Raw genomic sequence first — 144,179 nt, forward strand, 5'->3', positions numbered from 1 at the left:
AGAGAAACTGGAGAGGAACATTTTGCAATGATGAGCTTGGCTGAAATAGTAGCATATTTTGAAAGATATCAATATTATTATATGTAGATTCTGTTTTTCGAGATGTAATTGGATATGTTGTTATCTTTTGTCTCTTTAAGCCTCTTTAAGACGTAAATTAAAATTCTTGCTCTTAATTCAGGTTTATTTTGACATTTTCTTAAGAATAAGGTTGCTTGCTTTTTTTTACCAAAACTTGTGTCGTTTGGACTTTTGCTACAGGACCTTACTCATTGCTTTTTTGGCCGTTGATGAAAACCCTAGTAATGAGTGTGAATTTTTAAAGAAAATCTTAATGAATACTTTTATTAAGACGTTCAGCAAAGTGTTTGGGTAGAATAGCTATTTCAAGCGCTGAATGAATGTAGTTCGTCAAGTTTTAGAGAAAAAGAACATCCCATTGATCATTAGTGTAGTGACTTTTTGAAAGCCACATTTGAACACGACAACTCATTAACAAGAGTCTGGGTAATATTGTTTGAAAAATCCATCAGAATACTCGTCCCATTTGCAACTATGTATTTATGTGAAACCGGATTTTCTGCCATCAATGAAGTCCAAGTTCCATGGAAGATGGAACTCTTCCATGGAAGAGTTCCAAGTCATCAAAAAATTGAAAGTAGCTATATTAGATACCTCTCCCCATTTCACCATGCTTTGTGATGAAACAAAACATACCCATCCATCAATTAAAAGTAGGCTATTGATTAAAACCTCAGTTTAAATAATTATCCAGTATGATCTTTTCCTATCTCACCCATTATAAAAACCCAGACCGAGGTGCGAGTGCTCCAGAGAACGTTTTTGCAGATATAAACATAAGCGGCATTAGATCTTTTCACGGGTAGACAAAGGATAATCACCTACGGAACAAGTACTGACAAAACCACTTGACCGGCTTACCAATAAGTGCAGAAATAAGTGGGAGGAGCTTTTTGTTCGCACAGAGAATAAAGAGCCAGAAATCATCTGCGGTAAACTTACTGGTATATTATATAAACTGTGATTAAAACCTTGCATAATGAATACGTTTTAAATTAAATTTGTAATGTGAATGTCAATATTAACCTATATTTGTTGTTGGATTTTAACTTTTTGGTACTCTAAACATTACTAATAAAAGTATTTTTAGTAGGGGGGCTCATGTCTGGGGTTGATCAAACTAGGGGGAGGGGGGGGGGTGGCCTGAAAAGTTTGAAAACATCTGGCCTAGAGTATTAAGTTGAAACTTTCCGTGCATGATGAGGGGGATGTTGAACCAACCAAAAGGTACTATTTGCGCTCTGCTACAACTAATTCTACTGTTACTACTGCTAAGTAGAAAATTTCAGGAAATCTTGAGGGGGATGTTCAGTAACATTAGAACACGCTAAGGGTATGCAGGCTGTAAAAAGGACATGTCAGCAATATCTCAGGAACAAATTAAAGTGCAAGGTTGAAACTTTCAGGGTATGTTGAGATATATCTTGGACTAATAAAAATGCATTATATGCACATTACTACTACAACTAGGAAAACTTGTACTGCTACTTCTATTAGAACTGCAACTACAAATTCTAACGTTACTAATGTTGAAACTTTCAGGGGCAGTTGAGGGGGTTGTAAGGAGAAACGAAACACACTATTTGTCTGTGTGGGCTATTAAAAGGCATATCAGAAATATCTCAAAAACAGCTGTAAGTATTAAGTTGAAACTGCCAGAGCAAGAGGAGTGGATGGTTAAATAGACTGGAAAGCCACAACGTGAAAAAATATTACTATTACTACAACTACTGCTATCAACATTACTAAATTCCAATACTTCTGCTATCACTTACGGTATTATGACCACTACTATTGATAATGCTACGGGTATTTTGATTCCCACTGATAACCTTATTAAAAAAAATCAAAATTTATTAAAGCTGATACTCCGCCATACTTCCGATTGTTTCTAATTCTTTTCCCGAAACATTATATGGCACATATCCCTTACAATAAACTGGCTTTTCTTTCCAAGTTTCCACAAGACACACTAAATCTCATTCTCTTAACTAAATAATTTTTTAGTTTAAAATCATCATATCCTTAAATATTCCAATGGACTAACCTTATTTTACATTGCTCATGGTCCTCTTGGTCAAGTGGCACTAAATCATTACCTCAAACTGTCGACCCCTTGTTTAAGTCCAATCGGGAGCTATTCTCTCCCCTAGAAAACAAAACCCGTGGCTTCAAACTTTCCTAAGAACTCCAACGAGCTGTAATAAGGAGCTATTGATACATTGAATATTTTGAAAAGTTTAGCCGAATTAAATATTTTAGACTAGCACCTCTTATTTTTGGAACAAGATTGTAGAGTATGACATAACACCTTTTTTGACCTGCCTCAGTTCTATCCATTGTCTTCATATTGTTTGTAACTTCAATTTTAAGTTCACGAACTAACGCATCCGTATTTTCTGGTCTTTTCCCCCTTCCCAAATTTTCTTGTTCGAATGTACCGTGAGTAAAATGTGATATATTTAAAATACAAAAAAAAATAAAATCTTCTTCTTTCTAAAGATAATTCCGACTTCCTCTAATTAAGTTTAAAGTTAGTTTCAAAAAAAAAGAAAAGTTCTTAATCAGCAAAAAGAGCAATTGCATTTTAGCCTCAGCCAAAGAACGACGCTATTCAGTTTTGAATTTCGCTAAGATAGTGGGTAATAAATAAGATTCTAGACACATTGTTTCTTAGGAAGTTAAAGTTTAACGTTTCATCATCAGAAATATTTAAAACAAATTATTGGACGAACAGTTCGCATAAGGTAGTGAGTTTGCGAATATAATTACAAAATAGCGGCCCCCTTCACAGGACTTGGGCCAATTGTGAGTCAGGTCTTAGAGCGCAGGACAAAAACTATGTTTTATAGTGTGGTAAAAGTGCTTTTTGGAGGATTATTATGATCAGAATTATTTCGGCATTCAGGCATTGCAATTCAGTCATTATTGTTATCTCTGCTCCTATTTGTCGTCAATTGAAGTGAGCATTGTTGTACACCTAAAATGTAAGTCACAATAAATCTATTGCTTTTCTATTTGTGTATACGACAGGTAATTAGTTCGTATGTCTCCAAGGTAGGTTCCCAGGAATTTGATTTCTACATAACATTAGAGGTACTTGGTTTTAAGATACTCAATGAAAAGAGGTTATATTTGAACAGTTACATAAGTAATTTTCTCTCACAGATTGAGGGTTGTGTGTTCATAAATTTACCTTACTCCCCATTGCTGTGGTGCGATCATAAAATTAATTTTATCATTATTTTTAGAGCTTGCCTAGCCTATTAAGTAGCTTAAGAAAAATCACCCCGGAAGAACTGGCGCGATCGGTACACCGCTTTAAATCACAATGTTACATATGGCACAGTCCTTAGCGCTATAAGTGGTGCTACCGAAGAACTTATAAGGTGTAAGTTCACAGCTTTAAGGCATAATATTACATTGACGCGGCCAATATTTATTACCACAATTAAGGCCAATCTATTTTTTTTTATCGCTACACGAAGATTCCGAAACCGAAGCGAATTCCCTACATAATTTTTCTCTCTTTTCGAATAAGAAATCCAGTTTTTAAAGGCCTATTAAATCTCAATTGGTTTCCTTAAAATAGGGTGCTGGACTATTGTTGATTCCATCATCTTGGTAGTAGTTACTGGCTACTTAAAGTAGAAACATATAGGTGTAAAAAGTAGAAACCGATGTGTGCGAAACCACAGGATGGTTGCCCTCCTCCCATCACACTTCCTAGCTGAAGGGCCAAGAAACGGAGATCAGCACCGCCGGTAGGGACTGTAAAGTTCAATGCTGTATTCATTACCTTTGTAAGAATACTAGCAGTAAGTAAAACCGAGGAGATTGAATATTCATTAGTTCGACACCTCGTCTTGATTCGACCCTTTTCGTATCAGGAAATTTTTTTTAGATTTTGAAATGTGTTTAAAAATTTTTTTTTAGGTATATAGACTGCAAGAAAAATAGCCGTAAGGTAGAACAGCGCTAACTGAATACTCGAAAATTTAGTTTCTCTTCTTGATTTCGACCTCTCTCATTTCAGGCAGTTTTTATTTTCAGATGTTGAAACGATTTCTTTTCTTTTTTTTTCACAGGATATATATAGATCTGCAGATATATAAACTGCAGGAAAACAAGCCGAAAAGGGGAACTGGTGTTTTTTGTTTTTTTCTTTAACCAGGTTTTTTTTTTCTCTCTTTTGTTATGATGAGAAAATGTTTTTTTTTTGTTTTGTTTTTTTTGTTTTTTACCCAATTTTACGAGCTTTGCTCTCTGTTGGGGGTATATGTTTTTTTTTATGTTGATTTAATCAAATAAACAGTTAAACAGTTAAGGGACTGAATATTCATAAACTCGGCTTGAAACGATTTCTTTTTTCTTGTTTTTTCGTAGGATATATTTTAGATATATAGACGGCAGGAAAACAAGCCGAAAAGGAAAACTGAAGGGACTGAATATTCATAAACTCGGCTTGAGTGATATATTTTTTCTGTTTTTTTCGTGTGATATATTTGAGATATATAGACTGCAGCAAAATGAGCCGGAACAGAGAACTGTATATTCATAAACTCAGCTTTTTTTCATCATGTTCGCCTCTTTCCTATGAGGATAACCGGCAAACAACGAGGCTTTGATAATTTATCTGAAAGGCGCAGCCATCTTATGATGCGTTTTGGAAAAAAAAAATGCTTAAACTCATCGCAAAATTTTAGCGGATTTTCAAGAACCACAAACCAGTCGGCCAAAAACACATAACGGAATCCTCACTTCCTCCTGCCAATTTCTTTGTTTTACACCCCAACGGGGATCAGCACGGTATCTATCGTTCTTTGTTCCTTACTTTGCGAAGCACCAGTGATAGACTGCTTGAAAATACTGTGTTAAGTTTTAATAATTCATTAAAACTTAATGAATTATTCATTAATTGTGTGTAATATTTTCTTGTCGTATGATGTCCGCTAGTAGCCGCGTGCTATCATGGCAATGAATTTATTTTATAGTTCATAAAAGCTTTAGAAAGGTACAAAGTACATATATAAAGTGGCGACACCTCAGCCAGGCTATTCTTAAGGGCGGAAGAAAGAACACGGTGCGCATGTTAACAACCAATACCAGATTGAAACCCGAATTGATTCGATCCGAAATTTTTATTTTCATTTAGATGAGGAAGTAAAATACATTCAAGGGTTTTACTTAAGTTACACGCAGTGGTTTTAGGGCGATAAGATGAACAATGAGAAGGAAGTTTTCCCCGTTTTAATATTGAGGTGACAGTTCCACAAAGAAAGCTATCCGAAACCAGCGAAGATGTTAAACGCATTTGGAACAACAACTGCAAATGAAATAAAAGAACAGCAAACTTAGGATTTATATTACTTACACTAATACCATCAATATCAATGGATGAAGATTTCAGTTGCTTAATTGCGTTTTCAACAGCAGCTACCGATACTGGAATAATATGACCTTGATGAAGCGAAGACGTAAGAATTTTAGAAAGTAACCGAGAATAATATGACTGCACGAAAAAATTGATTTTGGAAAAGGTTGACGAATAGTAAACATACCAAGCTGAACTAGAAACCAAATCACTATTATAAGGATCACTTTTATCCCGCTTCTCAGAGTTGATCAATTTAGACCAATCTTTTTTAGATGCTGGAAATCCCATACCCTTATAACGAATGGATTTAAGGTACTTTTTATATTTATTCTTTGTTTTCTGCTTTATATCCGGAACAGACCCCGACGTAGGTCTACAATCAACTCAAAGTCGCAGCCAAAGTTTTGCCTTATTTTTATAATTCTTTAATTCAAGATTGGCAGCCCATATAGATTTCCGCGTTTTAATACGAACACGCTCTTCGGGAACCGCAATTTTTTCAGCTTCTTTCATACATCTAATTATATCATAATAATAATAATACTAATGATTTATTTACACACCATCTACAAAAGATTATAGTGGAGCAAGGAAAAATAAAAGGAAAAAACTAAATACACCAATAAAAAGAAACATTTAAGTTATTATTGGAGAAAAACGCCGTCTATTCAGTATCACTTTTATCACAGACTTCTCACGGATTCTAGACCATTCTTTGACAGGGTTCAAAATTCCAAATTTTTCTAGACGGGAATTTCGGTGCCGCTTGGAAATAAACAATAGAAACTTTGCGTATCTAAAATAACACTTATTAATTTTGTCTATGTCACTTTTGGCAAGTAGATGAGCCACACCGGCGAGGTAAATAACGTGAGGTTGGCAAACTGAGCCATAAATATAAGCAAGTGATTTCCTGGAGTATCGCCCCCGATTTGGAACAACCGTACCGTAAGCAAGTTCAATGGCGGTGGTTGTGTGCTTCAAAATGGATTTCCTGGTTTTGTGGAGCAATTCGGAAATCATTAAGCCGAGGTATTTCAACTCTGACACGGCAGGGACTGAATGATTTACAAGGGGAACACTATCGCTCTTAGCCGTATTAAAGCTAGAAACTCGCACTTTTCAATATTAATAGAAAGTCGGATTGACTGAAATTCGTTTTGCAGTCTGTTTAAGTTGTTTCGCAAATCTGTCTTCGATCTGCTGAGAAGAAGAACGTCATCGGCGTAGGATATATAGGATAAGTCGGTACCGTGAAGTAGAAGACATGAAGAGATATGGTTCAGAATCTGAGAAATCGCATGTTTAAATATGACAGGACTAAGAACACTGCCTTGCCTCACGCCTCTTTTGACTTTAATTGGTTTGAAACTGTATCTCTCTATTTGGCAGATACTGTTGAATTTGCGTACCAAAATTTTCTAGTTTTGACGATACTCACACTTACGCTGCTGTGCAATAGAGCGTCAAGATATTGCATGTGGTTAATACTATCGAACGCTTTCGATAAATCAACGGTGCACACATAAAGAGGTGACTTTTTACTCTCTGAATTCAGTAGCACGTTTGCTAATAATCTATGTGCCTCTGGGCAACCGACCACTTTTTAGAATCCAAGCTGGTTATCTCCAAAAAGTACGGTATCTAGCTCAGGAAAAATAGTATATTCAAATGTTTTACTCAAAATGCACGATACACTGATAGGTCTGTTAGATTTACAGTCATTGGTATTTTTCCCTTTCTTCGCAAACGATGTTATAATTCCTTTTAGGAAACTGTCGAGAACAAAGCCCCTAATGACGCACATCTGGAAAAGAAGTTGCATATGAGAATAAAAGCTATCAGGTAAGTTTTTAAAGTGCATTATTGAAAGGCCTTCAGCGTCTATCCTGTTCTTACCTTTAGACAGAGCTTTTCTTACGGCGGTTTTAAACTGTTTCAGGGATATAGAGACAACGCAATCCTGTCGTGAAAAACGTCCAAGCCAGCTAGTAACCTTCTCCTCATAATATCTGCTTATGGTAAGATTTTCGATCCCGTAAACGGACGTGTAATAAGAATTCTAATCATCTATAGTCAGAGAAGAACTAGGTAAACTTCCATCAGTTTCGATTATATTTTGCCACGGTGTGTTATTTCCGGTGAAGTGTTGTCCGATAATATGGTATTTTGTTAGCTCAGTTTTATATTTTAGTTTAGTTTTCCGTTTCAACTCAAAAACATTCCCATATACAGGTCTTCCACATGCAATCCAAATGCATAGCCATATTTTTGCGAGTTGCTTTGCTGTCTGAGGCTCAACAGACTTGAACCATCTCGGCTTGTCTGTGCCAATCTTGACACTTCCAGTAGGGACTGATGTTGATCCGACCACTTTCATGGCATGGCCCATCTGATAGTAATAAGTGTTAAGATCCATCAAGGCGGATGTTTGAGGAAGACTGGAGCGTAGTAAGTAAAATGGCACTTTGATGCAAGAAAGAATAGAGGAGACAGTGGTCATATACAAATCAGCATCGCATTTATCCCAATTCTTCTGCACCCACCTCCTTGTCTTTTGAATATTAATGTTTCGTGATGGCTGTAGATGAAAAGATAGTCCAAGATGATCACTAATTGGATCATATGTGCATACTGTCACGGGGATACGGGGAATGAATCTACACGACAGAACATGGTCAATATTGGATGTATGTCCACTAGAATGGATATAGGGAAAATCCAAAGACTTTGGCCAGATTTGAAAGGACGTGGGTAACCTATTTATAAAAATATCAGATTGGATATTGTCTTTTTCTGGGTCACAGTTAAAATCACCAGCCATAACCCATTTTCTCCCACTATGCTCGAGAGACTCCAGATGTAGCCCAAGGGCATCAGATGCTTTAGAAAACTTTGTCAACGATATAGCAGTATTATAATTCGTTGGCATATATACATTTATTAACTCAGTACCCATAGCAAAAACAGACAAGAAGTTATTGTTTTTAATTGATAACTACTGTTGATAATTCTTTCCTTGTATATGTTGCAAGGCTTTCAGACGGATGCCCTGCCGTCAACTTAACAGGCTGTATGAACAGGTCGTGCGATTTGGATCTATTTAAGAGATTCGAATTCGATCCAGAGAGCATATACTCCTGAATGAATATCACATCGTACAGTTGAAGGAGATCATCCAGAGCCTTTTCTTTATTGTAGCACCTGTTAATATTCAGGCTTAGAGCTTTTATAGCTTTTAAAAGTAAAGGCCATTTTAAACTTAAGCTCAGGAGATACAAATACCTGTTAAAATTCAAACTCAAAACGACCAGAAATTACTATTAAAGAATAAATGAAACCCAAAACGAACAGAAAGTAAATAAACAATCATACAACAACATACAACATACAACAAGAGTTTACAACATACAACAACATACAACATACAACAACATACAAAAAACATACAACAAGTAATAATATAAATGAATAAATAGATCTTAAAGCGAGTAATGCTTAGATTGAATATAAAAATCAAGCTTAAAACGACAACAAATATTTTACTATTAAAGTATAAATGAAACTTAAAACGAACAGAAATTAAATAAACAATCAATGCAAACAAATATACAATATATATTAATGTAAATGAATTAATAAATCTTAAAACGAGTGAAACTTAAATTGAATATGCAAATCAAGTTTGAATCGAATAAAAATAACTACAAACAAGAGTTTGAGTATCGTCCTTGCCCTTGCCCTGAGGGCTTTGGGGGAGTTGTAATCCTCAAAGATCTAATTTCCAGAACTTAAAACTACGTTTAACAGAATGGCTGTCTTAAAATGTTGATTGGATGTGTTTGGGGAAAAGGTGGGCGTGAGAGGGGGGTTAGTTACCCTCAAATCACTTTTGACTATTACAACGGGCACTAGCCCTTTAAATTTCCAATTTAATGTGCCTCTTTTGAAGTTTCTACGACGATGCTTTCTATAAAACCTTATATGCCCCCAGGGCATAACTTAAAACACTTGCCCTGGGGGTTGTGGGGGAGTGTCATCCTCAAAAACATATTTTCTATGTGAAAATCAACTACACTGAGCAAAATGGCTATCTCAAAATTTTGATTGGATTTGTTTGGGGAAATGATGGGCATGGGGGGGAGCTAGTTGCCCTCCAATCACTGTCGACTATTAAAAAGGGTACTAGCCCTTTAATTTCCAATCGAATGAGCCTGTTTTGAAGTTTTTACGACAACGCCTTCTATACAAACGTTATAAGCCGCCAGGGCATAGCTTAGAACCCTTGCCGTGAGGGTTTTGGGAAATGTACTCCTCAAAAAAACGTTATATATCAGGAAGTCAACTACGCTGAACAAAATGGCTGTATCAAGTTTTGATTGGATGTGTTTGGGGGAATGATGGGCGTGGAGGGGGGAAGGGGGCTAGTTGCCCTCCAATCACTTTTAACTATTAAAAAGAGCACTAGCCCTTTAATTTCAGTCGAATGAGCCTATTTTGAAGTTTCTACGACAACGCCTTCTATAAAAACCTTATATGCCCCCAAGGGCATAAATTAAAACCCTTGCCCTGAGGGTTGTGGGGGAGTGTCCTCCTCAAAAATATATTTTCAACCTGGAAATCAACTATGCTGAACAAAAATGGTTAATCTCAAAATTTTGATTGGATGTGTTTGGGGGAATGAAGGGCATAGGGGGGGGGCTTGTCGCCCTCCAATCACTTTTGACTATTAAAAAGGGCAATATCCCTTTGAATTTCCAATCGAATGAGCCTTTTTTTGAAGTTTCTATGACAACGCCTTCTATAAAAACCTTATATACCCCCAAGGCATAACTTAAAACCCTTGCCCTGAGGTTTGTGGGGGATTGTCCTCCTCAAAAACATGTTTTCTATCTGAAAATGATCTAAGTTGAACAAAATGGCTATCTCAAAATTTTGATTGGATGTGTTTGGGGGAATGATGGGCGTGGCGGGGGGCCTAGTTGCCTTCCAATCACTTTCGACTATTGAAAAGGGGACTAGCCCTTTGAATTTCCAATTGAATGAGCCATTTTAGAAGTTTCTACGACAACGCCTACTATAAAAACCTTATATGTACCCAGGGCATATCTTAAAACCCTTGCCCTGAGGGTTGTGAGGGAGTGTCCTCCTCAAAAACATATTTTATATCGGAAACTCAACTACGCTGAACAAAATTGCTGTCTCAAAATTTTGATTGGATGTGAGTTGGGGAATGATGGGCGTGGGGGGGAGGAGGTTTACCTTCCACCACCATTTGACTATTAAAAAGTACCTGAGCCCTTTATTTACTAGGCAATCGAGGCGGTATTAGTGTTTATTCAGCAAAGTTAACTATAAAAAACCTTACTTACCCCCAGGGCATAACATAAAAAATTGGCCCGGTAGGTTTTTAAGGGTTGTCCTCTTCCAAAACCTATTTTATATTCAGGACTAAACTACGCTGAACAAAGGGGCTATCTGAAAATTTTGATTTGATGTGTTTGGGGAAATGATGGGCATGGGGGGGGGAAGGGGGCTAGTTCGACTCCAATCACGTTCGACTATTCAAAAGGGCATTAGCTCTTTAATTTCAAATCGAATGAGCATGTTTTGAAGTTTCTACGACAATGCCTTCTATAAAAACCCTATATGCCCCCAGGGCATAACTTAAAACCCTTGCCTTGAGGGTTGTGGGGGAGTGTCCTCCTCAAAAATATATTTTCTATCTGGAAATCAACTACGCTGAACAAAATGGTTATCTCAAAATTTTGATTGGATGTGTTTGGGGGAATGATGGGCGTGGGGGGGCTAGTTGCCCTCCAATCATTTTTGACTATTAAAAAGGGCACTAGCTCTTTAATTTTCAATCGAATGAGCCTGTTTCGAACTTCCTACGACAACGCCTTCTATAAAAACCTTATATGCCCCCAGGGCATAACTTAAAACCCTTGCCCTGAGGGTTTTGGGGGAGTGTCCTCCTCAAAAATATATTTTTTATCTGAAAATCAACTACGCTGAACAAAATGGCTATCGGAAAATTTTGATTGGATGTGTTTGGGGAAATGATGGGCGTGGGGGTTGAGGGGGGCTAGTTACACTCCAATCACTTTCGACTATTAAAAAGGGCACTAGTTTTTTAATTTCCAATCGAATGATCCTGTTTTGAAGTTTCTACGACAACGCCTTCTATAAAAACCTTATATGCCCCCAGGGCATAATTTAAAACCCTTGCCCTGAGGCAGGGCCGTATCCAGGATTTTTGTTCAGGGGGGGTTTTACTAATTTTTGACTTTTTTTTGGGGGGGGGGTTTATTAATTTTTGACTCAGTTTTCGACTAATTTTACTGATTTTTACCTAGGTTTTACTAATTTTTGACTTATTTTCGAGTCGGTCAAAAATTTCGGGGGGGGGGGTTCAAACCGGGTACCCCCCCCCCTGGATACGGCCTTGCCCTGAGGGTTGTGGGGGAGTCTCCTCCTCAAAAATATGTTTTCTATCTGGAAATCAACTACGATGAACAAAATGGCTATCTCAAAATTGTGATTGGATGTGTTTGGGGGAATGATGGGCGTGGGGGGGGGGGGTGCTAGTTGCCCAACAATAATTTTTGACTATTAAAAAGGGCACTAGAACTCTCGATTTCCAATCGAATGAGCCCCTTTTGAAGTTTCTATGACGACCCCTTCCACATGAAGTGCCTCTGGGAAAAAAAAAAAATAATAATAAAACATTGGAGCCGTATGGCCTTTACTATAGGCAACGCTACAGCGTTGCCTCTAATACATTTGGGTTCTGCATTACATGGTGAGTCTTTGCTACTGGTGTGAGGTCCGGAACAGATAACACATCTGGGCCTACTTCTACAGCTTTCAATAAGGGGGTCGAAACTTTGGCACCTAAAGTACCTTCGTGGGGCTTGCTTGTACTTAACCGCTCGGAAAAAATCATATCCCAATTTAATTCCGCTAGAGATTGCCAAGTTCAATGACAACCTATTCTTGAAAGTCAATTTGACAGTTTCGGTTTGGCCAAAGCGCGAGGCTTCCGCTATGAGGTCCGGGTTGTGTACCGCCAGTAAACTTGCACTGATGTCAGCAGAAAGACCTCGTATAACGCCAAATTGTTTTTCATCTCTAAGTTTATATTTGATATTGTTTGGGCTACCATTCGGAAATTTTGTAGAGAGAGCGATAGGGGCCTCTTTGCAAAAAGCTTTAGCTTTAACAATGTCACTAAATTTGACTTCTAATTTGTTATTTCTTAACTGTTTGACCCCTTGTATCCTATTTCGGAATGCGGTTGACAAAATGCCCCCTGTCTGAACAAAGGGTCAATGCAAGGAGCGTCTTCTATGATTACAGAGCAGGTTGGGGTTTCTCTCGTTTTTGGTATAGAAGTGGCTGTTGATGGAAAAGCTGCCAGGTTGACACCTGTAGTGTACTGTTTCACCACCGACATTGAGCTTTTGAGATCTAGAATTTCTCCTAGTAAAATAGTTTCAGGAATCTGTGGGACATTGGAAGGGTGGGAGATTAAGAAGGTTGGAAGCGGAATGTTTTTCCTGTCACAATCAGCTAGAATTTCCAACAATTCTGAAATTGCTGAATCTTTTGTTCGGCTTTTTGTAGCTTGAGATACTCGTGCAGGAAATGCTAATTCAAGGAGTGCCATTTTTGCTTCGCGTAATGCAGCTAGCTCGAAAAAGCCGAGTGTCATTTTCGACAGCAAAGCTAAATCCAACATTCTATTTGACTGGAGGAAGTTCAAAATAGGGTTTAAGTGTAAAGCCATTAGAATAAAGGATATACGACAGATGGCATCAAAAGACCAGACAAGGGTATATTCCACTACCGATATCTGCTACGTTAAAACCATTTAGAATTCTCAATAAGGGCTAGATTGCAAAGCCTACGTTTCATTTTAGCAGTAAATGAAAACGATAGATGGTCAAAGTCATCAGTCTCAATATCGACATGAATAACCAAGCATTCTAGCAGTGACGAACTGATTATATGATCAGTATTAGATCCACTACCAGATTGATGGATGCAAGAGTATGGTAAATCTTTCTTCAGGGAAAAAGGTAAACAAAAGGTAAATCATTGTGAAAGACTGAATCGCATAATCCTCTGGAACAACTTTTATAATGGCTGTATATTTCTTAGAAATTTCTTTGGTTGACGTACCTGCAAGAATGACGGGAACAGATGCCCGGATGTCTTCGGCAGCAGACTTATCAATATTTATATACCACTTATCATGAACAGGGCGAATACTGGAAACAAGTTCATGGCCAGTAATTTTATCAATAGAATCTTTCCTTTTAATGGGATCCAATAAATGAGACGGCACTTGAGAGACGAAAATAGTGGTTGACTGCCGATTAGAGCCTGCAGATTCTGGTAAATGAGGATAATTGAGGCTATAATTGTCCTTGAGGCTATAATTGTCAACTTTGTTGACACAATTTGAACAAGCTGATGAACTTTGGAAACTTTTGAGGCTAATTGTGAATAGGCCACAGCCGGCAACAATGGAACTTCAATTGGAAGTTTGGCATAGTCTGGGAACATAGGTCTGGAGGGGTCAGTTGCCCCCCTGACCCATAGCAAATTACGCCCCTGTTGAGGAGGGGGCACCCCCGTCTTATGCGGAACAATTTCTGTTCGATTTAAGTTTTAATCTTACTCCTTACTTTTGGAGCAACATTTCTTACAATTTTGACGATATAAATGAAGGACCCAAAATTGAAAAAGGCTGAAGTAATGTGGTTGCTAAGTGGATTCTGGAATTCTTCTGTTATAGGCTGCTTTTTTTAATTTTATTCTGCAGATTGGTTTGATACTGCTTATTAAAATTACACCAATCAGAAGCCTAGTCAATTATCTATCTTTAGATAGATAATCAAATAACGTTTTCGTCTAAGTTTATGAAAATAAATTGTCATCAAAGTTATGAAAATAAAGTTTTCATAACACCAATAAAGGTTTCATCTTTAACCCATATACAGAAAATAACACTTCATCACACTTCTTCAAAAGATTGAGCATTTCCTTAATATTACTTGTTGCAGACTTTGCACCACTGCGGCGAGGGGGAATTTCATCAGGCGCAAGTTTCGACCATAGACCAGCCTTGGCTTCAACTATTTTTGGCGAAGCAAAAAAAATCCACTCCATATTCAATAATTTCCTTCTCAGAAATGGAATTCAGTAAATTACTTTGGACAAAATTTAACAGAGGCGAATAGATAAGTTCAAAGTCATTCAGATATTCCGATTGTTCGCTAATACTTGGCATCTGTCCAAGGCACCTATTGTCAACCACCACAATTTTCAACCGTTCAATTTATAAATATAGGTCACTGTTATATAACTGTCTTTTTAGGGTCATTTAGCTGTCTTTTTGAATTTATTTTAATAAATAAAATATTCTGACCATATTAAAGTATATATTGTAAGATTATACAAAAAGAATAATGATAATCCAAGTCAATTGTTGCAAAATAATATAAGGTCACTGAATTAATTATGAAACATAGGTCAGAATTAAAAGTCTCTATGATCCCAAGCCAATTATTGTTAAATGTTGAATTAATTCACTTGAAAAGAAACTCACTGATTTAGTAATGTTCATAAAGTATCCGATTTTAGTTGTTCTCACATTGAACTCTGAAACAAGACTCGAAAATGAAATGGAATTTAATAATGGAATATAATACCCTCCAGTGTCGAGCTATTCACAAGTTTTCGCACGCTGTATAACAGTGTTACTAAACTTTGATACTATAATTCTCTAAATTTTGGTCGTTTTGCTTTAATTACCCGCGTTTTCTCTTTCTTTTTTTTCTCTCTTCTTCATTTTCAATTTTTTGTTGTTAGGGACCTCAACAAGTTCGCTTCCAATATCTTTATTATTATTGGTGTTATCTTTTTTTTATTTGAATAAATTGAATTCAATTGAAATGCAGCCGTTTTACCGACTCGCACAGTGATTTTACGTATTGTATTCGAAATGGACATTATGCTAATTATATTGACAAAAAACAGTCGGTAAAAATGGCCAGCCAGTCGGTATGACCCCCCCCCCCAAACATTTTAGCTAGTAACCACACTGAGCCCTGTTATACTTTAATATGGCCATTTAGCTGTCTTTAAATTTATTTTAATAAATAAAATATTCTGACCACAATAAAGTATTATATTGTAAGATTATGCAAAAAGAATAATGATAATCCAGGATCCACCACTTAGTACAACAAAGTTAATGAATTGACTTAGAGAAATATCAAATGCCTAAGTAAAATTCATAGAGGGAGGGAATGAAGCAACAACATGATGAGAAAAATTATATTAGTCGTACATCAATTCTTTCATACAAGGAGAGGGGCCCAACACTAAAAGTGACCCCTTGCTTACATAATAGATTGATGAGGTAGACGTATTTCTACTAGGTCAACAAGGCGAGAAAAATAATTTTAAAATGAAGACAGGTGAGAAACTAAAAAAACGATATGACAATGAGTTTTAATATTACTTGATAACTGACTTTCTTCCTAAAGGAAATGAGTTCAAATCCATCTCCCCTTAATAACCTTTTCCCTATATGAAAGTTAGTCAAGGCTACTCAGATATAAACAAAAAAATATCAAGGGGCAGAGGAGTAAACTTACAGCAAGCCAGTGAGGCAGTGGCGGATCCAGGGGGGAGCGAGAGGGACGCGCCCCCCTCACGTCATCTAAAGTAGTATAATTTACTTAATTAACACAAGTTTGCGTTAATTAAACTTGCTCCTAACGCAATTTTATCGGATCAACCTATTTTGCCCCCCCCCCTAAAAAAAAGTCCTGAAACCGCCCCTGCAGTGAGGAGGTAGAGAAATCCAAAATTAGCAACAGTAAAATGATAAGCCATAATACTACTTACTCATAAATGCCTTCGTTCACTAAAAAATCACCCTCCCCCCCGGCTAAAAATAATCTTATCTTTGTATCCATGTTTATCGTTCTGTTTTTATTTTACGAACTGATCGTGAAGCACAAACTTTCAGTGGCTAGAAGAATACCTTTTAAAGAAACACAAAGAACGAATTGTCCAATTTCTAATTTGTGAGCCCAAATGCTCTGAATTTTAAACATAAAACGTGCCAACGCTTTATAAAACGTTCATTTTAAAAATAAAACCCTTTCACGTGAAAACATGAAACGTTTTCGGCTGATCAATCCGTTAACTGTAAATTTGTGTAGAAATTAGCCTAAAGACTACACTTAAAACGTGACGATAAAAGATTGGTGACGAGATCTGTTTTAATGAATAAATTTCTTCAGATACAATAAGAAATACCTGGTTCCAACATTAAAAGCAAATGTGAAGTTCAAAAGCAAATGAAAAAAAGGAAAAAAAAAGAAGATTACTCGTCGCATAAGAAATCAACCTCCATGAGAGTGCTTGCTTTTTTGGCTAGGGGGGTAGTGAGCTTCAGCTTCTTAGTAGAACGAAAATCCTAAAAGAAAATAACGCTTTAGGTATATTGTAATACCAAAAATGTTACTTTAACCGATTGACACCTCCGAAAGTATTTATAAATTTTAGAAGAGTTTACCCTCCCTCCTACCCCCTATTACACAGAATATGATAAGTTTAATAAAACATTTACTATACAGGGAGTTCCCTCAATTCCATATTAGGGGTAATACCATTCTCCAAATCATGCAAGTATGAATAGGTGGTCACGGTCATATGTATCTCCATTGCATAATTATAAGCCCAGATGTAAGGAAGGCCATGTTTAATTAGGCCTTCTTCTGTTTCCAATATAATCTGTACGACAGCTAGATATGTTGTTTTACCACGAACCCACTTGAGGGCATATTTAGGAATGTACGAGAGAATATGTTTAAACAAGGCCACATTTCGTAAAATAAAATAATTGCAATCAGCCTTAGAGATATCCTATCAATGGTCACAAAAGCTCAGGCTCCTTTGCTAGAACCTAATACCTGTTTACATTTTTGTTATTTTTAGTAGTCAATATATAGATAGATAGATGGATAGATATTTATTGAAATAAAAGCCACTTTGGGCCATGGCAAAAAAAGGAAAATTACACAAAATAATAACATGATTGTAACACTCATAACAAAGTATGGTAGCCCACATAACAATAACAATGCAAAATTACAAAACATTACAAAAACATAATAAAGCACACGATATCATTAAACTAACATAAATAGATAGATGTATGTTACATCAATCAAGGGCCATGACTACAAAAATAACAAACAAGAAAACAACTTACACACATACAACAATACTTTCCACACTCACCCCGCCCCTTTTTACAAAAATCTATCTCTATGTGACATACCCAATTTTATATACTTTGCTATCATTCTTATTGTCCCATAATTTTTGATCCCATTACTGAAACCAACCACTCACTTGTCCCCACATTAACAAAAAATAAATCTTTCCTTAGATCCTGTAATTCGGGACAAAGGGCCATGAAGTGAAGCAGATCCTCCCCATTTTCTCCGCACATAGGGCATGTGTAAGGACCCTCCTTTACCCTTACCCTCCCTAAATATTTCCTCCTTTCTCCAAGTGCTAGAAAATTACCCCTCCCTGATATATACCACTTAATTTCTTCACTATTTAAGCCCGCTTTAAAATAATTATCATATCCCCAGACCTCCTTCCATTGCCGGTAAACGCCGGGGGACACCGAGGCTGCGACTTCACACTGCCATTTCTGAATCTCCTGATCTTCAAGCACTCCCTTTACTAGTTTTGCTACATTTCCTACTTCCAGCCCTATCCCCTTCCCTTCATTCCAAACACCTGATAACCCACAACTATTTAAGATTGATTTCACCTGGGAAGCCCATGAACATTTACTTCTATCCTGCAACACCTCCAGATAAGCTGCATTTACTAACCTATTATTCTGTAAACCAATCACCTTTTCCCAGTATCCTATCATTCTAACCAATCTTTTTATTCTCAATGAAAACAATCCTAGATCACCCTTTAACACCAGATTATTAAATTTCCCGCTTAGCCCTAAAAGTCTCCTGAAATGTCCTAAATAAATTCTCTCTATTTTTTCCCCTTTTTCGAAACCCCAACCTTCCCCACCGTAACTCAATGCTGGCCCTACCTTCGTCTAAAAAATTCTCTTCTGTAGCTTAATATCTGCCGGTCCTAGATGCCTAAGGGGACTCTTCAATAATGCCCATGAAGCCTTCTGACCCTTCCAACTCGCTATTTGCACCTGATTACTCCATTTCCCTGAACTTGTGAACTTACATCCCAAATAAATATAATCATTAACTTCCTTCATCTCTTTCCCTTTAAAATAAAACTTATTATTTTCCCTTTCATCATTTCCAAAAACTAATATAACTGATTTTTCAATATTTAAAACTAATTTTTTTACGCTCCAGATAACTATCCAAAATCTCTAAAATCTTTTGCAAATCTGGAGCCGATTTCGCAAACAATACCATGTAATCTGCAAATAATAAACAAAACAGCTCCAGCGACATTAATTTTAACATAGGGACATTTCTATATCTAAAATACTGCTCAATATCATTAACAAAAAGAGAAAACAAACGCGGTGATAGAGTGCATCCCTGTTTGAGGCCTACATTACTTAAAACTGGCCTAGAATAAGAAATACCTACCTTCACTACTACTTTAACCACCTCATACATTTTGATTATAACTTCTACTAACCTAATTGGCAATCCTAATTTCACCAACACCACTTTCAACAAACTCCTTGAAACTTCGTCAAATGCTCCCCTACTGTCCAAAAACGCCGTATATAGCCTATTTTTCCTATGCCTCGTATATTTACTAGTTAAAGCCTGTAAACAAAATATTTGATCAATTGTACTATAGTTTTCCCTAAACCCTGCCTGACATTCAATTAATATACCTTTATAATGCAACCATTTATCCATTCTATTAGAAAGGACTCTACAAAATAGCTTACTGATAGAACTTCCTAAACTTATCCCCCTATAGTTCTTGTGTAAGTTTCTTTCTCCTTTCTTAAATAATGGGATCATAATCGATATCTGCCAATTTTTTGGCCATAGAGGTGTACTTAGAATTGCCAAGAATATCAATGCAAGCACTGGCAGTATCCACGCTCTTGACCATTTCAGCAGCTTAGTTGGTACTCCGTCGATGCCCGGAGCTGACTTCCCTCTCATGCTTTTCAAGGCGTGCCATATTTCCTCCTGTCCAACCGGTTCCAGTAGTTTAGCGTCCTCTGAATCCAACTCAAAATCGGCTGTTTCTTCTAAACTATTCATCTCCTCATCAGCTCTCTCTTCGTCCTCTTCGGTCTATATCTCTTTATATTTTTGTTCTAAGTATTCTGACCAGGTATCGGCGTGAGGGACTGAATCAGTCAACTTTCTATTTTCTGTTGATTTCCTAATTAACTTCAAGAACTCCGTTGTATCATTCACGCTAAATTTCTCCCGTATTTTTTGGCTCTCTTCCTCTTCAGAACGTCTCTTCTTCAACTTAAGTAGCCTTTTATATCCCCTTCGCTTGTCCCTAAAAACTTGCAAATTATTTTCCAGATCAACTGTACTACTAGCCTTAAGCAATCTAAAAGCTACTAAAACCTCCTTCTTCTTTTCCTCACAAGCCTTATAAAAAAAACTCATAAAACCAGTACTTCTACCATTTTTTCTCCTGCATGCCACCTTAGTTCCAATCTTATACAAAACCCCCGACAAAAAATCAACAGAACCTGCTATATCCCCTTCCCTTGCCATATCCTCACTCTTCTGAATAAATGAATCCAGCCCTCTATCTTCAACTAGTACCTTTTTCAACTTCTCCCCACTATCATTATCAAACCTTAAACCTTACCTCCAATCAAGCTCATTACCCATCTTTCCCTTAGCCCCAAACTTCTTTTTCCGGCTCTCAGCCCATCCTCCCCCTCCTAATTCAACCCTAATAGGCACGTGATCCGACCCAGCAAGCGCCATCACCTCAAAATCCACACAACCAGAAAGAAGCCCCAGACTAACAACCCCATAATCTATAACACTTGGAGATCTACCCGAAAAACATGTAAAATCCCCCACTCCTTTATCCTTCCCTGTCCTGCCATTCAAAATAACCAAATTCTGCTTACCACAAAAATCCAATAATTTTTTACCCCAATTATTCTTTCTCTGATGACCGTCCTTACTCGTCCTCCTCCTAACCGACGGCTTAATCATATCAACTCCCTTAGTTTTTCCTAGTTCGAGACCCACCTCCTCCTCACGGGCTCCTTCATCCTCCCCTGTATATCCGTTAAAATCCCCTAGAAAAATAAAATAATCGGACGGAAACTGTTCTGAAAAACGATCCATATCATTTTCTAATATCTCCCAGGTATCCTCATCACTAAAAGTGCTAGTTTCCAGCGGTAAATACACTGAACAAAAGATAAACGAGTTACTACCTAAAGGTACTCGCACCCATACTAGATTACATGAAACACTTTTCTATCGAGATAAATTTCGCCATCTATTCGTTATCAATAATGCCACTCCTCCATAAGTTCTACCATTCTGCGATCGCTTTCTTTGTGATCCAAAATTAAGAAAAACCTTCTATTCTCTCCTCTTTTTCCAGCCACGTTTCTACTAATGATACAACTGAAAAATCACAACATTTAAGAAGACACTCTAATTTAAGATACGAAAAGCCCTGAACATTCCAATGCGCTAAATGACACTCGTAAATTGCGCCATGGCCCTGCTTATCCTATCCACTATTTGAGCCAATGGGTTGTGACGAGTTAAATAGCCGCCTAGCCTCCATTTTATTAGGGTCGTCAGCTCTAACCGACTTGCTCTTCTGTCTTAGGTGGTCATCTGGGCTAATAATTTGTTGGCTGTTACGTTTGGGAGCCCCCACAGGCCCGATAAAAGTTGATGTGGAGCCTTTTTTAATAACAGGAGTTTCACTGTTCACCCCATTTATTTCGTTATCACTACTAAACTCCTCCACTACACTAAAGAAAGATTGAATTGAGGATGAAGATCCAGAACGCGATCTTGAATTGCAAGGTTCTTCCAGGTTAAACCGATTATTTTCAGAAACAAAACTCTTTACTAAACTTTTTTGTGGCACTGATAAAGACCCAGGTTCACGGAGAAACTTTTGTCCAAAATTTTCCTTAAAATGGGTCATGGTACTCGCTGATGACTCTATATTAGGGGAATTCGTAACCTCAACTACAGACTGCTTGTCAAAGCTATACGTAAAACACTGTTGACCAATATATAACTTTGTCCCTCTTAGTCTTGCTTCTCTATTTTCTCCTCTAGCCCGTTCAAGAAAAGGCTTTAGGTGGTTACGAATAGACAATTCACGCTTTGTATAATCGGGACTAACACTAAGACCCGCCCTTTTCAGGTGCGCACTTGAACGCAATATAGTATCACGAATGTAACCACTTGTAAACTTAACCAGCACCGGTCGCGTGCCTTGTTTAGCGTTTAGCCGAAAAATGTCTCTAATGTCCATCATTTTCAGCCCTAAATTTGGCACATGTAAGTGAGTGCTATACATGCATTAGAATCAAACAGTTTTTAGAAAAATCCGATAAAGATAAATTACGCTGGAAGTATAAAAAACTTGTCAGAACCTTAGAAAAAGGCAATAAACACTGCAAAATGGACTGCAGTCTTGATAAAAATCCTAACATGAAATTCAACGCGTGTTAGAGCCATAAAGCCACATCTATAAGTACGATTTTTTTTTCAAGACAGATGGCCAAGAAAGCGAGCTTGTTTATTTTTCCAGAGGTAATCTTGCCAAACCATTAGTCTTAGATAATTGGGAAAGCACCTATTCGGATGGAAATTTAAAGTTTCAATATTATTTTTTCATTGCCTTTAAAGTTACAATAAAGATCACATCAAAGCAAAGCCTTCTCCCATTTCGCTCAATAAAACAACAACTTTTGCCCAAATGGGGCAAAATATTATCGAACAGAAACAATCAGAAAGCTAATTAGCTTAGTAAAATCGAAAATATATTTATATTTCTTCCCAGTAAGTGTATCTGAGGAATAACCGGTGCAAACAAAAATATTCTTCCTTAAAGATTTTATAGCCCTTAACATTTAGATCGCTATTGCAAACTATTTGTCAAATAAAACAGACGGGTACAGAGTGCTTCATAGATGTGAACCCCTCCCTCTGATTAGAGTGGAGGTCAGTGCATTTTTTTGCGATTACTGGGGTACCTATAGCCTGCAAATTTCTGTTTTTTATGTCTAAAATCTTACACGCGTCATTTGAAGTGCTTCAGATGACTATGAAAGCAGCTTTAGTCACTGACCTCCCTTCAGTCAGAGGAAAGCAGTTAGCTACTGATGGGGTGACAGCTACTCTCTAATTTTGAAATGACAGATCTCTTATTCACAAAAAACACCAATTTTTCATTAATTTCTCATATCGAAAACTAATATTATGTATAAACAGCATGGAAACTCCCTATCATTTGGGTTAATTTTGTCTCATTTTAAAAAGCCAATTCACCTAGGTGAGCCCCTTTTCATATTTCATTTTAGTCACAATTCACCTAAGTGAGCCCTATTTCATATTTTATTTCATTCACAATTTACCTAAATGAGCCCTTTTTCATATTTCCTTTCATTCACAATTCAACTAAGTGAGCCCACCTCATATTTAGGGTAGATTTGAATAAAGAAATAAAAAACTGATCATAAAGTTAAAAAAAACGATATTTAAAAAAAGAAAATATAGAATTAAATACACGAATATCACAAAACAAAATATAGAATAAAACCTGACACACATCCTCCCCACTCTTTACGCGAAAGTTTAACTTTTTCCTAAGTCCGCAAACCCTTTCAGACTTTAGTATAAGGTTGGGTGGGTTGAGGGGGTATAGGGAGGGATGCCTCATGAATCTTAGTTATAGTTTCTCCTTGTATTTAATTTTAATGTCGTTCTTTGCATTCATTTTAAAGAATTGTTCCTTTTCATTCAACCAATAACCAATTCAAAGCTCTCAAATGCTAAACAAACAACTATAGCTATCACCTAATGTCTCCACAGCAGTTAACTGTGATCGTATATGCAATGCAAGAAATGTGCAATAATTTTCCATTTTTTAGGACTAGAACAACAAAGTGACACTACTAGATATTGAACAAAAAGGTATGTTGCACCCTTCTTTATTACCAGAATCATGCAAGGGTTTTCAATTAACATCACTAAGAAAAAACAAATTAGATCAATACTCTCTAGCCGACCCTTACACCCAACCCCCCACCCCCAACCCCCCCAAACAAGAGTACAGCCTTGTTTGAGGCAGAATCATGCAAGCAATTCAAGTCTATTTGAAAAATTACTTTTAATTCATTTAATTTATAATTACTTATAATTATTGTTGACTAATAATCAAAAAAGGCAGTGGCAGTATGTGGCCTCCTTGTCTGAATTGGAATCGTACAAGAGTCTTAAATCTGCATGATTCAGAACACAAACCCTCCTCCAAAACCACCCACCACAACCAATTATTTTTCCTTAGTATTGGTATTCCGTTTTTTCTGATTGGGTAGTCTTAGTATTGGTGTTTTTTTCTGATTGGGTAGTCTTTTTTTCTTTTTTTTTCTGACTGAAACTTACTGGGTAAGTACTTAGGGCAGTGAAAAATAAGAACGATGATTTTCAGAAGCATAAGCCGCTAGCCAAGTCCTCTTTTCTCTCGTCAGTGTTATCCGTTTTCTATTTGGTACACTACGGTATCTGATCAATGCCTTTTTTTTGTTCACAGTCTACCCCTCTTAGACCTACTTTAATTAAGTCTATATTTTACTTCATTTTTGAAACTTAATCTTTGGAATATTTGCTTTAAAACACGACTTAGATTAAAATTAAAAGTCATTGGCCCGAAAGGTTTTAGCTAATCACCTGTCCATCCTGCAGAATACTTTATCCAGCTGAGTTTCTGTACTTGAGTATCAAGTCCCAATAATTCCAATGTTCTGATATCCATTTTATTCCGTTCGTTATTTACAGCTTTTGCTTTTTCATAAAAGCTAAATTGTGACTATAAGTTTAGCCGTTTCTGTGTTATGAAGGCCAAAAGAATAAACAGATATATTTTCATGTAATTTGAATAAATAAATTTTTTTCTCATTAATTACTTTATAGTTTTCAATTTATTTCAGATAAAATAATATAATGCCTTTTCATGCATATATGAAACACTTAATATGCGTGAGAATGACGCAAGGGAACATTATTTTTAAGTCCCAAAAAAATTTCTTTAGTCCAAGAAAGTTTTGAATACTACTTTATCCTCAATTTTAAAATGCAGTCGAAATTTGTCTATTGCTCAGTTCTTCAAGGATAAAGTGTTTTCTGCGGGGGGGGGGGGGAGGATTGGCCTTCTTGTTCGGGCTCATGCATTAGTGTGTATGGGAAGCTAGGTTATTAGTTATAAGTTTTGTTTATATTTCACTCATTTCTTTACCGTCATTTCTCTTTACAGGTCAGTTTAATTGGGGAGGTTCAGTTTAATTGGGGGGGGTCAGTTTAATAAGGGAAGGTCAGTTTAATTGGGGAGGGTCAGTTTAATTGAGGAGGGTCAGTTTAATAGGGGAGGGTCAGTTTAATTGGGGAGGGTCAGTTCAATTGGGAAGGGTCAGTTCAATTGGGGAAGGTCAGTTTAACTGGGGAGGGTCATTTGAATTGGGGAGGGTCAGTTTTATTGGAGAGGGTCTTTTTATTTGGGGAAGGTCAGTTTCGTTCAACTCTCTACTGGCTATTTGAAACAACCAATCTAGATATAGACACTTTTTTTTACATCTTCAGAACATTTTACATCCTTATCCCACCGTAATAACATTAAGCACGCACTAATTGGGGAGGGTCAATTTAATTGGCGGAAGGGAAAGCCAAAATTGGGGAGGGTCATTTTAAATGGGGAGGCTCAATTTCTTTCAACTCTCTACTGGCTATTTGAAACAACCAATCTAGATATAGACGCTTTTTTTTACATCTTCAGGACATTTTACATCCTTATCCCACCCCAATAACATTAAGCACGCATTAATTGGGGAGGGTCATTTTAATTGGGGAGGGTCAGTTTAATTGGGGAGGGTCATTTTAAATGGGGAGGCTCAGTTTCGTTCAACTTTCTACTGGCTATTTGAAACAACCAATTTAGATATAGACACTTTTTTTTTAAATCCTCAGAACATTTTACATCCTTATCCCATCCTAATGTCATTAAGCACGCATAAACCTGACCAAAGCTACTTTATTCAGGAAGATGTACGTCTGAAAACCAGCAAGCCAAATAACATTTGATAATTAAACAAAAATGTGCCATGACAGTTTAAGAACTAAAATAGCTCGTAGAATTTTTCACATGGGAATTAAGACTATTTTCAAGAAAGACACGAGATTACTTACAGGCGATAATTTTCTTTTTGTACGTTCTTCCTGTTCCTCCTTCTCTTGGTCAGGTGTTATTCCACTGAAATACATAGAAAAGGCTTCTGATACTTTTTCACGATTGATGTAGTAGATCCCCTGCGCCCTAAATGAATAATTTCACTCAATTATAAATACTATTTAATAGCTTAAATTTTAATCTAGTCTGAATCGTTCAGTCAAAGCTTTGAAGTCCTTATAGCAGAACTGCAGCTAACGTTAATACTTTAGAAGGCCATTCAATAACATTTCATTCACTTCACAGTTTGTAGATATCTTAAGCTAATTAATAATGTAGATTAATTTAAGCTAAAAACAATCAACGAGCGTTACAAATTCTTAGCTCTTTGTTAAACTAATACCTAGAAGCAGTAATTTCGTAAACTCAGATGTTTGACTTATTATTGACTAGCGACCAGCATCTGATTCCGTTCATAATCTTAATAGTTGTCTATTATGTCAGTTTTTGGCTATATGATACTATTCCTTTACCCCAAAATTCATATGAAACCAACCTATAAAGAGAAATCAGAGAGAATTATAATAGGGCTGTTTTTCAGCAATAAGATCTTACATCTAAGATCTTTCATCTTTCTGCAAAGATTATCGTTTTATTAACTCATCTTTTTTCTAAGATCACTGATGTTAGACAAAGTGCGAAGAACCCCATTTTTCTTCTATATAGAACAATGATGAGAGAACTTTGATGATCAAGTCATCATTGTTCTCAGACCACTGATCAGAACAGAATGATGAAAGACGTTTGCATAACAACGACAAAAGATGTTAGTTCAAAGATTTCATTCTTAGAGTTTTCTGACAAAAGATGTAAGATCTTAGCACATTGATGAGTGAAAAAACGGGCCTAATGTTGTCAAAGAATAGCCCTATCCATACAAATGCTATGAATAGTTACTTAAGGTTAAATTTGGCTCATATAACTAGTACAGTTTTCTCCTACTCGATATTATTTAATTTTATAATTGCTTTGTTACTTTTTTTTAATTACGTATTTTTTTACGAAGAAGACACTCCCAATTGAATCACCAATAATAGTCAGCCATCATATGGACATCCCTTACTCCAATATCTTGTATCCTTGAAACTTAAATCTTAATTGAAACGCCTAAAGCTCATTCGTGGGAACAGCACAAATTTTCCAAGATGTCGGCAGGCTGGTCATGTAAGTTAAAAATAAGGGTTTTGTAAATGACCATAAGCAGGTTGTGTCGAACAATTTAGTGTTGTCTTATCGATTTAAAATCAGTTGCAAATAACCCCAAGAATTTGTTCTCAGGCCCATCATATTAGCCATCTTCAAAATTAGCCATCATGTGTCCATCTCATCCTAATAACATGCCTCCTTGAACATTAACAAAATTGTCCAAGAAGTCGGCATGTTGGTCATGTAAGTTAAAAAGAAGTATCACTGATGTGTTCTCTTTTTTGGAATTCGAAACATCATAGAGAGCTTTTTAAGGGCTTATTTGAAAGGGCTAAATTACAATATCTACGTGATTTATTTTTAGTAACAAACATAATATTTAAAATAAAATGCAATTTTTTTTACAAGAAACTGCTACTTCATATACAAAATGAGGAACAGTATACAAAAACAGTGTGACTTCATTTGCAATCAAGGTTGCCGTGATAGCTGCGATACTGGCAATAGTGGAAGCTAGGACAGTTTTACAGTGGTAGCCATTATCATGTTTGGAAAGAACATTGAATGGGGAATCTAACAGCATTAGATTTCTGTGTTAGGATAGAATCCATTAAAGAACGAACCACAGCCCGTAGTATAGACTAATTAAAAACTCATTTAAAAAACTGGAAGTGAGAAAATTGCCGTTAGTAACTTATTCTGGAATGGTGATTATTATTTCAATCAGTCGTAATAGTGAAATGTTACTCTGGAAACCAATTTATTAGAATTTCGAAAAATAGTCAGAAATATTTTGACAGTGGTGTCAGGTCAAAACAGTTTCAAGATCATCCTTCTAATTCACTACTACAGAGCGACTCGAACTTCAATCTTCCTTCTCCAGACGAGTCCAGTAGCCACTATATTGTAGTAGCTGTTAAACAGGATATATTTTTAAGTCTGACATTATCTTATATCTAGGATTGAATCTTACAGTCTCAAGGGGGTCCCGCCATAAAATATAAGAACTGATGTTTGTTTACAGATAGATTTTAATAGAAATACCAAAGCACCTCCCAAAAAAGAAGATTTAAAAGAATGAGAAACAAGCGACATTTCTCTTTTTCTGTTCAGAAAATGTTCTCTTTTTCTGTAAAGATACCAAAGCACCTCCCAAAAAAGAAGATTTAAAAGAATGAGAACAAGCGATATATCTCTTTTTCTGTTCAGAAAAAGTTCTCTTTTTCTTTTCTTTTTCTGTAAAGATACCAAAGCACCTCTCAAAAAAGAAGATTTAAAAGAATGAGAACAAGCGATATTTCTCTTTTTCTGTTCAGAAAAAGTTCTCTTTTTCTGTAAAGATACCAAAGCACCTCCCAAAAAAGAAGATTTAAAAGAATGAGAGATGGCGATATTTCTCTTTTTCTGTTCAGAATCCACAAACAATAACGTTCAAAAATATTAATTTTATGAGGCAAAATATCTTGAAATCAAATTATAGTGTTTACTACTACTACTAATAACAACTCACCGCAGCACCAAGCCGCCTGAGGCCAACACAGCTACGCACGCTCCACCTCCATCCCAATCTATCCAAAGCATCCCTTTTTACACCCGCCCACGAAGGTCCTATTTCCTTTAAATCTTTCTTTATGACGTCCTCCCACCCCAGACGGGGACGACCTGCTTTCCGTTTAGCCCTAGATGGTTGGCCGAAAAGAACAATCTTCGGCAATCTGTTATCCTTCATCCGCACAACGTGCCCTAACCACCTCAACCTTTCTTTCATTAGCCTATGCCCTAGAGAGCGGCATTGAAACACATTTTTCGTATAGCCTATTGTTTGAAATACGGTCAGTCAGCCGGGTACCGAGAACAACACCTTCAAAATTCTGGTCTGATTTGAACGGAGTTCAGTTGCATGGGAACCCTTTTACGGGTTGAACAACGGTGTTTAATCAATGGTGAAGAAACAAAGCGTTGCTTCTACAACACTTTTATTAGCAAAGCCGACTTTCTCGTTGTCAAAACGCTGCAACACGTGCAACACTCCCGGATGTCCAAACAACAAGAATCTCGTTCGTCATAAAAAGTCATGCTTGAATTGTTTCAAAGGCCAATTTTACCAATTCAAAATAGCTTTAAATACAAAAAGAAGATTTAGTTGCTAGTTTTTATTTTAAGACCAATCACTCTCTAAAAAATTATGTCAAAAATATTTTGACTTTTACCAATATGTTTGTAGTGTATAGAGTCCAGCATTTATAGAGAGAGTTTGTAAAAATGACGGTACTTGCATAACATATCCCCTACCTAATAGTCTTCTAATACGTTGCTCTGACGCTCAATCCTAATTAAATACGAGTATACCAAAGTAAGAAAAAAATATAATACTTTATAAACAAATTTGGGCTATATATTTACACTTTAAGGGGGGGGGAGGGGTAAAGTATAGCGGACCTGCATGCCTAATGTGTTAGGTACAATTATTCTGCATATTATGTAGTAAGAATTTTTTCCTAACTTAACACTGCCCAAATACTTTACCCCACACCCCTAATGTGCAAATATATAGCCCAAATTATATATTTTCCATCAATTCTGTCACTTCTCTTTATATTGTCTCACGCTAAGTTGAAAGAAACTAACGAAAAAAACGGTTCTAAAATGCATCAATGAATGAAAAACTTGAGCGGAAGGGGGTTTATCATACAAGTACCAAATTTAATTCTAAAAGTAATCCAACTCCAGACGGCAAAACATTCACGAGGGGGGGGGCACAGGATGTGGTTCGATTACCCTTCAATTACTTTTGATCCTTAAAAATAGTATTAAAACTTGAAATTGTTCATCTTCTACAGCCACTATTTCTATACACAGTGGGTGGAAATTATAAAAATGATAATACTTGGGAGACAAAGATAACGCTAGTCTTTCGAATCTGAAAAGGAGGTCATATGGCACCTTCCTCAAACCAGAATCGTACAAAGAATTTAAGCCTACCATTTTATAATTGTAAGTGCATGTTGGTCCATGGTTAAGTCTAAGTACATAAATAAATACACATGATAAAATAAACACAATTATAGTGTATTTCCATTTATGGAATTATAGTACTTAATTATCCTAAATTATACTATATATACTTTCAGTAGTTTATTTTCTTTTCTTTGAATCATTTTCTATCATCTATTTTATCTGGGTCAAGATGATTTTTATAATGCAAATAAATACAACAACAAAAATTATTCGCCATGATTTAATTCTTTAATATTTTTTGTATATTATGAAAAAAAAAAAACATGAGACATAACTTGGCCAAAAGGCACAAAAGCCTTGACTTACAAGAAAATAAAACGGAAAGACCGAACGACATTTCCATACATTTTATTAAATTGGAGTTTTTTATTTACACTTGTAATTGTGCATCAGCTAGTATGGAGAACGACCGGTGGTTTTTTGGGTGGGTTTAGAAAGAGGGAAATTATATCCTGAACTCAAAAAGTCAATTCTGTGTCCAAATTTTCTACGTCTCCATTTCCCAATATATTGATATAGAGGGAGGTTTGTGAAAAAGGGTGAGGGGGAAGAGGGAAGAAACACTTATAGAAGAAACATCTACATTTAACCATGTAGGAAAGTAAATCAAAAGAAAATCAAATTCTTAATTGGAAAATTAATCCCCCTTTCCTTGATGCTTGTCTAAGTCGTCTGTCACCCATAATTTGTTTGATCCATTTCTTTCCGCAAAATCATCTTCGGAGTAAGACTGTACGATCTCTCATTGTCATTGTCATGCTGTTCTGTCTGGGGTAGTACTAATAAATCTCTTCTCTGCTCACTTCAAAGAGTCCAAAATAGGGCAGTGAATGCTACTTTTCTTCTACCTCGGTACTATCCTTCCTCTGATCTTTATAATGATACTGGAATAGCTCCACTGGATCGTATTGTGGGTAAAAGTTACCTTTATTTAGCGCATTCTGCTTTTCTAGGTACACTTCCACCGTCTCTGCAGCAGTTTTTCTTACGGACAGGCTCAGGTAGGTTAAGTAGTTCTTCCTTAAGTAGTTCTTCTCGCAGATTTATTTTACCCAAACGATCATCAACAGCAGCTCAGAAGTCTTCTGTTTATCAATCAGTTCTACTATGGAACTCCAACCCTGCTGATGTACCATTATTTCTCCCTGTAAAGGAAGTTTCTCGTCGGGTGTTTCCATTTTAGAATTTTTTTTTCTATCCTAATTTATATGTCTCTCTTCTCTCTATTTAATAATTATTCAGATTTTAAAATCTTTTTGGATTCTATCCTAATTTTTTATCTCAGATTTACTTGTTTTTATCTAATGTGTTTAGATTTGCTTAATTGTTACTAATTTTTTTTTTCACAGATTTACTGTCCCTAAACGATCATGAATAGTAGCTCCGAGTTCTCATGTTTATCCATCAATTCTACTATGGAGCTCCATCCCTTCTCATATCCTTCTATCTCTCACTGCAAAGGCAGTGTCTCGGTGGGTCTTTCAAGTCCAGTAATTATTCCCCCCCCCCGCTTTTTTTATTGTATTCCTATTCATACGTATCTAATCTATTTCTTTAAGTCATTTTCAGTAAACTTTCTATCTGTTAAACATCCTTGTCTAATTCCAGTATTTTATTATTGTATGTGTTTTAGTGTTTTATAAAAGTCCAGTGTTTTATTATTGTATGTGTTTCAGTGTTTTATAAAAGTCAGTGTTATATTATTGTATTGTGTGGCCTACTACAAGCCAAGCTTCTTGGGCCAAGTAACCTTTTTAACATTTTTAATTGTGTTTTTTTTTATAGTATTAATAAATGATCAAGTGAATGATTGATTAAGCTTGGGAATATACGGACCTGTTCTGGAGGTAAAAATGACAACGATAATAGTTGCGTTACAAAAATCTAACATCAATAATTCTAAAATAGGGGTGAGGAAGGACCTTCCTCCTACAAGGGAGACTAACCCCTCCTCAATGATAACAGTAGGGGCGTTTTTCACTCATCAATGTGCTAAGATCTTACATTTTTTGTCAGAAAACGCTTAAAAGCGAAATCTTTGAACAAAGATCTTACTTCTTTGGTCGTTTCTGTGCAAACGTATTTCATCATTCTGCTCTGATCAGCAGTCTGAGAACAATGATGAGTAGATCATCAAAGTTCTCTCATCATTGTTCTATATTGACAAACAGTGGCGGTCTTCACACTTTTTGCTAACATCAGTGAGCTGTAAGATCTTACAACAAAGATGAGTTAAAAAACGATAATCTTTGCAGAAAGATGTAAGATCTTAGATGTAAGATCTTAGCGCTAAAAAATGGGCCTAGTGTTACCCGATTATCTGAAACATCATCAACTACACTTTTTAAACGACAAACTATATGGTAGATTACAGCCATAAATAACGGCATTAAAAAAACATAATTAATCAAAATAAAATGCAATTTTTGGCAAAACTGAATCTTAATATACAAGATGATATAACACACATATCTTCTGACAAGAGATAGTATAACACACTTATTTTTTGAAAAGTTGCTTTTTTGGGGTATGATATGATATTTAAACTCCGCTACCTGACTCTCTCCAGTTTGTTCTTTACTAGATTCCAGCTATGAAAAATTGGAATGATTTTTCTTCTGTGTTATATATATATATATATATATATATATATATATATATATATATATATATATATATATATATATATATATATATATATATATATATATATATATATATATATATATATATATATATATATATATATATATATATATTATATATATATATATATATATATATATATATATATATATATATATATATATATATATATATATATATATATATATATATATATATTTACATACAGAAACCAAGAAATCATCGTATTTATGAACGCAAGGTTCTTTGGTCTTAATCTGGGTCGGTAGGAAATTTACAGTCAAGATAGTATCACACACAGAAAAAAGGCTTTATCTTAGCTAGAACCTGATAAAGAACCTATCACAGGGAATAAGGCAGGGGAATTACTCAAATATGACATCATACTCCAGGAAAGAAACATAAAAAACACATGGTAAAATATCATAAAATGGTAAACATAAAAAACATATGGTAAAATGTCACATGGTAAACATAAAAAACACATGGTAATACATCAACTTTTGGTAAAAGATAGCTATGTTTTTATTTTTTCCAAAGTTTTATCCGATTTCATGAGTCTTCTTCAAACTTTAATATCTCACTGATTACTTCTTCAACTCAATCGAAGGAAGTGTCATCTGATCCACGGCATTTTTACCGACATAAACCACCTCGATTAACTCCGTCGGACAAAGCTCTTTTTGCCTCGTCCAGATCGGTGAGGTTCTACCGTTACGACAGTTATCAAAGTGCTTGAAAAGATGGTAGTCGGTTGGCAAGAGGTCTGGGAAGAATCGTGGATATTAAGAATTTCGACACTGAATTCGTTTCATTTTTGGAAGGTAATTTGTGAAACGTGTGGATGGGCATTGTCATGAAACAAGATTGGACCTCTTCTGTTGACCAGTACCAGCTGCTGCTGGCGCAATTTTCGGTACATTTTGTCAAATTCCTCATAATAAAACTTTGCTGTGAGGGTTTGGCACGATTGCAGAAAATTATTGTGAATCAAACCACCCCCTGGCCACCATCCATACAGTACCCATGGCCTTTTTTGTCGGGTTTTCATGTTTGGGAAGTGCCTGGGTGGCAAATCGGTGTTCAACCACTGTCCTAAGTATCTGTTGTCGCAAAAGAGCCACTTTTCATCATACCTGACGGTCAGGTCTAAAAAAGGATCTTTTTTATTGAGCAAAAGTAAAGAAAATAAGGTCTTGAAACGTGACAATTTCGGTCGACCGCTCAAGCCGTGGAGCACCCACTTTTCAAGCTTTTTGACCTTAGAACACATGAGACATGTTTTAAAACGTACATTACATTAGAACCGAATATAATATTACAAAACGGAAATGCCATGTCATCAGAAAGGGACAAAACAGATATGACATTACATGACAGAAAAACATAGGACATTAAAACGGACAAGACTTTTATATCATCCTATTCAAGAAGTTACACTTTCCTTCAAAAGTTTATTTTAGAATACAATTCTTCTTTTCCGGGATTTCTGTGATGGTGATTCTAATGGTGTCATATTTTCACTTAGATCTGCCACTATTTTCGTGGGTTTTCAGGCTATTTTTTTCTAACGTAAATAAATTCGTTTCCATACTAAACTTTTACCATTAACACAGAAACATTTACATTCCTGAATCAGCCTCAAACGGCAATTCTTCTTCATTTGACAGTTTGTTTAAAGATGCGTTTTTAATTTTAATAATTTTTTTTTCATAAAAAACAACTGAATCGACTTAGTTAAATTAAGCATTAAGATAAATCTTGGTACTAAGATAAATCTTTTAAAAAAATCTGCTTTTTGGCAATAGTATCTGGGTTTTTGTGTATTTAAGCCTTTTATCAAAAAAATTCAACGGGAAAACAATTTTTTCTAAGGGGATGGAATACTAGGATGATTTTAAGGAAGTCCATTGAAGCCATTGAAGCCATTGTGTTAAAAAGTTTCTTAAAATTCTCCAAAAATTAACATGCATAATTATTTTTCAGCTGTTTAAAAAAAAAAAAATCAAATTCCCAAATATAGTATATTAAATACAGGCTGCCGAATGCCCTGATGAGGGTAGGCTGTGTATAAAAGCTTGGATATGTTCTGATGTTGTGAGCTGGTTTGGGATCCCCATTCTGTCATAAGGTCCTTCCTCCATTCCTAGTTTCGATGGGAAATCCTGTCTGTGTGGCTCCATAGTAGTGCCAGGGCTTTCACGAGTTTGCCTAACCAGAACCGTGACTGCAAACGGTGCTGCAGGAGTGGCACCCCACAAGGCCTAGTAAATATAGGGCTATAGCACATTATAGCCTAGTAAACGACACAGCATTGCAGTGGATTTTGATTAATGGTTGATTAATCTGGGCTGTACTTGTTTTGATGGGTTTTTTTTGGGCTGAAGAACCTATTCCTAGCCAAGATATCTATTCTGGGCTGCCTCACCATTGTAGTATGATATTTGTTGGCATGAATATATAATGAGTCAGGGGTAATATGCTTGAGAGTGCTTGGGCAGGAGGTTGACTCTTGATGATTGAAGCGCATGCCCAAGGAATGAAAACCACGTAATGACCAAGATGGGCTCAGGACTGCACAAAGACTCAACTCATTAGAGGTTCCAGGGACTTATTTATGTTCAGTTCTAAGTCGGCTTAGTACTTTGTATAGATTTAAGAGGATTTATTAGTCCCTGACACAAACTGGTGGGACCCATTACTTTTACTAAGGTCACAACAATTTCAAAGAATTAAATAATTTGAAAATTGCCACTCAGTTACCTTTATGTGATGTTTGACAAGGATGCAATTAAATGGTCGTTACAACCGAATATTACTCCAGTGTGAAACTAGGGTTTGCAGGAAAAAAAGAATAAAAAAATGAAGAAAAATTGAAAAAAAAATCAATGAGCCTACCCACGTGCTCGTATTTTCTTGAAAGCACCAAATTCTTCCAATTCCAAAACAGATTGTAGAATGACGCTTAAAGGAATTAGTAGGGCAGCAGCCTCACGAGCAATGTTTATTGTACGATCATCTTGTAAAGAAACACGGTGCAATAGAAGACGATGTATAGCAACCAGCTAAAATAGAATCGTTATTTTAGAAAGATTTTTTAATTCTGATATATATAAAAAATGTACTGTATATTGTGAAAAAAAAAATGGAATAAAAACTACTAGCGCAAGCAATGTAGAGTGCAATAGAAAATCGTTATATTAGAGATCTTTTTAATTCTGATGTATACGTGGGTTTGAATACACTATACACCATAAAAAATGTACTGTATATTCTAAAAACAAACTGGAATAAAAACTACTAGCGCAAGCAATGTAGAGCGTAAAAAAAATCGTTATTTTAGAAAGCTTTTTAATTCTGATGCATAAATGGACTTGAATATACTACACACCATAAAAAATGTACTGTATATTCTGAAGAAAAACTGGAATAAAAACTACTAGCGCTAGCAATGTAGAGCGTTACACGGTAGAACTAGAACATTCAAATTAATTTTAATTTCTCAAAATGTGCATTTTATTTGAAGGTTCCGGTTTATCAGTATTCAACTGAATATTTCTGATAGTACGCAGGTTCTTTTATTTCTAAAGTATTTCCCATTGATTATAAAAGAGTTGAGGTTAAGTTAATATGCAGAAAATAAGAAAAATCTCCAAATTTATATTTCTTTTGTCCCCTCTTGGCAAAAGTAGTTCATTTGTCTTCAACTCAATGTAAAAAAAAAAAACAGAAAAAGTTGAAAAGGAGAACTACAACTAATTAAATTGGATTATTGTTATTATTATTTTAATTAGCTTTATGATTTTTGTGTGGCAACACTACTTTGAGTCAGTTGTTCATCTATGCGATTAAATAATTCAAAACAAGTTTTTTGAACTGAGCATAAGGAGGTAGAGCGAACAGAAAATGATTCCGTATATGAAGGAGACTACCACTTTTTCTCAACCCTCGGTTTTTACGCCTAATTTTGACTTTTTATCCCAATTCTTTAAGAATGGTTACTGACACACAAAGGCCGTTTGTTGGAATGAAACGATTTTCTAATCGTCCTTTTAAGCACTTTTAAAACTCTTATTTTAACGGTTTTTAAGCACTAAAAAACTTTTGGGTGACGAGCACGGGATGAGGATGGGGCAGTCAACCTCCAACAAGGAATATTTTCTGTTCCTTTTAAGTATTAATGCTCCTAAAGTAACAAGGGAAGACAGTTGCAAATACTTCTGAGTGGTAACTCGTAACCCCTTCATTAAGATGAGGGTCATTTTGATACCTGCTCCATTTCATTCATAGTTTTTACGGCAATCAAAGAATGCCTTTTTGGTTTTATCGTTAGGATAATATCAGCCGTCTATCAACTGCCGTCTCTGAGTCTACTGGTCAGCAAATATCAGCCTTACAGCCAAGGGCGTTTCCAATATATTTGTTCAGGGGGGGGGCTTACAAAAAAACACACATAAAACGCATCAAAAATATGTTTATATACCTTTCTGTCACGTTTTTACGAGTCGGACAAAATCTTAGAAGGGGGGGGGGGTCAAACTCCGTAACACGCCCCCTCCCTGGACGCTGCCTTGCTTACCGGACTTTTACTTTTCTTCTTCCTGTAGAAAATTCTATAGAGGTTTAAGTCCTTCACATAGGTTCTTGGATGTTTTGGCAGTTCCAGAGTACCCTTGTGCAATCGACAGGCAGGCAAGCCTTTATACCATTCTCAAAGAGATCATATGCTTTGGTTCCCATTGCTAGCTCTATGTGCCATTCCGCTGATGCACAGCTGTTTTGAAAAGCATCCGGTTCTAAAATCCATTTATCTTTTTGATATTAGATTTTTGGTCTCAGGATTACTTATGAGGTACGAACGAATTAACCGTCCCATCACTTTTAGTCGAAAGGATATTAGCGTAACCAACTATACCCTCAGGGATTTAAATAATCTTGTTTCCCAGGCTTATATATACAAAAAGCTTTTGGTATTAGTCATACTTTAGAATTAAATTAAATAAAAAACAGGTTTTTTTCTTAACTGAAAACAAGGAGCAACATTAAGACTTAAAACGATCAGAAATTGTTGCGTATATAAGGGGACCGCCCTTCCTCAACCCTTTTTCTTTATGCTAAAGTCTTAGTTCTTTAAAATATTTATCGTTCAAATTCAACGGCCCTTCTGTTTGAGCAGTCTGTCTTAAAGGATTTTGACAAAAAGTCAAAGTTTTGCGTAAAGAGCGAGGGTTGTGGAAGGGGAGGCCCCTCATAGACAGAATAATTTCTCTTCGTCTTAAGTTTTAATGTTGTTCCTTGCTTTCAGTTGAAATAAAAACTTTTTTTTTATTTAATTTGTGACCGGTTTTTAAATCATGCTATGAAATCCACTTCCCTCCCCAGTCCAAAAGTTGCCCTGAAAAACTCCCCCCGAAAACTTTCCTCTGCACGGCAAATACTTCCCGTGGATAATCCATATATCCATAAAGGAAAAAATACGGAATTCCACATTTTGTAGACACGAGCTTGGAACTTCTACAATTGGGTTCTCTGATACGCTTAATCAGATGGTGTAATTTCATTAAGATCTCTTGACTTTTTGAGTGGTGTTTCTTCCCTTTTTAGAATATCAGGCAAATTTTTTCAGGCTCATGGCTTTTCATGAAAAACAACAAACTTAATTAATTTTATATGTTTAGAATCAGCGCAACAATCCAGTCCTTTTAATATATCTGTTGTTGTCAAAATTAAGTTTCTAGCTCTATGTGCCATTCCGGTGATGCACAACTGTTTTGAAAAGCATCCGGTTCTAAAATCCATTTATCTTTTTGATATTAGATTTTTGGTCTCAGGATTACTTATGAGGTACGAACGAAAACTTTCGTTCAAGGGCTTTAAATAGTTGAAAATACTTCAAAGCTTTCTTGACCCAGTCATCCCTTAAAACCTGTGATACCAGCATATCTGTTATATGGGAGTTCAAATTGTAAGCTGGCTTAAGGGTAATAGTTATTCCGTCGTTTATATATACCCCAAGTAGGCGATTCAAGGTTATCTCATGGGCCATTTTGTCCGGATTACGGTTCTTAGTAGCCTTTGTACCCTTTCTTGCACTGATTTGCACTTTAATTAATATGCTCCCTTTCTTGCACTGCTGTGAAGGGGGTGGCCTGAATGAAAGCACTTTTCACGCTTTCTCGAAGTCTCTCTTGTTCCTTATCCCGACCACATTCGATTTCGCCTGGATGAGAGATACATTACCAGGCTTTTCAGCCAGCACTTCATTGTAAGTGAGTCAATTTTTTTATGTATCTATTTAACGTCTTTTGGGGTACATCGACACAAAATCTGATAATTCAATGTTCCACAAATGATAGATCACGCAAACGCCATTCTTGAACCAAACTGCTATGTTGGGAGGAAATTAATGTTGTCTATCTCCTCTTTCTGTTATTAAAGAGAACATCAAGCCCTGGTCACATCCAGCAAGATCCTCTCCTGCCAAGTTTTCCAGAAGCTTATGTCCCTTCGCATTTCTATTTGAGCTTCCCCATAGTATATGATGCGCATTGGCGTCATATGATGGATTCTTTTATCACGGTTGCAGCGGTAGTTAAACCCTAGTAAGGGATTTCTAAAGAATTCAACAAGTTCCTTTATCTTTACTAGTGGTGTCCTATGATCGTAAGGCATACAGATTGAGCTAAATACAACACTTTCGAATTTGATTATTTTAATCACTCCAGCTACTATGTCCCTAGAACTGTAATGGAATGACTTCCAAGTGTACAGGTTTTGGAAACTAGAACTGCATGCTCGAGGATTAATACTTGCATTCTTATTTGTGTGGAATACATCGTCTTTTACCTTCTCTGTCGCTAGATTTCCAACCGCTCAAGGCCGTTGTATGAACACTATGAATGTTAGCCTTCTTACCAACAGTCCCACAAGGTTATATGAAACCGCCTGGCAATGATACACATTGCTATAGCAGTAATTTAGTATCTGAGAAAAATATGTAAACTTGTGAAGAAAGTCCAGCATCGTCATCCAGCAGAGGGGGGGGGGGGGCAAACAACAAACTATTTTTTATAAAGTAAAGAAAATAAGTTTATACTAAAAACTTGACTTTACCAAAAAATGTTGATCAGTTTCTCATTGTAACCTCTCTATGAGTTGCAAATGACAAAGGATTTATGTAATCCATTCACCTTTATCAAAGAACGCAAGAGTCAAGTTGAAAAATAGTTGACCTTGAACTTCACCGTTTGGTTCATATTGAGTAATAGAGAGAGGAGAGGAAGAGTCGTCAAAATCAATCATCGATTGAAGCTTATCACACCAGATCCATCACCATGATCATATTCAATACAAATTTACTCAAGCTATCTCCTACCTCACAAGACGAACAAAATTATTGGTAACCTATCAATAAAATCCTACCATGATAACGGTAGAATTTATTATCCAGTGAGGGATGTTTAATAATTAGGAGTAATGAAGCAAGCTGCACCCGAGGTGCAAGCTCAAAGGTAGAAAACTATAGGTGGTGTTGGTGTATATTAGACTATAGGTGGTGGTGTTGGTATATTGCCGTATATTGGTGGTATATAGGAGGTATGAATATACCACCTTTTGTTTTGCCGCAGCAGCTACTGAATTGGACTGTTAAACCATAAAGTCAAAGTGCCCCCGGTAAGGGACATTTTATAAAAACTGATGCGGCCTCTATGGACTTTCGCCCGACCACTTCAAATAGAATGGATAGTCGGAGAAACTTAGGAGAAGGCACATTCAATTGGAAATTCTAGCGTCTTCAAGTTAAGATACAATTTTTCAAATTAAAATAAGATGCAACTTTTCACAAGAAACTACATTTTTGGGGATTCTTTTTTAACTCTGAACTATTATTCTTGTTACATCATGTCACATGTCAATTATCATTCATGTTACATAAATTCCTCCCAAATTGTTCATAAAAAAGTAATTCCTTCTTACACGGTTCAGAGTTAGTCACAAGAAAAATATAGAGAAGATACGATCCTAGGTTTATGGCTTCCCTGGAATAGTGGATATACGACGCCATCATGGGTCAGACATCATCGAGCCATAGAAACATCAACTTTTATAATCTCCAATTAAATTAAGAATATCCCAAAACTGCTAGAAAAAATTACTTTAGCAAGCTACAAGACATATGCAGTTAAAAATCACATCCATAAGGATTGATGATAAACTGCTCAAAGTAAACCTGGCAATTCTACCTCATTTTTCAAAAGACTCGTTAACGAGCCGGAAAGGGCAAGAAAAGGGCTAACAGCAACCGAATCCTGCAAGAGTATCCGAAATTAATATGAGCCTGCCTGAATAAGCTGATGCAGAGGTATGATCATCAGAAAAAATTGAGGCATTGTTGACAACATCGTTTATTCTTTACTAGATCCCATCTAATAAAAAGCAGAAGGATTTTCCCTTTGTTGAAGAACGATATGGCCCCTATGGTTTTTTTTTCTTTTACATATAATTAATTATTATGGAAAGAGCGACCGTACAAAACATTCTCAGAAAAGATAGCATGGCTAATCTTGCCCCCTAAGCATTCTAAAAGCTGTAGCTTCTAAAGGCTATTATTCTAGGCTATTGGAACTTTCAAAACCTTTTGCACTTTACTGAAAACAATTGGTATTTAGCAGTGCTTTTCATTCTTCATAAAAGGACAGAGAACCAAAATAAATAGCTCTAAACAGCTATTCGTATTCATTTTCAAATGTGGTTTTTTACAGTTAGAGTAAGTGTTTTTGTTGAAAGCTCGTGTAAGGAATTTTGAAGAAAGAAAAAGAAGTATGTTGAAAGCCACCAAGGGAATTTACTTTAACCAAACACTTTGTTGGTAAGATATGAGTACCCTCCAATTATCTACAGGATTGCTACTTCCATTATGAAACTCAAAATGTTGTCGGGAAAAAAGTGCCGCAAGGCGAAATAAAATACTGGTTTTTAAAAATTGTTCGTAGCATGTGGCACTAGCCCTTTGGACCGCTAAACAAAGGCAAAAAAGGACATGATTTGAAGCCATTTGGAAAGCTCTTTGGAGCGCTAATCAAAGGAAGTGATTCAAAACTTTTTTTTACAATGAATGGTCTCACCCGTCTTTGTTTATCTGTTAAATCCTTTAGGTCCACAGCAGTATAAAATCCATGAGTTTTGGAACACTCAATACAAATATGGTATCTAGAAACTTGATCAAATTGGATTCTATTGTAACAAATCTAGAAAATAAATAAAAATTAATTTAAAAAAACAAAGAAAAACCAATGGCTAGAACATAAGCTTAACTTCATGTTGGAATATATGTATGACTATCATATACTTTTCCCGAAAAGAAGGAAGATCAAAAAATGAAAAGCTAAAAGATAGCGAAAATTAATTATTTTGGGTTAATTAATGAAGCTAAATTAATTAATAAAATGGAAACCAGTGGCTAGCACACAACCTTAACCTCATAGTTTATGATTACCGCACACTTTTGCCAAAAAGAAGGAAGATCAAAAAATAAAATGGTAAAAGATAGCGATAATTAATTAATTTAGCTAAATTAATTAAGCTAAGTTAATTTAAAAAATAAATGGAAATCAGAAGCTAGGACACAACCTTAACTGCATGTTGTAATACATGTATGACTACCACATAATTTTGCTTTAAAGATGAAAGATCAAAAAATAAGAAGGTAAAAGATAGCGAAAATTAATTAATTTAAAAAGTAAATCGAAACCAACAGCTTTCGGCAAACTTTCGGCAGCGGAGATTGCTCCATGGGTTACGGATTGCCAAGCAGAACAGCAATCTGCAGTACTATCGCAGGGTAGGTGATTCTCCGCTATACCTCTAAAGTCAGTTATTTTTCAATCACTCAATATTTAAGATTCATATCAAATCGACGACCTCAGCATAAAAAATTCACTCTTAGACATTTATTGTATACTGGATTGTACAGTATATAATTATTGGTCCTTATTACTTTCTCTTTTTTTTTTTTTTTTTTTTTTATCCCCTTAAAAGCAATGTTTTCTGGGCAGCAGTGATAGGCACTTTATTTTGATATGGTATATATTTATATTTAACTAATTGATATAATTTAATGCTCACGATTTTGGTCTTGGCGCACTGGAAATAAGGTGTATGACGAGACACACAGACATTATGTATCACAAGACATTAACCCTCAGCAAAAGGTAAGGTCACTTTTTGGCATTTGCTTCTTGTGAGTGCCTTTAAAACAATTTCTATCACAACGATTTTTTTCTTATGAAACAGGTTTGATAATCCAGGTCTTATCGATAATCCAGTCAATGGTCAGTTCAAGAATAATCTTTGGCTTAAAAAAATTAACACTTTTGGCCTTTTTTTCGAAGAAAAAAAACAATAGGGTATGGTGTACTTTCAGCTTAATTTTAATTTTCAGTCAAGCAGTATTTCTTATCATAAATAATGACGAAGGCAACGCTGTCTTTCCATCATACAAAACGAGAGAAGATAATGAAGAAGTTTGTGAAGACAGTAAATAACACAAAAGTATAGCCAATAAAAATGAACCCGCTCCCAGAAGAAATACAAGATTCAATTTTCAGTTTAGCACTGTTTTTATCATAGATAATGACGAAGGCAAAACTGTCTTTCCATCGTACAAAACCAGAGAAGATAATGAAGAAGTTTGTGAAGGCAGTAAATAACACAGAAGTATCGCCAATAAAAATGAACCCGCTCCCAGAAGAAATACAAGATTCAATTTTCAGTTTAGCATTGTTTTTATCATAGATAATGACGAACGCAACGAGAGAAGATATCGAAGAAATTTGTGAAGAAGGTAAATAACACAGGAGTAAGGCGAATAAAGACGAACGCACTCCCAAAAGAAATACAAGTAGCACAAAGGGAAAATATTGCAATAAAGAATTGTTCCAGTTTTTAATCAATCCAGGTAGTTTGAATGAACAACTCTTTTGTTTTGTATGTCTTAGCTGAACCTCTGTAAAGTGAGGGAGCTTAGACTGCTTAAAAATTTATTTTAGGATTTTAGTTCAAAATTGGTTTTATCGATGTGATTTTTTGAGTAAGTTTGTTTTTTTCCTGTTTGTTTTATATTGTATTTCACCAATAACGGCTTTTGAATATACAGCCGAAATATCCGCATAGACTTAACAACTGTGTTACTTCACTGTCTTCACAATTTTCCAAGTTATCTTCTCTCGTTTTGCATATTTTTTTCATTCTATTTCCTTCCTTTTTTACTTATTTAAAAGTAACCAGAATGAGTAAGTAAAATAGTATACTATTAAGGGTTTTCCACCTTAAACAGACAAACATATAGAAATTTTCTTCAGGGTCCGGAATTACGAAGACTTCTATGATTAATAGGGGATGGGGTAGGGGGGGGGGGTACACTGGTCCACCAATAATTTTCAGTTGATCCCTCGAATCTTTTTTTCTTTTACTTCACTCCTCATTCTAGAAGTCCCTGCCTACATTTATGTTCCGAATTGTTAGAAGAAAGGAATAATTTAATGATCAAACAAGATATTCCTTTTTTTAGTTTAAATTTATGGCTATTACTAAACCAACTCTTTTTTGCCAAAAAAAAAAAAAAAACAGAACTACAATGAGAAGAAAATAGTAATAAATCAATGGTACAATAAAACTGCTTTTCTTGATCAAAATCTTTATTTCTGCACGATTGGCACCTGCCTAGTTTATTTATCCTTTAGGTTAGCTTCGGCAATAGTAGCTTATTTCAAGATTTCCCTCCACCTTTAGTAAGAATTCTTAACCAAAAAAATCTAAATAAAGTTTCGAGGCGTGTCCTTTTGTAAAAAGAAATAAAGTTTGCTTGACCATTCATCTAGTTACAAAGCATAGTCATTTGTTTTAAGAGAGGGAGCTCATTTTCCTAATCTAAACTAGGAAGAAAATAATTCCTTTAATATGCACCGGAATTGTCTTCTGTACAAAACCGGAATATATGCACCGGAGTTTATTAAATACAAAATTATATTATCATTTTGGAATTTACTAATACCAAATATTACGGCAGGCGTTTGTACGGCAGGCTTCTATATAGGGATTTTTGTTGTCGCTTGTCTTCTAACCGCAGACAATCACTCCTGGAGAAAAAAGAACAAAGAAACACATATCCATGATCTTTCTTTTGGCAAAAAAAAAATGCAAAATCTCCAATTTTTGTACATAGGAGTTTGAAACATCTGTCGCAGTGTTTGTTTTTTGATATGCTATATCTAATTATATAGTTTTATTAAGATTGACTAAGGTTGACTTTTTGGGGGTGCCCCCCCCCCCCTTTCAAAAGTCACACAATTTTTTTTAGGCTCCTAGCTTGTGGCGAGGGAAATCACAATTAATAAATTTTATATATTTGAAATCAGCATGAAAGTTCAATTCGTTGGATGCATTAACTGTTATGAAAATTAGATATATAGAATAATACAGCATCCAATTTTTCCAATCACCACTGGAAAAAAAGCAAAATTCCAAATTTTCGTGCATAGAAGCTTGAAACCTCTACCGTAGTGTTTTTTTATATGATAAATCTAATGATATGGTTTTTATTAAGATCGGTTGACTTTTTGGGGGATGTCCCCCCCCCCCTTTTCAAAAGTCACACAATTTTTTTCAGGCTCCTAGCTTGTAGCAAGGGACATTATAATTAATGAATTTTATATATTTTAAATCAGCATAAAAGTTCAATTCGTTGGATGAATTAACTGTTATGAAAATTAGATATATAGAATAATACAGCATCCAATTTTTCCAATCATCCCTGGAAAAAAAGCAAAATTCCAAATTTTCGTGCATAGGAGCTTGAAACCTCTACCGTAGTGTTTTTTGATATGCTAAATCTAATGATATGGTTTTTATTAAGATCGGTTGACTTTTTGGGGGATGTCCCCCCCCCTTTTCAAAAGTCACACAAATTTTTTCAGGCTCCTAGCTTGTAGCAAGGGACATTATAATTAATGAATTTTATATATTTTAAATCAGCATAAAAGTTCAATTCGTTGGATGCATTAACTGTTATGAAAATTAGATATATAGAATAATACAGCATCCAATTTTTCCAAACACCACTGGAAAAAAAGCAAAATTCCAAATTTTCGTGCATAGGAGCTTGAAACCTATACCGTAGTGTTTTTTTATATGCTAAATCTAATGTTATGGTTTTTATTAATATCGGTTGAATTTTTGGGGGTTGTCCCCCCCCCCCCCCATTTCAAAAGTCACACAATTTTTTTCAGGCTCCTAGCTTGTAGCAAGGGACATTATAATTAATGAATTTTATATATTTTAAATCAGCATAAAAGTTCAATTCGTTGGATGAATTAACTGTTATGAAAATTAGATATATAGAATAATACAGCATCCAATTTTTCCAATCATCCCTGGAAAAAAAAGCAAAATTCAAAATTTTCGTGCATAGGAGCTTGAAACCTCTACCGTAGTGTTTTTTGATATGCTAAATCTAATGATATGGTTTTTATTAAGATCGGTTGACTTTTTGGGGGATGTCCCCCCCCCTTTTCAAAAGTCACACAATTTTTTTCAGGCTCCTAGCTTGTAGCAAGGGACATTATAATTAATGAATTTTATATATTTTAAATCATCATAAAAGTTCAATTCGTTGGATGAATTAACTGTTATGAAAATTCGATATATAGAATAATACAGCATCCAATTTTTCCAATCATCCCTGGAAAAAAAAAGCAAAATTCCAAATTTTCGTGCATAGGAGCTTGAAACCTCTACCGTAGTGTTTGTTGATATGCTAAATCTAATGATATGGTTTTTATTATGATCGGTTGACTTTTTGGGGGTGTCCCCCCTTCAAAAATCACGCGATTTTTTCAGGCTCCTAGCTTGTGTGAAGGACATTGTAATTAATAAATTTTATATATTTGAAATCAGCAGCATCCAATTTTTCCAATCATCCCTGGAAAAAAAAATGCAAAATTCAAAATTTTCGTACATAGGAGCTTGAAACCTCTACCGTAGTGTTTTTTGATATGCTAAATCTAAAGATATGGTTTTTATTAAGATCGGTTGACTTTGTGGGGGCGCCCATCCCCTTCAAAAATCACACTATTTTTTCAGGCCCCTAGTTTGTGTGAGGAACATAATTAATCAATTTTATATATTTGAAATCAGCATAAAACTTAGTTCTTTGGATGTATTAACTGTTATCAAAATTAGGTATATAGAATGATACAGCATCCAATTTTTGGCAAGACTTGAAGCAGGTGGAGTGACGCTCGCCCCTAACCCTGCCTCTGAGCATGAATATCAATTACAATAAAAGGTAGTATCAAATATAGTTCTCGTCAATAACGTAATGGCTTTTTAGTTCACAGTCGGGCATATTCCTTTGCATCAACTATTGCTTTGAAATATCAAAATAAAATCCGTAAATTATACATCGAGATATATAAATAAATGCTTAAAGTCATTTGTAGAAAATCTAAAAACTTAAATTGCGATTTTTTGATCATTACTTTTTCTTACGTTGGCTTGTCCAAATACACATATTTATGCAAATACTTATAGCCTAAGTAATTCCTGTTTTCAACTAAAGTCTTACTCTCACATTTCTAGCTGATTTATAACTTCTGGTTTAAGTAAGATTTCATTTGACTGTTTGAACTGAAAGCTAGAAACTAAAGTTTTACTTTTTCTCTTTTTAATTTATTAATGAACATTCACATGCTAAATGCAGATCCAAAAAGAAAAATATTTTGAGACTTTTACTTTTTTTAGTAATATAAAATTTTGGCAATGATTTCTAATTTTAATGGGAACTCTTAGTATTTTAGTACTTATATGCTATAGCGCCTATGTTAAGTTCTTCATCTAAGTAGATGTTCTATTTGTTTAAGTATTTTTGCAATTTTATTTATTTATTTTATATACATCTCGATTTTGACGGAAGTAGACAAATAAACTTAAACCGAAAAACAGGAAAAAATCACGAACCTTATGCAATAAATAAATTATTTTTTTCTTAAATTTCATCCAGAAACGAATAATAGCAATTCTTTAGGAATAATTAACTTATGATAAGACAAATAGCCTAGAAGTTATATTTCCTACATGGTCCAATATATTGAATTCTCTTATATAATCACATGATTTCTCACAGTATTTTCGCGATTTCATTCATGTATTTTACGATAAAGAGGTTTGAACCCCCTCACGAAATATTTGTCCGACTCGTAAAAACTTGAAAAAATGCACATAACCAAATTTTTAAAGTTTTTTGGGTACCCTCCCCCGTGAAAAAAAAAATCCAGGATACGGTCCTTGTATTTTATATTCTTCTCGATTTTGAGGGAAATATACAAACTGATACCAAGAACAGGAGAAAACCATGAATCTTATACAATCAATAAATTATTCCTTCCTTAAGGTTAATTCAGAAACTAATATTAGCAATCCTTTGTGAATCATTGATTTATGGTGAGACAAATAGCCTAGTAGTTATACCTGTTACAGTTAGTTATAGTTATAACAAATAGCTACTACTGAATTAAAATTCAGCAGCTGATGTATAATTATAAACTTTTATTCGATCTTTTTATTTGTTGTAATTTTCTTTTGGTTGTTCAAGTATACAATTGGGGAGAATTTGTGCAGGGGGAAGGGAAATATCGAGGGGGGAGGAGGTTCCATGGGGGATTTTTCAGACAAATTTTTTCCAGGACAAAATGCTGGACCCCATACTCGTCTGAATATATTGTTTTTAATAGGCACAGTCGTATAAAATCATGTCAGCTGATTTTCGATTTAGCGCTCTAGTTCTAGGCAAAAATATTGATTACATGCCGTGAAAATTTGCGAAAGAAGTTTCTGGAAAAGTTTTACATTTTTTAAGCTTGCTTAGAACATTCTCAAAGGGTAGCTCTAATTCATAATTTTGATGTGGTGGATGTTAGCTTCTCAGATTAGTTAGCTTGTATGGTGATTCTGAATTTAATGAATTTCATTTATTTAGAACCACTATGAAAAGAAGATTCTATTGATGCATTATTTGGTATAAAATTTTGCAAAGGCACGGGTCACTGCTTGTGACCATGAACTGTTTGAAATGAACATTTCTCAATCATTTTGACCCCTTCCCCGAGAGGCTTCGGGAGTCAGAAATATTTTTTTTAAAATTTAGATCTTTTCGATTAAAATTAATGCTAAAATATATTCTTAATTCTTGAAATATACAGCAGTAATAATGAAGCAATTACTGAATTCTCTTATATAGTCACATCGCTAGTCAATGTGTTTTCTCAGCGTGCATTTTTGACGCAACCAAAATCGAACACAAAGGATGCAACAAATATCATGATGCAAAAGTTTAAACTCGAGGCAATAAACAAAAAGGAATCAGTAAGGGATTACCAGATGCTGTAATGTCTCGCAAAAACCGCATTGAACAAGAGCCTCTGCAACAAACTTAGATTCACATAGACACTTGATGAACATTGTGCCATCGTCAAATAGAACTTGTCCCAGGGCTGCACTTGAAGGAACAGCAGCAAAAATATCCTTTTGGTCAGTAGTTTCAGGTTCATGAGGGTCATTTGAAGAAACAGCAGCAAAAAAATCGTTTCGGTCAGCAGTTTCAGGTTTATGAGGATCATTTGAAGAAACAGCAGCAAAAAAATCGTTTCGGTCAGCAGTATCAGGATCATGATGTTCATTTGAAGAAACAGCAGCAAAAAGATTCTTTCGGTCAGCAGTTTCAGGATCATGAGGTTCATTTGAAGGAACAGCAGCAAACAGATCGTTTCGGTCAGCAATTTCAGCTTCAAGAGGGCCATTTGGTACTTAAATAAAAAAGAATTTCAACTTGAACTTGAACTTGAACTTGTCAAAAGCGGTTGAATATAATATCATATTGCCGTACTGCCATACAGCATTTTCGATTGATCACAGACTGATGACTAATAGTCTGTGGTAGACATTCTTACAGAACTTACAATTTTAGCTGAAAACAACTTAATTATGGAACTGAGTGCGGTATAAACAAAAAATCTTATTTGACAACGTTTGAAAACTTATCAGAAAAATTTTACCAAATAAAATGTTTGATCGAACTATTTAAAGTTTTTTTTTACTAAAAGTACGGAGCACCAATAAAAGTTAAAAAGAACAGAAATTATCCTATGTATGAGAGGGGGCTGCACCTTCCTCAACCCTCGCTCTTTACGCTAAAGTCTTAAAGATCTTTAAAATTGGTTCTTATTCAAATTCAACGGCCCATATGTTGAGCACTTTTACTTTACAGTAATGTGGCAAAAAGTCAAATTTTGGCGCAAAGAGTAAGGATTAAGGAAGGGGCAACCCCTTCCTCACATACGGAATAATTTCTGTTCGTTTTAAGTTGTAATGTTTTGTCCTCGCTTATAGCTGAACAAACTAATTTTTTTTGTAATTCCTGAACTTTTTAAAATCCTGACAGGAAATCCCCCTCCCTCCCTCTCTGTGAATTGTCCCCTGGGAAATTCCACCCAGAAACATTCATCTCCATAAAAAAATTTTCCCCGTGTAAAATCTACCCCCCACACAATATTTCACCTGCAAAAAAAATCTGAATATTTCCCTATAACTCTTAGGCTGCTATATGTGAACGATGGGGAAATTGCATAACTTACAGTCCTTTCCCCAGGAAATATGGGAGGTCATTTTATCCTAAAAAGAATTGTTATTGGACGTCTCAACTAGGCGGAATCAAACTGTTATCTCAAATTTTAATCAGATGTATTTTGGAAAAAGGAGGGGGGACGGCCCTTCAATCTTTTGGGTCACTTAAAAAAGGGTACTAGAACTGTAATTTCCGTTCAAAGAAGCCCTTTTCTGATATTCTAGGACCATTGCTTCGAAAGGGTCACCCCTGGGTAAAAAAAAAAAAAACACCAATAGACACGTATCCATGATACTTCTTCCGGCAAAAAAAAATATCCAAATTTCACATTTTTATAGATAGGAGCTCGAGACCCCTACACTCCGGTTCTCTGACATGTTAAATCTAATGATGCGATTTCTTTTCTTGATATTCTTGAGCCATTTTCTGATATTCTAGGACCATTGGTTCGAAATGATCACCCCTGGGTAAAAAAAAAAAAAAAAAAAAAAAAAAAAAAAAAAAAAACCACCAACAGACACGTATCCATGATACTTCTTCCGGCAAAAAAAATATACAAATTTCACATTTTTATAGATAGGAGCTCGAGACCCCTACACTCCGGTTCTCTGACATGTTAAATCTAATGATGCGATTTCTATAGGGATCCTTTGCTTTCCGGGGTTGTTTCTGCCCTTTTTCGAAAATCAGGCAAATTTCCTTAGGTTCGTAACTTTTGATGAGTGTCCAATTCTTTTGATGTATCTACTGTTCAAAACTCTACTTTTTTTTTAAGATTTTTGATTACTATTGGGCCTGATCGCTCCTTACCACGTTCGTTACCACGAACTGTTATAAAAAAGAAAGAAAATTGAAAAGGACAATAATTTTAGAAGAAATTAGAGGAGAACAGCAATTATAAATCCTTACAAAAAATTAAACAAGAAAAACGGGTTTTAATTTCTATAAAGCAGTGAATACAAACACTTAATTAAAAAAAAAAATTACTCCGAATATTTCGGCCCCACATCCGGGAGCCTTTCTCAACGAAAAATGAAACAAAAAAAAGTTCTTTTTTAAAAAACCTTAACTTACATCAACATAAAAACATACTAAACAAACAAAAGAAAAAATATAAATAAATAGGAAAAAAAACTCATATATTAAACAAACTCTTCCATTCACTGGCGTATAAACAAAATCGAATGTTTATATTGATTGGAACACGCCTTCTCACAGAATATAAATGGAAATTTATCAAAAAATTAAAATATATTTGTACTTAAACTAAAACAATAAAGGTCGGCTAACCCCTAATTAGATCTCACAAGTTCATCACCCAATGTTTGAATTATAAATTGAACAGATTCATTTGCTTGCAAGCTTAGCTGCAGTTCGTTTACCTTCCCAGCATTTAACCCAGTCTGACCTTTGTCCGCAAGGTCATCTTTCGTATCAGAACTATTATTAAAATCAGTACTGGTTGAAAATTTTACCTGCTTTTTAATTAAACTATTATAAATCGAATTTATCCTAAAATCCCCTTCATCTCTATTGATATTAATGACCCCATATATTATATTTTTTATTTCTATAATTTCCCTGAAGCTTTGTAAAGGTCCTACAGACGTATTTACTATTTTTGTTTGATCAAATAAAATACTGTGATGAGACCGAAATATTCGGAGTATTTTTTTTTAATTAAGTGTTTGTATTCACTGCTTTATAGAAATTAAAACCCGTTTTTATTGTTTAATTTTTTGTAAATGTAAAAGCTGTGTGGTATAAGAAATTATTTATAAATCCTTACCATTTCTTCTATAGCTTAGACATCAAAGACAGGGTTACAAAATCAAAATATAAAATTAGTTTTAACGTTGAAGGAGGGTAATATATTACGCTTCGATTAAAGCGCTTACAACAAGTGGAACACTCTACGACAAAAAGTCAAGAAGTGGCTGAGGCTTTTACTGGAGAGGAAGAGGTAGGGGACTCAAAGATTCCTTTCAAATTATCTATACTATGTGAATTAGCACATAGTGACACAGATTTTGGAAAATAGTAGATTACATTCCTATACCCAACTACACAGGGTGGTCAGGGAATGTTGTCTAAAAATGAACATCAAAATAATCCCAGTACCTTGATCAGCTAGAAAACTAGAACCAGTATATATTCTAGCCCAATATGTCTCTGGGCAATTTGATCCCCTCCCCAGAATTTTTTCTTGTGTACACCTTATTTAAGGGTTATCGTAAAAAACTATGGCCAGAAAATAAATAGATGACTCACTTTGACGAAATTTCTCAATTACTAAGACACGGGACTTTGACTGTCAATTACTTGGAGTACGACTTTGGACACTATTCTATCGATATTAGTCGTATCTTTCACAAAAGCACAAATTTAGACGTTATAATAAAAAAAATTCTCAATGCTGGAGATGAAGAAACAATAATAGCTTTAAAAAAATCGCTGTGCAGTGCTAAAAAGAGTATCATGCGACGGTAGCCAAGGATTTAACTCAACTGGCTAGATTTAATAAGTCGCAAAAAATGTAACCATTACCTGAAGAGGCTTGGAATGATAATACGGCCGTTGAATTTGGTGTTTCTGGATTCTTCATTTCAAACACAGGATTGACAGCACTAAACCTCTGCGGAGCAAACGACTCGATATCACTTTTTTGAGTTTTCATAGAGGGTAGTAAATTGCTTTCCAAATCTGGTGATTTAGAATTTGGCAGAGCCATTTCATCATGAAAATCATACACATAAGAAGAAATAGAACATCCGTCAGTGAAATTATTTTGTGATCTCTTTTTACCAAAGTATGATGCTGGGACAGAAGTCCCCTGAGTCATATCCCTTTTTCTGTTCATATCTGTCTCAAGTCTTTGGATCAGCGACAAAATGAGAGAACCAGGATCACTGGATGCAGCTGTAAATAAAGGTGAGTTATCTACTCCTTTTTTTTCAATTATGCAGGATTCCAGCACTTTAGGAAGATAATACTTAGGATATATACAGCTCGGAGAAACTGGACGACATAAATCCTGAGGGATCATTACTTCATTAGTATTAGTAATGTTGATAAATATGGGGAGACTTTTAGCCCAAGTATACCCCACTTAATTGCTCAAAAACTTTGATCCCAGGGATGTGTCCTGTTTTGATTTGCCCTTTTTTATCTTTTATTAATCTGGCCGTAGCCTATTCCACTACATTTTCTTACGTTAAGATGATTTCCCCATATGTTTCTAGTCAGAGCATTGCTTCTTGTCTGAAAACTTTGTTTGCTAGTATTAAAGTTCATACCATGCATTGTAAGCCTTGGCCGTGTGTCACTTGTTTTTAAAACATGGTACTCTATACTAATTGGAAACTAGTTGCGAGAAAGTTTCTTCAAAGCTTCCAAACCACGCTATTTAGGCAACTGGAATTTGGTTTGTTCAAAACAGACTAACAGCTGCCGAAAACCAAAATCATTTTTTAAGTCCAATTAACTACAAAACGCATCGCAATTCATGCGTTGGTAAATTAACAACCAAAAGAGGGATCAAAAACCATTAAATTTACAGCCGATGTTTATATACAGTCATGCAGGTATGGGACACATCACAGCGCCACAAGCGGACCGTGGTCAGCGAAGTGAACTTTTCATCAGTTTCCTAAATGCGTCATTCACTACTTGGCATTCAATCCGAGATTAAAATGAAGTGTTTTTTAAGAAAGCTATGTGATTAGGCTGTTGTGATTAGTGAATAATGGTAGATGGAAACTGTTCGCGCAGTAATTCTCTTAATTATTATTATTATTATTTTTGTTATTTATTATTATTATTATTATATTATTATTTTCCTCATTAAACTTTATTTGGAAGTTTACAAATTGAATCATAAGCATAAAAAAACAAAAAAAACAGGTCGGATTGATTGATGGAAAAGGTAGGAACGCAAATCACAGTTGGGATTCAAGGTGTAGATTTCTTTTATTTTTCCATTCTTAATCTGACCTTATCGTTAGAAAAGCTAGAAAAATGATTTTGAAAAGCTGAGAAATTACATTACCTCAACGTTATTTTCTTTTTCTAAATGATAAAGAACAATATTAAAAATTTCATAGTATATATACATATTTTTATACTCAAGTTGTTTTTTATATTGTTTCCACACAAAAAGAGGGGATACGAGCTCAAGGCCCTCTCTCCTACAGAAACAAAAAACTAATCAGATTTTTGTTGTTAACTAAATATTTCCAAGCTTTTTCTTTCTGCTTCTACAGCAGTTTTAATTCGTTTATTCTAAAATGCCCACCCCCCAAAAAAACAACAACATTAAATCATACAAACTTGGTCTCGTGTGGACAAAATACTGAGGAGATTTGGACTAAACAAAAACAATGTGCACAGAAACCGTTCGACACTTGTTCCGTTCGATACTTGTTCGACAAACAAGTATCTCTGTTAAAAAAGAATGCTTATTCCTAAAAAAGAATAGCACACAGTGATATCCAAGGAAACTGGCTAGATTCAATAAGTTCAAAAAGTTTAATATTACCTGAAGAAACTTGAGATGATAATACGGCTGTTGAATTTCGGTTTTCTGGATAGCTGTGCTTCATATCAAACACAGGATTGACAGCATTAAAGCGCTGTGGAGCAAGCGACTTAAAATCACTTTTTTGAGTTTTCATAGAGGGTAGTAAATTACTTTCCAAATCATTAGAAGAAATAGAACATATGTCGGTGAAACTACTTCGTAATCTCTTTCTACCAAAGTATGATGCTGGGACAGAACTCCCCTGAGTGATATTCCTTCTTCTGTTTATATCTTTCTCCAGTCTTTGGATAAGCGACAAAACGGGAGAATCAGAATCACTTGATATAGCTGTAAATGAAGGTGCGTTATTTGTTCTTGTTTTGTCATTTTACTGGCTTTTAGTACTTTAAGAAAATAATACTTGGGATATATACAGCCCCGAGCAACTGGACGATGCAAATCCTGAGGCGTCATAGTTTCATTAGTTTAAGTATTCCCAGTAAGTATGAGGAGTTTTTCTGCATGGGTGTGGCCCACCTAATTCTTCAGAAGCTTTGATCCCAAGGATACGTCCTGTTTTATCTGGTTATAGCGCATTTTAATACATTTTTATTTTGTTTTTATGTTTAGATGATTTTTCTTGTGTGTTGTGTGTCGATGCCTTGTGTGTTGTGTGTTTTAAACATATAATATTTGGGCACGAGCTGCAAAAAAGCTTATTTAAGGTTTGCAAACCATGGTTTTTGGGTAATTGGAATTTGGTTTGTTAAAAACAGGCTAGCAGCTGTCTAAGACAAAAAATATTGCAAGTCAAATTAACTACGCAAATGGACAACAATTCAAGAGTTGTTGTTTAAGCGATGGTAAAAAGGAATTAAAAGGAAAAATCACACTCGACCTTTTTTAGAAAAGTGCGTTTTACCGATTTCCTGTGGTCTAGAACGAGACATGAAAAAAACATATGTTTATCTCTCATAAATCTATCTCATCTGAATGGTCAACTAACCTTTGTTTTATTGACATACCTCACACTGTTGGGATGAAACGTATTGATTTCTTATTTTCCCATTTTTAATCAAACGCTACCGTTAGAAAAGGCTAGAAAAATAATGTTAAATAGCGGAAAAAATATCAAAACCTTACGCTAAGTTTTTTGACGAATTTTCAATAATATTGAAATTTATATATCAAATCGTACTTAGGTGTCTTTTTTAATGTTTTTTTTTATTATTGGAGAGATTAGGTGGGAGTTCATAAGTTGTTTTTTTTGCTTTTAATTTTTAACTTATTTAAAATTTACATGTCCATCCATTTTAGAGCTGGGGAAGGAATTCCTAAAATTGAATAATTAAAACAAAATTAAAAAAATTTCCTCCCGACGTTATAGGGCTTAGGAACCCAGGACCTTTCCCCTGTGTACGTTAAACAATAGAATTGTTGATATCTATGGGCTGGTTTTAATATGCCATTGCTGAGATTCAAGTTACTCAATTTGAATCGATTCCAGCAAATTTAACTTAATATGATCATTATAGGTTAAAAAAAACTCGAATGTCTGATGGTCAAGACGAGGACAAAGAGGGGTATTTCTAGGGGAGGGGGTAAGGGGGAACATAGAATACTTTTGATATTGTTAATGCGTATTATATCAGAAAGGACTAAAAAGACAAACATGTGATATTTAAAGCAGAAGAATCAGAGCATTTCTCCAAAGGGAATCATTTAATCAAGCTTTTTTCAACGTTCAAAATTACTACTCTCCATATTATTTCAAAGCTATGAACACTTAAGGGAGGGGGTTTTAAACAATTCACAAGACACCTCTTCTTGTTTGTCACCTCCTTATTCAGACACCTCTTTCTATCCCGCTGTCACAAGATATGATCAATAGGCTCTGTGCATAACGGAGATTGGAACAAGAAAGAAAAAGGTAAAAACATGATCGAACAATTTAAAATGTGAATTTTGAGAGTAAAACAAAATATGGAAATGAAGTCTGAATTTAAATATCAAAAGTTATTTGCACAGGAAAGTGTGCATGATTTTTCGGCATGGTGCATAACTAATACTACTACAACTGTTAACAACTCACCACAGCACCGGGCCACCTGAGGCCAACACAGCTACGCACACTCCTACATCCCAATCTATTCAAAGCCCCCCTCTTTGCACCCTGCCAGGAAGTTCGCATTTCCCTTAAATCTTTCTTTACGACATCCTCCCACACCAACCGCGGACAACCTGGTTTCCGTTTAGCCCTAGACCGTCGGCCAAAAAGGACAATCTTTGGCAATGTATCGAGAATAAGGGTCTGATCTTCATCGAAATGAAATACTAAAATTCAATTTGTTTTATAATATAAAAGACACAAGTTCTACCCTTTCACAAACTCCGATATTAGTTGTGTTTTTTTTTTTCTGGAGAAAACGATCAGAGATGTTTTCGCCAGTGGGGGATTGCATCAAACAAGTAGTTGTTGGATATTCAAGGACTGCTCATTCATATATTTGGCCTTGTTTATATTAGGCAGGGTGCCGCTTCTAGCCATTCTCTGCCGTTAACAAAATGTCAGTCTATTGACCAATAATTCTGAACAATTCAGCAAAAAATTGTTACTAACTTTTGTACAAAACCTCCCAGTTTTACACTTATCCCCCCCCCAAGTCCCTTCTTTTGAAGGAATATTTTCTTGCGGGGAGATTCCGATTGTAAAATACAAGATTGCATTCATGTTCCCAACCAAACAAGGTGGGTATGGAATGTTGCCTCAAAATTAAAATCATCAGCAGATTCACAATCTCTGGAACGGTTAAATAATTAGACCCTGAAAATATCTGGGCATTTCAAGCCTCTCCCTGAGTAAATTCTTATGGGAACGCCATTTTTAGGGGTAATTGTGGATAACCAAAGATGCTAGAAAATACAGAGAAGATTTAATTAAATAAAATACCCTAATAACTGTACCCATGTAAGACCCTGTTTTCTGGAACGTGCCAGATAATTACTATCTTTTTTAACTCTGAAGACAAAAACACCCATACAAAATACCCTTGGTATTTTGATGTGTATTTTGTATACCACAAAATACCCATCAGTTTGAGATGCTTTTATACCAAAACATTGACATTTAAGACAAAAATAATAGGTACAACATATTAATTATATCAGCAGCCTTTTCTCCTCAAGAAAAAATTCTCAACAATCTTAGTGATTAACCAATTTTCCAAATATGTTTCTTTCTGTATCCGTAACGATTTTCACTCGTTCGTCCAAATCTACAGCCCCCCTCAGAAAAAAAATTCAACCGTGTGAGCCTGGTCTTGTGTGGACTAAAATAGTGCAGGGATTAGTTATCAATAGCAACTTGCACATAAACCAACAATAAGAATCAATCACCCATTCCTGTGCAGTGCCTTGAGATTGGTAGAGAGGGATGGGCTTTGACAATAAGCAAAACCGGGATAGAGTTACAGGAAAAGATATAGAGGAGAATGAAAAAGCTTACAACATCTTGGATGTGAAGGAAGATTTATTTTGTGAGGAAGAATTAGTGACAGCACAAAAATGATTAAAAACAATGAGGTTCCAGGATTGTTAGTGTCGTAAATGAGTTTCTTAAACATATAGGTTATTAGGTTGGAAATAAGTTACTGAAGATTATGAATACGATTTTTGAAAAAAGGGAAAAACTTGGCGCTTTTAGGAAAACCATAATCAAATCCCTGTATAATAAAGGTGATAAGAGTGAGTGTGGCAATTACAGAGGTATTAGCCTGGTTTCCGTAGATAGCAAATTACTTAGTATGATGATAGTTTTTAGATTTAAAGACGTTGTAGATAAGTTTTAAGTAAAAAACAGTTCGGTATAAGGAAGGGTAGAAGATCTGTCGGCCAAATTTTCACTCTTAGATTAATAATTGAGAAATGCCTGAGTCATCAAACATCTTTAGTCCTCAGTTTTATAGATTATGAGCAAGCGTTTCATTCAACTAACGCAAGAGCTTTAGCAAACGTTATATCCTTATATGATATACCACACAAATACACTAAAGTAATTAGTGCTATGTACAAGAATAAGACTAATGCGGTTAAGGCAGGAAATGAGGTTATCAGCTGGTTTCACATTAAATCAGGATTTAAGCAGGGTTGTGTTCTATCCCCATTTACTTGGCTCATTTTGATGTACTTGTCTTAAGGAGCACAGGAAAGACAATAGGAGAACACGGAATCAAATAGGGAAGTAAAACTTTCCCAGACTTAGTTTATGCTAATGATTTAAGCATCCTAGATGAAAGTGTGAGCAAAGTGAATGGACTTTTAGAGGTTTTGTGAGTTCAGGGTGCTAGAATAGGTTTGAAAATTAATATTAACAAGACTAAGTCACTAAGGCTATGAAGAAGTGAAGATGAAAAGGTGACGTAGGGTAACGGAAAGATTGATCAAGTGGATAGCTTCACTTATCTAGGTAGTAATATTAGTAAAAACGGCGGGTGCAGTGAAGATCTTAAAAGTATAATAGTCCAGGTCCAGGGTGTTTTTTTACAGTTGAAAATGTTGTAAGAATAGGAATATAAGTATGCAAACCAAGGTTAGAACATTAGAAGCAATAGTGATGACAGTGGTCAAGTATGTATTTGAAGCATGGGCACTCTAAGAACGGAGGAATATTTTCTAGATGTTTTCCGTAGAAACTGCCAACGATTGTCCTGGGTACCCGGCTGACTGATCGTATTTCAAACTGTAAGCTGTACAAAAAGTGTGGTTCAATCCCGCTTTCTAGGGTTATAATGAGAAAAAGTTTAAGACGACTGGCTCGCAAAGAAGGGAGAAACGAGGACAATAACAGCCAGTGAAAAACAGGTCCCAACCGAAATATTTACATAGCTATTTCTTCTGTTCTTCACTGGCTGTTATGGTCCTCGTTTCTCCCTTCTTTGCGATTTTTGGTTTTGTCATGATTAGCCAGTGTGGTCTCAGAAATTATTTAAGATGGTTGGGCACATTCTGCAGATGAATGATGACAATCCCAGGCCTCTTTGTTGTAAATTTCTTTTCCTTATGAACTTCTTCTTTTAAGATTAACCGAAATAATAGTTACCATTCCTGAATCAGTGTCAGATGGTAATTTTTTTTCACTGGGCAGTTTTTTTTCAAAACGCTTTTTTCTGCTTTTGGTTACTTTGGGCTGTGGTTCGCCTTTTACTAGATTGCAGCTACTGCTGCAACCATAATATTGATAACACACAGGAAAAAGCCTACGGCTTTTTCTTACTTGTAATAATAAAGACAAACCACAGGGTATGAGGTAGCGAAGTCAGTCAAAAATGTAGTGTTTCATAAAAAATTTATTTTATTCTAAAACGTGTTTTTTTGTTAATTAAAACTTTTTCTCCCAAATATAATATCCCAACACAACCCAATAGGGATCCACCTCTCACGGAAAAAGTTAGACTGCTGGGACTTTTAGATATAAGCTGAGTTGTGTACTCAATTTTTTTCAAGAAAAGTAACCGACCAAAATTAAATCCTAAAACAAGCAGCAATACAGTTTTATAACAAGTCAAACTTAAGAATGGATAGTGCCACACATAAGAGTGGGACTGCTGACCTTCAAATTCTTCGTCGCTATCAATTGTTGCATTGTTGTTAATGTTTTACGTACTTGTTCATCGTAAAACATTGATAAGAAGCTTTTCTTTTTATTGGTAAGAATCAAAAAGTTCTTGGTAAAATTGTCTACGATCTTAGATGATATTATAAAATTTTGAAGGACATAAAATAGCCTATTACTTCTAAAAAATTACCTTTTTGACTACCGTAAACATCTTTTTTTGGGTAGCTATTATGTACTTGAGCCTGATCTGGTCCAGCATAACCACCATCGCAACCGTCTATTGCTGGTTGTGTAGAACCAGGATTGCATCGGAGCAGCAACAGATTTTCAAACCCGAGGGTTAAATTCTGTTTTGGTGACCTGGTCAAGCTTCTCAAATCAAAATTTACGTCGCTCTCATTACTTTCCATATTAGGCTGAAAAATATTCTCAAGATCATCTTCATGAACATTCGAAGAATTGGACTCGTTTTCAAGTGGTCTGCCTACACCGAATGAGTGCCACGACGTTTTTATATCTGCGATAGTGGCTTCACGCTGTTTTGTTTCTCTGAGATATTTATACTCATTTCTCCGAGATTGACGAAACCCAGGAGGATGGTAATCAGGAGGAGCATCTATAAAATGGATATTATATTATATATTATATCTATAAAATGGATATTATAAAATGGATATTATACATGAAGAGGGATGGGCTTTGAGAATAGCAAAACCGGGATAGAGTTACAGGAAAAGATATAGAGGAGAATGAAAAAGCTTACAACAGAAGCTAGAATGAAAAAGCTTACAGCATATGCATATATTCTGGGAATTGTGTCGGTTCAAATTAAAATGTTGTTTTATTGGGAACTGGTATAACGGGTTAATCCCCTATTAGAGATACTTCAAAATCAATCAAACCCTCTGTCCACGTATCCTTTTCACCGTCTTCCTTATTGTTCTCACGAAGCAAGCACAATGTTGAGTTATGGATTATCATTATACATGAACAAGATATGCAAATAAAAGCAAAGATTTTAGTACTCAGATTAATATACATAACGCTTTAGAGGGATGAATCAATTTATAATCCATAAACAATTTATTTATTTATCAACTTAAAGAGGTCTTCATATGGTTGTCGTTTACAGAAATAAAGATACAGTACGTATGGATTAAAGCATGCCTTATAATCAAATTTACACATCAATAAAACGTGGTGGGCTCCGACCGACTAGTTCCTATAGAAGGATCACTTGTTAAGTTACTTAGCAAATTTCTTACAAAAAAATTCAAGTTACTGAAATTATATATTATATATTAATTATATTAATTATATATTAATTATTATATAATTAATATTTATTATAATTTTATATATTATATTAATTATTATATGAATTATATATTAATATATTAATTATATTAATTATATATTAACCAAATGACCGTAGTTTTGCACACATCAGTGTACTTTTAGAAATATTCCAGTGACGGAAAAAAACCAAATAACTCTTACAGAGAGAATCAATTAACTGACACTCTGTGTGCAGATAGTATACCAATAAATGTATAGTTTCAGAAGGGGTATTTTCATTGGGCCACTAAAACGATGAGATTTGGGAAAGAGGGGAGAGAAAGATAGGAGGAGGGAGAGAGAGAATTACGTCTCAAAAATTTTAAATCAGATTTTGTTTATGCAGCATAAAAATGTTTTTACGTCTATTAGATAACACATGTAAGTTGATTAAAACAAGAAAAGTGAAAAAAAATAAAATAATAGTAAACATTTTAAAACGAATTCAAAAATGAAAAGATCTACAAAACAATTTAAATAATAACAAAAAAGCCAAAACTAAAAATAAAGTAGAAAAATAAGAAAATAGAAAGCATGGATGGGCTGATTTAAACTATTGAGCAGATTAGTAATAAAGGACAAGAAGCTTTACCGATATATTCTGTGACAGTGGTAATGAGGGAATATTCGAACTGTATTTGGTTCGATTATGGATAAAAAAACAAAACAAAAAAACAACAAGTTTTTCTCAGTTGAAACTATGAGCTATATTTAAATTTAAAACAAAGAAATTATTCTGAATTTCAGGGGGCTGCCTCGTCTTCTACCCCCCACTCTTTACGCTAAAGTTTTATAGTGCTTTAAAAATACTTATTATTCCAATTCAAAAGACCTTTTGTTTCAGCAGTAGTTCTTACAGAATTAGTGCAAACAGTCAAACTTAAGCGTAATAAGGAGGGGCTTGAAATAGGTGCAGTTCCCTTGATATACATAATAATTTTCGTTCATTTTAAGTTTTAATGTCGATCTTTACTTTCTTTAAATAATAAATGAGTTTTTTTTCAACTAGAAGTAAGGAGCAACATTAAAACTTTAAACGAGCCGAAAATACCCTGTATATGAGGGGGCTACAGCTTCTTCAACCTTCGCTCTCTATACAAACTTAAAGTTCTTTAAAAACATTTTTCACTCAAATTCAGCGACCTTTATATTTGAGCAGTCTTTCTTAAAGAACTGAGACAAAAGGCCAAACTTAAGCGTAAAAAAAACTTTAATAGAAGGCCATATTCGGGTTGGTCAAGTAACAACTGACCTGCTTTCCTTTTTTTTGTGTTAAGTAGGCAGTCTATGAAAGCAATGTACTTATTTCCGAAAGTATTTTTAACATGTCCATGTTTGGTCTAAATTATAATAATTGGTGAGAGCCTTGAAAGAGGAACCGCCCACAGAGGCCCAGTGAATTCTGTGTTTTTCTATTTTTACGAGTTTTACAGTCAATCATTTTCGTGTGGCCATAAAATACTAAAAGTATTTTTTTTTACATAAGTGGTTTGAGCATGATCCCTCCCTGTCTATCACCAAACGCCGTGGCGTACGAGCAGAGGCGTTTAAAGGAGTTTTCTCCCTCAAGACGTTTTCTCCAAATAGATGTTTCCTCCCTCCTGGAACAATTCGGTAGGTTATAAGGACATAACCATACAAGCCGTATTTTAAAAAGATTGTTTTACTCCGTGGAGTGGAGTGTATGTGTCAGTAACCATGCACTCCACAATATTACCATCCAATACTGGTAACACCTCCTATATTAACTGCAGCCCAGTGTTACTCCTTATTTACATTTCGTTACCACAAATAATCGTCATTAATTAAGGTTAAAGAACGCAACATCAACAAATATTCTGCAGATAAATATGTTTTAATATAACGACATAATTGGTATATAATAGTGAAATAATTATTATGTCGATCGGTTTGCACAAGCCTGACCCTTAAGAAAGACTTGCAACACAATCAGAAAAATGTTCAGCAGTCACATCCTGTCAACTCCCCATTTTATATGTGATACAGAGAATATTTTGATGAAGAAACACCCTTGTATTGCCAGTGGATTTGGCAAGTACTCTTCTATAATTGTAAAGACTTACGCTATGGCCATCTTAACAAAGAAAAGAATTTGTGGCATAGGTGCAAGGCCGTATCAGGAGGAGGGGTAAGGGTATGACCTTCCCCCCTGCAATTTTGTCCGACTGGCAAAAATGTATTAAAAGTGCATATGAACAAATTTTTGGTGAGTTTTTGTCTACCCCCTCCCCCTTTCCGAAAAAAATTAGCCCCCACCCCTGAACAAAACACTGGTTCAAAAATACACTTAAAAAATTACACTTATTTGTTTTCTTAGCAGTTTTTTCCACTAATTCAGTTTTTGCTTCATAATGGAGCGATCCCCTGAGTAAGATGTAGCTCTTGCTTGGTACAAATAATTCTTTGGATAAAAACCAAATTGCAAAGACCATGTTGCTTGACACTGAAAATACCTTTGGTCTCCTATAGTCAACTCTATCAATATGAGAAGCACCGGTAAATTCATGCCAATATATATCAAAGTTTAACAAGGGCAGTCAAATATGTATCGAAGCTTTACAAGGACATTCAAATGAACATTCAAATATGTATCGAAGTTTCACAAGGGCAGTCAAATATGTATCGAAGCTTCACAAGGGCAGTCAAATATATATCGAAGCTCACAAGGTGGATATTGTTGACGTGCAAAAAGTCTATATTTTTGGTTAACCACAATTCTTTATTTACACACACACATTAGTCATATAACACCTGACCTCTTTTCCTCTTTGCAGTCGTAGTAAGCAGTCTATGAAAGCAAAGAACTTATTTTGAAAGTTTTTATTATTATTATTACCATGATTTGTCAAAAAATTACAAAACATTTTCTTTGTTGTCGGTCTATCCTAAATAGCCTAGAAATTTATAAATGCTAATAAATTTTTATAAGAAATTTATAATGCAGATACATAAAAGTTGTAATCCATTGGACAACGGGTTGATGAATATTTATCATCTACCTGTCTTTCATCTCTTTTCATTTCTCTTGATCTAGCCAATATTACTCGAGAGTACTTTGACGATTAGTGTATATCATTTTTTTATTATTGCATGGGGGTTAATCCTGTTTTACACTACAGCTGAGGGATATTTTTGAGAATTCGGGTAATTTTTTCTTTTTTTATGTTTGTGCGTGTGGGGTTGAGGAGGGATAAGGAGAACTATTTACTTTGTGTTTGATGTTTCAAATATTACATGATTTTATCCTGTTTTAAACCACAACTCAGAGATCGAGTTAAAAATTTGAGAAAAATCATCTTTTTGTATTTGTACGTGAGCGGGATTTGGGGTGGAGCAATTTAGGTGACCTATAGCTTTGTGTTTTTTGGCGGGAGGGGTTATTCCCAGTCCTCAAAAACGGATAAACACCATATTTTTACTGTCTTTATGACTATCATCCGAAAGGCTCTTTGGCTATTTAAAACGTACTGCAATTTCTGCTACTTCTCATCTCCTGTCGAGATTTTTTTTTTATTTACCCTGAAACAACAAAATTTGATATTAAAATATGAATGATAGTTGCCCATCAATCACATTATAATAGAAAATAAACTTACGAGGATAATAACAACAGACCATCGTCAAGTGCACTGCCTCCTGTGCACTACATGGACTGTTGGAACAGAACGAACGAAGAACATCAAGTAGGTCCTTTGAGATGCGATTAATTTCCTTTCGTTTCATTCTCTTTTTTGAAGACCTTTAATTAAAGAATAAGATGTAAACTGGAATTTTTAAAAGCTAAAAGAGAGGCTTGCGTTGCTCAAACATGTCCATGGCATGCAGAAATATTGTGCACTAGTGGAATTATTTAGCCCATAGAGGAAAATCACAACAATTACTTAATAACTTAGGGATTTCCTAGGTAGCCAAGGCGAAGGAGATGGGATTAGATGGGATTAGCAGTATCATGACTCGCGTGGCATAATGCTACAGCAAATTTGCAAACATAGGAGAAGTAGCAATAAATTCTGAATAAGTTCATTTCTATCAGTTTGCTTACACTGAAACTTACAAGCGAATATGGATGATATCACTAACTGTCTCTGAAACCAAATCTAATGAGAGGCTGAATTAAGGGGCAACAAATACTGAAAAATTTACACAGTGGGAGGAAAAAAAATCCACAAGGGGGCTTCTGAGACTCAATATTAAGTTTAGGCGAGAAATCTAGACGTTAGGTTTCTAAAATAACTATAACGTCCTTCTCTGTCCGTCTAAACGTCCTTCTAGAAGCAATATAAAATTTCCGTGTCATTGCTGCCAAACATTTCGGCTTCAAATACTAAAAATTGAGCTTGTATTCAAAAGAATTTTTATTATTTTCGAATAAATTTTATAATTGAAGTTCGATGTCACTGTTGCTAAACTTGTCAGCTTTCAATACAGAACACCGAATTTGGAAACCAAAGTAAAATAAAAAGTATAAATAATTCAAGGAATATACGTGAGTTTGATTTTTGGGGTCTACATTTCTTTAGGAATGTATAATATTTATCTTAAAACTTAATATTTACGCCAATTCTGAAAAAAAGTTGTTTAGTTAGCGAAATATACAATGCAACAATATAGTTCTGAAAACTTCCACTGAGTCATTAAAGGCCTTCTTCATTTCAAACCCGGATACTTACAAAACTTGAGAACTTCATTTTTTCTACAAAACGGATTAGAAGAAATACTAGAATATTTGAACATATGGTTATGTCCGTTCTGGGATCACAGTTCAAAATATCGATGAAAAAAAATCGATGTTTATCAAATAAACATTTGTGGCACATTTCTAGAGAGAACTGTCGCTTTTTCAAGCTTAAAATACTTCCAAGATCAGGCTTGAGAAGATCTCTTTTCTTTCTTATAAGCGAGCCAAATTTCTATTCAGGAAACTTTAGGACTGAACTCAACAAACATAGAAGACTGACTACTACTATGAACCCAAGATGAGGGTGTTTTAACAAAACTTGCATTTTCAATTTAATCTTCTTTGGCAGGCGCAAAATTTTAATTCCTAATAAGAACCGATTAAAAATATTTCAAAAACTTTTCAGAATTGTTAAAAAAGTTCATTAAACGTTTAAAAAAAAAATCATCCTCCTAATGAATCCTCTAATCCTCAAGACTTCTCCTCAAGGCCCAAACCAAAATTGCGTCACTGCCTGCGAAAACACTTTCAGAGCTACTGTTTTTCATGTTTTTACATAAATTTAAAGGTTGTCTACTAAATAAAAACATTATGTGTCTCAAAACTTATTAAACCTAATTTCTACTTGTTATTATTTAATATGAATAAAAACAAATTAAAGATGTATTATTCATAGATGTAGTCGGGCATTTTCATGCAGAATTGACGACTTGAAGGCATTCTTATTGTCATAAGCTTTTTCTAAGATAATGCAAAAGATTTAAAAAAAAAGATAAGCAATGTTTATAAGCAGAACACTAGAGGAGAATCGCTCTGTTGTTGTAGGCCACTATTTCTTAAATTATTTGAAAAAAAAACTACGTTTTCTAAAGAGTTAAAGAGGCTGAGTCACAAGTTCCAACCTTAAAACGTACAAGGATTAGGAGGTACAGTTGGTGGGCTGCCGCCCCCCAAACCCCCCGCTTTTGCAGCCTCTTTTGTTAAGGTTTTTTAAGTCCTGTAGCCTGCAATCAGTTGGTCGTACCAAGTTCATCACATTATAGCTTGTTATCGGTTAGGGAAAAATCTCCTGTAAAAAATCCAACAAACGGGCTTAGTACTGTTTCTAATCAAAGAGATGCAATAGGATGTTCTTACGGTAAAAAATTCAAGCAGACTTCGTTCGTGTTGCAAAGTATTTCTTTGCAAGGGAAAAAGCGGGGGTTGAGGGGGGCGGCAGACCCCCAAAATAAAAATCTTAACAAAAGAGGGGGCAAAAGAGGGGGGTTTGGGGGGCGGCAGCCCCCTCCCCCCACTGTGCCTCCTAATCCCTGTATGTTTTAAGGTTCGAACTTGGGACTCAGCCTCTTTAACTCTTTAGAAAACGTAGTTTTTTTCAAATAATTTCTGCACGTTTTTGTACAGTTTATTACTTATTATTGCTTGACTAACTGTTAGCTGATCGTGTCAGGAGTTAAAGTTGGGGGGATGCCGCCCCCCCATACCCCCCGCTTTTGAAGATTCTTTTGTTAATGCTTTTAATTCCTGAATACTCAAATCAAATGCACAGTAAGATTTTCTTTTTCAACCTTTCTTCGAGCATGCGGGTATACGGCATGTTATAAAAGCAGTGGAGACTTACCTGTAACCTGAAGGCCGACTGTGATATTCTTCTGGAGACGCCTGTTGAGCCGAAGGATTTAATAGATTGGATTTAAAAAAGAAACTGAGTTTCCTTTTTAAACTTTAAATTTAAGAGATACTACTTTAAAATCAATATATAAAAAATTTACTCTGACGGGGAATCGAACCCAGGTCTTCCGCATGACAGACAGGAATAGTGACCACTGTACCATCAGAGACTCTTGTTAAATTATTTTTAGTCTCTGCAATCTATTTTCGACGCAAGCAAATACAAAGTAAAATTTTCGTTTTTCGACAAAAAAAAACTTCTGGGGAAGAGCTGGAATTTTCGGAAGCTTGCAGTCGGTCTTGTTAGGTTAAGAGAACTATTTTGATCTAATTTAATAATGAAATACTATGCTTTTAGGAATTTCGAAAATTAACATGGGCTCTTATAGGAAAATGAGGTTTTTCGTAAATGTAAATTGGGGGGGATAATTTTTTCGGTCTGAAAATATCAAAAGGCCCTAACAGGTCGAACTTCAATTCGAATGAGTCCTCATTCACCTGTATCCTGTACCAACCGTGGCCTGTAGGCGTTGGCAGATAAAGAAAAATAACTTGAAATTTTGTTTGTGGAAAACAGGGAAGAAGTGATCGGATTGAGCTCCCAGGCCAATGAAATTCTGAGGATAAGCTCCCAGGCCACAGGAAAGCTTATCCTCTAAATTTCAGCCTGATCGGACAACGGTAATGGGGGGCTGTGGTGGGAGGGTCGAAACTTCCGGCCCACTTTCCCCATGAAGATAAAGTCGGAGGGGGGGTGAAATTTTGCATGTTTCTTAGTTTGAGCTTAGGCTACAAAATGCGATCACCGCCGTCTCTTTGCGACCGCTAGGACCGGAAATCGCTTAACATTGTGGTGGGTCGCCTCTTTAAAGAGGCACAAGTGTGCCTCCTTGATTTTCCAGACTCTTTGGACCAACCTTTGAAACATCCCACCCCCTATGTGCACTAAGTAATCTCTCAAAGTAATATTAAAAAAAAGACCCATAATTCAAATAATAAATTGGAAGAAATATCCGATAAATTAAATACCCGCATGACATCAGTTGCTTGATACCAAAGACTGAGACAATAAACATAATACACACTTCAAATTACATAGAACAAGATGATCCGAAATAAAAGATTTTTTTATGAAATACCCCCGAAATAAAGTTTTTTATGAAACACCCCCGAAAAAATACCCCCCCCCCCCCAATAAAAAATCATGGATACGTCTTTGTCCGAAATAATGTGATAATGAATATAGCTCATAGGTTGAATTGAATTTAGTACAGGTTTATCAGACGCTACAATTACCATAGCTACTTTTTCAAATATTTTGCTAAAATCAAACTGAACTTTCATGATACTTACGTGTTTTCTTCTCCAACCGGCTCGTAAGACAATATAACGCGATTATCCTCTTCATATTTGAAGAGAAAATTGAACGAATCTACAAAAGAGCCTTCTTTGTCCTTAGGGTCTGTATATAATCCCACCACAAGTTTTCGTAGCTAAAAAAACAAAGATAAACTATATAAAATGAACAACTGTTTTTTAGTAGATAGGGAAAGATCAAAACGAACATACAGGGTGTCCAACCTGTCTAATCTATCAGCCTTATGGTCAGAATTCTAATAAATTAGGCCTCATTATCATGCATTTTAACAAAAAGGGCTCTCTGATTCCAGAGATAGACCATATCCAAGGCGCATGATGTTGGTCTAATAAAAGAATGTAAAAAAAGAAGAATATATTTAGTGTATAATGTTGAAGTTTTTAAAAAGTATGTTCTCCCTTTCTACAGGTATAGCAATCTCGATGCACACAGTATATTTTCCTAAAAAGAATCATAGGAAACCAAAATATCAGTTTGACAGCTTTTGGGTGTCATTTTTGCTTCTTCTCGTGACGTTTTGTGACTTTAGAGCTTATCAAGACGACCAGATTCCAAAGTTGAAAACATTTTCTATGAAATTTCAACCATCTTGCAAAGTCAGATAAGGAATAGCACAAAGCTAGCACTAATACGCACTAATACTCATCGTAGCTCTGCATTGGGATAGATGTAGTCTAGAGGCCTGAGCATACAATTTTAGGCAAAATGAAGCAAAAAAAGATAAAGGCCCTTTCATTTCAGTATTGCTGATGTAACCAAGAAAAAAGCACGCAGCACAAAGTGTTACGAGTTAGAAATTTGTACCAGCCACTATCCAGCAGTAAATACGACTTCCTTAGAGAAAAGCCACGGATTCGTTTTAGTTGTTTGGCAACCCTGGTAGTGAACATTCCCTCAGATTTTGGAGATCAAGTTTTCATCATGTCTTTTGCCCGCGTTAAATAAGCATATTAGAATTAACCTTTGTAATTCCTAGCGTACACTACAGCGTACACTAGCGAAGTGAACACTCTGAAATAATTATTTACTTATTGGGCATCTGAGCTAAATTAGCTCCAACACGTCCTTTTCTAGACAGAAATAATCCTTGGTTTATTTATGCATCAGCTAAATTAAAAACTTCCTGTTAGGACCTTTCTGAAGAGGTGCTATGGAGCTGAGAGACTTGATCTCTAATGATTTTTTCATTTCAACTATTTTTGGTGCAACGGGATCAACACAGATGTGTAGAGAGGGGAAGCTTGGGCACTAGATTTTGACCATTTTTTCCAGTTTCCAGACTTGCATAAAATTAGTTTTGCTGTCGAAACAGCGTTCAATAAAGCATAATCATTGTACTTATCCAGTAAGTAACTGTAATTAATTACTACTGAACGCAGGGTTTATACCTTTGAAGCAGGGTTCAGCAGGACGTCACAGGATTTTTGAGCATCTTTAAGAGCCTAAAATCATAACACCGGAACCAGAAATCATAGCACCAGAACCAGAAAAAGAGGGGAGATGCACATATCTCTGTATAGCAAGATCTTATGGTAGATAACGATAATGCCTTAGTAAAGTTTAATCCCCCCCCCTCAGGTATCAAAAAATAACTTTTTTATTTTCATTGAAAAATACCCTTTTGTAGTGTTTTCATTATAAAAATTGCATTCGCCCCTACATTCTGAAAAATTACTTTAGACTTGGGGCACCTTTTCCCCTTGTATATTCAGACTCAAGGACTTTATAAAGTATTCTATTTTTGGTTTTCAATATGTTTTCAACGATTCCAAAACTATTTCACTGCAATACATGCATGTCACTTCCGCTTTAATATCGCATATTTATCTTACTAAATGTAGACCCATCTTTTTACCTAAAAGAAGTGGTAAAACCAGAGACACCTTTTAGAAAACAAAGAGCGTTAAACCTAAACCAACTCCCACTCAACACCTGAATTTCAGATGAAAAGTGAAGCAGACAACGGCTGGTCCTGCGGCACTCAGTTAAAGTTAGGCATTCGTTCAGTGAGCGCCTCTCTGTGTGCTGAGAAAGTTACCTGTAAAAACAAGAAAACAATTTCTGGTTATATTGGCTGTAATTGGACTAAATTTATTTGGATTACATTATTTTATTTGGACAAAGTTTATCACGGATTTGTGAATACGGTGGATAAATTAGTAGGCTCCACTGCATTCCGTAGGCCTGCCCACGCAAAGATAAGTTTTTTTTTATCATTTAAATATATTCATATGTATCTATATTTTTTTAAGGGGATCATGGTTTTGACAATGGCGGAGTTCAAGAAGGAGGATTTAGCTTTGGCCAAGTTCAAAGGATTTCCAGATTGTCGTTATCGGTACCGTTAATATAAAAGAATATATAAAAGAATATATGCTTAAGTTTACCGCTTTTTGCTACGGATCTCATGATTTTCTAGTACTGACAGCTGTGAATCTTATATCTTTTAAAGATAACAATGCCAAGGCTTCAAAGTGAACATTGAAGGGCGTAAATCACAACTTTCGGGAGTATGAACGCAATCTAGATATTAACTTTGAATTTGTCAGATAAAGATATGGGAAATTGTCGGGTAAGTCAGCTATTGTTTCGAGAAAAGCCTCAGCTCTCCACAGTCAACTTGTTTCCAAACAAGCTGAGATGGACATGATTCGTACTGATCATGTTAAAGTCAGTGAAAAAAAAGGTTCAAGATAAAGTTGCTGAATCAGTCGGCACATAACAACACACCGAGGTTGACAAGGAACTGATTGTTTCGGAAATTTACGACTCAATTACCCTTGAGTATAGTGGGAAGCTCCAAAAAGTACAAAATTTATTAGACAGTTTGAGAAGTCAGATTCAGTCTCTGGAGTGTAGAATTGAGTGTTGAGCAAAAAACTGATGATTTGTAAATACATATTTGTAACGGGAGAAGTTTCTTCATTCGTGATCTTAGTGTCAAGAGCCAAGTGGTGATGGATCGTGGTTCAATTGGCTTCCCTATGAAGAATGGGTTGAATTATAATGTAAGGGATGACCTTAGTATATGAACTTATGATATCGAATGATCTATACCCGCTTGTGATTGTACCCACGAGAATTACTGGACAGAGTGCAACCCTAATTCATAGTATTTTTGTTCGTTCTGCTGGTTCGAGGCTTTTTTTATGCTGATGTTGTGGTTTTTTCCTGTTTCTGACCATCTTCTATTTATGAGCATTATGAAGTGTAAGTTGCACAGATCAAACACAAAGAAAATAAAGACACGGTTAATAAACAAAGAAAATCTTCAAAAGTTTATGGAGGAGGTTAGTATTATCTATTGGACCCCATTGTCTTCTGAAGAAGAATCCCCTACGAGGGCACTTGATAATCTAATGTCAGGTATTCGGCTGTCAAAATGTAAAAACGCGTATATACACTTTTCGTTATTCGGATAAAATCCTCTTCAAAGTTTCTCAAGTTTCTGTGGCACGTTTCCCGCCCAGTGCGCCCCACTAGACAGAGGATTGAAGTGAAAAGTTCTTAGTATTGGTTTTAGACAGTATTCTTTCCAATTATGCAATTAAAATACATACCAAAGTTCGCTGACAATGCTAAATGTTGATTTTTCAATTTTGGCAAACGGGGCAAAATGTTGCAGATATGTGTTTTTGCCAGAAAAATCTTTGCAGGGGATTTTATTAGGACATTCTTGCATATACCATTCGATTCGCCTCTTTGAGCTGAATTCAGTGGTATAACTAACTGGAAAGTGAGTTTTTGTGTATATACGCGTTTCTACCTTTGGACGGCCGTATTTTACCTATTTATGATAGTGCATGTCCTATAATGATAATGAAAGTGAAGAAACAGGAGGACCGTAAGCCATGGATAACAAGTGAAATATTGGAAAAAAGGCGAAGGAATGAGCTTTATCAAAGACATTTAGAGGATGTAAGTAATGATTCGCATGAATTGTTAAAAAAAAAAAAAAAACAGCGCAATTTAGTGAAAAAATTACGTTGCAAAGCTACGGCCAAAAATTATGATATTAAGGGTTCAAATAATAAAAAGAAATATGAAAGAAACATGGAAAGTGATAAAAGCATTTTATCACTTTCAGAGAGCAGATATTGGAAAGGATGCAGTACAATTTGAGGGGCTTGTCCTGGAAAATAAGTCTGGAATTGTAAACAAGTTTGGTAATTTTTTCTCTAATATTGGTTTTGAAGTGCAAAATAGCAAAAAGACAGATACCACCAGGTTCAAGAATTAATGATAATAGAGCGCAGAGTTTGGAATTAACCTTGGATCCGTGTAAAAGTGATGAACTTCTTAAAATAATAAAATCTTCGAAATCAAATTCTGCGGGAGTGAATGGCTTATCTCTTCGAGCGTTTAAGGCAATAATGCATTATATTCTACCGTGTCTACTTTTTATTATAAATTCGTCACTCGAAAAGGGCAGTTTCCCTGATCAGCTAAAAGTTGCACACGTGATACTACTTCATAAAGATGACGTAGATGGAGTTTTACTACTGATGACGGTCACTGCATATGTGACCGAAATATCTGGTATTTTTATGAATTTCTATCACTGTTATCATCATCACTGTCTATTAAATGGATTTTATCCCTATTTAAACTTTTATTTATCGTCATAAAGATGACCTTAAAAAGAAAACGACGATCAATGCTTTCCAGCTACAAACCCATTCTTATATACTTATTTTTTAATTGGTTCTCAACTAATTATTGGCAAAGCATGATCAACTTGCCTGCAGTTGCAAACTTATTGACCTGCTCAGTTTGACAAAACAGAACGATTTGAATATCAACAATTGAATGCCACTAATGTTCTTTGAGACAAAGTCACTAATTTTTATACAATAGAAAAGCGAAAAATATTCAAATGGAAAAAAATGAGATGTCACAGAATATGAGGTAAAAATAACTACTGAACAAAATTTACTTACTTACCTACTTAACTCCTATCCGGCCGGGTTGGCCGATTCGGGGCTTCTTCTTTAATGGCATAACAATATTTTTGGTATGCCTCCCTGTTTGTTGCAGTCCTCAGCAGTTCTTGGGCGGGGTGGTCAGAAAAATTTTCCCACCAGCGCTTGAGAGATAATCGCCTGGGGCGAGAGGCATTTCTTCTTCCCTCAAAGGCTATTTTAGGCAGTTGGGCTGGGGACATACCCTGAACGTGTCCTAACCATTAAAGTCGTTAGACTTTGATGGTCTTCATAAGGGTTTGAGCATAATCCAACAAGAACAGCAATTGCCCGTTTTGTAATTAGTCAAGGTAAGTGATACCACTAAGCTTTTGGAGCGATTTAGTTTCAAAAGCCACCAGTCGGTGCTTGTCATCGGCTTTTAGAGTCCATGTCTCTGTTCCATACATTGCAACTGAAATCACTAAGGCACGGAAGAATAAGATCTTCAGTTTTAAGGGGATGTATTTATTTTTCCAAATACAGCGCAGTGACTTAAAGCATCCGGAGGCAAGAGCCAGGCGTCGTTTGATATCTTTTGAGGAGTCGTTTGTGGATGTCAGCACACTTCCTACGTAAAAAAATTGGTCGATCCATTTGATTTCCTCGCCCCGAATAGTGATTTTGGTGAGGGGACTAGTCTATGCATGACGTGTTACTCTCATCACCTTGGTGTCGCAGGCGTTTATCTTCATTCCAAAGCAACTAGCTGCTTCGTCGATAGCGTTTGCGCTGGCTTGTAATTCCTCTATTTTTCCGTTCAGACGATTAATGTCATCAGCATATGCAAGTAGGTCAAAAAGGTATCCTCCCAAGAATATTCCGGAGTTATCATGACAAGTGCTAAGCACAATTTTTAGGAATAGGCAGAAAAGAGTGGGTGAGAGGATGCATCCTTGGAGAACATCTGTAGAGGTAGAAAACTCCTCAGTGAGTCCTTCACTAGTCTGCACCATGCTACTCGCCTTTTCGTATATACCCCTTATAATATCGATAATATCAGAGGGAATTCCGTAGTCAGCCAAGATATTCAAGAGACCATCTCGCCATATTAGGTCAAAGGCTTGCTTACAGTCGATAAACAGGTGGTATAATTCTACCGAATTCCAAATATCGTTGCATGATTTGGTTAATGATAAATATTTGGTCTATAGTGGATCTATTCTGAGGGAATCCAGCTTAATATTCAGGTATAACATGCCTTGTCATGTTTCTTATGTGGTCTAGGAGTATTTTCGTGAGGATTATACCGGGTTGGCAAGTAAGTGATATAGGTCTGTAGCTGTCGCAATGGCTTTAGGATCCTTTTTTGTGCAGGGGAACTATGACAGATGCTGACAGGAACTTGGGGTAGTATTTTGTTTCCCAAACAGCTGTTACTATTCGATGGTACAGAACGATGATAACGTCAGATTCTACTTTGACCATAACTGCTTGTATACCGTCTATCCCGGGTGCTTTATTGGATCTGAGGGATTTCACAGCGGTTTCTACCTCTGACCTTAAGGGTGGTAGGGGTGGTTCCTCATTTATTTGTGCTGGAAACATCTGAAGAACTTCAGGATCTGAATTTACTGTGAGATTTAACTTTTCCTGTAAATGCTCTTTCCAACAATCTCGGATTTCTGCGAAATAATTTTGTGCCCATTTTTTTTCCACGAGTTCGGCTGTCTCACATATAGCCCTGCTACTTTGCAATACAAGCTGAACAATGTCGGCTGGGCTAAATAGGACAGTTGTTTCTTGCATGATCTTTGAAAGACTTTCGTTTAGCTGCTCTCTATACTCTTGTTTCGTCTTCTGGTCCTCCAGGGCTTCCACACGGAATCTTGGGACTTTTTGCTTCGATTTTTTTTATAGAGTCAAAAGTGATCAGAGGGTGATCACCCCCCCCCACTCTTTTTTCCCCAAATGGATTCTTGAAATAGCCACCTTGTTCAAAATGGTCCACAGGCAATATAACTGTTCCTCTAGGGTTAACAACTCCCCCCATCCGTCCCCGGGGGCAAGGGCTATAAGTCATGCGAGTTGCCCATTGTTAAAATATAAGGTTTTTATGGAAGAGGTGGTCGCAAAAAACTTCGGAGGAGGCTCATTCGACTGGAAGTCGAAAGTTCTAGTTCCCTTTTTAAGAATCAAAAGCGATCTGAGGGCAACTAACCCCATTCCCCACGCGATTTTTCAATAAATGTCTCGGATAAAAAATTTTAGGATAGCCATTTTGTTCAAAATAGTCCAAAGGTCAAATAACTATGCTTCCAGGGTTGACCCCCCCCCCAGCCCCTGGTTCAAAAGTTGTAAGTCATGCAAATTGCCCATTGTCAACATATAAGGTTTTTTATGGAAGAGGTGGTCGCATAAACTTCGGAGGAGGCTCATTCGACTGGAAATCGAAAGTTCTAGTTATCTGTTTAAGAATCAAAAGTGATCAGAGGCCAACTAAACCCATTCCCCATGCCATTTTTCCTCAAATGTCTCCAATCAAAAATTTTAAGATAGCCATTTAGTTCAAAATAGTCCTAAGGTCAAATAACTATGCCTTCGGGGTTGACCCCCCCCCCCGGCCCTTGTTCAAAAGCTGTAAGTTTTGCAATTGTCCATTGCTAACACATCAGGTCTTTTATCAAAAAAAGAGGGTAGGTTTGATCCTAGATCTCCAAAAAAGCTTTGAGTGTTACAGTGAAATTTCAAAGATTTGTTTAGAGGGATGTCAAACACAACTATAACGCGCTTTGTCCTTGCTGATTGTGAAAAGGGAATATCAGCAATATCAATATTTTGAGTGGATGTTGAAGAGAGATTGGAGGGCAACCAGCTCTCCCTCTCCTTGCCCTTTCTATATATCCTCTCTTGTCAAAATGGTCGAAATTTTGTAACAATCATTTTGTACAAACTAGTCAAAAGGTGTAATAGCTATTCTTCCACGGAGGATATATGTCCCACAGCACCGAGGAAAGGATTGTAAATTACGCAAATTGAATTCTCGGTGTATATGAAAAGACCAAGGGGATGTGGGTGGAACTTTGGGGAATGTTGAGGGGTATCTTAAACTAAATGAAAAGGCATCATTTACATCCAGTTTATCAAAAAGCGGATCTGCAATATATTAAGACCGGCTGAGGGTATAAAGTTGAAACTTTCAGGATATGTTGAGGGGAATGTTTGAAGGTGGTTGGAGGGCTACTATCCCCCCATGCCCTGTTTAGCTGCCCTCTCTCCTAAAACTTTCGATCAAAATATTTAAATAGCTATCTTGTTCAAAATAGTAAAAAGATCAAATAATTCTGCCTGTAGGAATAATATGACCCTCCACAGCTTTGGAAAGGACTGCCGAACAGAATCAAGACATACTATGTGCCTGCTGGTCGTCAAAAGGGTGTATCTTCAATATCTAAGGAATGGCTAAGAGTATTAAGTTGAAACTTAAAGGGTATGTTGAGGAGGGTGTTGAAAAGTGATAGGACTATAAGCCCCCACCCCTTCTCCTTTTTATATTCCCCCTCCCCTCAAAACTGATCAAAAGTTTTTGTAAAAGTAATTTTGTTCCAAATAGGCAAAATGTCTAATAACTCTGCGTCTGAGGATGCAATGCCCCCCAAAGCGCCCAGGGCAAGGGTTGTAAATTATACCATTTACCCTTTTTAATCGCAGGACATGTCGTTAGGAAAAAACGGAATGTTTTCTTCTGATTGTATTCGAAAAGGTTATGCATATTAAGGTAAAACTTCAAGAAACGTTGAGGGGTAAGTTTAACTAAATCAAAAGATACTATGTGCATCCACTTTTTTCAAAAAGGTATATTTGCAGTATCTCGAGAACGGCTTAAGGTATTAAGTTCAAATTTTTAGGGCATGTTGAGAGGGATGATGAAAAAGTGGTAGAAGGGCAATCAGTCCCCTTTCCATTCCCTTTTTAGCTGCAATCTCCCCAAAAATCTGATCAAAATTTTTGAGTTGTCCTATTGTTCAAAATAGTCAAAAATCAAATAACTACGCTTCCAGGGATGACAAAACCCCCACAGCCGCAAGGGCAAGTGTTGTACGTTACATAGGTTGCCCTTTGTTTGTATATAAGGGTGCAAGTTTGATCCTGAGTCACCAAAAAGTGTAAGGGTATTAACTCTGAACTTCAACATCATGTTGAGAGGAAAGTTGAAAAAGGAACGGAGACCAGTCAATCCCCCTCCCCTCCTCTTGCCCTTTTAGATGCTCCTCTTTACAATGATGGAAATGTTAAAAAGCCATCTTGCTCAAAATAGTCACGAGATCTAATAGTTTTACCCCCACGGATGCTATGCCCCCAAGCCCCTAGGACAAGGATTGTAAACTATCCAATCTGTCCCATTTTAGCATGCAGGATTTATCACTGGGAAAAGGGGGAATGTTTGATTCTTGATGTATCCAAAAAGACTAAGGGTACTGAGGTGAAGTTTTGGGGAATGTTAAACTAAATCAAAAGACACTATGTGCATCCAGGTTATCAACAGAGAACATCTGCAAAATTTTAGGAGCAGCGAAGGGTCAGATTGTCAATCAAAAGATACTATGTGAATCTAGGTTGTCAGAAGGGCATATCTGAAATATCCCAGGAGTGGCAAATGACATTTAGTTTAAACCTTCAGGGAATGTTGAGGGGGTGTTGAAATAAATCAAAAGCCACGAAAAAAACTATTAAATTAGAATTAGATTTTTTTTTAATTCTTACGCCAAAGACACGAAAAACTAGAAAAATATTCATTATATTAACCGAAAACAAAATTTTGGCAATCAAAACCAAACAAAAACTAGCTAAAAACTTTCCAAAAAAGAAGTTTTTCAAAGAAAAGGAAAGAGCCATATTAAACTTAAGACCAGCGGATAAAAATTCCTATAAACGATATAAAATTCCTATATTCCTATAAAATTCCTATAATTCCTATAAAAATTCCTATAAAATTCCTATAAAATTCCTATAAAAATTCCTATTCAAACTAAAAACGAGCAAAAATTACTACTAAAAAATAAATGAAACCCAAAACGAACAGAAATAAAATAAACAATTACAGAGCATAAAGATAGCAGGTAATAATATAGGCTATATGAATAAATAAATCTTAAAACGAGTAAAATTAAATTGAATGTTTAAGTCAAACTTAAAAGGAACAAAAATTAACTTAAAACGAACAAAAATTACTACAAAGTAATGCACAACAGAAATTTGGCTACTACACTTTTCCACCTTCTCTAACCGTGAAAGTCTAAAGCTTGTTGCTTCGTTTGCGGTTTACTGAAAACAGAATATTACAAATATTTTTTTATTTATTTATAATATTAAAAAACAAAATAGAATTTGCAGTGAAATAAATTTTTGAATTGCTGAGTTTCCAAAAATTAATATCACTATATATGAAATAGTCAGTTGTTTTTTTTTTGTTTTTTTTTCATTAGTTCTCTCTAGTCGTCTTGATTATTATAATTATCTTATATTTATTTTTCGTTGATGTTTTGGAAAACAAAAGTATGGTGTTCAAGAAGCATTAACTTTTCAATAAAACGCAAATGATGCAGCAAGCTTCATACTTTAACGTATAATAATGGTATATAATAATCACTTATCCTACTTTTATTTAATCTTAAAAGTAAGTAAAGAATACAGGCATTGAACTTTACAGTCCCTACCGCTGGTGCTGATCTCCGTTTCTTGGCCCTTCAGCCAGGAAGTGCAATGGGGGGTTGGGGGCCAACCATCCTTTGCTTTTGCACACTCTTCGTGTTTACCTTCCCCAGATTTCTGCAGGTACCCATTAAAAAAGACGTCGACTCTGGCTGAGCTTACAGTCACGCCACTGACCCCCAGCCCAAACCAAATAATTGGGTACACTAAGATTCAAACCCTCGTACTCACGGACATCCTAAACCAAGTGCACCAATCCAATCGGCTAGGAGCCAAGCCAACACCAATAATCAATCAAGGCTATATCAGTTGCTAAATCTTTTTATAAACAGGGCACACAAGTTATATCTGAAGGATGATCTAGAAAATTGTTTAAATGGCAGTTTGCTTATTTTTTTAACATGTGGTTTTAATTCCAAATACCCCCCCCCCCAAGGTATGCATGTATGTGTTGGATGCTGTTTAGTTACACAACAAAATTAAGTAATTTTTTAAACATTTATAAGATGTTGCCCTTTATTTCCTAGCTTTATTCCCCTTGAAAACAAAAGAATTAAAAAAAATACCAGAGAAAATATAATGTAGTCAAATAAATTAAACAAAATATTACTCACATACTGCTTTCTAATTGCATCAAACGCACCTTTCAGCATGCAAAGCAGAGATTTGCAGTCAGGATTTTCAGGTTTTGCCTTCAAAATCTTGAAGTGGCCGCCCTTTATACGAAACTCAGCATAGTCCTCCTCATTGTAGAGATTTTTCAGATAAGCAATGGTTGATACAGATACTGTAAGGAGCTTCATTATGTATAATTGTGAACTTTCTTTGTCCTCGACTGCATTGAATTTCTGAAACAGAAAACAAATTTCCTTTTGCTATCTTTGCTATTACATTAAAAAACAAATTAAATGAAATTACCATTCCCCCTTGCAGCCATAGAAGAAAATAAAAGAGCCGTAAACACATCGGTGATAATAATAAATACGACATAAAAAATACCCGAAGTCATTGGGTTTATTGTTCAGATTAGCAGAAGAGCATTCTTGCACAGTTCTACCAAAACCCAGGACCAGTGGCGTCGTTTCCGGGGGGGGGGGGGCGGTGGGAGGGAGAGGCAAGGAGGGAAGTTGCCGCCCTTCCCCAATAATTTGGAGAAAAAAACTATTACACAGCCCAAGTCCCTTGACCCTCCCTCTTAACCCCTCCCCCAATACAAATGCTGGAGCTACGCTCCTGCCCCAGACATGCCTAACATTTTGACATTTTTGAAGGGGACAAATAACAAGTTTTTAGTTTTTCAAGGGTGCTTTTTCTTAAAAGAGTATGAGGTCTGTAGGTGCCCTAGGGGGAGCATCTATTCACCTCTTGCTCATCGTTGAGTTCCTTGCAGTGGTCTTTACTCTTTTCATTTGTTATTCTGCATCATGGATCTTGAGCAGATGCCTTGACTGAAATATATACATTAGCATTATTATTTATTGAAAACCTGTCTTCATACAAAAAAGAAAATGATGGACCACTACAAAAAAGCAAAAGAACAATTATGACAATGTAACTAGTGCAGAAGAAGTTTATTCCAAACATGTTTTGAATTTAAATGCAAAGCTTTCTTGATTCTCTTTTCAGATTCAAAGCCCCAGTCAGATTTAGATGTTTTTTTTTCAAAACCTAGTCTATTTCTTCAGTGAGGATCACCGCAGGTTGGACACTAGGATTTGAATGTAAAGCCTTTTGGTTATTTCAACAACCCCCTTGACATGCCCAAAAGCTTCAACTTAATAGTCTAAGCTGTTCCTGAGATATTGCTGATATACCCTTTTATTATTATTATTATTATTTTTTTTTCATATAAAAAGAAAATGAAAGAGCACTACAAAGAGACAAAACAGAAAACAAAAATAAAATATAATACAATAAAATATAATAATAAAATAAAATAAATATAAAATAAAATATAAAATAAAATAAATATACAATAAAATAATAAAATAAAATAAAATATAACAAAAAAATATAAAATAAAATAAGAAACAAAATATATAAAATAAAATAAAATATAATAAAATATGACTAAACAACTAAGACAATGTGACTAGAGGTGAAGAAGTCGGCTCCAATTATGTCTTGAAATCATTTGGTTATGTTTCTCTATAAGTTTAGAAACAGCTATAGGAGGATCTGCTATATGAAGATTTATTGACGAGCTTTGAACTGCGTGTCCAAATTGGATATCTCAGTGTTTATTTTGTGAAATGGAAGAAAGTGGAGCGGATTTTCATTTTATCAGCATTTGTAAGAATTTCCAGAAGGGTGCAATGCAGAGGATGTGGGGGCAACAGTGCTTTCTTTTTTCACTGGTCATGACTCTCCTCGTTTTCTCTTTGTATATCTTCCTTTATATTGTTATACTTAGCCATTGTGGTTTTTGTCATCAAATACCATGCCAATTATTATTAAATTTGGGTCTTATCCGTTAAAGACATTTGAGTTGAGAATTTTAACATTTTAGTGGACTTTTGAGGCCATAACACCTAGGTGAATGTATAATTTTCCTGTGACATGTCTTTGGCTTGCTATATAAGTTTGATTAAACATTAAAGTAAGTACTAGCCAAGAAGCAATAACTTACACTATACATAGCACCCATTTTTGATGATTTATACCCTCCCCCCCGCCTTGTAAATAAGAAGGAAGGTAATGTACAAACTCCCTACTGGTCAGATGAGGTTAAAAAAAAGTTTGATGAAAAAAGTTCAAACTTGAATGAATGTAAAAAAAAAAAAAAAATGGTATTCAGAAATCTTTTGGAATAGAATCCTTTAAAAAATTCTGCTTTTTCCAGAAAATTAGCACTACCTTTGCTTATTAATTCCCAAATACCGTATGTCCTTCCCACTCGAATTATAACAACTGTCTTGTGCTCTTTGTTTTCTCATCTGATGATCTTTTTTCAACATTTGCAGCCAGAAATCTTGCAAAACCTTTCTAACAAGACAAACAGATACTCTTTTAGAAAAACGCAGACATACTTCCTGTTTCTTGCACAGATTGACAATAAACAGAGGAGGCTTAGCTATTTACACAAGGCAAGAGTTCTCAGTATAGACTAATAAAGAATTGGCCCAAAAAACTACCACTTCCCACTCACTGATTGACAACATTTTTTTGATGCCTCCCCCAATATTGGCCTTAATTCTGCTATCTGACACTTCTGATCACTTTCCTCTCTTCACGAATTCTAAGATACAACATAAACATCCCAACCCTCGTGTATGCAGGGGTTCATAAAGTGGAAACTTATTGATGAAAACCTGGAAACCCTTAAACTAAATCTGAAGACCAATCCTGAAAGAGTGTTATTATCAAAATATATGTCAAGTTACCTCTGTTCCTTGGTTGATGCATAAGCTAATTTGCTCAAATCCCAAACAAATTATATTAAGAATACCATCACCTCAAGTCTCAAAATCATTATAAATAAATATATCAACGTGAGCTCTGCAAAATTCAACCTGTAGCTCATAATGATATAGAATATTGTAAAACAAGTAGGCTAAATGAATTTGTAAAAATTTTTAATGGAAAATTCAGAATCATTTTCTTATCATATCTAAGGCTTAGTAAACATCCCCTGGTATATCAAATAAAAACTAGGAGAAGGTTTGATTAAAATGTATAATTCAAAATCTAAGACACAAACTTTTTTGTTTGGCCAATATTTATGTCAATTTTGTTTTGTTTCCCAGTGAAAATACCAGAAAAGGGTCATTTTTAACGATTATACAAAGACCTAGCAGTCTTTAAAATATAAAGCCATTAGGCACCCCCCCCCCTTCTTTTGGTACCACTAAGAGTAGTTGTTGCTTCATACATCTTGGATAATGTTAGTTTAAAACAAAAAGTGTTTCTAATGGAAGAAAGGACCAACACATGTTCTTCAGATTTCAAATCAGTTTTATTTTGTGAAGTTAATTTACAGAGACAAACACTGGATCTATTAGATTTCATTCGAATGAACCTTCTGTTGACAATCTAGGACTACAAACTTTGAATGATGACTTGCTTGGTCATTCTTCTCTAAAAAAGAAAGAATTTTTTATTTTGTCAATAGTGGCAAGACCCTACCCCTTATAACAAAACATAATTTAGTTTATTCTCTTAGCAGCATAAAAAGTGGTAGTAGGACACCAAAAAACTAAAGAAGTATATTATTAAGAAGCTATTTATTAGGGGCGTTTTTTCACTCGTCAATGTGCTAAGATCTAACATCTTTTGTCAGAAAACGCTTAAAAGTGAAATCTTTGAACAAAGATCTTACATCTTTTGTCGATTTTGTGCAAACTTCGTTCATCATTCTGCTCTAATCAGTGGTCTGAGAACAATGACGAGAAGATCATCAAAGTTCTCTCATCATTGTTCTGTACGGCAGAACAGTGGCGGTCTTCACACTTTTTGCTAACATCAGTGAGCTGTAAGATCTTAGAATAAAGATGAGTCGAAAAACGATAATCTTTGCAAAAAGATGTAAGATCTTAGTGCTAAAAAACGGGCCTATTAAGCGGGGCTCCCACGGCGTCAATAAAGTTAATAAAGTATTCCGCAAAGTTACATACCGTAAAATTTGTCGCGCTCACATCGGAATTCTGTCTTACTGATTCAATTGAAATTATTTGAAGTCTATGATTTTAATTTATGACACGTTTATGTTTGAATATTTCTGAAATTATTTGCTTACCACTTTTTCAGTTTATTAAATTTGTCTCAAGTTGGATGTTGTTTTTATTTTAAAATTTACTAAAGAAGGCTCACAGATAAAAATGAGGACCCAATTCTTGACACATTACTTCACTTATTTACTTGAATGCATTTTCAACACAAATTCTGTTCTTGTGTTCCCTTTTTGACAAACGTTAAAGGTTTTTTTCTCACTAGTGAAATAAGCAAGTCTTCTGCTTTAGTGTTCCTTAGATTAGAGAAAAAAGTTTAGGGCTTGCTATCTAATTAGGCTAGTTTCTTTTATCTGAATTGATATTTTCCACAAGTCTTCTCCTATTGGCAAAACTTTCCGGACCTTATTGAAAAAGTTAAATAAAGTTTAACTTCTTTCCGACAACCATATAGTCAATAAATTTATAAGAGGAAAACGGTTTATTAACTTTACGGACAGCTTTACTAACTTTATTGACGCCGTGGGAGCCCTGCTTTATTATGAAGCTATACCTTAAACGAAAAAGGTAGTTTTAATATAAATTAATACATCAAAGAGTTTCCTTTTTATCTTAATTTGTAATATTTATAACTCAATCAGTTTGAAATTATCAGTCTAAAGTTACAAGCTTAAATAACCTTCTGAATAAAGCATGCAGTGTGAGCCCTAAGGGAGCAAAGTTCCCCCTCAAATTGATGGGATTATAGTTTACTTTAGATGATTATGCTTAATTTCTTGCTAAATAATATCTTAGTCTTGAAGCATTGTTGTGCAGAAATTAAATTTTGATTTAAAGAGTCAGGTTTGAGTGTAGCCCTCCTATTAGGGTTAACTTGAGTAAACTAGCCTATGAAATAGCCTACAAATTAAAGAAAAAAAAAGTTTTCTCAAATAGTAACAAAGAGCAACACTCAAGGAGGGGCGAGTGTTGAGAGGGAGGGGCTACCTCCTCCTCAGTCCTGCTCTTTACCCCGAAGTTTGGCATTTTATCCCAATAGTTAGGGAACAACTGCTACAACACAAGAGTAGTTGAATTGAAATAGAAAGTATTTATAATAGACTATAATACTTTAGCGTAAGCAGCAGGAGATTGACAACAGCCCCTCTGATATTCGGAATGATTTCTGTTCCTTTTATGCTTTAATGTTGCTCTTTAATTACATTTGAGGAAAGCTTTTTTGTTTCAATTGAAATAGGTCTATATTTGGGAATAATATTCTCAATCGAAACAATATTTGAACTACTTGTATCTCTTTTTTAAGGGCTAAATTTGGGTGAACAAATTTGTCCTGTTTTTATGTAGGCATTAGAGTGTTATGGAACTAAAAGCTTACATATACAAGTTTCAATGTTATTGAAAAAATTTTTGGTACTTTTTTGGACAAACCAATTCTTGAGAGAAAAATTTATTTTGAACCCTTTCTCTAAGAAAAATATTTTCAGTCCCTTTGTCCTCTCCAGATACACCTCAAAAGGTTCAAGTGTCCTCTGGATACTCCTTGAAAGGTTTAAGTTGATTCAACCTTCAGTTGAAATATCACAAATAGAACTATTTGATAGACTGGGCAATTATGCTGTTTTTACATTATCATGTTACTTTATTGTGAATTGATTCTAAGTTCTATTGGGGCTATTAATGACAAAAAACTCTTGGGAGAATAAAAACAAACAGAGCTTGCCTCAAAATCCAGTACCTCTAACAAAAACATATTGAATTTGCATGATTTTTCATCCCCCTTCTTTCTGCCCCAAAAGTAAAATCCAGAACCTTCATAGTGATCATCCGGAAGCTTCATAGTGATCCAGAAGCTTCAGTCATTTCATAAATGTTACAGATATGCCCTTTTGATGACCTGAATTGATTCTTGCACAGTTTCTTTCAGACTAAAATCTAATTGTTTATAGTGGCTCAACTAAATAAATTATATTAATATTTGGCTAGGATTTAATAAATGGTAAAGTTGTTATTATTCTTATTTAATGCTTGAAAACAAATTCTTATCTCAAATTCTAAAAGAAAAAAACTATCAATTCCCATTGCTTTGTTTTTTTCAGAAGCCTTGGCTACTAAAGAAATCTGAAGTAAAGAGACATCTGTAATCAGTAAAACAAAACACTAAAAATTTATTTTACAGACAAGTGTAAAAATTTGTTTTATTTTTTTTTTCTAAAAATAGTTATTCAAATTTTGTAGAATATATAAAGCTTGTAGGTACCCATAAGAATCAACTAGAAAAAAATTAATAAGGAAATAAGGAATAGATATCCCCCACAGTAAACTGACCTAAATACAGAGTGGCCATCTAGTTCTTCAAGATTTCTGTAATCTTGGTTACTAAAGAAATGTAAAGTAAAGAGCAATCTGTGCCAACAGTAAATAAAACACTAGAAAGTGATGTTACCAACATTTGTAAAAAATTGTTTTTCTTAGGAAAATTGTGACTAAAACTTTGCAGTTTATAAACTTTATAGGCACCCATCAGTATAAACTAGAAAAATGAATAAAAAAACCAGGATTAGATACCCACAACAGTGAACCAACCTTAATATGGAGTATGTTATCTAGCTCTGACAGACTTTTCAAATACTGACAGAATTTTCCAAGCCTGCAGCTGCAAGAAAACAGATTATGCGTTTCAGTCACCTCCTTACTAGAGGTGCCGCTGATACAATGAATGGAAACCTGGCAATTGTCTTTCTTGGAGCATGCCAGAAAAACTACCCTCTAATACAGGAATTGGTAAAAAATATTGAAAACAAAGAAAATGATATTCTCAATTTGGCTGAAATTCCAAAAAGAGTTTTCTTTTAATATAAAATAATCCTTATTTTGATCTATGTGTTTTTATTTCTCATCATATACAAACAAAAAAAGCATCATAACCAAAATTACTGAAAAAAAAAACACAATTGAATGTGGATTTACAGTTTAATATACATGCTGACATTCATTCCTGAATATAAAAAAGGCTAAAAAAAAAGAGAAAACATTTAAAATATATTTATTTTTCAGTAAATAAAAACAAATACCACCCAGAAACAGAAAAAAAGAACAAAAATAAAAAAGTAAAGATAAATACTGTAGGATATTCAACACCAAACATTCTGCTTAAGTTTTGGATATTGCTAGAATATTCCAAAATTCCATTTTTTGGTTCATTATTTTTATTTTTCATACTTTCTTGGTGACTCCTCAACTATACAGGTCAGGGAGTTTTTTATGGAGGAGGGGGAGACAGTTTCCTGTGGAGGATTTTCCATGGGGAGGGGAGAATTTTCTGGGGAATATGCTTAGCACCATTTTTGACCAGTTTTTTTTTTCTTTTTACAATGTGTCTATGCTGCTAACCAAAATAAATTTGCATTATATTACCAATGCTAAAGTAAAAACAATTTTAGGAATAGTCCAAACTGACTGCACTTATATTCAGAATTTGCTAATGGCTGAAAAGCATAGCATAACCCTAAATAGCGCTAAAACAAACCAAGGGGTGAACTGAAAAGAACTATAATAGCCTTAAATAACCAAGCATCAAAACCATAAAAAGCTTATCCTAAACATCATTTCAACTGGATAATTCTTCAAGAACAGGGAATATAACCTAAAAGTTTTCAAGAAGCATACCAAATTGAGTTTAAAGATAATTTCTTAAACCACATTGGCCTGACATCACATAAAGAAAGAAAAACGAGCAAAAATGGGGTTTTTATAGGTCAAATGAAAATACTGAAAAAACAAAGAGAATATTTCGAAAAAAACAACAAAAAACAAACGCGGAAAGTCAATGTGAAAAGAACCAAAAAACAAAAGAAAAAACCAACAACTTAAAAGATGAATAAAATTCAACAAAAGCCAAAAATTAAAAGAATTAAAACAAAATACCTAACAACCATAAAAGCGAGTTATTCGCCAATATCTGCGATTTGCACAAAAATCCAAAAAAATATGAACTGCCATCAATGGATACTAGCAAACAACTGACAAAGAAAAGGAAGCAATTCATTCACTCAAAAACAAAACAAACCAGCAATTAAATAAGTTGGACAACTATGTCATCTGATTTCGGATTTTAATTAATGCATTTCTTGCAGACACCTTTGAGACCTAAGGGGTTGTTCACATGTTTGATTAGATGACTGAGAAAGTGGTTCAAGGTTTATTTCAGGGATTACTAAAGTATCGGCTTCTCTTTTGAGAAAACCGAAAAATGACTTGTTTATCCTTAAATCACTGGAATCTCTGTTTAAAGCTAGACCTATATGTTGGTATTTATAAATTTCAACAGCTTCTCTGTAGTGGTGGACAATACCTTTGTCATGCAAAATAAGGCTAGCTTGATTAAACAAAATAATATGGTCTGGTTTTTCAAAAATGTGCTCTGCAAGGGCAGAGTCAAAATTTTCTGTTTTTTTCTGCTTTTTAAGTGTATTATTAATTGAACTAGAGTGCTGAGTTAATCTATCCGTTAGTTGCTGATCAGTTCTTTCAATATACCAAAGACCAGATGAACAAGCAATTCTGTAGATACCGGAGTTTTCACCTATCAGGATAGGGTCTTTACCTTGATAAATTTGGGACCTGATAGTTTTTCTGGGTCTATAATAAGTGTAAATGTTATTTTTTTTTATATTTTTTGAAATGTGGTCCGAAACCCCTTTAACATATGGGAGACCAAGATAAACTGAATTTTCCCTTTGATTTGCGTTTTCTGTGGAACTATCTGATAATCTTTTAATGCGTATTGCAATAACAGAATTTATTAATCTAATTGGATAAACATTTCCAAATAAAATATCTCTAAGGTGGTTGAGCTCTAAATCTAAGAAGCGTGTTGGACAAACTTTCAATGCTCTATCAACTATAGAAGTGACAACTCCTCTTTTCACAGTAGGAGAATGATTGGAGGAATAATTTAAGTAACGGTCATTATGTGTGGGTTTTCTATAGACACCAAACTCGAAACATGTATCATTTCGCTGCACCAGAACATCTAAGAAAGGAAGACGCCTCTCTATCTCTGATTCCTGAGTAAATTTGAGTTTTGGATCCAAGGAGTTGAGCAAGTGAAGAAAAGAACCCAGAAACTCGTCACCATGCTTCCACAAATAAAAAATATCATCTTTAAAACAAACCCAAAATTCAGGTTTACAAAAACTTTGCAAAATAGCCCTTTCTTCAAGGTCTTCCATGAAGATATCAGCCTGTATTGGAGAAAGGGGGCACCCATGGAGAGCCCATATTTCTGTCTATAAAAAATGCCTCTATAATAGAAGTAAAAAGAAGTTCTGTTACAAAGGGCTGTAAGCAAAAGAAGTGTCTGATTCGAAAGAGTAGATTTTTCTGATATAGATTGGTTAGAATTAAGTTTTTTCTTCAAAATCAGTTTGGCCTTTTGAGGATCGCAATTAGTATACATTCAATCCGCATCAAAACTGCTAATTCTTGTATTTGGTTTAGCTGAAACTTGTTTTACCTTGGAAACAAAATCAGCGGAATTTTTAATATAGGGTTTTTGAGCCTGAATTAGTGGGCGACATACAACTGATAAGAATTTTCCTATTTTTATTGTAGGAGAATTAAAAGAAGAAACAATGGGTTGAAGTGGATTACCAGGCTTATGAACTTTAGGAAGACAATTAATAATACACTTAAAAAGCAGAAAAAAACAGAAAATTTTGACTCTGCCCTTGCAGAGCACATTATTGAAAAACCAGACCATACTATTTTGTTTAATCAAACTAGCCTTATTTTGCATGACAAAGGTATTGTCCAGAACTACAGAGAAGTTGTTGAAATTTATAAATACCAACATTTAGGTCTAGCTTTAAACATAGATTCCAGTGATTTAAAAATAAATGAGTCATATTTCGGTTTTCTCAAAAGAGAAGCCAATACTTTAGTAATCCCTGAAATAAACCTTGAACCACTTTCCCAGTCATATAATCAAACATATGAACAACCCCTTAGGTCTCAAAGGGTGTCTGCAAGAAATGCATTAATTAAAATCCAAAGTCAAATGACATAGTTCTCCAAATTATTTAATTGCTGGTTTGTTTTGTTTTTGAGTAACTGAATTGCTTCCTTTTCTTTGTCAGTTGTTTGCTAGTATCCGTCGATGGCAGTTCATATTTTTTTTGGATTTTGTGCAAATTGCGGATATTGGCGAATAACTCGCTTTTATAGTTGTTAGATATTTGGTTTTAATTCTTATAAATTTTGGCTTTCATTGAATTTTATTCATCTTTTAAGATTTTGGTTTTTCGTTTCTTTTAACATTGAATTTCCGCGTTTGTTTTTTGTTATTTTTTTCTTCGGCACATTCCTTGGTTACATTATTTCGTTTCGCGCTGAAGAAGAGAGGCATTTGTCCTCTCAAAATATTTGCTCTGTTTTTTCAGTATTTTCATTTGGCCTATAAAAACACCATTTTTGCTTGTTTTTCTTTCTTTATGCAACTTGAGTTTGCATAAAAGATTCTTTTCTAATTGGATGGTGAGCCTATAGAACTTCTCAGACCTGGATATGGTCTCTTCTGCCAGTATCAGGTCATTCAAATTATCAGTTGACAAGGAGTTGTATAACACCTGGGCAAACAGTCTGGGACTTGTCTGATCAGATGAATCTGATCACTATACTGATCACCAGTGACTGGTAACTACAGGAACATCTTATCACTGGAAAGTGAGATGCAAGGTAATTAGACATACAGCAGCAGAAATTTTTTTATTTTCATAGAACATTACTATTCTTGCCACCTTTGAACAGACACACTCAATATGTTTAGAGAAAAAAAACATTTCATAGGGTAAAGGTACCAATGATTCGACAGTTTTTGTAAAAAAAAACCAGTTTTTCTACTCTAGAAGTCCTAATTTAAAGTCTTTCAGTTTGTAAAGTATCTCAGTATGAAAGAAAAAAATTTAGGACTCTAACCGTTTGGTGATAGGTTTAATGTTTTGTCTCAAAAAGTTACAAAACTCCAATTTTCCGAAATTAGAGCATTTTCACCTACAAATTAGACACAACAAAAAAGTTACCTGTTTTCAATGCAAGTCGGAACCCAATTCAACACCCATCTAAATACTTGTGGGCGGAACCTGGTGTATTTGACACGTATATTCTTGTTTCTTTGTTTTTCTTCAACTTCATTTAATGTATAAAAGTATAAAAGACTATGCAAAAAGTACAAGTAACAAAACTAACAAAATCGTTTCGAGTATGTAGTATTTGGTATAACAAAATCAGTACAACAAATTTTAATATACACTATTAAATACAAATAGTATTTAGTATAACAAATTTAGTATAACAAAATTGTTTCACTAGCATTTCAGAAGGAATAGGATCTAGGAAAACGGGAGTGGATTTCAAGAAATTTAAGAAGTTTACTTGATTTAGTAGATTTTATTTTCATATGCAGATTCTTAGTTTCATCCAAAACATAGCTTAGGATTTTTTTGTTGGGGGGGGTCACTTTTGATATTTCTATGATATGGTTCTAGGCATTTACCAACCCCCCCCCCTCCTTCCCCATAAAATAAGATCTTCCAATTTTTTTTTTTTTTTTTAGTTTCATTGATAAGTGCTTAGGAAAGGGAAAAATGACTACCACATGAACCTCTGTAATTTTTGGCAGTAGCAGGCACCATTAAATTCAACAGGTATATTTTTGTCAGTGGACCCTGGAATTTTGACACTAATTATTTCTCATTTGTTTTACATGTTCAGTGAAGTTTTGACAGAGTCACCTATATTTTGACAGGGCCTGTTGCTGTCTGTTGAAAATTTTGATAAGGTTACTACAAGATATTCACAAAAGAAGTAAATCAATTTGTAGAAGCCATCATCTATGGTTGAATTTGACTGAAGGAACATTTTTAGTGCGCCTGGTATTTATCTACATTAAACAAGATTTTTGACGCTTGGAACCTAGTTTCAACAATGTAAAATTTGTTGCAATTCTAATTTAATTTTATCAAGAAAAAGCTAATGTGACTAGAATTCAGATAAAATCAGATGTACGTATCTTGATGCATTGGTGCTAATCCCAATTTTTTTTTTTGCAATAAATAAGCAAGTAACAGCAGTTTGAACATACCACACATGAAAAATTGTCTGGAGCTCCTTTTTTGTCAAAAACAGGAAACTGACTGAATTAAATGTTCTTTTCTTATCTGGGTGTACTGGATATTGTGTTAACGTTATCTATTATTGAAATACAAAAACAGCTTCAAGAGATGGTGCTCCAAGTCACGGCTAAGCAGAGTTATTCCATTTTGAAGGAAAATTTCAACAGGGGTTATAAAATTTTGCTGTCAAATCATCGGTACCTTTACCCTATACAATATCCCCTAGATATTTCACAGAATTTCTACAGTTTACAACTTTATTGCCAACAATTATCTCCTTTAGCCAAGGATAATAATTTAAGCAGTATTTTTACAATTTTTAAAGCCCTGAAACTTCTAAAGAAAAAAATTAGTCAACTTCTCTGCTTCATCCCTCCTTTATAGTAAGGCAATACCCTAGTTCTTGGCTGGTGTCAAATCTTTAAAGGTCATCAAAGGGTCCTGACCTTTGATGACATTTAAAAACTGTGAATTATAGAAGTGAAACCTTGCAAAATAGATTTTCTGATTAAATGAAGTACAACAAAATTGTGTTATGCTTCATAACTTTGCTCAATCCTAATTTAGCTATAAAGTTTTAAAGATATGCAAATACATTTTCTAAATTTTGAAAATAAAACATTGATATGGCTTAAAGTTCTGCTCAAATAACTGAAATTGCATTTTCAGAGCTAAAGCCAGATAAAAAGAAACTGATAACTGAAAATTAAGGTAAACTGTTGTTTTGTCAAAATTTCAATGGGTATAGGCCTAGGGCCTAGACCAGTCATGTAGGCAAATTTCAGGACCCTCTAGAGGATGAAGGAGTGGAGATAGGTACTTCAAAATACCTTCCTGGGACATACTTTAGCCTGTAGACCCATCCCTGGAAGTTTCATTTTCATAACCTAGGCCTAACCCCTTTCCAAGATAGTCAAAAGTAGCTAAAGTAGAATTTTATCAATTTTTAATTCTGAAGGTTGGTATTATCCTTTGTACTTATTTTTTATTGACAATCTGTTTATAACCCAATAAGAAAGAAACAAAATTAAATCAGTGATGTTTTCTGGGCCTACGGTCTAATGCTACACCTGGCTCAATAAATGATAGAACAAAAAGATTAAGAAAAATTAAGTAGACATGAGATTACGAATAGTTGAAGCTGCTTTTCCTTGGTTTCCTGAATGACTTTGTTCATTTTAGAATTGACATCAACTCAGATTTTCAAAATATTTGCTTAATCTTTGGTTCACACCAATGGTACTTTCTTTAGTGCAAAACGGTAATTTAAGTTACGACCAATTTCTGCGGACCGAATTTTGAGGTCAAACAAGTTCTAAAAATACGACAATTCTGTTGAACTGTTAAGCAGCAAATTTTCATCTCTTTAGATATTTTTTATTTTGGTTTCTAATAAGGTAACCAGACAAAGATCTATGAATTATGACACTGACTTCCCCCCCCCCCTTAGTCTTTCTATGTTATGTTGCTTTAAATTTTCTTCTTATTAGTTTACCATATTCTATTTTCCATGTAATTGTTCTCCTCGAATTAAAATCCTCTACTGTGAGATATATATTAAACATATTCATTACATAATCAATTATTGTATAAATAAACTGTTTTAAGCTGTTAACACATTTAAAGAAAGAAAATTTCCCAAGAGGCTTCATTTATATACCCCAGATTGTAGTATAATTTCATTAGCAGCCAGTGGTTTCAAATATCCAACTTATGTTCCTCTGTAGGTCTGGAAACTGGTCATGCGAGTATTAACGGGACAGTTAGTTTCTGCTGGGTATCTTTTGAGCATAGTGGGTCCCACGGTTACACACATAGAATTTTATTTTGTGGGTTAATTTTCTATGACTGCTGAAGATTGTTCGCAAAAGTTGATTCTAACTTAAATTGAAATATCTTTGTAAGTCAAATAGACTATTTAAGCACACATTTTTACTAGTAAACAGATTTTGATTGGTTGCCCTTCCCTTACATTTCCCACCAAGTTGCTTCCTCTGTCAACAATTTGGTGATGAAACGTTTGTTTAAAAAAAAAAAAAAAAATTAGATAAAAAATAGTTATTATGATTATTTTTTATTTGAAATCCTGGAAAAGCTAATGAGTTGCAAAATTTTAAATATTTATGATCTCCTGCAGTGAAGATAGATACAATAAAATAAAAATAAGCAGATAGGATTGAATGAATTGTTATTTTTTAGAACAGCAAAAGAAAAACAAAAAGAAAAGAGACTCTTCCCCCTTATGAACACCAAAGACTGCAAAATGGGACACTCCGATATTAAACCCCTTGAAAATTGACACGATATAATTATTGACATCAAAAAGCTATAAAAGAAGTATTAGTAGTAGAGTTGACGATTTTGTTTGGTGGTAGTATGTTATCCGCAGACAAAGAATCATGTGGTGGTACACGATACTTTTTAAGGTTTTAGTAGTTTGATCTGACATTTAGTAACGTCATCATACTCGTTTTGGTCAGCGGTATAATCATCCTGCAACGTCAGAAGTTCAAACGTTGCCTTTTCTTAGAACACTTAGGCCTTTTCTTAGCCTTTTCTTAGCACACATAGGAAGATTTGAAGCTCCCTCTTCAAGACAACGTATCGATAACTTGAGCATTCAGGTGAATATATAATGGTTATACAACATGTGAGTCAGTTCTTCTCAGGCACTCTCGTTTATGCGGAAACAAACCGTAACTCAGAACTTAGTGTAATTTTGCGATTTAAACAAAAACCAGAACAAATAAAGCTATGCCCAGGTTAGGTTCAGAAAGAAGAAGGATCAGAAAAAAATTTGGTCTCTTTTCCATTATGAAATACAAAACAGAATTAGAAACTTCAGAAGCAATTAAAAGTTGCATGCACGTTGCTTCCTTCTGGGTCAAAATTCAAAAATGGTGGGTTGGCAAGAAATGGTCTGTGTCGCTGGAGTAAAATGACGACGTGTCTGGAGACAAATGACGACAAATGATTTATTCTCTGAGCTTGGCAATTCTTGAAGATAGTAGATAAATTTGAGTAAATATTTAAATTTGCAAACTTGAATAAAATATTACACCGAAAGGCTGGTCAGGTGGTTACAAATTATGTATTAAACTTCACTATGAACGGTTCAATCAGAATCATCTATTATAATCCTTGAGCATAAATCAAGTAGTAGTGACTTTGAATTATAGTAAATACGGCAGATTTTTATAGCTCAAATAATCATCAAGGGTGGGATCCAAATTTAATGTGTTTTTCATTGTCAACCACAATAATGAGACAAGCATTGAAATTATCAGAGGCAATATTATAGCGTTGCCTATATTAAAGGAGTTACGGCTTCAATATCTTATTATTTACTTTTTTTTTACTCAGGGGCACCTCATATGAAAGGGGCGGTCGCATGAACTCTGGAGGGGGTCATTTGAATGGATATCGGAAGATCTAGTGCCGTTTTTAAGAGTCAAAAGTTTTCAGAGGGCAACTAGACCTCCCTCCCAAACCCTCCTTTCCCCAAATACATCCAATCAAAATTTTGAGATAGCCATATTGTTCAAAATAGTCCAAAGATCAGATAACAAAACTCTGAGCCGACAAAAAACCCCAAAGCCCGAGGGCAAGTGTTGTAAGTTATGACCTGAGAGCTTTTAAGATTCTTTTGGAAGGGATTATCGTACACGTTTTGGAGTAGACTCATTTGATTGCAAATTGAAAGATCTAGCTCCCTTTTCAAGAGTCAAAAGTGGTCAGAGGGCAACTAACCCCTCCCTTCACACCATTTTTTTCCCAAATGCATTGGATCGACAATTTCAGATAGTCATTGTGTTGAAAATTATCCCTAAATCATATAAAAATGCAATAACAACAAAGAGGTGTTACTTATAATATAGTGACAATATAGATCTTGAAGAAGAGAGACCACGATGTGTGTGTGTGTGTGTGTGTGTGTGTGTGTGTGTGTGTGTGTGTGTGTGTGTGTGTGTGTTGTGTGTGTGTGTGTGTGTGTGTGTGTGTGTGTGTGTGTGTGTGTGTGTGTGTGTGTGTGTGTGTGTGTGTGTGTGTGTGTGTGTGTGTGTGTGTGTGTGTGTGTGTGTGTGTGTGTGTGTGTGTGTGTGTGTGTGTGTGTGTGTGTGTGTGTGTGTGTGTGTGTGTGTGTGTGTGTGTGTGTGTGTGTGTGTGTGTGTGTGTGTGTGTGTGTGTGTGTGTGTGTGTGTGTGTGTGTGTGTGTGTGTGTGTGTGTGTGTGTGTGTGTGTGTGTGTGTGTGTGTGTGTGTGTGTGTGTGTGACCAAAAAGATTGGAGGGCAACTAGACCCCTTCCACGCCCTTTTTCTCCGAAATTGTCTTGTAAAAATTTCTAGATTGCCATTTTGTTCAGTATAGCTGAAAGATCCAATAACCACGCATTTAGGGGTAACATCCCTCATCCCCTCCCCCAACCATAGCCTGCGGGGAAAGGGATGTAAGTCATAAAATTTGCCCATTGTTTGCGTATAGTATTTGTTATTGGGAAGGATACAGAAATTTTTTGTAGGGAGTGGGTTTTGTGCTTGGGGTGGGTTTCCATGGGGAGGGAAATTTCAGGGGTGAACTTTACAGGGGAGATTTTACACTCGGGAGGATTTGACATGAATTTCTATACGAAATTGTTTTTGTTTTTCGTACTTTTTCTTTGTCAACTCAACTTTGCATGTGGAGATGCTCAGGGGGAATTGCCCTGGGGAAATTTTCAGCGGCGTTAGATTTTTGAAAAAAAATTCTGTGGAAAGGGGGATTTCCTGAGTGATCGGAAAAATTTATTAGAATTTAAAGTCTTTTTCAAATTAAAGTATACTACCGAGAATTCTTCAGGCTGATTGTCCGCAAAGAATTTACTGAGGGGAAGGAGGATTTTCAGTGAGGATGGAGTTATCCAGAGGGAGTTTAATGCGGGAGGTTATATTTTACGTGGAAGGAAGTTTTCATGGTGGAGTTTTCGGCAAGGAGAGGGAAGTTTTCATGGAGGTTGAGCGATATCTACCGACATTATTTGAAAACCGACCATAAATTATGTACAAATAAGTTTTTTCAACTGGAATTAAGGAGCAATATTAAAGCTCAAAACCAAACAGAGATTATTATGTGTATGAAGGGGTGACCTCCCCCTTAGTACCTTGCTCTTCACTTTAGAGTTTGACTGTTTGTCACAATTTTTTAAAAGCAACTCCTGAAATACAAGGGCTGTTTAACTAGAATAGGAGTAGTATAAGCTTTTACTATACAACCGGGGGCTCCTTATTTGGAAGACAATTGGACTCCAGCCAGAGCATCATGCTATATTCCGACCATGAATATATTTTTACAGGTGAACGGGACTCCAAAACTAGATCTAAAAATAGCCTATGCCGATAATTTGTTACTAACGGGGGTCCAAATAAAGAGTCACTAAGAATATTCTGTTCTAAAGTGTTATATGCAATATGACAGAAATTTTATTTTTAATATATTTTCCTTTGAATTCGACCGTATAAATATGTATTACAACTACCAGTGAGACATCACTTTTAGTTTTATTCTTGACTGAGCAATATACACATATTATGGACAATCAAAATGGTGTTAACCAATTCTTAAATGTAAGTTTCTTTTATATAATTAATTAAGATATTTCTCTGTTCAAATAGTTTCGATAGATCTGGTATTTCAATAGTCTAAGAACCATATTTGTATACAAATATTTATAAAGATATAAATGAGACAGAAACACGATAATTTAACGGGGAAAAATCTAATGAAAATTAATTACACATAAACGTACTTCCTTTTAGGCTAATATCCGATAATATTTGAATAGCATAATGACTTCTTTCAACTTTGGCAACAGATCATTATTATAAAAAAAAACTGTATTTCGCATAATCTTGGAATTTAAGAAAAACATCCAAATGCCAAACACCGTCGTGTCTTAATGGCACACTGACTTTGTTTAAATTGAGCGCAATAGTCTGTTTATATTTGTACACAAAAATTTATAAAGATATAAATGAGACAGAAACACGATAATTTAACGGGAAAAAATCTAATGAAAATTAATTACACATAAACGTACTTCCTTTTAGGCTAATATCCGATAATATTTGAATAGCATAATGACTTCTTTCAACTTTGGCAAAAGATCATTATTATAAAAAAAAAAACTGTATTTCGCATAATCTTAGAATTTAAGAAAAACATCCAAATGCCAAACACCGTCGTGTCTTAATGGCACACTGACTTTGTTTAAATTGAGCGCAATAGTCTGTTATTATTCAAGAGTGTATCATATAATTTTAGAATATAAAACCAGTTAATTACAGAATATTCCCCCCCCCCCTCTAGTCTGCTAACCTCGTTAGACCGTGACTGTGAAAGAGAATGTCTTTTAAACTTCCGTATTCTGGTTTCTGCATTCTGGACTATTAGAGATATCAGGGCTAACTACTGTCAAATTAAATGCTTTACATAGATTTAAATATATATATATATATATATATATATATATATATATATATATATATATATATATATATATATATATATATATATATATATATATATATATATATATATATATATATATATATATATATATATATATATATATATATATATATATATATATATATATATATATATATATATATATATATATATATATATATATATATATATATATATATATATATATATATATATATATATATATATATATATATATATATATAGTATATATATATACATATATATATTTGTGGTGGATGGAGGTGGGGGACATCCAGCTTATTAAGAATAAAATTATCAGCAAAACTAAATACAATATTTATTTAAGGAAATTTCTGAACAAGACATAACAAATAATAATACATCGGAAACACATCGCTTTTTACTAAGTCTACGACAACAAACAGACTATTTAACCATTTTTTGTTTATATTTTTTGTGTTTCTTCAAAAACCTATCTACCTTCCATTAAAGTTGAAATATGAGAGAGAGAAAATAAGAAAGAGAGAGAGAGAGAGAGAGAGAGAGAGAGAGAGAGAGAGAGAGAGAGAGAGAGAGAGAGAGAGAGAAGGGGAAATAACAGAAACAGAGAGAGAAAGAAAGATGAGGTCCTAATTATGACCATAATCATCATTTTAGAGTGTTATTTATTAATAAAAGTGGGTTACTTACAATGTCTTGAAACTCAGGAAAATCAAAAAAGGATCAAAACTAAACAGAAATCAATAAAAACAGCTGAAATATCTTCTAAAGCTGAGCTCTCACAGAGCTTTAAAAACTAAACTAAGCTTTGGAATATGCCTTATGCGGAAAATTAATGTCTATATTTAATGTTCGTTCCGTATATACCGTGTTTAGACTTGAGACTTTAAAAGTCTTTGACAATGGAAAAAAATGACTGAATAGCTGATAAAATATTGTTGAATATGACTTTTCACTGTGTTTTGCAACCAAACTAAACAAGAAACAATAAGTATTATGATTCACGATTCAAATACGTGTCTTTCAATCCAGAATACCCTATCTTGACTCAAGGAAATGAACCTTTTCCCTAAATAGTTGGGGAAAGGTAAGGTGGTGGAGGAGGCAAGTATGATCATGGCTTTCCAAAACAGATAAAGAGTATTTAGATGATACTTTCAGGGGAGAGGGGAAGAATGTTGGAAAAAACCAGAACACACTATGGTCATTAAGATTATCAATATTATGTAACATTAATACATAAGGGGAATTTAGTTGAAACTTTCAGGATATATCGAGTCGTTGGGAGGGGGGAAGGACAGCGCATGTATTTATAACAGAGTTCAGAATGATAACATTATGAATGAAGATTTTTTTTTGTTCATAGAAACATACGACTAGTTCTAATCTGGTAGACCTTAAAGATACTAACAGCACTAAAATGAATCCAAGAGTACCCACTGTTGCAGTAGAAATGCCAAGGGGGCATTGTTTAGCCCTTGAATGAGATGAGTATATTTGTGAGATAATGAATACCCTTGTGAATATACCATTGAGAATAATATTATTTTTTTTCCCCAGAGGCACTTCATATGAAAGGGGTCGTCGTAGAAACTTCAAAGGTGGCTCATTCGACTGGAAATCGAGATTTCTAGTGCCCTTTTTAATAGTCGAAAGTGATTGGAGGGCAACTAGCCTCCCACCCACGCCCATCATTCCCCCAAACACATCCAATCAAAATTTTGAGATATCAACTTTGTTCAGCGTAGTGGATTTCTAGATAGAAAATATATTTTTGAGGAGGACACTCCCCACAACCCTCAGGGCAAGGGTTTTAAGTTATGCCCTGGGGGCATATAAGGTTTTTATGGAAGGTGTTGTCGTAGAAACTTCAAAACAGACTCATTTCATTGGAGATTCAAAGGGCTAGTGCCCTTTTTAATAGTCGAAAGTGATTGGAGGGCAACTAATCCTCCCACGCCCATCATTTCCCCAAACACATACATTCAAAATTTTGAGATAGCCATTTTGTTCAGCGTAGTTGATTTCCAGATAGGAAATATGTTTTTGAGGAGGAAACGCTGTAGCGTTGCCTATAGTAAATGCCGTACGGCTCCAATGTTTCATTATTATTTATTATTATTATTATTTTTCAGAGGCACTTCATATGGAAGGGGTCGTAGTAGAAACTTCAAAGGGGAATCATTCAATTGGAAATCGAGAGTTCTAGTGCCCTTTTTAATAGTCGAAAGTGATTGGAGGGCAACTAGCCCCCACCCCACGCCCATCATTCCTCCAAACACATCCAATCAAAATTTTGAGATAGCCATTTTGTTCAACGTAGTTTATTATCAGATAGAAAATATGTTTTTGAGGAGGACATTCCCCCACAACCCTCAGGGAAAGGGTTTTAAGTTATGCCCTGGGGGCATATAAGGTTTTTATAGAAGGCGTTGTTGTAGAAACTTCGAAAAGGCTCATTCGATTGAAAATTCAAAGGGCTAGTGCCGTTTTTAATAGTCAAAAGTGATTGGAGGGCAACTAGCCTCCCCCCACGCCCATAATTTCCCCAAACACATCCAATCAAAATTTCGAGATAGTCATTTTGTTCAGCGTAGTTGATTTCCAGATAGAAAATATATTTTTTGAGGAGGACACTCCAACAACAATCAGGGCAAGGGTTTTAAGTTATGCCCTGGGGGCATATAAGGTTTTTATAGAAGGCGCTGTCGTAGAAACTTCAAAAACGGCTCATTCAATTGGAAACTCAAAGGGCTAGTGCCCTTCTAAATAGTCGCAAGTGATTTGAGGGCAACTAGCACCCCCACGCCCATCATTCCCCCAAATACATCCAATCAAAATTTTGATATAGCCCTTTTGTTCAGCGTAGTTGATTTCCAGATAGAAAATATGTTTTTGAGGAGGCAACGCTGTAGCGTTGACTATAGTAAAGGCCATACGGCTCCAATGTTTTATTATTATTTATCATTATTATTTTTTTCCAGAGGCACTTCATATGGAAGGGGTCGTCGTAGAAACTTCAAAGGGGGCTCATTCGATTGGAAATCGAGAGTTCTAGTGCCCTTTTTAATAGTCGAAAGTGATTGGAGGGAAACTAGCCCCCTTCCCCCACGCCCATCATTCCCCCAAACACATCCAGTCAAAATTTTGAGATAGTAATTTTTTTCAGCGTAGTTGATTTCTAGATAGAAAATATATTTTTGAGGAAAACACTCCCCCACAACCCTCAGGGCAAGGGCTTTAAGTTATGCCCTGGGGGCATATAAGGTTTTTATAGAAGACGTTGTCGTAGAAACTTCAAAACAGGCTCATTCGATTGGAAATTCAAAGGGCTAGTGGCCTTTTTAATAGTCGAAAGTGATTGGAGGGCAACTAGCCCCCCCCCTGTGCCGATCATTTCCTCAAACACATCCAATCAAAATTTTGAGATAGCCATTTTGTTCAGCGTAGTTGATTTTCAGATAGGAAATATGTTTTTGAGGAGGCACCGCTGTAACGTTGCCTATAGTAAAGGCCATACGGCTCCAATGTTTTGTTATTATTTGTTATTATTATTTTTTTTCTAGAGGCACTTCATATGGAAGGGGTCGTAGTAGAAACTTCAAAGGGGAATCGTTCAATTGGAAATCGAGTGTTCTAGTACCCTTTTTAATAGTCGAAAGTGATTGGAGGGCAACTAGCCACCCCCCCCCCCCCAAGCCGATCATTCCCCCAAACACATCCAATCAAAATTTTGAGATAGCCATTTTGTTTAGATAGAAAAGCGGATTTTCAGCGGATTTTCAGATAGAAAATATATTTTGAGGAGGACACTCCCCTACAACCCTCAGGGCAAGGGTTTTAAGTTATGCCCTGGGGGCATATAAGGTTTTTATAGAAGGCGTTGTCGTAGAAACTTCAAAACAGGCTCATTCGATTGAAAATTCAAAGGGCTAGTGCCCTTTTTACTAGTCGAAAGTAATTGGAGGGAAACTAGCCCCCCCCCCACGCCCATAATTTCCCCAAACACAGCCAATCAAAATTTTGAGATAGTTATTTTGTCCAGCGTAGATGATTTCCAGATAGAAAATACGTTTTTGAGGAGGACACTCCATCAACCATCAGGGCAAGGGTTTTAAGTTATGCCCTGGGGGCATATAAGGTTTTTATAGAAGGCGCTCTCGTAGAAACCTCAAAAACGGCTCATTCAATTGGAAATTCAAAGGGCTAGTGCTCTTTTTAATAATCGAAAGTAATTGGAGGGCAACTAGCCCCCCCACGTCCATCATTCCCTCAAACATATCCAATAAAAATTTTGAGATAGACATTTTGTTCAGCGTAGTTGGTTTCCAGATAGAAAATATGTTTTTGAGGAGGAAACTCCCCACACACCTCAGGGCAAGGGTTTTAAGTTATACCCTGGGGGCATGTAAGGTTCTTATAGAAGGCGTTGTCATAGAAACTTCAAAAACGGCTCATTCAATTGGAAATTCAAAGGGCTAGTGCTCTTTTTAGTTGTCAAAAGTGATTTTAAGGCAACTAACCCTCCTCTCATGCTCACCTTTTCCCCAAACACATCCAATCAAAATTTTGAGACAGTCATTTTATTAAACGTAGTTTTAAGTTCTGGATATTAGGTTTTTGAGGATGACAACTCCCCCAGAGCATTCAAGACAAGGGTTGTAAGTTATACCCTGGGGGTATATAAGGTTCATTATCGATAACGTTGTCGTAGAAGCTTCATAATGAGCTATTCAATTGGAAATTTAAATGGATAATTCTATTTTTAATAGTCAAAAGTGACTTTAAGGCAACTGACACACCTTACACGCTCACCATTTCCCCAAACACATCCTATCAAAATTTTGATATAGCCATTTCCTTTAACATAGTTGAAAGTTCTGGAAATTATATGTTTGAGCAGGACACTCCCCCAACAGTCTTCAGGGGCAAGGGTTATAAGTTATGCCCTGGAGGCATATATGGTTCTTATGGAAGAATGCTCATATAAACTTCAGAGAGGGATCATCTGATTGTAAATTGAAAGTTCTAGTTCAATTTTTAAACGTCAAAAGATATTAGAAGGTAACCAACTTCCACCCACCCCCGAACCCTTTTTTTCCAAATGAATCCAATAGAAATTTTAAGATAGCTTTTTTGTTAAAAATAGTTCAAAGATCATATAGCAAAAATTACTGTGTCGACAAAACCCACCAGGGCCCGGGGGCAGGCACTGTAAGTTTTGCACTTGGGGCATATATGGGTCTTATGGAAGGGGGGCTCGTATTTACGTCAAAGAGGGATCATTTGATTGGAAATAAAAAGTTCTAGTTCACTTTTTAAGAGTAAAAAGAGATTGGAGGGCGCCTAGACCCCCTCCCTCAACGCCCTTTTTTCCTCAAACCCATCCGAGAAGAGCTTTGAGATAGATTTTTTTTTAAATAGTTCAAAGACCTATTTACCTAATTACCTATTTACCTAATGAGGTGTAGTTTTGTATGGGAAGAAAGCTAGAAGTTTCAAGAAACTTCGAAGGGACGTTAAGACACATCAAAATACACTAATGAGAACTAGATAAAGAATTCTCTATCCAACTACTCCCAGAAATTCTCTCAAGCTCAAATGCTACAATACTTAAAATTACAGCCATACTTAAAATAAGGTTAAAATACATACTTTGCGATAAATGCTAAATTATTGTGGTACAAAAAGTCCGAACAGTGGTCTAATCAAAACAATCCTGTTCTTCCTGCATCAACAAATGAAATAGCCTAACTACTGTCTTTTGAAGCTGTTTTTTTGATCCATTCATTGTTGCGGGAAAAAACCACATTTGATTTATCAGAGTCATGTAATAAATTTATTTCTAGGAAAGTACACAAGGTGATCTCGTCTTCTTCTTCTTAATTAAAAAAAAACCTTGAACTGGAAGGTTTTTCAAGATAAAATTAAAAGTCCATATTTGACTCGAGACCAATATAAATCACTCTCCGTATTATATAAGACTAGAAAATATCAGGCTTTACTATCGTAGGATAAACGAAACCCCGAACGAACAGAAATTAAAAATAAATTTATGACAATCAGAGAGATAATATATTCAAATATAAATGATTAAATAAATCTCTTAAGGTTCAATATATTTTTTTATTATTTTCTCCCCAGAGGTGCTTTTTATGCAAGGATTAAAAATACTATCTTGTTAAAAATGGTTGAAAGGTTAAGTAACAATACTCTGATGTCGACAAAATCCCCCCAGGGCCCAGGGGCAGGAAGGGATTCTCGTATAAACTTCAGAGAGGGCTCATTTGATTGGAAATTGGAAGTTCTAGTCCAGCTTCTAAGAGTCAAAAGTGATCAAAGGGCAACTACCCCCTTTTAAATGATGACTGAGCATAAAAAATTAATAAAAATTGATGATTAAAACAAAAAAATTAATAAAAAAACACTTTTGCACAGAACAACTCAACTACTTGGTAAATTCCAACTCTTTTAATTGGTGAGTGAGCATAAAAAAAGCACCTTTGCTCTTCATTGAACCTAAGGCATATGGATCCAAGAGACGAAGAACTTTTTAATTTCATGTTCATGGTACCAAAACTTGCAAATATAAATAAAAATCTTAATTCAACCTAAGCCACATGGATCCAAGAGACGAGAAAATTTTTTAATTTCATGTTCATGATTACAAAATTTCCAGATATAAAGAAAAATCTTAATGAAAACTATGACACATGGATCCGAGAGGCAAAAAACATTTTAATTTCATTCCATTGATAGCGAAACTCCAAAATATAAAGAAAAATTTTAATTAAACCTAAGGTACATGGATCCAAGAGATGAAAAAACATTTTTAATTTCACGGCATTGATACCATCACTTCCAATTATCAGGAAAAATTATAATTCAACCTAAGGCCCATGGATCTAATAGACGAAAAAAAAAATTAATTTCATCTCCTTTGATACTAAAATTTCCAAATATAAAAAAATCTTAGTTCGACCTGACACACATGGATCTGAGAGACGAAAAACATTTTAACTTCAAGTCCTTGGTAGCAAAACTTCCAAATATAGAGAAAAATTCGTAATTGGATCTAAGAGACGAAAAACATTTTATTTTCTTGTCATTAGTATCAAAACTTCCAAGTAAAAAGAAGCTTCTTAATTCTAAGTATGGCACATCGATCCAAAAGACGAAAAAGCATTGTTATTTCTTGTCCTTGATACCAGAACTTCCAAATATAAAGAAAACCTTAATTCAAACTAAGGCACATGGCTCAAAGCGACAAAAAAAACATTTTAATTTCAGTTCATTGGTAGCAAAACTTCCAAAATATAAAAAAAAAATCTTGATTCGACCTAAGGTACATTGATCCAAAATTTGGAAAAAATCATTTTAATTTCATAACATTGATACCAAAACTTCCAAATATAAGAAAAAAATCTTAATTCGACCTAAGACACATGGATCCAAGAGACGAAAAACATGTTAATTTCATGTCATTGCTATCAAAATTTCCAAAAATAGCGAAGAATCTTAATTGGATCTAAGGCACATAGATCCAAGAGACGAAAAACTACTTAATTTCATGTCCTCGCTAGCAAAACTTCCAAATATAAAAAAGAATCATAGAAAATCATAGTTTTTAAGTATGATTGAACATAATACACATGGATCCAAGCGCCCGCGCTAAATGAGCTTAAATAAACCTAACGTTTTGCATGTCTCTCTCACTATAACCGTGTGCCTGAGTGGGTTTGCTGCCATCTATAATTATAGGTGAGAAAATAGCAGCAGTTGAGGTAGTGAAAAGGTGTCGCCATCTACAAAAAAGTTTTTTATCTCTTGGATCCATGTGTCTTATTTTCAATCATATCTACAAACTATGGTTTTCTATGATTCTTCTTTATATTTGGAAGTTTTGCCAGCGAAGACATGAAATTAAAAAGTTTTTGTCTCTTGGATCCATGTGCCTCAGGTCCAATTAAGATTTTTCTTTATATTTGGAAGTTTTGTATCAAGGACATGAAATTAAAAAGTATTTTCATCTCTTGAACTCATTTGTCTTAGGTTCAATCATACCTAAGAATTATGGTTTTCTATGATTATCCATTATATTTGGAAATTTCGATAGCAATGACATGAAATTAACATGTTTTTCGTCTCTTGTATCCATGTATCTTAGGTCGAATTAAGATTTTTTCTTTATATTTGGAAGTTTTGGTATCAATGATCTGAAACTAAAATGTTTTTTTTCCAAATTTTGGATCAATGTACCTTAGGTCGAACTAAGATTTGTTTTTTATATTGAGGAAGTTTTGCTACCGATGCCTTGAAATTAAATGTTCTTTCGTCCCTTGGAGCCATGTGCCTTAGTTGGAGTTAAGATTTTTCTTTATATTTGGAAGTTTTGACATCAAGAATATGAAATTAAAATGTTTTTTCGTCTTTTTGATCGATGTGACCTACTTGGAATTAAGAAATTTCTTTATATTGGGAAGTTAGTTAGAATTAAGACGTTTTTCCTTATATTTAGAAGTTTTGTTACCAAGGACTTGAAATTAAAATGTTTTTCGTCTCTTCGATCCATGTTTCTCAGGTCTAATTAAGAAATTGTTTTATATTTTGGAAGTTTTGCTGCCAATGATTTGAAATTAAAAATGTTTTTTTGTCGTCTCTTGGAGTCATTAACCTTAGTTGGAAATAAGATTTGTTTGTATTTGGAAGTTTTGGTATCAAGGATATGAGATTAAAATGCTTTTCGATACTAATGACAAGACATTTAAAAGTTTTTCGTCTCTTCGATCCATGTTTCTTAGGTTCAATTAATATTTTTCTTTATATTTGCAAGTTTTGTAATCAATGACATGAAGTTAAAAAATTTTTTCGTCTCTCAGATCCATGTGTCATAGTTTAAATTAAGTTTTTTCTTTATATTTGGAAATTTTGGTATCATTAACATGAAATTAAAATGTTTTCTCGTCTCTTGGATTCATGTGTTTCATGTTGAATTAAGATTTTTCTGTATATTTGGAGGTTTTGGTACCATGAACATGAAATTAAAAAAAAGTTCTTCGTCTCTTGGATCCATATGCCTTAAGTTCAATTTAAAGCAAAAGAGAATTTTTTTATTAATTTTTGATACTCGCTCACCAATTAAAAGACTTGGAATTTACCTAGTAGTTGAGTTTGTTCTGTGCAAAAGAGTTTTCTTATTAATTTCTGTTACTCAATCATCAATTAAAAGACTTGGAACTTCCCAAGTAGTTGATTTTGTTCTATGCTAAAGTGCTTTTTTTTATTAATTTTTGATACTCAGTTATCAATTCAAAGATTTGGAATTTACCAAGTAGTTTTTTTTTCTATGCAAATGTGTTCTATCTCTCTTATTAATTTTTGATACTCAATCTTCATTTAAATGACTTGGAATTTACCAAGTAGTTGAGTTGATCCCCTTCAAAAATATAGAATGGACAATTGGGCAATAAATATTTATTGCATATATAATAGCAAAACACTGTTATAAGTAACATCAGAAATGACATTAGACATATGATCAATGGGAGTTCTTCCGGAATGTCAAATTTCTTTTATAAAAATCTTCTCTGTTATTTTTCAAGAACTGTGAAAATCTCCTGTAGTGGGACCACGATTTTCTTGATCTTTTATTTTTCTCATTGTGATCTCTTTCTTGTTTGTCATACCTCCTCTTCCAAAACCATTGTTGTGATTTTGAGCTTTATAGGGTGGTAATGGTACCCTTTCTTCTGATAGTTTCTTACTTAACCAATCTAGAACTGAGTTTCTCTCCACTCTATTTGAATTCATCTCATACAATATATTCTTCCTCATCTTCTCCAGATTCATTTCATTTATTCCAAAGTCCTCATGCTCTAAATTGATTGCATCAGACTCATACGAGTTGGTAACATCATGATAGTGGCCTTTACGGATGACACAATCACAGTATAAAGATATTTTTATTTCGATATTTTTTTCCATCATGGCTTAATTGGAAACTAGCAGGGTGATTGCTTTTGCTAACAGGCCTAAATATAAAGGAAATTTTAAGCTTAAAGATGTTTATTGTTCAAAGTTACATGTTCTGTTCTGAATTTTTCCATTTAAGATAGAAAAATTTATAGTTTGTTCTTAATTTTTTACACAAGAAGAGCAAAAAGCTCCATTCTAATACTGAGTTTTCTCAAAGAAGTGAAGAAAAGTTCAAGTTCATGGTTTAAATTAAGTTTTTTCTTTATATTTGGAAATTTTGGTATCATTAACATAAAATAAAAATTTTTTCTCGTTCTTGAATTTATGTGTTTCATGTTGAATTAAGATTTTTCTGTATATTTGGAGGTTTTGGTACCATGAACATGAAATTAAAAAAATTTTCTTCGTCTCTTGGATCCATAAGCCTTAAGTTCAATTTAAAGCAAAAGAGAATTTTTTTTATTAATTTTTGATACTCGCTCACCAATTAAAAGACTTGGAATTTACCTAGTAGTTGAGTTTGTTCTGTGCAAAAGAGTTTTCTTATTAATTTTTGTTACTCAATCATCAATTAAAAGACTTGGAACTTTGCAATTAGTTGAGTTTGTTCTATGCTAAAGTGCTTTTTTTTATTAATTTTTGATACTCAGTTATCAATTCAAAGATTTGGAATTTACCAAGTAGTTGTTTTTTCTATGCAAATGTGTTCTATCTCTCTTATTAATTTTGTATACTCAATCTTCATTTAAATGACTTGGAATTTACCAAGTAGTTGAGTTGATCCCCTTCAAAAATATACAATAGACAATTGGGCAATAAATATTTATTGCAGATATAATAGCAATACACTGTTATAAGTAACATCAGTAATGAGATTAGACATATGATCAATGGGAGTTCTTCCAGAATGTCAAATTTCTTTTATAAAAATATTCTCTGTTATTTTTCAAGAACTGTGAAGATCTCCTGTAATGGGACCATGATTTTCTTGATCTTTTATTTTTCTCGTTGTGATCTCTTTCGTATGTGTCATACCTCCTCTTCCAAAACCATTGTTGTGATTTTGAGCTTTATAGGGTGGTAATGGTACCCTTTTTTCTGATAGTTTCTTACTTAACCAATCTAGAACTGAGTTTCTCTCCACTCTATTTGAATTCATTTCATACAATATATTCTTCCTCATCTTCTCCAGATTCATCTCATTTATTCCCAAGTCCTCATACTCTAAATTGATTGCACTAGACTCATACAAATTGGTAAAATCATGACAGTGACCTTTACTGATGTTATAGTCACAGTAAAGAGATACTTCTATTTCAATATTGTCATCCATCATGGCTTAATTTGAAATTAGTTGTGTTACTGTTTCAGGTAACAGATATATAAATAGATGAAGTGTTAAGCTTAAAGATGTTTATTGTTCAAAGTTCACTATTACATGTTCTGTTCTGAATTTTTCCATAAAAGATTGAAAAAGTTATAGTTTGTTCTTAATTTTTTCCGCAAGAAGAGCAAAAAGCTCCATTTTAATACTGAGTTTTCTCAAAGAAGTGAAGAAAAGTTATAGTTCTCTTCTGAATTTTTCCAAAGAAAAGAAAAAAGTTCGACTTATGTTCTGAATTATCTTAAAGAAGAGAAAAAAAAATAAGTTCTATTCTTAGTTTTTCCCTAGAAGATAGAAAAAGTTATACTTCAATTCTGAATTATTCCCCAATAAGAGAAAAAACGTTCCACTTTGATTCTGATTTTTCTCAAAGAAGTGAAGAAAGTTCAAGTTCTCTTCTGAATTTTCCCAAAGAAGAAAAAAAAGTTCCACTTTAATTCTGAATTTTCTCAAAGAAGTGAAGAAAAGTTCAAGTTCTCTTCTGAATTTTTTCAAAGAGAAAAAAGTTCCAATTCAGTTCTGAACTTTCTTAAAGAAGAGAAATAAACCAAGTTCTGTTCTGAATTTTTCCGTAGAAGATAGAAAAAGTTATACTTCAATTCTGAATTAATCCTCAAGAAGAGAAAAAATTCCACTTTAATTCTGAGTTTTCTCAAAAGAGTGAAGAAAGTTCAAGTTTTCTCGTGAATGTTTTAAAGAATGATAGAAACAATAGTTCAAAATAAACCAGTTAAGCAATTTGAAACAGTTTTATACTTTTGAAGCAGTAAAAATGTTTGGACCTTGTATCATTTTGCTCAAAGTACCACCGTAAAGTTGCTTAAAATTTATTAGACTTTATTAATTTCACTAGAGTATTTTAAGATGCTAAAGATACCATATTTATCTAGTAGCTGAGTTTGTTCTATGCAAAAGTGTTTTCATATTAATTATTGATACTCAGCCATCAATTAAAATATTTGGAATTTACCATATTAATTTTTGATACTCAGTAATCAATCAAAAGATTTGGAATTTACCAAGTAGTTGAATTTATTTTATATTAATCGATAATGACACGTTTTAGTTACATATCAAAAGAAAATTGTTTCAAACATTTTTTTTATTTTCAACAATATAATAATAATAACATTGTTATCTCACTATTTTTACATACTGATTCAAATCATTGTTACTAACATGTTTCACAGTTTCATTTAGGATCTCTTGTCGTCTATGTATGCCTGTAATTAAATTGTATACTGAATGGGCATTATCCTTAATATAAGTGCGCAGTTTAGCATAGCGAAGAAGGAAACTCGTGTCCGTGTAAGAAGATACATCATAGTCTAGCCAAAATGTTGAAGTATTTTCGTCCTGAAATATAGATCAAATCATGATTTCCATTAGCTCTCTATTAACATTTTCTATGTAATTAAAAAAAATTATTTCAAAACATTATTTATTTTCAAAAATATAATAATGATAACATTGTTAACTCACTATTTTTACATACTAATTCGAATCATTGTCATTAATATATTTCCCAGTTTCATTTAAAATCTCTTCTAGTCTATGTATATCTGTAGTCATATTGTATACTTGCTCAAGATTATCCTTAATACATGTGTAAAATACAATGCCTTCCTCTTATTCTCAATGGTCTTCATTATATCACTGTCTTAAAGTACTTTGGTGGTAATAGTGATCTCCTTCCTCTTATTCTCAATGGTATCACTGTCTTTAATTTCATTGGTGGTATTAGTGATCTCCTTCCTCTTATTCTCAATGGTATTAATTATCTCACAAGTATACTCATCCAATTCAAGGGCTAAACAACGCCTCCTTGGCATTTCTACTGCAACAGTGGGTACTCTTGGATTCATTTCAGTGCTGTTGGTATCTTCAAGTTCCACCAGAGTAGAACTAGTCGTATGTTTCCTTGAATAAAAAAAATATTTTCATTCATAGTGTTATCATTCTGAACTCTGTTATAAGTACATGCACTGTCCCCCCCCCAACCATTCAATATATCCTGAAAGTTTCAATAAAATATCCCTTATGTATTGATTTTACAGACAATATCGGAAATCTTAATGAACATACTGTGTTTTGGTTTTGTCCAAAATCCTCCCCCCTGAAAGTATCATCTTAATGTTCTTTATCTGTTTTGCAAACCCAGGATCATACTTGCCCCCTCCACCACACCATCTTTCTGAATTCCATTAAAACAAAATGAGAAAAAAACAGAATCAAGCTTAAAACTATCACAAATCAGCATGGACAAATAAATGAAACACAAAACGAACAAAAATATAATAAATAACCGAGTCAGACTCAAAAGGATTAGAAATTAAAAAGAGTGCGGCTCTAAAGTTCTGTGCCTTCCCAAGGCCAGAGCATAAATTTGCAGTTCACTGATTATTAAAAAAATGTGAAAATACACTCAAACACTAAAACTCTAGGAGTTTTGTGTCCTAAAACAAAATCCCAGTTTTTCAAAGAAAATGTAAAGAACTCCATTAAACCAAAATGAGCAGTAAAATAAAATCAAATAATCTGTACGTCATAAAACTTCCACAAATCAGCGTCGATAAATAAATTGAGCTCAAAACGAACAGAAATTATAATAAATAACCGAGTCAAACTCAAAACAAGCAGATATTAACATGAGTAGGTCTCAAAAGCTCTATGGCTTCCAAAGGCTAGAGCATAAATTTGCAGTTAAGTCATCCATGTTAATCTACAATAACAATAGAATACATTTTCATTGTGTAATTGATCCTGTTTTATAAAAGTCGGAAAAAAATGGATTATTAGCGAGCTATTTTTCATATTATTTAAAAACATTTGCATACTAAAAAAATACATACTAAAAGTTCACTGTCAAACCCACCCTCTTCCCTCAACCACTTTATATATTCCTGAAAGTTTCAATCTAATATACCACTATGTAATGCTCTTACACGTAAATATTGTCAACTTAAATGTACATAGTGTGTGTTTTGATTTCATCTTAGTTTTATCTTAATTCTCATAAATCAATTTTTTGGAAAACCCTGGATCATACTTTTCCCATCCTCCACCATAGTACCATCTTTCCCCCACCACCTTAATAAATTTTTTTTTTTAAATAAATGTCAATTTGCATAACTTATGAGCTATGCTCAGTAAACCGTGGAGTTTCCATTTCTCCTGAAAAATCCACCACCCAGAAATTTCACTCCCAAGGGAAGATTCTCCCTATAAAAATCCATCCCAAGCACAAATATCCCCCCAAAATGTCTGTATACTTCCCAATAACAAATAGTATACGTAAACAATGGGCAAATTTCATAACATACAGATATCGCCCAATGGACAGTGGAGGGGGGGGGGTTATTTCCCACCTAAAGACATAGTTATTTGATCTTTCAACTGGTTCTAGGCTAATACCCCCCGGCAAATCCCCCCGGAAAATACCCCCGTGGAAAATACCCCACAGAAAATATCCCCCGGAAAATACCACCCCGGAAAATACCCCCACGGAAAATGCCCCCCGTGGAAAATACCCCCAGAAAATACCCCCCCCTCCCAGAAAATACCACCCTCGGAAAATACCCCCCTGGAAAATACCCCCTGGAAAATACCCCCCCCTCCCTGCGGAAAATACCCCCCTGGAAAATACCCCCAGTGGGAAATACCACCGATCTTTTTAATAGTTTTGTTAAAAAGTGCTAAGGAATGGGAAAAAGAGGAATTTACACACCAGAAGTGTCTTAAAACTTAGAAAAAAATACAAATCCATTTGTGTTAGTAGTATGCTAAATATGGATTCTAGCCGATTATGTTCTTTTCTGTGTTATTTGGGGAGATTACGTTCCATGGCACCTTTCCAGAGCATGTATCTATGGTCAAGGTTGTATAAGAGAATTAGACTGTTTTTTTTTTGCTATTGATATCAATTGCACATGGAATTACACAAGAACCGTACAAGAAAACCCACGTCTTTGGTACTACAGTATCACATGGACATTGCAAAAAAGTTGGCAAGGTATAATGTGGTCTAATATGTTTTGAGAGTATGGTCGAAATTATATAACTCAACCAGAGTGGTTTTTGAGGCAACATCCGTTTTTTAGGAGCCAATCAGAGACAGCGGAGGTTGTTCAATATACGATGACTTGATTGGTGATTGGATTTGAATAAAATGAATGGTTTTCATTACAATTCATATTAGTAAGAGAATTGAATTCAGAGAGTATAGTTTATTTGAGAGGATATTAGTAGAGAAAATGAGTGGTGCATTTACATTATTGGAGATTAATGATGGAGCCGGCACCAGCAGCAATGATATACGAATACCCAATGTGGCTGTGGAAATAACCGGAGGCTTTAGACTATGCCTTGAATGGGACGATGTGTATGCTAGATATGTGATATCATTAAGGAAATTTAAGCAGGAGGAGCAACTATGTTTTGCTGCGAAACTGAATAGTGTGCATATAAATAGACTTCGGGTAGCATTAGATGTGCTATCGAAATATATTGATCTGAACAAAATGCATCAGTGAATGTTATTGTTGTAATTATGCTCAATAAAATTGTTTCTAAATCAAAGGTATTTTTCTTTCTATAGTAGACTAGCGTATATTTTTTAGAGTAGAAGAAATTCTGGTCAGTCAGAAGTCGCTTGTGAGAGTGTTAGGACTCTAAAAAATGGATAGATTTGAGAAAGAGCGAATCATGGGGAATCTAGTGCTTATGGAAAAACGTTTGATTCTAGATGGCGATTTTCTAGAGCTGTCTGATCAAAGGAGGATATTTTCTCAGGGAATGCTTGTCGATATAATGAAACCTGATTCTCCATCATTAAAGTATTGTATGAAGCTTCTACATCGTGGCCCGAATGCAGTTACACAACTTATTAATATATTGATCACGAAACGGCAAAAAGATATTGTTGATATAATTTTATAAACTAGTTTACAAACTTAGGACTTTTTTCATGAGAAAGATGCCGTTCAAGGGTGATTTCCTCCTCTCTCTCTATCTCAGACAATTTTTTGTGGTTGGTAGCTCAGTTTCATTGTGGCAGTGAGAGTGTCAACACATGAAAAAATGTTCCATACATGCCCGCTGTGTATGTAAACACTGGGCAGCTGGTCATCATGTGATAATTGTACAATGATTGATGAGTATGATGAAAAGTGTAGATTATGCAACCCGTGTAAATTGCGAAGAGGATATGCTGTACAAATTAAAGGTTGTAATTCCTGTCTTAAAGAGGTGTGTGACTCTCATCTTAGAGGCCACCTATGCTCCAATTGCCACTAAGATAAATGTAATCAATGGGAGAATACATATCCTGGTATGATTGGAAAGAATCCTAAGCGTGATTTTAGTTTATTGATACGAGATTGGTATCGTCGTGGTTTTAGATTGTTCCGGGAGGAGGAGCCGGGTCAACGATTCAACTGTTGGAACAACAAAAGAATTTGGTTTCTACGTCATCGTTGTGAAGACAATGACTACTATAATCTACCTTCGGATAATCTACCTGCATTAGTTGTTGTCGACAAATACCTAGTAGAAGATTAAATCTAAAGAGTAGAAAAGTTGTTTTTTATCATGTATATACATTTTTTAATTTATTAATAAACAATTTCACATACATTTTTAGAACATTTTATTCGTAGGGCACTAAAATCAATATTAAATACGCTTGTAAGTATATTTTCCACTAGAAAGTCGTTCAATCGAGGTAAGTCAACATACATGTTGATAAACTGCTATTAAATGTAGCCACGACCTCTGAATATGAAAAAGAGTAGTGCATGAAAGCCACATGTCTTAGTCGTTAAATCCTGTTCCCTTTGTTGATTTTGAATGATAGTTTTTTAATTGCATTCAATGAATTTGCTGATGTATGGAGTGTAGAATTTACATGATAGGCTAAGAGGATCAAAAAATTCAATATTCTTCGTTGTTTGAAAGATGCATAGCCAATGGCCTGTCTTCAAAGTGGATGGACTGCTATTAACAATGATTAGGGTATTGTTAACACTTGAAATTTTTTCAATGAAGTCCGAAGGTATGCAATAGGACTTGTACTTGGACATGTATGGATCCATACTAAATGCGTTGATTATTTGGTTTGGGTTCATGGTGCTAGGTCTAGTAGAATACAGCCGTCGGGTGTGATCTCCCAATAGGTTTCAAATTGACTCGATGATATTAGCGTGATGCTCTCAGTCAAAGCATCGGCAAATGTGCACTCTAAACGTACATTCCCTGTGCTTACTAAGCTCATGTACTGGGTCCCTGACAATTCCAAAACAATTACCCCATGAATTTTTGAAAACATTGAATCGGTTATTCCATTTTCAAATAGTTGAGAGTCATGATCTAGGGATTGCATGGTCCAATCGTACAGAGTTCTATTGGATTTTTTCTCAAATGATAGAGTGCACAGTGGAATACCATTCATTTTGCACACAAGGCTAGATAGACCAAAAAATTAAAATCATGGGGGGATTCAGTCCAGGATCCAACGGCACTGCCACTCTTCAGAGAGGCCAAAGCCAATTTTGATGGGATTTCTCCATTGATAAATGATGAATTGGTATAGCTACGAGAACCGGGGGCAATGTGACGTTGATTGGTGATTGTATGGGGGACAAGAAGTTTAATGTTGTTGCCATTGGCTCTTAGCTTTTCTACTGCCAATGCAACAGAGCTCATAACCTGTTGTTTTCGAACGTGGAGGATTGCCGATGTGATAATGACATTTGCATCGGGTGCTGCAGGAAGTGTTTTCTCAAAATGAAATTCGATGGGGCCAGTTGCAACTTTATGTCAATCTTGATATTGGGGGGTAGCAATTGGGATACATTGAATATCTCATGATTTAATTTTCCAACCAGATGATAATCCTGGCTCACTGCAGTAGTCAACTCACCGTCAGTATCAACACCTGATCGATATTCATAGCCCAATGATTGTCCTCTCAACTCCTTGTATGCCTTTGGTGTCATCATCATAAATTGTATGTAGCTTGCATAATTGGATAAATTATTGCTAGTGCTCACCATTGTTCCATTTATAAATACATTAATTTGTTTGAACAGGTTGTGTAGAATACAGTTCTCGTAGGAGAGACCGTCGACAACAGTTGGAGTTGTATTATCTGACTTTTTCTTCACCGCAACATTTAAATCAATAAATATTGATGACAAATCAATGAAATAGTCTTCATTGGAAAATATTTGAAAGTGTATATTTTCCTGGAGGGGTTGTTTAGGATGAAATTGTTCATAGTAGCCATACTTAACACTGACATCAACATTTTCAGCAATGAATAGATCAATGAGGAACTGATTCATGGATATGATTCCTTGTGGGGGAGATAAGTCATCTTAAGAGAAGAAATCCTTCTTTGATCTAACAGTCTTTTTCTTTTTCTGCTTATTGGTCTTCCTTGTTTTATTCCTCAAAGTCCTTGTTGATGTTTTTCGCTTCCCGCCTGGGTAGAAGCTGATGAGTGAATGAGGCGCATGCATCCTTTTCAATCCCTCCCCATTTTGCCGAGATTTTATTTGCTCACCAACGGCTCTTGCTGAAGATCTAATATTTTCCTTAACACGCTCCTTGAAATTCTTGCCCGACCCCCAGTCCTGTAGTGTTGAGGCAGCCAAATTTAATGCAGCAGGTACAAGATATTTTCTGGCAAGGGGTAGTGCAGAACAAAATAGCCGAGCAAACCAGCTACCAAGACCATAGCCAGACATTGTAGTACGCCCCTTGTAGTAGTACAATCCATTGCCAATTTGACTTGGAGTCGGGGCACCAGCAGAGCAATCAATTATACGGCAGACAAATATAACTATCCTATTGAGCGTTTCTAGTAGTGGTGCTGGTGTTACCGAAAACGAGTCGATAATGACATCTAATTACTGATTAATTTTGTGCTTCTGCATAGGGGTAGCCGAATTTCTTTTTTTGTGCTGACTGGCAGGTTGGCGAATAGAAAGTACTAACAACAATATACTGAAGATGCTTTATATTATAGTTATGAACAAGTTCATAAGTTGTTTTTCGTTCAAGAACACGTAGGAGGGGGACAATTTAATTACCAACTCTCGATGTTTCCACAAAGGATGTATAGAGAAATATGCATGCGTCTGAGGTAAAACCAGGTGGATACTTAGCAAAAATTACTTGGTTCAGCCCGTAAACAATGCCAGCATTTTCCTAATTGGTAAATTGTGTTTAAAACAGACAACGTTTCACAGATTGTCATTGGGAATAATTATCTCAATGTCAACAGCTGAGTTAATGAAAATCCTATTGTGTTCAAATTAATAATTAAAATGGAATGTACCATTCCTACGATATGAGATTTCTCTATTGATTGCACGGCACAAATCTCTCATATCATCATATTCAATAGATTTTAATTTGACATGTGGATATTCACTAGCTTTAAGTGCTTCAATCCATTCATAGTCGACAAAGAGTGACCAATCGAATGGTATAACTTTTATATCATACACACGATCCTTTTTCAGGATGTTATAGGTATTTTTGAGAATAGAATCGACAAGAGCCACTTTATACGCACCGTCAAATTTGATGGCGGGGGAGAGATTCGTCCAAAAATCACTTGTCTTATTCAAGTCGTTGTAGAGAGGATAGGAAACGTTGGACATAAAAGTTAAATAGAAATCATTGGGCATTGTCAATATCTTCAACACCGATCCAAGAATCAAAATCCGAATTGTATCCCAGTCACAGAACAAGTAACTGTTTCCTACCCCTGTGAGTACGAGTCTTTAATATCTTTTCAATTTGATAGATTTCACTATTATTTTTAACTTTTTGTAGTTCATAGTCATAAAAGCCGTCGAGAATCTCTTCATCTTTGGTATCACGCAAACGATAAGTTATGGGTTTAGTGTCTAGGATTTTTGCCACATTAAAAAGTTCTATGGACCACAAGTAATTCCCCTTTTCAAAAACATTAGTTGTCCTATTGATTCGAACAGTATCACCAACATTGAATTTATTTTTCTTCTTGACAATCGTTTCATTGGAATATTGTTTAAGAAAAGTGTGAATTGTATCATGATCAGAATGATGAACTTCCATTGGGCTTGAATTAGACGATGATCGATGAGATTGTTGATTATAAATTATCGGGATTTTATCTAAATTATGAATAACAGCAGATATATTTTTCAATTTACTATATCCTGAAATTAAAAGTTAAGTACACTCGGTTATTCGATTGGCCATTGCAGCCTTTATAGGACTGCGACTGAGATAGAACAGTGTTTTATGTTTCACTAGAACTTTTGCAACAAGGGTGTAAACAATTTAACAAACATGTTCCGTTTGAATTTTTTATGTAAATCTCGTGCAAGAATGCTTTCGATGGTCTTAGCAACTTTAACATCTCTCCTTGAGCGCAATGGAATAAAAACACTGATTGCAAGTAGAATGTACTTGTACGGTGTATTGTGACGTCTTTGAATCTCACCTACAGTCGAGAGATCTGTTTGCATTATATGCAATGGTAAAAGGGCTTCAGTTTTTCTATAATTATTAGCATGAAGTCTATGATTTCTCTGCAGAGTGTAACTTGATTCATATTGTAGATAATCTTGCACAGTTTTAGCCTGAACACCAGTGACTTTGGAAAGAGTGGTGGGGGAACTTAAACTCCCCACTTCGCCAATATTTTCATAAACACTTTTCAGAACTTCAACCATTTTGAATGTAAACGTGTAGTGTAACGTCCGCTACCCTTTTGTATACTGGTGGTTGGCGATGGGGGTGACGTTGACTTGATACCTCTTCACTTTTGTCTAGCTATCAGTGGTGTGCTGCTGCTCGCTACCATTGTCAAGTTTCCACTAGGTGTGCTAGTATTTTCCAAAATTGATTTAAAATCTTCTTCTTCTTCATGTTCTTATTTTAATGGCGTTGACAATGATACAAGTTCATTGAATTTATTTTGAATTTGCTTATTTCTATTAAGATTTTCGAGGAATTTTAATATATTTAGAAAGTTTTATAGACAAGTGTCAAATTATAATAGTCCTTTACAATTTGAAATCGCTTCATATATTAACTTAGTAGGTTTATATCTTTTGCCCTGAACTGTAAACTATTTTCTGGTGCTATTAACTGTGATTTGATACTGACCGCTTTCCAAGATGTAAATTAGGTCTTATGTAATTATTTCACCCAAATGGTTGAATCATATCTTTCGAATTGTAAATAAAATTGATTACAGTTATTCCGTCTTCAATTGTTTTCCAGCAGCAGCATCAGACTCCTGAGGAGATGATTCTTTTTTGTGATCAATACCACTGGCCTTCACACGATAGGGTTTCTGTTTGTCCACTCGGCGAAGGCGTCTTGAAGTAAAATCAGTTTTTTATCATCCTCAGTATTCTCATTGTCAATGAATTTACTCAGATTGTCCTCAAAGTGTTCCACGGGTGAGAGAGCGAGTTCTATTGGATTCAATTTATAGGGTTTTGCCATTCTCTAGAGAAAACTGTTTACAAGTCCTGCAATTATCGGTAGTAAAAATGTGAAAAAGCTACCGCCCGCCTGAAGAAGTCGTTTCCTTTTAAAATTCTTTCCTTTGTTGTTAGAGGCCAATGTACGTACAATGGAATGATGTTGCTTTGCCTGTTGCTTAACTACTTCTGGCAGTTGAACATTTCCCTCGGTAAAATTTGAAGAAAGTTCAGATATTAGATTAATGAAATCATTGTCAATACCAAGTTTGAGTATGGCTTTCCTAAGTGGAGGTTTTGAAGTGCTTAGAACTGAAAATAAATGTCTATTTTCATGTAGTTTCTTCAGTGTCTTGATAGCGATTAATAGGTCTTTTTACTGTTCAAGGGGAGATATACTATAATTTTAATGTCAAAAATATATATGACTACAAAAAGAACCTCAAGTGTATTTTGATTAAGATCCAATAGGATATAGCCGTAGGGTTTATTAGTTGCCTGATTGTACGCTGAGAGTAGAAATTTGGGAGCGCCTGGATAGATTTGTTTATTGAGAGTTATTAGGGTGCTAGAATCACGAGCAACTCTGTAGATGATATAGTAGGTGCAGTTCAATGCAAGTGTTCGAGTACATTTGCTCTGATGAAAGAGATTGTGTAGAACCAGGGTAATGGAAATTTTTTCATGATGAGATCGAACGGTGAACAATTGCAGCATTTCCTGGGACTATTGTTCAATAGATTCAGCCAGATCGTCAATAATCAGCCAAGAGTTTGGTTCAATAATGTTGAAAACATCAAGTCCCTGTATGAATTGTATCTGCACCAATCCCGTCGTGGCAATTGCTTTTATTTTATCGTATGACTCCTGCCAAATACTGCAACAATAATAGATTTTTTTCGGCTTTTCCACAAACATTTTATCACAATTTTTAATTATTTTAGTTAAGAGTGTTGTTTTGCCCGACATTGACGGCCCACACAGAAACGATCTGAATGGTGTTTTAAATTGATACATGTTCCCTTCAACAGTTCTCCTGGACAACTAACTGTAGGCTATAGTTGCCTATTGACTAAATAATTGCCCCCTATTACTACTAGTCTGTTCAAGAACAAAATCAGTAAAGAATCATATTTCTCCTATTATAAACAGCAATTTACAGAAAACAAAGAAAAATACACTTTTTAAATTTATTCCTAAAAAAATGCACTAGAAAAAGCGCTTAAAATAATATCCCTTTTTTTTCAATGCAACATGTATATTTACAAAAAAAAAAATCTGCTCTAATTAAAAAAAAGGATAAATTTGGTAGTGGCGGTGCGCCCCCCGCTGGTGGCCGCCCCCCCCCTCCCCGGGCCACGAGCCCCCCCCCCCCCACCGGGCCACGAGGCCCCCCCCCCCACCCTCCGCGAGGCCCCCCCCCCCAAGGTTTTGGGAAAAATTTATTGGACTTTATTCAAACCGAGACTTTCCCTATGGCCAGCACATTCGGCTCGGTCGGAAGTTAAATAGTGTCCCAAGGGGAGGGTAGTCACACCTTCTTGACAAACATAGACCTTGTCGGAAATGGTACTCATGGCAATTTTTTCTATACTTACAGTAAAGTTACTGTAGTTGTGGGAAAGAATTGCCAGCAATTTGGCTCGTGGAATTGTATTTTGAAAAATACAATTCCTATAGACGTCCATGTCGAAATTTTTATCCACATAGCGCGTGGGTACTCCTTTGCAACGTTTCTTGATTTTCTCATCGTGTGTCTGAATAAAGTACACCTTCGGACTTACAAACATACCACGGGAAATCATGTCGCTTCCGGCTTCTGATTTAAAAAATAAAAGCTGATTTGGAGCCCGACGTTTCACTAGCTCTGGGTAAAGCTCATTCCAATTGGTGTAGTCCATCCGTTAGCTGATGATTTCACCGTGCGACAAATCATCAAGTAGGTTTGGGGTTTTTACTTTTAGCAGTAGAAAATCTGTGTCCCCGTAGCAGACCTCTACTTGCCCCTTTTCCGGCCACTGTACCCTAGCCACATTGTAGTAGAATTCCAACATGAGCTTTTTAGAGATCTCCAAGATCGAAATGCCTGCAGCAATATTTTTATTCAGGGCAATGCTTCTTCTTTTTCTATTCAATAGTACCATGTCAGGGCCAATGATTGTGAAGGAAGTGTAATTTGGATCGGCAATAATTCGAGCCACATTGTTTGGGATCGGTCACGACGTCACAACGATTCCTATTGCGAAGACTCTCATACATTTTACAAAAAGCCGAATTCAAAATGAGCTTATAAATTTCTTTTTCGGCTTTCGTTTGTACTTCTGAACGTTTCTTGACGAAGGTGTCAACAAACGTTTTCAGATAGGGTTTTTGACTAAACTGTAGTGCTCTTCGAACCTTTTTGACGTTGAAACCGTTGTTGCACATCCATTTGAAGGACACATGATGTACAACAATATTTTTTTCGGCAGAAGGTCAGCAATAAGTTTTTGTTTTGAAGGTGACCAATGCAATCCGTCCACCTCGACTAAACACCTATTGCGAGGGCTCAAAGAGTCCCTAGTCACAGGTCTATTGATGCATGGGAAAATAAAATCCTTTACTGAATCGTGAAGCTCAACTGGTATCTCCCCATCAATTTCAAAAAACCATCCAACCGGTCCATTCTCCTCAACAATGTCAATGTTGGGGAAATGGGGAGCTTGAGGGTCATTGAGCCATTTATAGTCATTGCATGGTAGTGCATAATAAGACATGGCCGAGGGGTAGAGAGAAATCATATCAAGGAAAACTGCATCTAATTTTGTCCCCGTCCTCTCTCCAGTTAGATCGGTTTCCAAGATACGATCCCTGTGAAAACGTACCCACCCCTCATTGACCTTTTGATGAACAGGTGCTGATCGATGTCAGTGATTAGCCCAATTTTTTCCCCACTAATTTTTAGGATGAGGTCCATCACCAGATGAGGAGATGAAAAATAATACCCTAAATCAAGATTAAATTCCCCATAGATTTTGTCCGTATTTTTACACATAACGTCTAACAAAGTTAAAACATCACTCGACAAATACAGCTTGCAGTAGTCAAACCCATTTTTACACCTTCCCTCTGCCCACACTTTTTTAGCCAAGCTGTATTCATCGGGGCTGCTCCTAAGATCGTGTAGACTGTCGTAAAACGATTCGATCCAGGGAATAGTTTCCTCGGCGATTCTCGACATGGAACAATAATAATCATAAGGATAGATGCCCTTGACCGTCAACAAATCGTATAAAACATTTGAAAATTGTTGCTTGAGAAGGGGGAAAGCGTTGCAGCCTTCAACAAATCTCCACATAATTTCGAAAACAAGCAATTTTTCCGATGATTTAGGAATGATTTTGTAGGAAAAGCTGTCTATCACCCATGCATCATCCACTGTTCCATTTCTTTGAAGATGCGCCATTGCTGGTAGCACATACTTCAGATCGTAGTTAGAATTATGTAAAAAAACCGAGAGAAAGAGTTGCTGTTTAATTTTTAAATTACATGAATTGTGAGCCCACCCCCGAAAGTTACTTTACCCCGTTGAATTGGGGTCAATAAGATGATTATGATCCTGGACTGCGTCTTTTGGGGCAAGGGCACTCCTACAAACCCAAAAAATTGTCCCCTTTTCTAGTGCCAGTTGCTCCTTATCTGATAATGACATTGGGTAGTTGCTGTGACGCAATCGTAAAATTGCACCGTTCGCTGTTTTTATTAAAGACACCAATAACTTCTCCATCCTACCCTCCTCATCCATAGCCAAAAAAAGTTTTTAAATTGTAAAGTATCTTTGCCTTCTGTCGGCATTTTTATTCTTTGATTGCCATGAATTTTGCAATGTCTCATGTGATCTGTCAGTGTTCTTTCAATTTTAAATGGGGAAAGGCACATGGGGCAATAGTGACGTTCCCCATATTTTTTGCCTTGGGATAAGAGTCGACTTAATGCCGTAACGGGGAAAAAATGACCATAGGAATTTACATCTTTGGGCGGCTCATAGATAACCCAAACCCAATTCTTACCATTATCTACCAACGGTGTCCTAACTGAATATAAAACTCCTTTTTCATTCGGTTTCTTTCCCCAATTTACAAATTCTGTGTCATACTGGAGAACAAACACCCCCAACCCAAGAGTTTCGTTTGCTTTTTCAAATATGGTTATTTATTTTAAGGACACCGGATACTTCCCCTCTAAACAATCAAAATTTACTCTAGGGAAATTTTCACCACCGTTACGTGCAAGTCTGTCGAGATTTTTCATTGTTGACTCTTTTTTTAATGTTTTATGGGCTGCTGCTAAAAATGCATATTTAAAGCATTGCAGCCCCGTGTCAAAATCGAAGCTCTGAACCCCTTTGGTAGCTGACAAATCTGGGTGGCATTTTATTTTTCTACCCGCCCCCCTTAAAATAATTTTTTTTTTAATCTACTGAGATTCAGATCCATGTGTTCAATGTATAAAATGGTGGACCCGCTTCCTCTCTCGTTAAATGTGTCCAAAGTCGATATTAATTTCTTAACCCAATTGAAAAAGTTATCTTCAAATTCATTTAGACCAGGGTAAAAAGTTTGATTGCCAGTTGAAAAATGAAAATAAAAAATGTCCCAAGATGTCACCTTTTTGAAATAAACTTTTGTTTTACCGATGCTTTAATCCCCCCTGACCCCCCCCCCCATTTCTGAATCTGAATCTCAATAAGCTCTGGAATTTGGTCGACATAGGTATGAAGAACATTTACAGGGTCTGTTAAAATGACACTCCCGTCAACCACGTTTTCCTCGAGAGGATTAAAATCTACCCTATGTGTTTGCAAGTGACCTAAAGCAGACTCTAACAAATAAAATTCAATTAGTTACGGGGACGTGACACTATTTTCATGTCCTGCACCTATTTGTACAGGATCTAATTCACTAATTATAAAGTCATCGTCAAAAATGTCCCCGGAAACATTAGGTCCAACAATTTGCATAAGGCTGACCATTTCTTCAGTTGTAAATTGAAAATCCAGGGGGATACTAAATGACGTACCTTCACTAACATCATCCAGCGAGAGGGGACACTTGCCCATGATACTTTGAAGTCCTGGGCCAGGGAAGGCAGTTGTTTTCATAGCTTCCCCTTGAAACTAGAAAATGAATGGATTGAGTTTTTTTTCTTTGAGGAAAGTTTTATCACAATTATAGCACACTATTTTTTTCTTAGTTGGATTTATCAAACAATTTTTTTTATTCTTTGAGGAAAGTTTTATCACAATTATAGCACACTTTTTTTTTTCTTAGTCGGATTTATCAAACAATTTTTTTTTATTTGAGGAAAGTTTTATCACAATTATAGCACACTATTTTTTTTCTTAGTCGGATTTATGAAACATTTTTTTTTAATTGGATTTATCAAACAAATTTTTTTTTTCTTTGAGGAAAGTTTTATCACAATTAAAGCACACTATTTATTTTTTTTTCTTAGTCGGATTTGTATTTATCAAACAATTGTTTTTTTTCTTAATTGGATTCGAAATTATCAAACAAATGCATAATAAATTACAAATTTTGTTAATAACACACACGCATACACACACACATGCGCACAAACTCACACACACACACACACACGTATGCGCACACACTCAGACACACACACACGTATGCGCACACACGTTTACACACACGCGCAAACACGTCGTAACGTTTGACAAATAGCAATAAAAAACGGTAAAAAAAATCAAATCAATAATTGTATCAATGACTCATTAAAAAAATTGACTCTTTTTTTTCCTACAAATCTTGCCATCCATGAAAAATAGCTATCAGATTCCTTTTCCTACAAATCTATTCGTTTAATGTTGTTTTTTTTAGTCGTATGTTTACCAGGATAGTTAATAAGAACCATTTTTTCCCCCAACCCACAAAACTCAATTCCTCCTAGCATTTTTTAAGTAAATAATCATGTATAAGGTAGAGGTAAAATACCTACATTTCCAAATTCAGACTGCACTTGTACGCCTGAAGCCCCTGGCAAAACATGAAGGGAGGTGCCCTCCCGATCTTGACTAGATGAGGCTGATGCATTATGAGAATCCATCCACTCACTCTTGAATTTTCTGCCAGATTGCATAGAGGTTTGTGCAGAGCTGACATTGGCTTCAGAGGCTCCTGGCTGGTTCAGAGAACTTGTAATGGACCTTGCATATCTGATGATGGAAGGCCTTGTATCTTGCATCAATGTGGCATCGTTCCATCTTGTTCTCTTTTCAGGGGGGGAGTAATTGTAGGAATCTTCCTCCTCCTTAAAAAAGAAGGAAAATTTTGTATGAAAAAAAAAACAACCCCCTTTTTTACAGAAGAAAACATTAGTCTGCACAAAGAATTCCCCTCTCCCTCCCCCTTACTTTCCATGCGACGAAATAAATTGTTTTTTCAACTCGCAAAGATGGTGTTAGAATTACTTCCCCGTCTTATATTTTTACAAAAGCCTCTTAATCATCAATGAAACCCCATTTGCATTCATCAAATAAGATATCTCCTCTAATTTGGCCGAAAAACCATCTATTTTTGAATGTGTCTTGAATCACAAAGACATGTGGCATTAATCTATGCGATAAGACGTCCGAAGTTTCGTTCCAAAAGGACCCTTTTCTGTAATTATAAACACATGCGGTTTTAGACCGGAAAAAAGACAATACATCTTAAATACACAATTGGGAAAAGGGACATTTTGAACGAGATAACTATTTCTATAGAATTAAAGTCGTACACAAAGGAGGGGGGTGGGGTGTATGTTTACATAGTGGAAAAAAAGAGCGTACTTTGTGTTTTCTAGCGAGTATACTCATACGATTGTAGGGTTTATATTGTTGGAGGGGAGGGGGGCTATGTCCCCCTGAAATTTGAGTTTACTAGTGGGATGGTAAAATGATTTTATTTGAAAATAAATCAAGAAATTTAGTAAGCTGTACTCATATTGTAAATTGACGTATCCATTGCTTTAAAGTTAATAATATTCAATGTACTATCTATGATATATCAAATCATTATGAAAATTAAATCGTAAGGTAAGAGCATTTTATACAAAATCTCAAGGACGAATAAAAATCAGTCCTTTTATTTGTAACCAATCACCAATCAACTTACCGTATATTGAACAACCTCCGATGTCTCTGATTGGAGCGCTAAAAAACGGATGTTGACTCAAAACAGACTAGTTTAGTTATATAATTTCGACTATACTCCCAAAACATGTTGAACCACTTTACATGGTGCCAGCTTAAAAAAAAATGTCCACGTGAAGCTGAAGTGCAAGTCCTTGTGTAATTCACAATAATAACAAAAACCAGTCTGGTTGAGTTATATAATTTCGACCATACTCTCAAAACATGTTAGACCACATTATACCTTGCCAGCTTTTTGCAATGTCCATGTGATACTGTAGTGCCTCAGACGTGAGTTTTCTTTTACTGTTCTTGTGTAATTCCATGTGCAATTGATATCAATAGCAAAAAAAAAGAACCAGTCTAATTCTCTTATACAACCTTGACCATAGATACATGTTCTGGAAAGGTGCCATGGAACGTAATCTCCCCAAATAACACAGGAAGGAACATAATCGGCTAGAATCCATATTTAGCATACTACTTGTGTTGAAAAGGCTTCCATATGATTTCCTGCAATTTTTGGCAATATCGGATGTCAAATTAAAAAAAAAAAACTGAAGAAGAAAAACTATATAGGCAAACAATCATCAAAATTAAGCTAAAACATATGGCACCAAAAGGTTTAAGAAGGTTTGGCTATCCTTTGAAAGGATAGTTGGCTTTGGGAACCAACACATTCTAAATTGTTTAAGTTTTTACGGACAAAAGCGTTGTCAAATTCTACGAGTTTGTTTGTCTTATCTTCCAAGTGTAAAACTACCACAAATCACCATTAACAAATAAATGAAACCCAAAACTAACAGAAATTACAATAGATAGCCTAGTCAAACTCAAACCGAGCAAAAAGTAAAAGGAGTGTGGCTGACAACACCCATGTCTTCTTCAGACCAGAAAATAACTTGCACTTTACTTAAAAAAAAAGAAAAAACCGTGTATTGTCAGTTTGATACACATATTCTGATATCTATTCCTTATAATCTTAATACTTCTTTATTTGTTAAAGTCAAAAAGGTGAAAACATTTAAAAATGTATTTTGTTTTCAGTAAAGTGTAAATTACTTTCTGGTCTTGAGGAGGTGTGGCGGTTGTCAACACTACTCATGCTAATTGTTGCTATTTTGAGTTTGAATAAGTGATTTATTGTTATATCTGTTCGCTTTGGGTTCAATTCATTTATTTATGGTGATTTATGGTAGTTTTACGTTTGGAAAATTATTTGATTTTTTTTCTTAGTTTTTAAGACACTTCTGGTGTGTAAATTCCTCTTTTTCACGTTCCTTAGCACTTTTCAACAAAACTATAAGAAAAATCAAATAAAAGTTTCAAATTTAGAAACCTTATTTTCCACAGGGGGGGGGGGGTATTTTCCACGTGTGTATTTTCCAAGGAGGGGGTATTTTCCGCGGGGCTTCTTTCCGATGGAGGGGGGGGGTATTCTTCGTGGGGGAGGGCATTTTCTGGGGATTAAATGTGGTCTAAGAAATTATTTAAGTTGAGGTTCCTTTGTCACGAAATTTTGATGCGGTGTCTTTATTAGAAAACGGACTAGAGTAAAAAAAAGAAAAAAGAAAAAAAGAAATGGAGTCTAATTATGCGCACTTAGAATAAATTTAATCATAGTTTTTTTTTCAAATTTCGTTTTCAAACAGTTCGTAATAACGAACTGTAAATAAGGAGCGACTTGGCTCAATAATAATCGAACACTCTAAAAAACAGAATTTTGATAATAGTTGATAGATCAAAAGGAATTAGCTTATTCTTATGATTCCAAATATATACAAGTTTAGTGTTACACGTCAAAAGCTACGAGCCTGAGAAAAGTTACCTGCTTTTTTTTCCCATGGGTGATCGCATTGAAAAAATGGTCCTAGAAGATCTAAAGAGTTTGCATTGTAACGGGAATTAAAAGTTCTAGTGCCCTTTTCAACCGACCAAAAAGATTGGAGGGACACTGGCCAAGCACTTTTTTTCCAATGTTAGGTGCCCAAAATTTTATAGCCATTTTGTTCTGTATAGTTGAAAGGGTGGCCGGCGTTTACCCCTCCGGTAAATACCCCCGCGGAAAATACCACCCGTGGAAAATACCCCCCAGAAAATACCCCCCCCCCAAAAAAAAATACCCCCCACGGAAAATACCCCCCCCCGGAAAATACCCCCCCGGAAAATACCACCCGTTGAAAATACCCCCGGAAAATACCCCCCCCCTCCCCCCCCCAAAAAAATACCCCCGTGGAAAATAAGGCTCTCCAAATTTGAGAATTTTATTGGAGTTTTATTTTTTTTATTTCCGTAGGGGGAAGGAATTTTAGCAGTTGTGCATTATGCACCACTCACTCAAGTTTACGCTGTGTAAAATTCAAGAACACACCGTTTTTTTGTTAGTTTCTTCGTTACTTTAGAAATAAATTTGCGCTATAGGTTTGCAAATTAGAGGGGGGGGGTAAGCATAACGGGTCTGCATGCAAAATGTGTTTAGTACAATTATTCTGCATATTAGATAGATAGACAAATAAGTGCATTTTAAAGCCAAATATACGGCCATGAACACAGTAAAATAACACAAATGAATATAGTGAATGGGGGGGTGTTTAACCCCCAGAAAATGCCCTCCCCCACGAACAATACCCACCCCCTCCATCGGAAAGTAGCCCCCACGGAAAATACCCCCTCCTTGGAAAATACCCTCGTGGAAAATACCTCCCCCCCCCCTGTGGAAAATAAGGTTTCTAAATTTGAAACTTTTATTTGATTTTTTTTATAGTTTTTTTGAGAAGTCCTAAGGAACGTGAAAAACAGTAATTTACAAATCAGAAGTGTCTTAAAAACTAAGAAAAAAAATCAAATAATTTTCCAAACGTAAAACTACCATAAATCACCATAAATAAATGAATTGAACCCAAAGCGAACAGATATAACAATAAATCACCTATTCAAACTCAAAATAGCCACAATTAGCATGAGTAGGGCTGACAACCACCACACCTCCTCAAGACTAGAAAGTAATTTGCACTTTACTGAAAACAAAATACATTTTAAATGTTTTTACTTTTTTGACTTCAACGAATAAAGCAGTATTAAGATTATAAGGAATAGATATCAGAATATGTATATCAAAGTGACTATACACGGTTTTTTATTTTTTTTTCTAAGTAAAATGCAAATAATTTTCTGCTCTGAAGAAGACACGGGTGTTGTTAGCCATACTCCTTTTACTTTTTGCTCGTTTTGAGTTTGACTAGGCTATCTATTGTAATTTCTGTTAGTTTTGGGTTTCATTTATTTGTTACTGGGGATTTGTGGTAGTTTTAAACTTGGAAGATAAGAAAAACAAACTCGTAGAAATTGACAACGCTTTTGTCTGTAAAAACTTAAACAATTTAGAATGTGTTGGTTCCCAAAGCCAACTATCCTTTCAAAGCATAGCCCAAACCTTCTTAAACCTTTTGGTGCCATATGTTTTAGCTTAATATTGATGATTGCTTTCCTAAGTCTTTTTCCTTCTTCAATTTTTTTTTTAATTTGACATCCGCTATTGCCAAAAATTGCAGAAAATCATATGGAAGCCTTTTCAACACAGAAGGATTTGTGTTTTTTTCTAAGTTTTTAAGACACTTCTGGTGTGTAAATTCCTCTTTTTCCCGTTCCTTGGCACTTTTCAACGAAACTATAAAAAAAATCGGGGGTATTTCCCGCTGGGGGTATTTTTCAGGGGGTATTTTCCGCGGCGGGGGGGGGGGGTATTTTCCGGGGGTATTTTCCAAGGGGGTATTTTACTAGGGGGATATTTTCTGGGAGGGGGGAGTATTTTCCGGGGTGTATTTTCTTGGGGGGTATTTTCCGTGGGGGGTATTTTCCGGGGTGGTATTTTCTGGGGGGTATTTTCCGGAGGGAGTATTTGCCGGGGGGGGGGGTATTAGCCTAGAACCAGTTGAAAGATCAAATAACTATGTCTTTAGGTGTGAAATAACCCCCCCCCCCCACTGTCCATGGGGCGATACCTGTATGTTATGAAATTTGCCCATTGTTTACTTATAGTATTTGTTATTGGAAAGTATACAGACATTTTGGGGGGATATTTGTGCTTGGGGTGGATTTTTATAGGAAGAATCTTCCCTTGGGAGTGAAATTTCTGGGTGGTGGATTTTTCAGGAGAAATGGAAACTCCACGGTTTACTGAGCATAGCTCATAAGTTATGCAAATTGACATTTATTTGAAAATTTTTTATTAAGGTGGTGGGGGAAAGATGGTACTATGGTGGAGGATGGGAAAAGTATGATCCAGGGTTTTCCAAAAAATTGATTTATGAGAATTAAGATAAAACTAAGATGAAATCAAAACACACACTATGTACATTTAAGTTGTCAATATTTATGTGTAAGAGCATTACATAATGGGATATTAAATTGAAACTTTCAGTAATATATAGAGAGGTTGGGGGAGGGTGGGATTGACAGTGAACTATTAGTATGTATTTTTTAGTATGCAAATGTTTTTTAATAATATGAAAATATAGCTCACTAATAATCCATTTTTTTCCGACTTTTATAAAACAGTATCAATTACACAATGAAAATGTATTCTATTGTTATTTTAGATAAACATGGATGACTTAACTGCAAATTTATGCTCTAGCCTTGGGAAGGCATAGAGCTGTTGAGCCCTACTCTTGTTAATTTCTGATTGTTTTGAGTTTGCCTTGGTTATTTATTATAATTTCTTTTCGTTTTGAGCTCAATTTATTTATCGACGCTGATTTGTGGAAGTTTTATGACGTACAGATTATTTGATTTTATTTTACTGCTCATTTTGGCTTAATGGAGTTCTTTACTTTTCTTTTAAAAACTGGGATTTTGTCTTAGGACACAAAACTTCTAGAGTTTTAGAGTTTGACTGCACTTTCACTTTGTTATAATATTCAGTAAACTGCAAATTTATGTTCTGACCTTGGGAAGGCATAGAGCTTTAGAGCCGCACTCTTTTTAATTTCTAATCCTTTTGAGTCTGACTCGGTTATTTATTATATTTTTGTTCGTTTTGTGTTTCATATATTTGTCCATGCTGATTTGTGATAGTTTTAAGCTTGATTCTATTTTTTGCTCATTTTCTTTTAATGGAATTCTGAAAGATGGTGTGGTGGAGGGGGCAAGTATGATCCTGGGTTTGCAAAACAGACACAGAGCATTAAGATGATACTTTCAGGGAGGAGGATGTTGGACAAAACCAGAACACAGTATGTTCATTAAGATTTTCGATATTGTCTGTAAAATAAATGCATAAGGGATATTTTATTGAAACTTTCAGGATATATTGAATGGTTGGGGGGGGGCGGGACAGTGCATGTACTTATAACAGAATTCAGAATGATAACATTATGAATGAAAATATTTTTTTTGTTCTAAGAAACATACGACTACTTCTACTCTGGTGGAACTTGAAGATACTAGCAGCACTGAAATGAATCAAAGAGTACCCACTGTTGCAGTAGAAAAGCCAAGGAAGCATCGTATAGCCCTTGAATTGGATGAGTATGCTTGTGGGATAATGAATACCATTGCGAATAAGAGGAAGGAGATCACTATTACCACCAATGTACTTTAAGACAGTGATATAATGAAGACCATTGAGAATAAGAGGAAGGCATTGAATTTTACACATATATTAAGGATAATCTTGAGCAAGTATACAATATGACTACAGATATAAATAGAGTACAAGAGGTTTTAAGTGAAACTGGGACATATATTAGTGACAATGATTTGAATCAGTATGTAAAAATAGTGAGTTAATAATGTTATTATTATTATTGTATTTTTGAAAATAAATAATGTTTTGAAATAATTTTTTTTAATTACATAGAAAATGTTAATAGAGAGCTAATGAAAATCATGATTTGATCTATATTTCAGGACGAAGATACTTCAACAGTTTGGTTAGACATATACCAACTACTTGGTAAATTAAAAATATTCTGATTGATGACGAAGTATCAAAAATTAATGAGGTAAATTCCAAATCTTTTAATTGATGGTGGAATATCAATAATTAATAAGAAAACACTTTCGCATAGAAGAAACTCAGCTAATAGATAAATATGATATCTTAAGCTTCTTAAAACACTTTAATGAAATTAATAAAGTCGAAAAAATTTTAAGCAACGTTACGGTGGTACTTTGAGCGAAATGATACAAGGTCCAAGCATTTTTACTGCTTCAAAAGCATAAAACTGTTTCAAATTTCTTAACTGGTTTATTTTGAACTCTTGTTTCTATCACCCTTTAGAACATTCAGGAGAAAACTTGAAATTTCTTCACTCTTTAGAGAAAACTCAGAATTAAAGTGGAATTTTTCTCTCTTCTGGGGGATTAATTCAGAATTGAAGTATAACTTTTTCTATCTTCTACGGAAAAATTCAGAAGAGAACTTGGTTTTTTTCTCTTCTTTAAGAAATTCAGAACTAAAGTAGAACTTTTTTCTCTTTGAAAAAATTCAGAAGAGAACTTGAACTTTTCTTCACTTCTTTGAGAAAATTCAGAATTAAAGTGGAACTTTTTTTTCTTCTTTGGGAAAATTCAGAAGAGAACTAGAACTTTCTTCACTTCTTTGAGAAAACTCGGAATCAAAGTGGAACGTTTTGTCTCTTCTGGGGAAATAATTCAGAATTGAAGTATAACTTTTTCTATCTTCTACGGAAAAACTAAGAAGAGAACTTGATTTTTTTTTCTCTTCTTTAACAAAATTCAGAACTGAAGTAGAACTTTTTTCTCTTTGGAAAAATTCAGAAGAGAACTATAACTTTTCTTCACTTCTTTGAGAAAACTCAGTATTAAAATGGAGCTTTTTGTTCTTCTTGTGGAAAAAATTAAGAACAAACTATAACTTTTTCAATCTTTTATGGAAAAATTCAGAACAGAACATGTAATAGTGAACTTTGAACAATAAATATCTTTAAGCTTAAAACTTCATTTATTTATAGGCTTGTTAGCAGAAGCAATTACCCGGATGGTTTTAAATCAAGTCATGATGGATAAAAACATTGAAATAGAAATAGCTTTTTTCTGCGATTTTATCATCTTTAAAGGCCACTATCATGATTTTACCATTTCATATGAGTCTAATGCAATCAATTTAGAGCATGAGGACTTGGGAATAAATGAGATGAATCTGGAGAAGATGAGGAAGAATATATTGTATGAAATGAATTCAAATAGAGTGGAGAGAAACTCAGTTCTAGATTGGTTAAGTAAGAAACTATCAGAAGAAAGGGTACCATTACCACCCTATAAAGCTCAAAATCACAACGATGGTCTTGGAAAAGGAGGTATGACACACACGAAAAAGATCACAACGAGAAAAATAAAAGATCAAGGAAATCATGATCCCCCTGCAGGAATTCTTCGCATTTCTTGAAAAATACCAGAGGAGATTTTTATAAAAGAAATTTGACATTCCGGAAGAACTCCCATTGATCATATGTCTAATCTCATTACTGATGTTACTTATAACAGTGTATTGCTATTATATCTGCAATAAATATTTATTGCCCAATTGTCTATTGTATATTTTTGAAGGGGATCAACTCAACTACTTGGTAAATTCCAAGTCATTTAAATGAAGATTGAGTATCAAAAATTAATAAGAGAGATAGAACACATTTGCATAGAAAAAACAACTACTTGGTAAATTCCAAATCTTTGAATTGATAACTGAGTATCAAAAATTAATAAAAAAAAGCACTTTAGCATAGAACAAACTCAACTAATTGCAAAGTTCCAAGTCTTTTAATTGATGATTGAGTAACAAAAATTAATAAGAAAACTCTTTTGCACAGAACAAACTCAACTACTAGGTAAATTCCAAGTCTTTTAATTGGTGAGCGAGTATCAAAAATTAAGAAAAAAATTCTCTTTTGCTTTAGATTGAACTTAAGGCTTATGGATCCAAGAGACGAAGAAATTTTTTTTAATTTCATGTTCATGGTACCAAAACCTCCAAATATACAGAAAAATCTTAATTCAACATGAAACACATAAATTCAAGAACGAGAAAAATTTTTAATTTTATGTTAATGATACCAAAATTTCCAAATATAAAGAAAAAACTTAATTTAAACCATGACACATGGATCTGAGAGACGAAAATTTTTTTTTTAACTTCATGTCATTGATAGCAAAACTTGCAAATATAAAGAAAAATAATAATTGAACCTAAGACACATGGATCGAAGAGACGAAAAACTTTTAAATTTCTTGTCATTAGTATCAAAACTTCCATATTTAAAAAAAATGTTAATTTCAACTAAGGCACATCGATCCAAAAGACGAAAAAGCATTTGAATTTCATATCCTTGTTACCAAAACTTCCAAATAAAAACAAATCTTATTTCCAACTAAGGTACACGACTCCAAGAGACGATAAAAAAACATTTTTAATTTCAAATCATTGGCAGCAAAACTTCCAAAATATAAAACAATTTCTTAGTTAGACCTGAGACACATGGATCCAAGAGACGAAAAACATTTTAATTTCAAGTCCTTGGTAACAAAACTTCCAAATATAAGGAAAAACGTCTTAATTCTAACTAGCTCACAAATATAAAGAAACTTCTTAATTCCAAACCTTTACACTTTAACTTGTGTACCTACCTGAATCTCTACTCATTCTGCGACCTTAATTGATAACGTTTTCGTGGGACCTAGCTATTTGAGTCAAAGCTATTCAGATGTGATAGTATATCCAGGATCAGATCATCTCCCGGTAATTGTTCATGTGAAGTATCTTAGAAAACGACGTATCCCAGCTAGAAAAATACTGACACGTGAGCTGAAAAAGCAAAATCTGAATAGCTTTGCCAAGGAGTTGAGCTGTATCAAGTGGGACTCGGTCCTGGGGATTTCTGGTGATTCTTCTCTAGCGTACAATCACTTCATGTATATTTTCCAAACGATTTATGAGAAAACATGCCCCTTGCGCTTGACCAAACAAAAGAGGGACGATCCCCGCAAGCCGTGGATTACAGAGGCAATAATAGACATGATAAAAAAAAGGAACTTGTTATATGAGCAATATCTTAATAGTCAGGATGACGCAGATTTTACAGAGTTCAAGCGAGTGAGAAATAAGCCGAACAGTATGAGAAGGGAAGCAAAGAATAAATATTTTCAAGAAAAGTTGTCTGATAATAAGGGAGATACCGAAGCCACATGGCAAGTTATTAATGAGTTTTTGAGAAGTCCGAAAAACATTCAGCTGCCTGGTAATGATATAAATGGAAGTTCGGTGGGGGATAAAAATATTGTCGCGACTCAAGTTGGCCAGTTTTATTCTCAGGTTGGCTCGTCTGTTCAAGAGAGTGTAAGGTGTGACGGGAAAATTTTCTTGGCGAGGAATTCATGGACTCTCGTGGAGATACTGTTGAGTTCCAGTTTGAAAAGTGTACAAGTGATGAAGTGATTAAAATAGTGAAAAATATAAAATCGAATTCTGCTGGGATAGATGGCTTGAATCTGAGAACTTTTAAAGCTGTGTTAATGTATATACTACCATTTATTCTCCATATTATTAATTTATCTATGGAAACGGGGACCTTTCCAGAAGTGTTGAAGCAAGCTATAGTTATCCCGCTTTACAAAGGGGGTGCCAGGTCAGATGCCGGTAACTGGAGACCAATATCGATACTGCCTTTATTGTCAAAAATTTTGGAAAAAGTGATTCATCGCTGTCTATATGACAATCTCACGAAACATAGCCTACTCAGTGATACCCAATTCGGGTTTCGAAAAGGTCATTCCACTAGTTCTGCTGCCATTTATCTTGTTGATTTTGTAAATAATTGTTTAGTAAAAGGTGAAATCCCCCTAACAGTATTTTTTGATTTTAGGAAAGCATTTGACACGGTAGATTTTAAAATTTTATTGCGAAGATTAGAATGCTTAGGTGTTAAAGGAGTTATTTTGAAGTGGTTTGAAAGTTATTTGTGTGGGAGGTTTATTAAAGTGATGATTGATGATGCTTTTTCTTCCCCTTATCGAGTGTCGTGTGGTGTGCCACAGGGATCGGTCCTTTGTCCACTTCTGTATCTAGTTTATGTGAAGAGCGTGAGTTTTTACCTTCCAGATTGTTTCATAACGTCATTCACTGATGACACTGAAGGTACATTTACTGTCAGGGTTTCTATAGTCTCGTGTTGAAAGTGAATTCTGTTCTGAGGAATTTACATGTTTTTAATCGTTTGAGATGGTTATCATGAATTGTTACAAAGACTAATTTTATTGTATATTCTAGAGTAGGCAAGCCCAGTAATATTGATTGTAGAATTCTGTTTAATAATATGCCTGTAGTTCAAGTTCAAGAAATCCGGTACTTAGGTTTTTACATTGATTGTAATTTTTCGTGGAAACGCCACAGTGATGTTGTTGCCACAAAGGTTGCAAGTGGCCTTGGAGCGATTCGTCGTTTTAAAAATTTCTTACCTCAGAGAGTTTTATTGCTTTTATACCATGCTTTGATCCACCCATATGCTTTGTATGGCTGTATGTTATGGGCAAGTAATTTTTATGTGAATTTTAAACGTGTTCAGACTCTTCAAAATAGAGCGATGCGTCTTATTGGTGGGTATGTTGAAGGTGTAAATAACACTTCAGCTTGCTTCAACAAGTTGCATGTGTTGAATGTAGGACAGCTACGAGACTACCAAATAGGAATTTTTGCTTATCAATGCTGGAATGATGTTAGTCCAGAGGTTTTTCGTGATTATTTTAATGACAATAGGTCTTTGCACCATTATGTAACTCGTCATGCTAGTGATTTCATTGTTCCGAATAGAAGTGGAACCAGGGCCGGCGTCTATACTAGATTTTCAGGACCTAATGTGTGGATCTCTATTCCGGAGAGCATTCGGGTGGCTGAGCACCTGGGGTTATTTAAAAATAAATTGAAAAAATATTTGTTAGGTCAAGGTTCATAGTTTTTTTTTATGATTTTTATTAAATGAATTGATGAGAGATTGATTTTTTTGTTTTGTTTTTTAGTGTTTTTTGTTTTTTTTATTCATTAATCATTTCATTAATTTTTTTTAATAATTAATTAGTAAATGAGTTGTATGTACCCGCCCAGTCGCAAGTGCTTTTTGGTATCTTTCTTGGGGCGGGTATTGGCATATTTGTTAAATGTATTTTGATGTTAAATAAACTGAACTGAACTGAACTGAACTGAACAAGTAAGACACATCGATCCAAAAGACGAAAAAGCATTTTAATTTCATATTCTTGATATCAAAACTTCCAAATATAAAGAAAAATCTTAACTCCAACTAAGGCACATGGCTCCAAGGGACGAAAGAACATTTAATTTCAAGTCATCGGTAGCAAAACTCCCTCAATATAAAGAACAAATCTTAATTTGACCTAAGGTACATTGATCCAAGAGTTGAAAAAAAAACATTTTAATTTCATGGCATTGATACCAAAACTTCCAAATATAAGGAAAAAATCTTAATTCGACCTAAGACACATGGATACAAGAGACGAAAAACATGTTAATTTCATGTCATTGCTATCAAAATTTCCAAATATAATGAAGAATCATAGAAAACCATAATTCTTAGGTATGATTGAACCTAAGACAAATGAGTTCAAGAGATGAAAATACTTTTTAATTTCATGTCCTTGATACTTATTCTTATGATTCCAAATATATACGGTTTATCAAGTTTAGTGTTACACGTCAAAAGTTACGAGCCTTTGAAATAACAATAGCTGGAGTTAAAAATTAAAACCCGTTTTTCTTGCTTAATTTTTCGGAACCTCAACTAAAACAAAAAAAGTGCAAAAACAAATCTGCTTGTACTGATTGTTGACCTACTATTTTTGATTCTTATTTTTTAAGCACAAAACAAAGCTTTTTTTTAAAATAGCCATAACGTATATTTATTGAAGCAAAAATCAAATCAAACAGTTAAACAAAATCCAATACGGTAAGATTTTTAAAAAATAAAATTGCGGTTTAGCATACGTCAATGTTCAAGAATGTGTACAGAATGGGTGTTAAGGTTCTGCCCCACAAAAAAAGAAGAAAATTTTTTGCAGATTTTTAATCCATCTCATTAGAACTTTCACTCTCCTTCTACCCAACACTTTATTGTAAAACTTTTATTATAATTGGTAACAAAGAACTATTCTTATACAAAACTTCCGACTGAATTTTCACCTTTTGTCCAAAATTTAAATAAGAATCCAAAATTTAAATCTTAACCAAAAAATCAGAAATAACTATATTAACTGCTACTAATAACCATTTGAAAATTGTGTTAGTTGTGAAATTACCAAAATTCATTTTAAAACTGAAATTAAGAATATATAAAAAAAAAAAATAGCGGCATGAGGTGCTTCCCAGTATTTTGCTAAGAAATTTTGCATAAGTAAATGCTGAGTCACTTCTTCGTATAATTAAAACATCGTTAAGGTACTTTTTCTATTAGATAGACAATTTCACATTGCATATAATAATATAAAAAGAAGATAAATATATCTACATAACTATCGGCCTTTTAAAACTTTATCACCATTGTCTAAAGTCCAAAATAGTGATCATTTCCAAATTGCACGAGTAATACCATTATTGAAAAGTGATAAATGTACTGTAAATAACTGTCACCATATAAAAAATGTAAGAACAATGTCTAAATTCTTGGAGAATATTTCAAAATGATTGAATTGCACTTTTTTTAATATTAGTTTGTATTTCAAGCAAACTATTCAATAGAACCTGTTGTCGCTGGTAATATTTTGACATAAAAATCTCAATCACATATTGTAAAATCACATATTGTATAATCGGTGTGCGTGTAACTAAACGCCAGTGCAACTGACCCCAAGCAACTGAACCCCTGTAACTGAACCCCCGTGTAACTGAACCACCGTATAACCGAACCACCGTGCAACTGAACCCCCCGTATAACCGAACCCCCGTGCAACTAAACCCCGTGCAACTGAACCCCCGTGCAACTGAACCATCGTGCTACTGAACTCTCATGCAACTGAATCCCCTTTAACTGAACCCTCGTGCAACACAACCCCCGTGGAACTTAACCCCCTTTAACTAAATCCCCGCGTAACTGAACTCCCATGTAACTGAACCCCCATGTAACTGAACCCCGATGTAACTGAACCCCCGTGCAACTGAACCCCCGTTCAACTGAACCCTCGTGCTACTGAACCCTCGTGCAACTCAACCACCGTACTTACATTGGGTAAAACAAAATATGGTTATGAACCATAGTTATTTAAATATGGCATAGTTATTTAACGTTTAAACTGTTTTAAATAAAATGGCCGTTCCAAAATTTAGATCGGATGTATTTTGGGGAAAAATAAGGTTGGGGTGGAAGCCCTCCGTTCACTTAAACTCTGAAAAAATGCACAGGAAATTTTGATTTCCAATTGAATGAGCCCCCCCCCCCAAAGTTCATACAAAATTTTTTCTAAAAAACCTTATGCATTAGCAATGAGCAACTAGCGTAACTTACAGCCCATGCCCATGCTGCTGATGGTGGGTTTTTTTACCCCAAAGGTTTGGTTATTTTATATTTAGACTGTTTTGAACCATATTTTTCTTTTTATTTTTATCGGAGGTATTTGGGGGGGGGGATGTTAATTAAGATGAAAGGGAGGATTGACCTGTCATTACCGTTGATTCTTCGAAATTGAATTAACTTTCAATTTCCAATCGGATGAGCTTCTTTCAAATTTTTTGCGATCATCACTTCTATAAAAACCTTAAAGTTTAACAATTGGTAACTTGCAATAAAACAGTTTGTGATAATGAACTGTAAGTAAGGAGCGACCCGGCTCTATGGTAACCGAAACTCTAAAAAATGGAATTTTGATACCAATAGGAACATCAAAAGAATCAGATTTTAATTGTGATTTCAAATATATAAGTTTCATCAAGTTAAATTTTACCCATCAAAAGTTACGCGCCTGGGAAAATTTGGCTTATTTTCGAAAAAAGGGGGGAAAGACCCCCTAAAAGTTATAAAACCTTCATGAAAATCACACCATCATATTCAGCGTAGCAGAGAACCCTACTGTAGAGGTTTCAAGTTCCTATCTACAAAAATGTGGATTTTTTTATTTTTTGCCAGAAGAAAGATCACGGATGCGTGTTTATTTTTTTTTTCTTTTCCCTAGGGGTAATTGTATCGATCCAGCGGTCCTAGAATATCGTGCCAGAGCTCATTTGAGAGAATATAGAATGTTCAAGTTCTCTTTTCAACTGACCAAAAAAATTGGGGGGGGCAACTTGGCCCCCTCCCACGCTCATTTTTTCCCAAAGTCACCCGATCGAAATTTTGAGATAGCCATTTTGTTCAGCATAGTTAAAAATTTAATTAATATACCTTTGAGGATGACTTAATCCCCCACTGTTCCCGGGGGAAGGGCTGCAAGTTATAAACTCTGCCCATTGTTTACATATAGTGTTGGTTAATGGCAAGTATACAGGCGTTTTCAGGAGGATTTTTTTCTAGTGAGGGGTCGACGTTAGAGTAGGGGCTACCTGTGAGGATTTTTCCATGGAGGATGTTTACTTGAGGGAAGGGACATTTCCCTGAAGGGGACGCCGTATTCTTCAGCATTATTTAAAAAACGAACAGAAATTAAATAAAAAACAAGTTTTTTCAACCATGAGAAAAGCAAAGGCATGAAGCTTAAAACAAACAGAAATTATAATGTGGATGACAGCATGCGTCCTCCGGTGAGTACCACGCTCTGTCATCGCCAGTTTTTTTTATCAATTTCTACAGGTCCATCCATTCTAATAAACCAACGTTTGTAATTCAGGGGTTTGTGATTCGGACAAAATTCGAACCTTAGCGTAAAGAGCGAGGTATTGACTAGGGAGCGAACTCCCTAATATACGTAATAAAAACATACGAATATAAAAAAATTTTACGTAAGTTAATTCGTAAGTTACGTCAGAACAAAATTTTGAGAAAGCCAATTAGCCAAAAAAAAAGGAAAATTAATATGCAAATTACGTTTTAATTATTCATGTACGGTGAGCCAAAATCAAAGATGAATTAATTCAAAAACATTTAGACATTAACTAAAAAAATAAGCTTTTTTAAACTGAAAGTAAGGAGCGACATTAAAACTTAAAATTAACAGAAATTATTCAGTATATGAAAGGGGCTTTCCCCTCCTCAACACCTCGCTCTTTACGCTAAAGTTTTTATTGTTTTTAAAAAATAAAGTTGTGAGACAGAGTCAAACTTTAGCGTAAAGAGCGAGGTGTTGAGGAGGGGAAAGTCCCTTTCATATACGGAATAATTTCTGGTCGTTTTAAGTTTTAATGTCGCTCCTTACTTTCAGTTAAAAAAAACTTATTTTTTTAGTTAATAACATACAGATTGCATATACAGGTGTATCAACAATTTTTTTTGGAACAGCTTAGCGTATCGAGATGAAACTTCTGGGGGATCTACCTGCTACTACTGCTATTAATACTGCTACTACTACTACTATTTC

At 35.0% G+C, this 144,179-nt stretch overlaps 1 protein-coding gene across 3 annotated transcripts; it reads right to left on the reverse strand.

Annotated features, from left to right (window-relative positions):
- Window positions 1-16,746: 16,746 nt before the first annotated feature.
- On the reverse strand, window positions 16,747-94,346 carry LOC148948274 (uncharacterized). Of its 3 annotated transcripts, none has more exons than XR_016142216.1 (12): window positions 94,271-94,346; window positions 80,918-81,151; window positions 69,666-69,805; window positions 65,560-65,702; window positions 60,795-61,220; window positions 55,009-55,338; window positions 53,019-53,390; window positions 49,226-49,653; window positions 41,920-42,042; window positions 35,697-35,859; window positions 25,945-26,071; window positions 16,747-16,961 (listed from the first exon to the last, which is right to left on the reverse strand). XR_016142216.1 is itself a non-coding variant. In XM_089094253.1 (12 exons), exons 1-12 carry the CDS (start codon window positions 94,316-94,318, stop codon window positions 16,869-16,871), a joined length of 2,631 nt encoding a protein of 876 aa, XP_088950379.1. In that variant the 5' UTR covers window positions 94,319-94,346; the 3' UTR covers window positions 16,747-16,868. The 3 variants fall into 3 exon arrangements, 2 of the variants coding, with proteins under 2 accessions (XP_088950379.1, XP_088950380.1); XM_089094253.1 differs by having other exon boundaries at window positions 35,693-35,859; XM_089094254.1 differs by lacking the exon at window positions 55,009-55,338 and having other exon boundaries at window positions 35,693-35,859.
- Window positions 94,347-144,179: the final 49,833 nt, after the last annotated feature.

This window comes from Artemia sp. Qi Xiang Cuo, chromosome 9, assembly GCF_049724085.1.
Source record: "Artemia sp. Qi Xiang Cuo chromosome 9, ASM4972408v1, whole genome shotgun sequence".
In the NCBI taxonomy this organism is placed as follows: Eukaryota; Metazoa; Arthropoda; class Branchiopoda; order Anostraca; family Artemiidae; genus Artemia; species Artemia sp. Qi Xiang Cuo.

Excerpts from the sequence above, each read along its gene's own strand:
- LOC148948274 (XM_089094253.1), bottom strand. The coding sequence starts at position 94,318 with ATGAACAAAGTCATTCAGGAAACCAAGGAAAAGCAGCTTCAACTATTC. Across the intron at positions 65,703-69,665 it reads CCGGTTGGAGAAGAAAACAC|GTCTTCAAAAAAGAGAATGA; the intron begins GTAAGTATCATG and ends CTTTAATTAAAG. Across the intron at positions 53,391-55,008 it reads ATCATCTCAAGTTTCTTCAG|CTGCATCCAGTGATCCTGGT; the intron begins GTAATATTAAAC and ends CTTTATTTACAG.